The 123,435-nt window shown below is 44.5% G+C and overlaps 5 protein-coding genes across 10 annotated transcripts; all 5 read left to right on the top strand.

Moving 5' to 3' along the window:
* Positions 1–4,123: 4,123 nt before the first annotated feature.
* Positions 4,124–11,076, top strand: ITGB1BP2 (integrin subunit beta 1 binding protein 2). Its single transcript, XM_076346815.1, has 11 exons — positions 4,124–4,307; positions 4,537–4,586; positions 4,684–4,740; positions 5,328–5,476; positions 5,619–5,731; positions 5,995–6,053; positions 6,994–7,064; positions 7,311–7,413; positions 8,745–8,864; positions 9,311–9,373; positions 10,668–11,076. The coding sequence occupies exons 1-11, from the start codon at positions 4,244–4,246 to the stop codon at positions 10,911–10,913; spliced, it is 1,095 nt and encodes a 364-aa protein (XP_076202930.1). The 5' UTR covers positions 4,124–4,243; the 3' UTR covers positions 10,914–11,076.
* An 824-nt stretch (positions 11,077–11,900) lies between these two features.
* Positions 11,901–25,750, top strand: RHOG (ras homolog family member G). Of its 2 annotated transcripts, none has more exons than XM_076346817.1 (2): positions 11,901–11,964; positions 21,234–25,750. In XM_076346817.1, the coding sequence occupies exon 2, from the start codon at positions 21,255–21,257 to the stop codon at positions 21,828–21,830; it is 576 nt and encodes a 191-aa protein (XP_076202932.1). In that variant the 5' UTR covers positions 11,901–11,964; positions 21,234–21,254; the 3' UTR covers positions 21,831–25,750. The 2 variants fall into 2 exon arrangements, with proteins under 2 accessions (XP_076202932.1, XP_076202933.1); XM_076346818.1 differs by lacking the exon at positions 11,901–11,964 and adding an exon at positions 12,292–12,415.
* A 122-nt stretch (positions 25,751–25,872) lies between these two features.
* On the top strand, positions 25,873–59,677 carry TAF1 (TATA-box binding protein associated factor 1). 4 transcript variants are annotated; one of them, XM_076346813.1, is made up of 40 exons: positions 25,873–26,015; positions 26,285–26,402; positions 27,014–27,130; positions 28,136–28,255; positions 28,869–28,942; positions 31,034–31,252; positions 31,685–31,903; positions 32,091–32,292; positions 33,560–33,676; positions 34,074–34,241; positions 35,842–35,969; positions 36,082–36,189; positions 37,048–37,221; positions 37,325–37,498; positions 37,580–37,684; positions 39,071–39,271; positions 40,147–40,288; positions 41,054–41,184; positions 41,745–41,825; positions 42,240–42,389; positions 42,548–42,667; positions 42,847–43,022; positions 43,734–43,975; positions 45,272–45,485; positions 45,751–45,916; positions 46,084–46,295; positions 46,539–46,647; positions 46,854–46,952; positions 47,702–47,879; positions 49,282–49,349; positions 49,736–49,858; positions 50,930–51,022; positions 51,098–51,182; positions 51,702–51,769; positions 51,849–51,965; positions 54,809–54,934; positions 56,230–56,328; positions 56,611–56,761; positions 57,540–57,717; positions 58,762–59,677. In XM_076346813.1, the coding sequence occupies exons 1-40, from the start codon at positions 25,890–25,892 to the stop codon at positions 58,976–58,978; spliced, it is 5,715 nt and encodes a 1,904-aa protein (XP_076202928.1). In that variant the 5' UTR covers positions 25,873–25,889; the 3' UTR covers positions 58,979–59,677. The 4 variants fall into 4 exon arrangements, with proteins under 4 accessions (XP_076202928.1, XP_076202926.1, XP_076202929.1 ...); XM_076346811.1 differs by having other exon boundaries at positions 28,701–28,942; XM_076346814.1 differs by lacking the exon at positions 54,809–54,934.
* A 394-nt stretch (positions 59,678–60,071) lies between these two features.
* OGT (O-linked N-acetylglucosamine (GlcNAc) transferase) lies at positions 60,072–89,731 on the top strand. 2 transcript variants are annotated; one of them, XM_076346809.1, is made up of 22 exons: positions 60,072–60,302; positions 64,055–64,235; positions 65,323–65,566; positions 67,122–67,190; positions 70,175–70,291; positions 71,685–71,764; positions 73,212–73,407; positions 73,646–73,786; positions 73,999–74,099; positions 74,297–74,450; positions 74,552–74,653; positions 74,922–75,101; positions 76,488–76,646; positions 81,390–81,479; positions 83,393–83,518; positions 84,291–84,461; positions 84,583–84,699; positions 84,779–84,946; positions 86,663–86,815; positions 87,532–87,784; positions 87,979–88,102; positions 88,689–89,731. In XM_076346809.1, exons 1-22 carry the CDS (start codon positions 60,266–60,268, stop codon positions 88,861–88,863), a joined length of 3,138 nt encoding a protein of 1,045 aa, XP_076202924.1. In that variant the 5' UTR covers positions 60,072–60,265; the 3' UTR covers positions 88,864–89,731. The 2 variants fall into 2 exon arrangements, with proteins under 2 accessions (XP_076202924.1, XP_076202925.1); XM_076346810.1 differs by having other exon boundaries at positions 60,073–60,302; positions 64,085–64,235.
* An 804-nt stretch (positions 89,732–90,535) lies between these two features.
* Positions 90,536–106,785, top strand: GCNA (germ cell nuclear acidic peptidase). The gene is made up of 11 exons (XM_076347603.1): positions 90,536–90,592; positions 90,766–91,025; positions 91,865–91,911; positions 93,162–93,213; positions 93,578–93,651; positions 95,123–95,563; positions 96,895–97,066; positions 98,156–98,300; positions 100,135–100,273; positions 103,331–103,535; positions 105,563–106,785. Exons 1-11 carry the CDS (start codon positions 90,536–90,538, stop codon positions 105,813–105,815), a joined length of 1,845 nt encoding a protein of 614 aa, XP_076203718.1. The 3' UTR covers positions 105,816–106,785.
* The last annotated feature ends 16,650 nt before the right edge of the window (positions 106,786–123,435 follow it).

Here is a 123,435-nt window from a genome sequence, read left to right as displayed (position 1 = left end):
CCAGGGGCTGGACTCTGGCACAAGGACTGTTGTGATGTGCTGTGGTTTAGCCAGTGTGCAGAAGGGAATGCTTTTCTCTGCATGCTTTTCCAGATTGCTGGCTATTATGTAGTTGCAGACCGATGAAGTATTTTGACTATCATGAAGAGACACCCTTGCCTTTTGCTGTCATACCTGATCAGCTTGTTTAAAATGCACTTATGCAGTATCAGTTCATATCAGACCAAGGACTGATGAGCAGTCTTGTTCGTATGACTTTGCTCTTAGCTTTAAACCCCTGCCATTTGTGGGCTTCAGAAGTTACAATTTGTGCTTTATGCAGCTTCCCCTTAAACAACAGTGACTGCATTTGCAAGAATCGAAGATAAATCTGAAAAATCCAACTGATACCTGGATAATTTTGTCACATCAAAGCAGTAGACAAACATTTCCTCTTTTTTTCTGGCACAGTGCATCTCACTAGAAGCTGTCATTTATTATAGAAAGCTACAAGTGTGGAATATGCTAAACTTCTCCAGTGAGCTACCTTTGGGAGCTGAAAGAAGGAAGATGTGACTTCCTGTGGCCTTGCTGAAAGGAGCCATTATTCTCTCTTCTGTCTTGGTCATGGCTTGGGTACCTGCTTGTCTACTTGGTGAGTCACCCGAGTGCCAGAGGTAGCCAAAAGGAGAGGAAGAAAGCAGGGAGCACAGCCAGGCACAACACTGCCTTTGGGACACTTTACCTCACTACAGCCTGGCCACTCTGCTCTACCTGAGTTCATAGTGACCAAAGCTTTAAGGCAACAGGACCCTCCAAAGGAAAACCTGTAAAACCCCACACTCCCTGCCAGCTCAGGCTATTTTGTGCAGCAGGTTTTTATTATGGATGCCAGCTAATGACAAGAAAACTGAGTCTTAGGAGTAGACTGAACTCTTCTTTTTGGTTCCTGTTTCCTTTCTTTACTGGTTCCTGTTGAGGACCAAAGTGCACTTTTTGATGAGGAATATTGCATGCATTTTCAGAACGAGCACTGGAGTAAATGGGCTCCTTTAGCAGCTCAGCTCCGAGGAGACAAAATTATGTCTAGGAGCAAGACACTGCCTGAACTACAGGGAGAAAACCCCCATCAGCTGGGCAGCTGATTCCAGTTTGAAGGTGTAACTGTTCAGTGAGAACAGAGTGTTGGGGCAATAGCCCTGTAATAACCCAAGCTGCGGAAGGGTGGTGTTCTTGAATGGAGAGATTAAGATTGCCCACATCCCCATTTCTGATTGTTTTCTGGTCTTTTTCAAACCTGTTCTCTGAGCTGTTGAGTACAATCAGTGCAGACCTCTTGGACAACAGCCAGTACGTAACCCCTGAGCAGTGCTGTCAGAAGAAGAATGGCCGGGCAGAGCTTCTGCTGTAGAATTGCTCAGCACATATTTTTACAGGGAAGATTTATTTCCCAGATAACCAAAACATGAATCCTGTCTACTAGGTTTGTGTAGCATACATAGCAGTAATATGTATGTCAGGAATTTTCCTTCTCCTAACCAGCCTTTTGCATGGAGGAACTACTGCATGCTTTAGAAATGCACTCCCTTCCTGCTACCCTGGGCTCCACAAAGCATCCTGAACGACCGAAGGGTCATGGGTGAGCTGGGTTTCTCTACCTGGAGGCATCCAGCATGTTCTCCTCAGGACTCTGGGGGGCTGTTTTACACTGACCCTGATCGTTCAAGGGCAAGCACATTAAGTTGGGTTTGAGAATCATTTGGTCCTTTTTTTCTACTTCCTTTTTTTCTGTTACATATCAAATTAAGTGCACATAAAACAAACAGGCTTTATTTTTAATTCTCAGCTGGCCCGTTCCTTGCAAGCTTGTTTCAAAGGTGTTGGTCATGACTGTCCCTGCTCAGCCAGCTCACACGGTGACTTCTGCTTTACTTGGAGCTCTGCCCTGGAGGGGCGCCGGACTCGGCAATGCAGCCCTGTGGCTCAAATGCAACTGCCAGAAGCCACAGCTTCAAACTAGGCGCTGCATGATGGATGTGCAGTCCAGCATGCTCTCTGCCATCACCTGAACCTCATCTCCTCTTTTTTCCTCATTTTTAAAGCACCAGCTCTAGCAGGGCCTTGACTGGCAGTTGACTGAGCAGTTCCCCTGGAGCTCATCTCTGTTTCATGGTGGATGTCTCGTGTCTGTCTCCCAGGCTGCACCCCCTCACCTTGTCCTCCCTGGGGAGCCTCCCCTTGGGCCAGGACCTGTGGACACCCCAATTTACCGTATGTCACTGTGCTATGTTCCCAGTAGGTTCTGTCTTTCAAGCCACCTCGTTCCCTGCAGACATTTGCAGCAGAGGAACAAGGGCAGAGCAGTGCTGTTGCATGCTCTTGGCTGCCTGCTGCTGCTCCTCGGGTGCTGAGGGGGCTCTGCTCAGTCACAGCCTTCCCCCAGCTACCTGCTGGTCCCTCTGCAACGAGCCTCAGTGTGCGGGTCAGCCACAGCATCCTCTTGGTGTTTCCTCTAAGGCATGCGAGGTAACCCGAGCTCCAGATTCTCACTGGCACAGGGATGGTGACAGCTGCAGCCCTGCTGACCACTAGTGGAAAGGACAAGGAGATCTGAAACCCTATAGCTCTGCTCAGCCCCCAGGGCTGCAAATTCCTCTGTCACAGGGCTCTGCCCAGCTTCCTGGGTCCCAAGTGATTCCTCCCACCTGAGCAGAGGGTCTGGATGCCAGCAGCATTTTTTTATCCACCTTTGGGCCATTGGGTCATTTATTGTGTCTTGAGGCACTCCAGTCCTTCGAGGGAGGTATCAGCTTGAAGCTATATGGCTCATGCTGGTGTGATGCTTCCCCAGTGCCCTCATGTTTCCCTCCCAGTTTTTGGGTTGGACGTGGGTTTATACGCAGGTTACCCAGGAATAAGGAGGCCTGATGGTGATACGTGTCCTTCCCTCCAGCAGGACCATCTTCCTTGCTAACGAGATGACAAGGAAAAGCCCGATGTTGCTGCTGGATGGGGTGTCTCAAGGTGGAGATGGCAGAACTGAGCTGGAGGTGGAGCAGCAGAGCAGTATGAAATGAGTCTGGAGTCATCTCCCTGGTGAGCTCCAGAATTTCGGCAAGGGTTCATCCCAACTCCGGACTTTGGAGATCCCCTTGGGGTGGCAGCAGATCCTGCAGGCTGTTGTAGGGGGATTAACTAGGTTAAACAAACATCGTGGGACAGGGATGGGATTACAGAGCCATGGCAGACCTTGTGGGTTTTCCTCCCAAGCAGACTCCCTGGGCAGCTGCTGCCTGCAGGCCCTGCCCTTTGCGCTGTCTGATAGTGCCAAGGGCTTATGTTGAACCCGATTCCTGAGCAGAAACGCTTTCCAGATGCTGTGTGCTCTAGCAGGTCAGGGCAGCAACCAGGAAACAGCTGTCTCTGCAAACAGAAACAACAAAAAGAAAATAATATTTGTTTTAGATGCTTGTAGGAACTAAATAAAATCTTTGATGTCAAGAGGGTTTCCTGTTTGTAGAGGAAAACCCTTGGGTCTCAGAATGGGAGCAGGGAGTCTGAGCAAACCCCTCCTGGGTACGGGGGGCCCATGTAACTTTTTGCGCTCTTCTGTGATGACAACAATGTTCCAGGGGACAGATTTCATCCCTGAGTTGTACGAGACCCTGCATCTAAGGATGTCTTGGCCACACGCACTGCTTTGGTCCGCTGGTGCCTCTGTCTAGCAGATGGTTGTGCCTTTTGGGGCTGTGGGAGATCAGCACAGGTTTTGCCTTGGGACTCTGGGAAGTCCCTTCCCTTCTTTTGCAGGAAACTTTCAGCTGCTTCTATAAATGCTAAAGAAACTGAGAGCAGTTGGTTAAGAGGAGTCACAGGTTGCCCCGACCTGAGCGTGAGCAGGTGGTGCCGATGCCTCCATGCCAGACACTGGCAGGATAGCAGGCACTGGGAGGTCCTCTGTCCACCCCAGGTGCAGAGCCACACCGCAGTGCCCGTTCCCTCTGCCGGACATAAGGGCAGGACAGAAATGCCTCTCAAGATAACATGGGCGCCAGGTCCCGTCAGCTGCTGAGCTGCTATGTCCATCTTTAGCCTGCTCTCCAGTTACCAGCCACCTCCTCCGGCTGCCTCCAAAGATAGGCAAAGCCACCTCCTGGTGCCTGGGCTGGAAACTGCGGGGAAGCAGAGGGGGGATCACCAGCAGGGATGAAATTGATAGGATTTTTGTGGAAGGAGTGAAGGAAGCTGCGAGTACACCTGAGCTATGGCGTCACTGTGCTACAACAAGGGCTGCGGGCAGAGGTTTGATCCTGAGCAGAACGCCAAGGGTAAGTGGGCTTGTCTGCCTTGCATCGGGGTAAGCAGAAATGCGTGCTGCTTTTCTGGTCTGTGGCCTCGGCTGCCATGCCGCGGCCTGAGCTGCCAAGCAGGGCTGAGCTGAGCCCAGCACAGGCAGCCCACATGGCAGGATCTGGCTCAGGAGCTGCCGGGCTTCATGAGTGGCTCATGGGCAGGATTGTTCCTCCTGAAAGGTTCTGCCTGATTTTCCCTTTTCAGATTCCTGCCTGTATCACCCAGGCATCCCTATCTTCCATGATGCCCTGAAGGTGAGTCGGGCAGGAGCCGGGGCTGCAGCTGAGGGAGGGACCTTGTGCCTGGCAGGATTGCCCACACCTGACCAGTTTGTCATCTCCTGGTGCCTAGGGCTGGTCTTGTTGCAAGAAACGCACAACAGACTTCTCTGAGTTCCTCTCCATAAAGGTAAGTGACCTGCCAGCCCAAATGCACCTGCTGCTCCTCTGTCCTCTCCTCCTTGCCCCTGCCCTGCCCTGTCCTGTTCCCATCCCACGCCAAGGCTGCCCCCTTTGCCCTGCTGGCTAGGGATTTCTTATCTGCTTCCAAGGAGCCTGCAAGCAAGGGTGCTGCTCCCAAAGTGCGGGGCAGGTGCTCCCAGAGAAGGGTGCTGGAAGGGGCTGGGATCCCCCACCAGGATCCTGTGGGATGAACACAAATGTCCCAAGTGCCAGCACACCTGTGAATGTCTGAGCAGTCCTGGGGGGGTGGAAGGAGGCAGCAGAGGCCCGGGGACGTGGGGGACACTCTTGCTGCCCTTCAGCTGACAGGCTGGGGTGCATCAGAGCTGAGACCTGTCTGCCATGGCCCCTGTGAGGCTGCCACACCGTCTTGTCCCCGGAAATCCCTGCAGACACAGCCACTGCCCTGGTGCAGGGTCAGAGCCCATCATTGCAGGACATAGAGCCACCAGAGCACAGAAACTCACAGGGTTTGGGAGCAGCTGCCAGGTTAGGGAGGGCAAAGCGCGCATCAGGCTTGCCTCTGCTGCTCAGGGATGCACAAAGGGGTTTCACAGCAAGGAGAAGCCCCCTGAGCCTTTCAGCCAAGAGAAGACCTCAGACAAGCTGAAGGCCAAACCAGTGGAGGAGCTCATCATCCAAGGACCAAAATCAGCTGAGAAGATGCAGCGGGAAAGACCAAGGTGAGATGGGCTCAGCTAACAGTGTTGCCCTGCTGTGCCACTTCTTTTGCACGGGTCCTGCCCTTCTGCTTCCTCAGGAGAGGCGATGACACTTAAATTGAAAAAAAAAACCCACTCGGCCTTTGCTGCTGCTGTTTCCCAGCTCTGATGAGCCAAGACAACTGCTGCCAATTAAAGTATCCAGGTCTCTGGAGCAGGCACTGGAGAAACTGAACCTGTGCTCCAAGGATGAGGCACCTGAAGGCAGTTGTGCAGGTAGTGATGAGCTGATAGATGGCAGCGGGGTTGCATGTGGCAAGTTCACTGTGGAGTTTTGCATGGCAGGTTCAGTGCAGGATGGCGGGTGCTGCATGCTCAGCCACCTGCAAACGCACAGAGCTGCATCTCGGAGGCGTGTTGCAATGGGCTGTGCTCAGGGGCCATGCGTGCTAAGCTGGGGAGCTGGCAGTGAGGCTGCATGGTTTGGGGGCAGGCACAGGTGGCGCGTGCCCCGGGGTGAAGCTGTGTTGCTCTTGCAGGGGAGGCAGCTGCCCAGGTGAGACCTGCCACCACCTGCAAGAACTCAGCCTGCAAGGCGGTGAGTACCCAGCAGGGTCCCATCTTTGCACGGTCTGCACTGCATGGCTGGGAGCATCACAGGTCTGGTGTGGGGACACGTCTCCCAGCTGCCACCAGGTGTGGGGCAGAGTGCCGGGTGGGTGGAAGGTGGCAGTGCCCATTGGTTCTGTATGCTCATCCCGTCCCTGGAGCGGCTGCCTCTGTCACCTCCCAGCCACGTTCCTGCAAGAAGCTTCTAGATTCCTGGATTGGTGGTACAGTGGTATTTCACTGCACCTAATTGCTTGCAATGAAATATAGCACATATTCAGGATATGAGCATATAGGTAAAATGCATGTGGAATAATTCCCACCTGCATTTAATTAATGCAGCACAGCCCACTTTCTGTCTTGCCTCACGACCGCCTTGTGTAGGACTGTCTGCCTGCCTTGAGGTGTACGCCGGAGGGTCCAAGCTACGGGAGGGCTGGCATGCTTGGAAAGCAGCAGAGGGGAGCGAGCAGGGAGCAAAAGGCGGGAGGTGGATGAGGACATGAGACTGACATGCTCTGGGAAGGAGGGGAAGGGACAGGATGGACGAACAGCCCCTTGCACCTCAGAGCGAGTTTCTGTGGTGTCCAAACTTGCCCACTGTCCCAGTGCTGCCCAGCTGGGACCAGGCTGTGTTTGGGAGAGGGCATATGGAAGGGCTGCTGCCAGCATCATGGGGATGACAGTGGGGTCCTGGCAAGGCCAGGGTGGCTGCCCTGCCGGCAGGGAGCAGGGACCAATTCCGGGCTGCTGGCTGGGCATAGTCCAAGAGTAAGTCCTTACAGATGCTGGACCCAGTGAAAGGGTGATGTTGGGCATCATGCTGTGCCTTATGCAGGGATGGGCACCGATGGGCGGACGCCTAGCTGTGCCATGCCATGCCGTGCCAGAGGCACAGCCAAAACTTTCCTCTGCTTCTCACTCCACAGATCTACCAGGGCCTGGAGAGCAACACTGAGGTTTGTACTTTCCATCCTGGCGTTCCTGTCTTCCATGAGGGGTAAGAAACAACCCTTTACGGGGGAGCAAATTGACCCTGCTGAGGGCTGAAAGTGCCGCATCACAAGGTTGTGTGGCCTCAAGCAAGCATGGCTGGTGCAATCATGGGTGACACCCCCCTGGGTGACACGTGGGCAGGGGGAGCTGCTGGTTCCGAGCCCCTCTCCCCCACCACCCTGAAGTCAGCTGTGGTCCCCTCTCCTGCTCCCGTGGGTGCTCCCTGCTCAGGTCATCCTGCCTTCCCCAGGATGAAGTACTGGAGCTGCTGCGGAGTCAAAACGACAGACTTCAGCGCCTTCCTGGAGCAGCCAGGCTGCAGCAGCGGGCAGCACTGCTGGACGGGGAAGGGGGTAAGATCTCAGCGGGGGTGACTCGTGTGAGCAAAGTGCTGTTACTGGCACCCGAGGAGTGCTCCTTCCCTTGCTCTGCATTCACATGGGTTTCTGCATTTAATTCTCTTAATTTTCATAATTGCCAACAGACGACTGCGCAGGGTTTGAATGCCTAATCTTCACTCATTTGCTGTTTAAAATGCTGCTCCTGCATTCACAAAACATGTCAGCTCTCACACACAACAGGCAATAGGAAGCTGAACAAGGCAGGAGCTGGCCCCGGGCACACCGTAGCCAGCACTGCAGGCTGCCGCACAGGGACAAGCAGCTGAGCATTCGAAAAGCCCTGAAAAAAACCCCCAAAAGTTTTGACAGATGACTTCAGATGACTGAATTTGGTTTTAATGAAGCTTTCCCTCTGCAACTGCTTCCCAGGAGGGACCTCATCTACATAGCGACATGGTGTTGTGGCAGGGCAATGGGGAGAAGATCCCAATTCCCAATATTGTATATGTGTGTATAAGTTTCCACAGGAAAGTTCTTGGCTGGAAACAGGCTTGAGCTGGGAAAGCTGCACCAAAGTGGCCCAGGATACCCCTGAAAGTGCAATGTGTTCCTCTGAGTCAGCATTGCTCTGAGCAACCCTCTCTGAGCCCAGTCTGTTCTTTGTCCTGGAGCAGAAAATATATAGTGGATGTAAAGGAGGCTGCAGTGAATGAACTGTGATGTTGTAATGCAGGTGCTTTGTGCTAATTGTCACCTGAGTTTGGGGCTGGGATTCCTCCTGGGGTGTTTCTTTAGCTGGCAACGCTGAGGGCTGCAGGGGGTCTATCTCCTGGTGATGCTCAGAAATGCCTGGTGGGGCCAAAACTGCCTGTGGCATGGATGAGGTGGGGGTCCTGTGGGAGAAAGGTGAGACGTGGCCAGTTGGGGCTCATCTGTCTCCCAAATTTAGATCATGGTGGCATGATCTATGTCCAGCAACAGCCCCTGCACTGCCCTCCAGACTGAGTACAGCACCTGTGAGCTTGGGCACAGCAGAGTGGCTCTGGAACAAGAAGGGGATGTCTCTGGTCTTAACACGACCTTCTAGGGCAACCCCAAGCACAGCACAGATGCCCCATGTTGCATGGAACAGCTTGGCAGGGGTGGCCCACCTTCACATGAACCATCTCCCCTCAAAAACCTGCACAAAAGGCAGGGTTTGATCTTGCTTAGCTGATGCCAACCTCAGCTGGTGCTCTTGCAAAGGAGACGTGCAAAGGAGCATCCTCCGGCACAGACATCCTCTCTGTTTGGGGTGTGCTTGAGCTAGATGCCAAGCCACGATGGGTTCCTCTCCCCTGCAGGACAAGAAGGCAGTGTCGTGCCGGCACGACTGGCACCAAACCAGCAGCCAGGTGGTGGTGACGGTCTATGCCAAGAACCCCCTGCCCACCCTCAGCAGCGTGAAAGCCAACCGCACTGTGGTGAGTGGGGCCGGCAGAGCTGGGCTGGGGATGCGTGCTTTCATGGCACCTGATTTTGATGAGCCAGAGACCAGCCTGGCGCTCTTTGATGGCCTGTTTGGTCTGTTGCTGCAGCCGGGGTTGGCACTGCCGACCTGCCGTTCCCGATCTGAGAGCCCAGTGGCTTTGCTGCTGCAGCAGCATCTGCCTGGCCACTCTGCCTCAGTGGCTTTCAGCCTCAGTGGGTGGCTTTGCTGGCCTTGAATCCCTCAACTGGTGGCAGAGGTGAACCCAGCATACTCTGAAGGGGGTGAAATGCTTCCAGGTGCAGAGGGGATCACCAGACCATTACACCGGAGCCAGGATGTGGAATGTGTTACGGTGCTAGAAGGCAGCTGCACTGTCCGGGGGAAGAGCTCTGGCAGTGCTGTGCTACCCACTCAGATAATTTTCTGTTGATCTTTCAGCTTGAGGTTCATGTCATCTTTGAAGGGAATAAGATTTTCCAGGCAGAACTGGATCTCTGGGGGGTAAGATCCTGTTTACTTTGATTTCGCTATTCCAGTAGTCTGCATGGAGCTGGGCTGCAATTCTGTGGGGCAGCCTGTGCTCTGGGAGAGCATTTGCAGCCCCAAACACAGGCTCCCAGTAAGGAAAATTACTCTCTGTGTAGTCAGGATTCTCAGACTTTTGAAAAAGCAGCAAAATGGTTGTTGCTGCAATTTCTGCACAGTCCTTCCTGTGCATGGAGCATGAGGCAGACTTTGACTGTATTATTGCATGCAAATGCTGTGGGCCCTGGGACACCACCTCTTCCCCAGCTGGCACATCCGTGGAACAAACAACCATTTTGTAGTCCCTCCCTTGGTGTGATTCATTGCCAGCTCTCGAAGCCTTGTGGAGAACACAGGTCCACCACGGCTGTCACAGCAGAGAGGACCCGTTTATCTCCAGAGCTCCAGTTTTCTATAGCAGCAAAGGCTGATGGGGAAATCAGGTTTTTCTCTATTGATCCCATAGTGGTAGCATCCCCTGGAGCTACGCCAGGACTGTGCCTGGGCTCGGTGCCCGTCTGACTGCTCTGCACTACCTGAGGCACCCTGGCACTCTTTTAAATGCTGCTACAGCGCTGGCTTGCTCTTGTTGGGATGGTCTGCAAACCAGGTCACCCAGGTACTGGCATTTATTGCCATCTCTGCTAGGAAATGCCTTAGGGGTTGTGAGGAGGGCTGTTTCAGAGGCTGCCAGTGTCTGCACCAATCGATCCTGGACTAAGAGCAGAGCTGGACGTTGCTGCGTTTTGGTGTTCTGGGTTTGGTCCCAGACAACCCCAAAGGGTCTTTGGCCCAGAAGGTCCCTGTCTCCCCCTGCAATCCTGCTGTGCCTGCGGGGACTCGCTCTCTGATTTCTCTGCTGCTTGCTGGTTGGGGAGTGAGACTCAGGAATTTGCATGCGCATTTCTTGCCTTTATTTCTGGTGCGTGCTGCCTGCGGATGCAGGCAGCAGAGTGTGCTGCCGGGTGTGGGTGTGCCTGTGCCTCAGTGCAGCCCACTGCCGTGGGGAGAGGGTTGTACCACAGCCATGCACGTGGCTGCGGCTAGCTGAGCTCTCCTGAGCTCTGTACCAGCACTGCGGTGCTGCTTAGACATAACACTGTGAAGCTCAGCTAGAGTCCAGGTTTCATCCTGCTCTGTCTCCTGGCACATGAGGAGAGGAGATCTCTCCTCTCTTCTCCTCTGGCAGGGCTCTGCCAGTGGGGGGAAGGATGAGCACATGCTGCCTGCCCTCCCCTGCCCAGCTCACTGCACCTTTCCCTCTCTCTAGGTCATCGAAATAGAGAAGAGCTTTGTGAGCATGGTCCCTACCAAGGTGGAGATCACGCTTTGCAAAGCCAGCCCTGGCTCCTGGACCAGGCTGGAGCTCCCCCAAAGCACGTCACACTCCTGTGGCGAGCAAAAGAAGGAGGCTATCGATGCAGAGCAGCCAGGGGCAGCGCAGGGGGAGGACTCGGATGACAGCTTGAGCTGGTCGGAGGAGGAAGACGAGGAGCTGGGAACACCAAGCAACTGACAGTCAAGTGCTTCAGCAGCTGAGCAGTGCCAGCTCCTGAGCTGCCGGGGACCTTGGCATCAGCTCCAGAGGAGCAGACCCAGCCCAGCCCCGTGTGCAGGCTGCAGCACACCCTCTCCCCCGGTCAGAAGGGGCAAGTAATAAAAACCCAGAGCAAAGGTTATACTCTGAAATTCCTGATAGGTGCTTAAGAAACATCAGTGGGCTGAACCCTGCCATCTGTCTCTCCCTCTCCTGTGCCTGGCTGGGGCAAGACAATGGGAGGAGCCCCCTTGTCTGTACCTCAGGCAGCCTGTGCCTGTGCCAGGTCTCCTTGGGGCCAGGGTGCTCATAGCCTGGCATTCTGCCTGACCCTGGCATTTCTGGGGGGTGCAGAGCCCCAGGGCAGCAGAGTGAGCTGAGCTTAACCTCCCCATACCACCACCTCATTCCCCCCGTGGCAGGGAAGGGGAGCTGGGTCCGGGAGGTGTTAGGAGGGAGATGGTGACTGCGGGCACAAGGGAAATGTCATCGCTCCCTGCAGCTCCAGCGGGGACTTGACGTCCTCCTCTGCAAAGACCTTTATAGGTGTGAAACTGCCTGGGTGCGAGAGGTCAATACTGGTCAAGCGACTGGGAAACAAGGAGGCCGCGGATGCAGGGGATCCCCGAGGGGGTTTCGCTGTGTAACACCTCCCAAGGCTGGGAAGGGGGACGGAGGGCGACGTACACCATTTGCCGACTGTACTAAAACATTCAGGTATTAAAACCCGACAGCAGGAGCGGGCAGGGCCTGCACACCGCCCTCCGCCGCGCCCCGGGCCTGTCCCCGTCCCCGTCCCGCCGGCCCCGGCGCTCCCTGAGCCGGGAAAGGCCGCGCGACTTCGCGGCGGCGCCCTTCCGCCGCGGCGCCCCCTGGCGGGCCCTCCGGGGGCGGCGGCGGGGCAGAGGGCGCGTGCGCGCGGCGGGCGCGGGGCGCGTGCGCGCGGCGGTGGCAGGGGTGAGCGCCGGGGTGCGGCCGGATCGAGGGTCCGCCGCCGCCCCGGGAGCAGCGGCCGCCAGCGGCGCGGGAGGTGAGCGCAGGGCTCGCGGGGCGGGAGGGCGGCCGGCGGCGCGATGCCCATGCGCGGGGGCGGGCGGCGTCCCGGGCTCCCCGCGTGCGGCGGCGCGGCCCGGCCGTGAGGTGAACTGAGGTGCGGTGGCCGCGGGCCCGGCGGTGTGGGAGCGGCCTCCTGGCACCCCGCGTATCTACGGGTGTTTCTCCTCAGCGTTGTCGCCGGGCGGAGGCCGGGGCAGGCGGCGCTCTGGGGAGGAAGATCCTCCGCGTCCGGCCGCCGCCACCCTCGCTGTCAGCGGGGCGGCGGCCCGGGGCCAGCGCCGGCCTCTCCTGGCCTGGGAGCTGCGACGGTCGCGGTTTCCTTCCCGGGGAGGCTGTTCGCGCGCTTCCCGCGGATCCTCGGCACCTGCCCCGCTGGGGAAGCAGCCGGTTCCGGAGGAGGGAAGGGCGAGCTTGGGAGTAGCGGGGTAATGAACCCCCCAGCTGTGGGGCGTGTTGTTTTCTTAGTTTCTAGAGGTTGTGGGAGGTGGGATGCAAGTCCCGGCTTCTGCACTCGGCAGTGTTTGTGGAGGTGAATGTGTTTATCAGGGGGCTGGGAGATGCTGGAGGCGTAGGGGAAGGGGGGTGTTTTGGAACAAGCTTTTCTCTGGTCCCATTTCTCGCTCAGGGATGTGTGGGAAGCGGGAATGGCCCCGTGGGCAGGTCCTCCTCTTCCCTCTTCTGCAGTGTCCGAAGGGTTGGGCTGGGCTGGGCTGTTCTAAAGTCAGGCTGGTGCTAATCCACATTAGGAGTACCATGACAAACTTAAGGCAACCTCTGCTCCCAGCGGATATAATAAAAGGTTGGCATATGATGAATTAGCCTTTTCTAAAGGTCTCTTGTTTCAGTGCTGAGAGTGGATTTTCCTTTACAGGGATACAGTAAAAGTAGTTGTATTTGATCTACTCCCTAAAAGCTGCCAAATTGTTGTCTCAGGAAGAGTAGAGCAAGGTAGTGACCTAAAATATTCTGAGTGCTGGGGGGGTTTCAGGAGTCACAGGTATTGTCTCATTTAGCAGCCGCTACAGAGCTCTCTTTCATAAGGTTAACGGTTCTCTTCTTGAGTCCTATAAACTTTCAGTATTTGTAATATCCTGTGCTGAGGAATTCCTAGCTTAACCTCAAACCCTGGGAAGCAATGCTGCCTTTTATTTGTTCTGAACCTCCCTCTTTCTGATTTAATTTGATGTCCCTTTGTTCTTTTTTTTTTTTTTTGAAAGAACAATGAATAGTCGGTATCTCTTTACTCTTTATAAACACTTGTGATTCCCATCATATTTACTCTGAGTTATAAAAAAGCTTTAAATGCTTTTGTTCTTTATGTGTACCCTATGCTTGCAACATGTGTCCTGCGCTGGAGTGTGGTGCTCCTTGTGCCAGCATCATTAGCTGTGTGTTCTTTGTCCCAAGCTTATTTTTTGATTTTAAAAAAGCTTACATTCTCTTTTGTGTCAAATGTAAAATACATAGCATGAAGGCTCTGTTTGGCCAGTTTGCCAGTGTTCAACTGCACACAAGTTTTTCTACAGGGAACTTAAGCTTATGAGGCATATTTGGCATTTTAGCTTACTATTTCCATAAAAAAAGATGCTTTTAAATGTTCTTAGAAGGAACTTTACAGAGCTCTTGGAAAAACAATAAAATATGGGGTTTGCAGTTAGTAGGAGGAAACTGAATATGCAGTTTGATTTACGTACACAATGAGACTGTGATTCTTTTGGAGTCCAAAGTGTTTTCACACAATTTGGTATTATATAAAGATCCGTACCTTTAAATGGAGTTTGTTTGTTTGGGTTTTTTACTTTACTTTCCTATGCCTGTATGTGTAAATCTGATAGACCGCTGAGAGACTCCTTGCCACTGGTAACTTCTGCTCACTTTTTAGAACTGCAATAACTTGATGCAAACGAGACTGGCAAATATTGCAATATTGTAGCGCATAAGCCATGATACAATACACACTGAGTGCACCTTTAACTGGTGTTTTAATCAACTCTTGTTTTAATTGTATCAGACCTATTTAAAGACACTTTTGAAAACTGTTATTGATTGACCAAGTGCATTTTTGTGGTTTGTTTTTTTTTTTTTTTACCTGCCAGTGAAATTTGGGGGCGGAGGAGGGGAAATCAAAGAGAATGAAAAGCACGTGGGCTTTTTTCTCAAGGAAAAAGCTTAGATTTTCCTGGTATACACATTGCCCTTCAAATACAACAGTGGCTTTGTTACAACTTTTCTTAAAAATAAAGAGTGTTTAGAGTGCCAGTGAATGCCAGGTGACAAGAGATGATAGGAAGATAGACGAACAGGGTTTTTTTCCACCTTGGATAGGAATCAGGGATGCTTTAACTGGATTTATCATTCATCCTGCAATGTGCTTAATGCGCCTCTTCACAGAACCTCATGTACTTTTAGCCAACAGTAATGAATAAGGCCTTGTCAGAATCTATAAAAGGTAGGAGGGACATATGTTGTTCACTTTTTATGAACTGACTGTGATATCTAGGACCTCTGCAAGTTACTTATATCACCCAGGAAGTTCTGGGCACAGAACCCTGCAGTTCTGGCTCTTAGTCTTACACCTTTACTGTGCTCACCCTCGAAGCGGTTAGGGTCACTTGTGTTCAAATAAATTGTGAAGGGTACCCATCTTGATGAATCCATGCTTCTACATGTGGTTGCAGGAGGAAAATAAAATTTAATACTGTGCAGCTTTTGATTATGGCAGGATACATGTCACATTCATATACTGGGGATTCAGATATCTACTGAAGTCCAAGTTTTTAGTTCCTGTATGACTGCACAGCTGTACCTTAGTGTAGTGTTATTTCACAGCTGTGCGGCTGTTTCACGAGCTTGTTTCTAATGCCCTTTGGAAATATTTATTATCCAATAAACATCTTGGATTCATAGAAATTAGGGTCATTGATATTTGGTCACTAATATCGTGGCTCTCCTATAAATTTGGAGTATGAGTGCCTGTAGTAAGTGTTGATGCACTGAGGTTTGTGTGGTTGAGGTGCCCAAATACCTCTTGTAGACCACTTGGTTTTCACTGTGGTTCCCTAAGAAATACTGCTTACATGGTAAAGCTTATGTGTGTTTCATCCCAGCAAAAAAAAATCTTTAAGTCGATAAACCAATTTCAGCCTAATTTGACAGGGGTAGAGGTTTTAAAAACATTATATGAAAGGTTTTGGGTGGTTTCTTTTATTTCTTTGAAACAACTTTTTGTGCCAAAAGGGGTAAGGCCTTTCTAGCATTCACACTGAGGGAACAACCAGTGAGAATTGCACTCGTTAGGCATCAGTAATATGTGCATGGGAGCTGAACCTCCAGGCAGAGCTCTGCAGAAGGCGAGCTTCCTCGATTCTGCTGTTCATGTGGAACTCTGGGTCGTGGACTGCATGGTTCCTGCTGTGCTGCTGAAATCTGGCTTGGCTTGTTGATCCCCCCCCCCCCCCCCCCGCCACTCGGGCTGTTGCTGTGTGTTTTGTTTCTCTTGCAGGTAAATGGCAGGACAGAAAGTGGTAAATGGCAGGACAGAAAGTGGTGTGAAAACTTTGAAAGGCATTGAGAAGTCCAAGTAGGTCATTCATTGCTGAATGGTATTAGGGATGAGGTGGTCTCTCTAACTTTTTTACTCTTTCTTGGCATACGTTCTAAAAGTCTGGCACTTGTCCATTCATTTGGCGCTTGCCTAAAACAATGGTGAGTAAGCTGAGCAGTTGTGGAATAGTAACACAGTCTTGATTAAATTGCTGAGAGCCCCTTTCTCTTCCCTATCAGGTCTGGTGGCTAAGCTGCACACATGAAAAATCTTTTAACTCTTTTGCATGGGTGAGGATGGTAGGCTATACTTAGAACTGCCTTATCCATCCAATTCATTGTTGAAAGTTTCTGCCTGACTTCACATATCAGGCAGACAGAGTGAATCATCTCTGATCTAGTTTTTGTTACTGAAAGATGAGCAATTAAGTCATTTAGATCTCTTAACTTCTGCTTGCTCCTGATAAAGCAGTATCAAACTTCTGAGCTGCAAAACAGGGAAGGATTGATGAAAGGTGGTGGCTGAACAGAACGACACAGCTCAGTACAGGTGATTTTGGCTGAACTCCTAGTACGTTTTCTGCTCATTTTGGCCCTATCCAAACTGGAAAGAGAGATACGGAAGACCTGACAAACTCTGTGAAAATGAGGTCATCAAAGAGCAATATCAAAGCTAAAATCCACCTAACAAAGAGGCATCTGATGTTAACGTAGCAAGGGCAGAGACGTATCCTGCTAAGAAGTAGTTCCTCTGCCAAGAATTTTTTGAAGTGCAGGAAGTATAAAAAGCATAAATCTTGAAAGCCCCAGAAGAATTCACGTTCATGTGTCTTCTCTGTTTTCTGTCACTGTTTTCTCCCTTCTCTCAGCAGACAGGGAACTTTCCTTCAGAAGTATTAAAGGGAAGATCTAAAAGTTTTTTCTCTCCCACAAAAAAATTTTGATGCAGCATGAGGTTATTCTGTGATTTCACTTATGATAGCTTTGTGGGGAGGGGGCGTGGAATCCAAATAGTGAATTTCCCCAGCTAATGTCCAGCTGGGTTACAGGAGAGCAAGCTGTCCATGTTAATGATACCAGAAAATACGTAATTAGGTCAGAATGGGAGCAGCTCTGCAGAAGATGTCTTGACATGTCGATTGAAATCTTGCACATTCCAAAGGAAGTGCCAGGTGTGCAGGCAGCGAAGGCAGACTTTGCAGCATCTTCTGAGAAGGAAACTAACCCAAACATGAATGCCAGTTTTCTAATTCAAAGGCACTGATGGACAAGATAGAAATAACTCTCATCTACATGTTTTTGCACAACGCTTCTTTGTGGGGTGGTTGTTTGTTTGTTTGGTTTTTTTTATTCTTTGAAAATTATTCCCATTCTGCTGTAACTGCTAGAACTCTTCATGTTCTGATGATCTTCCATCTTAACTGTAATGAAAGTCCTTTCTCTGGCAGGACTAGGCAACCCGAATTACCTCTCACTACTTTGGACTTTCCGTTCACTCCTTTCTCTTGCCGAGTAACCTTTAAACTTGGCTTTGAAGCTTGTGCCCAGCTTTCTGTTTCTAAATTGAGTCTTGTTTTTGATGTGTTGACATGTTAATCTGTATTTTTCTTTTTTTCAGTTCTTGTTACCTGTTGTATGTGGAGTTTTTCTCTCTAAATTTTTCCCCCGAAATTCTTTTGAAGCTCACAAAAAAAAACCCCAAACAACCCTAAACCAGTTTTCCTGCTCTTGGTAATATTTGTTGGTAATTTTGTTTTCGGAGTATGGTTTTTTTCCCAGCATATATTTATATTCAAATAGCATGCAGTGCCAAGTTCAAGGGTGCTTGAGAAGTAAATAGAATTTTCCATGCCAATTTGAACCCCAGCTTCTTGTTACCTTATGAGAGTTTTATTGCTAGACAAATTGTTTACAAGAAAAAATAGAGACTTTACACATTTTGAATAAAGCGATATGTGGATTTAATAGAAAAGGCCTGATGGAGGTAATATTGTTTGCTTGGTTGTGGCTTAAATAAATGTCTTCCATATGTAAATTTTTAACCAAACTACACCTGCTCACAACATACAGGTTTCTGCAGTGTAGGAGCTTCTTTCTACTCTTTTTTTTTTAAATAATTTATCTAAATTTTGTGTTTCAGTACTAGATCATGTGTATCCAAGTGTGTGTTTGGTTTTCTGTATTGCATATGCCACACGATTCCTTTCAGCTAAGAACCTACTTTAAAGGAGCCCTGCAGAGAAGCATACTTAAAAGCCTACAAGCTCTTTAATTGTATTTGTGTAGTTCATACTTAGCCTGATGCTTTGGCATGTTTGCATGGAGTTATTTCCTATTGCAAATGTTGCTCTTCTGAAATCCAAGCCTCAGTCAGGTAATTCAAGATATTAATGCTGTGAAAGAGCATTCGTGTTCCAGGCTTTTTTGTTACCTTACTACTGTTCTCCAAATTGAAAGCTCTAATGACCTCTTAAATAAAGCCCCAACAAAATAATCTTTGGGTAACACACTTTCATTAGAAATTTTAAGTCAGGTTGAATCAAGCTATTTTAGCTGCCGATGGTGTGGGATACATGTGGCTTTGTAGTTTACCAATATATGAAACTGCCTGTATTGTCTTACAGTATTGGTGTGATGACCCTCCAGATATCAGTGCCTGGTGTGTGCAGGTAGGGGTGCAATTCTGGGATACCCTGTCTTTCTGTGAAAAGCTCTGGGCAGAAATGCATAGAGGTGTAAGCCCTTGGGGAAGCTTGTGGTTTGTGTTTTAGAGACATCTGTTTCCAAGTCTTTGCAATTTGTTTATTTTAGAAACTAGGAACTGGGCATATAAAAGGCTTTGTGTATCTCATTCTCCATGAGACTTTTGTTGTTATAGTTCAGTTTTTATTGCATGTATCCAACTGACTTAGTTCTGCCATCTCTGTGATGTCACTTGTTATTGACTGATCAAAATAGCGGTCTGTTGCATAGGTAGTTCATTTGGAAAAAAACTTTTGCTCTGGAATTGCTGGTCGCCCCTAAGGTTTCTGGTACAGCATCTTCTAGTACTTCAGTGGTTTGAAGTAAACACCAGAATAAGCTTTAAAACCTGCTCTCTGTGCTGCAGTCCAGTGATACTTTGGCAGCAATAGCAATGTATGGTGTTCCTCCCCTGTGATTCATTCGCACCATATGCTACCACTAGCTTGGTTCTATCAACACAGTTGATTGTGGTACTACTTGGTAAACTGGATGAAACAACTCCTCACCCTTTTTCAGTGTGTGGTCACAGCTGGGGGGGTGGTGTGCTACCTGGATGGGAAGGGGAAACAGGGTTTGGAAACATCTGAAGGCAGCCTCGCTGCTGGAGAGAGCATGGCAGTGTCTCAAAGCAGGTGGTGATCTGCCCTACAGGGAGAGCAGCAGTAGAGACTAGGATGGTGAGTTACGGTTGCATCTTCAGATAGAACAGTGTTATGGTATTAAAATACAACCGCTTGTCTGTCACTGTTTGCTTGTAGCACTTAGACCCTTTGTGTTCAGAAATACTATGTTGTATTGCATGCTGCCAGTAAGTGTTCAACCTCTATTAATAATACAATGCTAAAAATGTTTAATTTGTAATGTTTTAAGTAATTTTATATTAAAAGGGGTTTCAACTTTGGGGTTTGCAAAATGCAAGAAATGTTTCTAAGCCTCTAATTCAACAGAACTTACCTATTTTTTTTCTTTTTCTCCCCCCCCCCCTTAAATAAAAATCTTGGTGCAACTGTTCTGGAATAATATATGCAGTCCTGCTGTCAGCTTTTGCTGGTCAGTGTTGTTCTTCATTTTACTGATTACCTTTACAATATGCAGTTGTATACACATCTCTCTCTACATTTGACTGGAGCCTTGAAATGGGATGACTGATTTTTTTTTTTTTTTATGTATGATGAAACTCACATGTATGCTTTTCTGTCAAAGCTCAAAAGTACTTGCCAGATTTCATTTCAGGTGATTCATGTTGATTTAGAAATGTAATTCCTGCCATTTTCGAAAAGGATAAACTGCTTCTGCATCTTCCTCCTGCTTGTTTTCCTCCAAATTCTTCCCCTCCAATGTCCTGCTGGGTCTTTCTGGAGCAAGGTTTCTGCACTGCTTCCCACTATTGATTGGTTTTCAATAGTGTGTGTGTACATATGTTCATACTTCCTTAAGCACTGTATGTTGTAGTGACCACAGTCGGTATCGCTTGAGTTGCCTGTTGCAGCTTTGTGCCAAAGTTTAAGGTAGTCTATTTTCACTTAGTACAGAAGAATCACGTGTGCTCCCAGTGGGAAGACAGCAATATGTGGATACAGATAAAGACTTTGTCAAAAAGGACAAAGCTGAGACTTAAATGGTAATGAGTTGTTGATTTGTTTGGATAGTCTCGAAAAGGAAGTTGGAGGGAGGGGGTTTCATGACTTTTGTAAATGAAGTACTTCACTACTGCTCATTTTCATATGTTCCCTTTGCTATTTTGATGGTGCTGGAGCTGTGATCTTTCTGGAATATGTTCCTCCCACTATTTGTTTCTTCTGTTTGAAGCAGTGTATTTGCTGCTGGTTGCAAGTTGAGGATTACTGATAGTACCTCAAAGGCATTTGGGTGAGAAGGCAGATGCAAGTTCCTTCTTGTTCAGGCTAGCAGTGGAAGCTCCAGCATACAACAATGTACAACAAATGACTGCCTGTAGTTGTTCCATGCTATTTTCAAAGCTCCTGCTGCTCACGTGATGAAAGTTTAGAATGAATTGAGTTTTAGGCTATATCCATTTGATTATCAAACCTACTCTTCACATACCAGGAAAGGGATAGGGAAGCCTTTAAGTGTCAAATATCTCCTGTAACAATTCCCCAGTCTGCCTAGGAAGGCTGTTCGCTGATTTTTTACAGCATGTATTTTTCTAATGCTCAGTATAAGCGTTCTTTATTATAGCTCAAGCCTATTAAGTTCTGCTTGTTCTGTCACTGATTAGTGAGAATAATCTGTTCTTGGCTTCTTTAGAAAAATTCTTTATGTATTCTAATCTGGGTACTATGGCTAGTTATATTTCAAAGAACAGCTTTTCTTGTACGAGCTACTTTCTGAACCTTTTATCTGGTGTCCTCTAAATAATACAGTCTCTTGAGGTCTGATTGATCCCGAATTGAGTGAATTATTACTGTAAACAGTAGCAGTGCAGCCCAGCAATGGGTATCTTGGTTTATTATATAATTTTTGGACCTTTCTTTGTGGTAAACTGTTTAGGCAGTAGACTCTGTAGATAAGAAGTGTGAATCTTGGAGGGTGTGTGTGTGTACAGAGGTGTGTATGTGAACCTACAAATGACAGAGTATCTTGTTACTAGGTCTCAGGTCACGATCCCTTTCCACTTGCAGGAAGACTTGTCCCCTAAAGACTTGTCCCTTTGCCTGTGGGAAACTGGCAGTAAGGCAAGACTGTGGGAATTCAGCTAATTCGTACTTACATGGTTGGAATGCAGCCAGTTGTCACTGAGCGCTCAATTCATTGCATCTCCATTTCACTATTGTCTTTCTAGCCTGTGAGCTCTTCATAATGGCTTCTGAGACACTGAGTGTGTCTAGCTTTGATAAGAAATTGCTAGCAATATTAAAGATAAGCTTTAGAAGTGTTTTTAAAATGACTATCGTTGAGTGTGCTTTTCCTAACTTTTTTTCTTGCTTTGTGCAGGACTTTGTTTCTGGGTAAAGAATGCAGACTATAAAGTGTGTAGTTGTTGGAGATGGTGCTGTGGGAAAAACTTGTCTTCTCATCAGCTATACCACCAATGCCTTCCCAGAAGAGTACATCCCTACTGTGTTTGACAACTACAGTGCCCAAATGACTGTTGATGGCCGGACAGTTAGCCTGAATCTCTGGGACACTGCAGGCCAGGAGGAATATGACCGCCTGCGTACGCTCTCGTATCCTCAAACCAATGTATTCGTCATCTGTTTCTCCATCGGTAGCCCCTCTTCCTATGCAAATGTGAGGCACAAATGGCATCCTGAAGTTTCTCACCACTGTCCAAATGTTCCCATTCTTTTAGTGGGCACGAAGAGAGACTTGAGAAATGACCTGGAAACAGTTAAAAAGTTGAAAGAGCAAAGCTTGGCTCCTACTACCCCACAGCAGGGGACTTCACTGGCTAAGCAAATCGGAGCAGTCAAATATTTGGAGTGCTCAGCGCTGAATCAGGAGGGTGTTCGGGAGGTGTTTGCTGAAGCTGTGCGTGCGGTTCTGTATCCTGTGACAAAGAAGAACACAAGAAAATGTGTCTTATTGTAGTTACCTCGGGTGATGGATGTTTGAAGTTGAATATTGATTAGAATCTTGGAGGGCTCTTTAATGAGTTAAATTGAAGATTTGCATCTTGCACTAACAGCTCTAAGCAGAAATGGTTTATGCGACGAATATTCTTCAGTCTTATTGCTTCAGGGAAACTGAAACAGAAGTGGTTTTTTTCCAACTGAGAGGTCAAATACCTACTTTATTTCTAAAGTTCCAGTCTCCAGCTTCTCCAGGGATCACTTGGCTTCTGTCCTTATTTAGTGGAGGAAAATAAAAGAAGGGACTTCTTTGAAGCCAGACTTCTTTACTAGGTAGCCATCAGTTGCTAGATTTGCTGAAAAGCACAAATTCTGATAACTTTGCTTTAAGCATAGCTGCTGCTTTTCCCAGCCGTTATTTACTGATTGAATTTTTTTACAAACAGAAGTCTGGCTGTCCAGTTGTTTTACTTTGTCAATTTAAAGCTTGAAAACAGTTTGTTTACATGCAAAAATGCCTGAAATATTACTGAGATTCACCTTATAGTGAACTATGATCGTTTATATGAAGTTAGCATAAGGCATGTTTAATGCAATGAGCAAGACCCAGGGAACACCTGCAATGATTTTATTAATAGAAGCAGCAGCTGATTTCTCCTAATGTAAGGAACTTAGGATAATGATGAATCACTCAAATGAGTGATTTTCATGCTTTTGAATTGGAGAGGTGGAAGAGGAGTTTAGATGCAAGTCTTCCATAATAATCTAAAGTGAGTTTTTATTTCACTCTCCAAAGAGACTTTGCACCCTGAGAATGAAGTTAACAGTTACCTTCTTGGACTGACTGAGATAGTTGGGATGACACTTCTCAAAATGAGATTTTTGGTGAGATCCCTTTGATGAATCCCAGAGACTTGATAGCAGCCTGTTTGCTCTCGAGGAATTAATTGCTTCACTTCTTAATGTTCTTGGGGCCACCACCTGAGATTTTTGCGGCAAATTCCTTTGTTGTTTTTCTGGGACAACACTGACAGAAAATTTGGAGGTTCTATTTACAGGAACCAGGAACCGTCACTTCTTCCTGGCAACTCACTGATGGTTTCAGTTAAATTTGTAACTGTTAGCCAGTCACTGGATAGGTTTACCTGGGCAGTTTTCTCCTCTCTACTAGGTGATCAGTTATTGTAAACTCTTTTAACTGAAGTTCTATTTATGTACTTTTTAACTTTCTTTAGCAGCTCTAGTGAGTGGCAGCTGGCTTTTATTTTCAGGATGTGCACTGTTCTTTATGTGTGATTTCGGGACCAGCTGAGGAGTGAGTGCATGAAACCTTCCTTAGACTTAACCTTACAGCTTGGTGGTATGAAAGCAGCATGCTTCAAAGATACTTTGTGTGAAACCAATGGTGCTGGACTAGGCTTTGTTGTCTGAAGCTGACAGTGCTGTCTTTGTCCAGATGCAGCCTCAATTGGTAATTCAGAACTTGCTTTCTTGTGATTCCCACACATGCAAAACTGCACTGGTGTATACCCTGGGCAGAAAAAAAGCCTCATTTTAGCAAGATAACAGAAAATGCATCAACAAGATTATTAGGGATCTTGTGTTAATTTGACCTTGCTTTATGTGACACGGGCAAAAATAGCAGGTGGATAGAAACATTCGTATTTGTGCCCTAGTTCCTCTCTTTGAAGAGGATGTGCCTTTCTTCAGCTGGTGTAACTGATGGTGACACTAACTGCAAGTTTTGTATGTCTGAGGTATGCTCGTACTGGTACTGCTTTAGCAAACTGCAACCCATAGATGATAAACTGCAGCTAATCCAAATACTGGTATGTGTGGCTAGTGAACCAACGCCGAGTTCCAAACATTGCCTGATCGCAGGCAATACCAAAACACCCGTTATGCATGATTTTTGCAGAAGCCTAGAGAGACTGCATATTTTTCTTCACCAAGTGCCATTGCCTGGAGTGTCTTTACGTCTTTTGCACTCGTAGAAGTGCTGTTCCAGACATGGCTCCTACCACGGTGCCCTGCGGGCTGTGAGGGCGTAGGAGTATTTCAGTGAGGTAACCTCTACTCATCACGTTCTGCCTTTACTTTAGTAGTAGGCCTTTAGTGTGAGCTTGACTTGCAGGCAGCAATTAGCTCTGTGCCTTGTAATTCAAGATTATTTTCTGTAGGTAAATTTCAGTAACCGAGTAAATAGAGTTTATCATGTTTAGAATGTATTTATTTAAGCCAGTGCACATGTGTTTTTTTTTTTTTTAAAGCTGGTCAGGCCTAAATCAACTGTCTAGTTACCCTGGTGCAAGCCCATAACCTTTGCTTCACTCAGAGATATACTTTAAAAATTTTGTGATATGTTTGAACTGCTCTTAAATAGACTTAATTTCAACAACAGGCACCTCTTTTTTTTTTTTGCTACATATATTTGCAATTTTGTACTGAAGCTACTACTGTTTTAAAAAGTTTTTACTTTTTTACATACTGAAATCTTTTAGTTCTGCATCTTTTGTGGTTATTCCTAACTGGATTACAGTAATTTTGTGGAGGAGAAATCCTGTGAGCAAGTATTATTGCACACACCCCCCTGTTTCTGTAGGCTCACAGAGCAGCCATCCTGGCGTTAACTGGAAGAGAGTATGGTGAGAAAAAATTCATCTACTTAATCAATTTATTTGAATTGATTACATTATTGATTACATTCTGCTAGAACACTTTATCCCCATCTAGATTACTTAATAAATGGATTGCACAACAGTACTGAGGAGAATAACACAATAGTGATGAAAATGAGCAGAAAGTGAACTTTGAACACCATCAAAAACTTTTTACTGACTTTGGAGTACCTCATTAATAGTCATTTAGATGCCTTGTATTTCTGTCACTTTCCACCAGGAGCAAAAGTCCTGCCAGCTGACAGCTGGTTTCCTTCACCCTCTGTTTTTCATGAGAATGAGCTTCAGGAGTGCGTGGATCCAATGAGCTTTTCCATTCAGTGGCATTCTCAGTTTGTGATCTTCCTTCCTTCCCTGCTCCGCACTCCCCCCCCCCTTACAGTTCTTGGTGCATTTTATTGTAAGTAGTCCAGTGCTTCAGTCTACAATCCATTGCGTTCCTCCCACTTGTTTTTTTTCCTGTGGGCAGGTAACAAATACAGACTTCACACAATCCCATGGCTGGATTTTGTCTGTTTTCAGGAGATCAGAAAACCCTGGTTAAGCTGTACGGGTTTCCCGAACTGTTCAAGATTCCTCAGTGTGTTACTGAATAGAAACACAGTATGTACGTCTTAATTCACAGAAGAGACTTTCTATGAAGAGACCGATTTTAATCTTTCAGTTTGTGAATTATTTCTGAAATACTTAAGTGATTTTTTTTAAATATAGCTGAAGCCATCCACAGGGAGCTGAGGAGTTCAGGAATTCTGTGTCCAAAGGATGTTATGAGGTGCGCTTAGATGTGTAAGTGCTTTCTCCAGTTTACAGCTGTAGCTATTTCTATGAAATTTAAACTAGAAGAGCCTCACCGTGCTTTGTCTCTGAGTGCTAAACCTTGCTCTGTAGAAACCTCGGTGCTGCTTGGGCTGACCCCGAGAAGAGGATGGGTCACATGGGGGTCCCAACCCCCCGGGGTGGGCTGCAGGGAGCGCCCATCAGCAGTGGGAGCCCAAGACTCTTAAGTGTGGTACTGATACATACACTGGCAACTTGATTTTATACTATAAAAGAATTTGTATTACAGCTAACAGTTTTAAAGGTGGTTTTTTTGTTGTTTTTTTAAATTATGCGGAATTAAGTTGTAATAAACCTTTCCTCATCTCTCTGGCTCTCGTATTAACTCACCCTGCTGTTTGTAACGCACCTGTTCTAAACGTAGTTCTTTCCTGTGGAAAGCCAGACCCCGTTTCTTAAATGCAATAAACGATTTTTCGGTGAACGCCGGCGCCTCTCCGCTTCCTTGGGACGTTGCGGGGCGGGGACGCGCGGGGGCGCTGTTTGCCGGCCCGGGATGACGGCGGCGGCTCCCTTAGGTCGCGGCCGGGCCGCGGTTCCGGTTCCGGGTCGGCGCTGCCGCGATGTCGGACTCGGAGAGCGAGGAGGAGGCGGATGGCGGCCGCGCCGAGCCCTTCTCGCTAGCCGGGTTCCTCTTCGGCAACATCAATGAGGCGGGGCAGCTGGAGGGGGACAGCGTCCTCGACAAGGTAGGGCTGTGTCGCTGCGGGGAGATGCCAGTTCGTCCCGTCCGGCGGCGCGGGCTGAGGGACGGGAGAGGAGCCGGGGTCCTAGCGGCGCGGCTCCGAGGCGGGCCAAGGAGGAGGTGTTGGTGGGACAGGCACCGGGGCAGGCCCGGGGAAGTGTCGGTGGGGCAGGCTCCAGGACGGGACCGAGCAGGCGGTTAGAGGGCTGAGCCCGGCCTGGCTGGGGGAGCCGGTGGAGCCTCCCAGCTGGGACGTGGCTCTGGTCTCTCCAGGAATCCAAGAAGCACCTGGCCGGGTTGGGTGTGCTGGGACTGGGCAACCTGATCACTGAGATCACAGCCAGCGAGGAGGACAGCCCGGAGGCCGATGGATCCCACCTGGACGAGGAAGGTTAGGCACTGGGGTACCTGCAGTTAAATGACAGAGGGACTGTAGGATCAGAGCTCATACTGGAGAGGAAGAAACGCACCTAGGTCATCTGGGGCTGCAAGGAATATCATGATGTTACCTGGTCAGAGGTCCTCTAGCAAAGGCCTTGCCTTATCCTTCTTGCCAGAGTGTGAATCCCACATTATCTTCTGGTTACTTTTGCACTTGTTTGCTTTAATTTTTTATAAGTTAGTTTTTTTTTTTTTTTTACTTGTCTCTCCTGCCTCACAAATAAGTTTATTCTGTGTTTTCCCCTATGTTAAACAAGTCTATTCAGTGCACAGTATTATTACATCTCTTTTTTTTTATTTCTGAGCTTGTTGAACAGTTTCACTGAGTAAGTGAAAGGTGTTCTTTGCACTAAAGTTGGTTAATTACCAATCTTTAGGGGAAATTCAGAGCTCTTGGAGCTTTTGGTTGGAGTGAAGGGAAGAATACTCTGATGGGAGATGTTAATCAGATGTTTTTGTTCCTCTAAAAAAAGGAAGCATAGGAGACTACATAGTGAAGTCTGAAGTTAGTAATGCGTATTAGGATAAAGTTTTGTGTGACTAGATTTCTTTTCTTCCTAGGCTGGGTTAAGAGCACAGAAGATGCTGTTGATTATTCAGATATTAATGAAGTGGCAGAAGATGAGAGCCGTAGGTATAAGCAGGCAATGGGCAGCCTGCAGCCAGTTCGAAGACCAGGTAAATGTGATTAGCGTTACACTCTAGCTGTAGCAGGTATTTTGGGTCAATGGGCCTTGACAGTCTCTTATATGGGTGACATTGTGCCTTTTCACTCCTTGCTTCAAGAACTCAATATAAGCCTTTGTGAAACTGTGTTCACTGGATGAAGCCACTGTTTGATATTGTCCTTTTTTAAGGAATTAGTTCCTCATTAGAGTTAAACTATGCTCAGAAGAGAAACCAGGATCCTCCTTTTGCTCTGGGATCCCCTGCAGAGAATACCCAATACCTGCTCATATTTCTTTAACCTGTGTTCTTAGGAAGAGCATTATGCAGGAGGCCAGGTGCTTCTCGGAGATACTCAAAGATAGAGATAAGGTCCTGATCCCTTAGAGAGTCACTTCAATCTTAATATCTCTCTCCTCTTTTACCCTTGAATTCTTTTTCTGAAATGACTTTCTGCAGAAAGCACTTTGGTTCTTTTGTTGGTCCCAGGGATCTCTGTCTGGCCTAGAACAGGTTTTCAAAAACATGCAGCTTTCCTCTTTCAGTAGCTGCTAGTGCAAATGCTACATCTTTGCATATTCCTTAAAGCTGCCTTACACTTAACCTTTCTGTTGACATATTGTGGTTAGTGGGATGTAAAGGTGGTTTGGGCTTTTTAACCACATTTTTCTTACTTCTTTAGCAGCTTTATTTGTTCTGCAAAGCATGAATAAGGGGAGGTGATAGCAGAATATATTATATATATATTTTAAGTGCTTCAGCCACCTTTCTGTCAGTTTGCCTTTTTCCCTCCTTCCCACTCTTTCTTAAATTTCAGTCTTGCAAATGAGTTTGTGCAGGAAGCCGGACTTGTAAGAGTTTTGCATCTAGTTACAAAATGAGAATGGTCTCCTTACTAATGAGAAGACATGGTCTTCTCATCAGGTTGGGACAGGTATGAGATAGTATAAATGGGAAGGGTGCCTGGTTCCTTTTTATTGTCAGCTTAATATGCAGTCTTGTCTCCTGACTGGTTAGATGAAGATGAGGATGATTACGATGCTGACTGTGAAGATATTGATTCCAAGTTGATGCCGCCGCCGCCACCACCTCCAGTACCTGGAAAGAAAGAAGATGAAAAGGATGCAGCTGCCACTGGTGAGTGAGGACTTTCTTCTTCTCTCTGGCAATATGAATGTCTGAAGGAAGCAAACACTGCTGTGTAGCAGTTCGTTCTGCGGCAAGCACCACACATCGTCAAAATTCGGTCTCCAGACTGCATCTAAAGGTGGGTCTTTGTCCTGATCTGCAATGTTATAGGATTGTCTGAAATGTAGGGTGAAATATTATATTTCCAGTGATTGTTAAAATACTGATATTGACAATGAAACTGCTTTTTTATCTCATCCTCTCAGTTGTGGCTGGGAAATTCACCTGGAACGCTTAGGATAAAATGAAAGGTTAAACCAGAATGGTACTCATAACACCCGCAGAGGCTTAATTTTTGCATAACTTGGTATAAACAGTAGATGTGGCATTATGGGGTTGTACTAGGGGACAGGGAGGAAACCTGTTTGTTTATAAGGTGCTTGTTCTATTGTAGTATCTGAAGATGGAGACGGTATCATTTTGCCCTCCATCATTGCTCCTTCCTCTGCTGCCTCCGACAAGGTGGATTTCAGCAGCAGCTCTGATTCTGAGTCAGAGATGGGACCTCAAGAAGCCAGGCAGGCAGAATCCAAGGAAGGCAAACTCACACTTCCTCTTGCAGGAATCATGCAGCGAGATGCTACCAAACAGTTGCCAAGTGTTACAGAGCTCTTCCCGGAATTTCGACCAGGCAAGGTATTGTAAGAGATATGTGGAAGCGACAGAAACTGTATCATGTAAGCTCTCTAAATACGAATTGTATAGTATTAAGGGTATGTAGTAAGCAGTCGCATAGATGTTCTTGCTTACCTCAATACTTTCTTTAGTTTCTGTGTGATGCTGTTTCCAGACTGCTTAACATGTAATGCTTTTCCTGCCATTTGCAGGAGCCTCTTAAAAAGCATCATATAAATCAGGGTGTGAAATAATGTTTTGCTCTTCTGTAAGACCATAGCACATGCCTGTTGATTTGTGAAAACTGGTTTTCTGAGGTAGTAGAGAATACTTTTGCCAGATGATTAAAAAACATAATGCTAATCTGTCTGCTTTCTGGCTTCTCTGGCAAATACTTGCTCCTCCTTTCATGCTGTCCTGAACTTGGTGTGCTCTTCCTGAAACAATTTGTGATCTGTATCCTTTACTTAATCCTCCCTCAAAACTGCTCTGAGCATGGATCAGAAATTACCTCAATAACAAGTTAGTTGAAAGAATGATTGTTTTTTGCACAAAGCGAATTCATTACAATACTTTCCTAAATGCTCCCAAATAGCAAATGTAGTCAATGTATTTCAGTAATTATTTTGAAAGTTTTAAAGCTGTTAAGAGGAGAGGAAATGTGGGAGGGGAAGGAGAATAAAGATGAGCTTATAGTTGCCAAACAGATGGTTGTGAGCCAGGGTAACTTCGTTTTATGTGTGCCTTCATCACAGGCTTTGTGTAAGGAGCTGGGCAATTTGCATAATTAAATGTCATGTTTTAATGATTTAGCTAACCTCTCTCTATTAGGAATCTAGGTGAGTCTGTAGCACAGAAGTTAGCCTTCTGGATGCTCTCTTGGCTTTTGCAAATTTGGTGTTTCCTGTGTTACTGTATTTTGTATCAGTTGGTGTGTTCATTTATTTGGTGCTCAATATGTAATGTCAGGGACTGGTTCAGTGTTGAATGTGCCCAGTGGGTGCAGAAATCAGTGCAAGCTCTTAATGCTGAGCACTTTTCATAATTAATTCCTGAGCACTAGAGCTGGCAAAGCCTGAAATCCTGTAGATTTGGCTATGAGGATTGGTTGATGTCTGAGAATGTGCATGTTAATGTAGCACTGTTTTTCTTGATGAAATAGCATGTGGAGAAGCAGACTTTGTGTTTCATTAAACTGTTAGCAGCTTAACTATGTCTGAGACCTTTGCCCTTAGTGAAAGGTCACTGAAACTGGCCAACGGGTTCAGAAGTAATCTGGGGGAGTTTTGGGAAGAACCCATGGATGTGGGTAGAGATGGACAGAGTAGTCATATAAACATTATTTCCTTTGGAGATCAGTGTAACAGATTAACAGGGAATATTAATAGGATGTCTCTCTACAAATCTTTGGTTCTAATTCCTGTTTCCTAAATCTGTCAGTTAATTTGGGAATAATGCTTTCCCTCTTTACAAGAGTGCTCTGAAGAGACAATTATCAGTGCTTAAAAAACAGCAATCATAATCGTAGAAGAAACAGAAGAGGAAGTTTGTCATTGTCATTAGTGCAGGTTTTGGAGGTATGCAGTATGCATATAGGGGAACTACATTATGGTGGAAATAAAAATGAATGTATTATTTCTGGACCATGGTATTTCTTTTTATTTGGTTGCTTAAGAAATCTCTGCTTTATATAACTGTCTTCTAGCTTTGTCTCTTTTGCTAATAATTTTGTCAACTCTTCTTCAATCTCCATGTGTCTTTCTGAAGGTTGTGGATTGTTCAAATTGAAAATAATTATTTCCAGGTGGTGTCTTACTACATGCCCAATATGTAAAGGCAATCTTTCTTCCCTCTGTTGAGTTTCTTTGTGTCTGAAATTGAGAATAAATCCTTTTGAAAAGGAAGGATCCATCAAACAGGTGGATCAGAAACTTTTTTCCAAATATGACCAAGAGATTGTTGATTGCATCAGGGGTTGGGATTGTAGTACAGGCCAAGCTTCTGAATTTCAGAGTGCTGTCTTTCGTTACTGCTTTTCAGGTGAGGGACAGACAGACAAGCATTCCAAAGTGTTTTTTTTTCCTCTGACCCTCTTGTTTTTTCCTATTCTAGGTGCTGCGTTTCTTGCGTCTCTTTGGCCCTGGAAAGAATGTTCCATCAGTTTGGCGTAGTGCCCGAAGGAAACGCAAGAAGAAACATCGGGAATTGGCACAAGAAGTGCAGATACAGGAGGGTGAAGTTGTAGTTGAGAGTGGAATCGAAGGAAAATCTCCTTGGGAATATGAGTTTGCTGCTCCTCCCCCTCCTGAGCAGTGCCTTTCAGATGATGAGGTGGGATATCTGAGACTTAGAGAGGGTCGCCAGCTAGCACTGGGGGTAGTAGTGGATTGGACAGTGACTTTTAGAGTAAAGAGCTTTTCCTCCAAAATAAAACTGGAGGACAGGGTTGGCTTGTATTCCAGCTCTGCAGAAGCTCTTCTCCCGATACTAGTCAGTGACTTCAGGTGATTGCTTCTTATGGAGAAGGCTGCGTCCATGGTACAGGATCAATAGGAGAGCTTATCCTCTTTGTATGAAGAAGAAATGTCTGTGTTCTTGGAAGTCTAATTGCAGAACATAAGGCAGCTAGTAAGTATGGAAAAGCACTTCTTAGAAATAATTCTCTCCTCCGAGAATAAGCTGGAAAACTTGGATGGAAGAAACCTCTTACCGACACTTAGATAGACCATCAGTGTAACCATTCCCTCCTTTGCTGTGCTTCAGATTACCATGATGGCACCTGTGGAATCGAAATTTTCTCAGTCAACTGGTGATATAGACAAAGTGACAGATACAAAGCCTAAAGTGGCAGAATGGCGCTATGGCCCAGCACAGCTCTGGTATGATATGCTGGGGATCCCTGAAGATGGCAGTGGATTTGATTATGGTTTCAAGCTGAAAGAGAAGAAGGAGCAGAAGGTTAAAGGACACACAGATGAGGGGGTGAGAGGGGAACTGTGGGGGAAGGTGTGGAGATGTGTGTGGCACTGGGGGTTGCTGCACAATGAGAGCTTTGTGATGGGCCGGTGGATGGTTGTGCACCATGCAAAATGAGACTTTTATTTTTCCTCCTTTAGTTTGAAAGTATAAAGTCAATGCAGGTCTTCAAGCAACTATTCTTTCCTTCCAGGATGCGGGGTTGATGGATGAGAAGGATGATCTGCTAGCTGATGAGCACTTCCTTATGGTGACACAGCTCCAATGGGAGGATGATGTTATCTGGAATGGAGAAGATGTCAAGCACAAAGGGACTAAGACACAGCGGGCAAGTTTGGCAGGCTGGCTGCCATCCAGCATGACTAGAAATGCCACTGCATACAATGCCCAACAAGGTAATCAATGGTCTGATATGAATTGTACTTGCTGTAGTTGAGCTGACTCATTGCATGCTTTCGTGTCAAATATAGAACATAATTCTTCCTGTCAGGGGATGTTTTGTGGCAAAATCACAACTCCGCTCAGAATTCTGAGACTCTTACTTTCTTTCCAAAAACAGAGTAGGTCCCTTCTTTTAAAGAAAATATCAACTCTGGCTTTCTTCTCTCTGTGTGGAATACCAGATGCTAGATCCATGTACATTAGTATCAAGCAATGCTACACTTAGGATGTCTGCTGTTTATAGGCGAACGGAATTTTCTTTATATGTTTTTTTAATTGGAAGAATTGTGTAAAAGTCTTCTGAAGTTCCTCCTGAATTAATAATGATATTCTGTTATTTCTAGATAGGAAGTAACAATTCTTAACAAGCCTCAGACTTCTCTTAGACACAGATGCATTTTAAATTTAAATTGCTTGTGTAGAATGAATGTTTATCATCTGTTTGTTATATCTTATCCTGCTTCTACAAGGAAAGACTAACGGAAATGTTACATCTTCATTGGGTACTAGTGTCAATCCTTTACTGTTCAGCTATGAGTACAAGACACTCTGAAGAGTTGGATAGGTGAATTGGGGATAGCTTTTTATAACAATTTTCATTTCAGCACAGTTGTGCCTGAGCTATGCAGGCCTGGGCTCACTATGTTTGAGTCCCATCAAAAGTTACAGTAACATGTTATACATGGTTGGTCTGTTCACATGTGTTAAGTCTTATGCCTTCCGGAAGCATTCACTTAAGTGACATAAGTGACATGTGAGCACAGGTGAGTTGGTCTGCCCTGGGAGAAGCTGCTTCCACAGAATGATTTCTTGAGGTCTGCTTGGCCATCCTTTTTTCTATGACAGTTTGACATAAGACAGGAAGCTGCTGGAGGCCAGATCAAATGTTCTGTCAATGGCAACTGTCTGTTCAAGGGATCTCACTTTTCTGGGGACCATATAGAAATGCACCTTACGCATTGCCATGCGGCATATGCAAAGCAAGGCAAACATAACTTTGAAGAGGCTGCAGACTCCAGCAGTAAGCTGTGGGTGAACATGTTTTTGTAAGTCATACCCATACTAATGTCACATGACACTCTGTGATATGAGCAGTAGGCCCATCCTGCTTCAGGCTGGAAATCACTCTCCATGCAACCCCTAAGTTCTCATTTAAAGCAATGCAATGCCCCCTAACCCTCCCACTCAAGCTAACCTTACTTTTGTTTTCCTTTTCTCTAGGTTTGAACCGCAGTGGCTCTTTGCTTAATCCACCAATTCCACTAGCACAGAAACCAAATGTAGCAGGAGTCCTGGGTATAGCAAAGGGCAAAGAAAAGCAGGTCCCTGAACAGCAAGGTAATGAGGATGTCAATCTTTGGCCTATGAATAGGTGCATATGACACGTTTCTGTATAGACTTGTGTTCTGTGTAATAGCAGGGTCCTTTTTTGGCAACAAGGTGTAGATAAAAGGGATACTTGTTTGCTCTAAAACCTGTTAGAGGCCCTATTTCATTCTTGGAGGTTCTCTGTGTTTTGGTGGAGCAAAATCTCATTGGTAAAGCTGAGACTTGGGGCTCTGCTTCTGCTTTGCTTCCAAGATGAGTTTTCTTTTGCCTTTTAGAGGTCCTGCCTCAGAAAGCCCTGAAAGATGGGGAAGGTTGAGGAAATAAGATGTGGGGATGAGCTCTGAAATGGTTTTCTGCCAAGGTAGCGTATAAAACTCTTAAGGATTCTACCTTATGATTGTTGCAGTTTCCCTGGATGAAGACAAGCCATGGTACTCTATTTTCCCCATTGATAATGAAGAGTTAGTATATGGCCGTTGGGAAGACAATATCATCTGGGATGATCAGGCAATGGAAAGCTACTTGGATCCCCCTGTCTTAACACTTGATCCAAATGATGAAAATATAATTCTAGGTATGTTTATGGCATCCAGAAATTTGACTCAAATGGGAAAAAAGTGGAAACGGAAGCAAGGATTTATAGTCACACTGTAATGGAAATAAATGGGCTGGGGCAATACTTACGGCCTTTCTTTGTTCTGGCTTTTGAAGATAATTTGCAAGTAATCAAAGGCCTAAGCAGAAGGCGGCAATGCTAATAACTCTAATGGTGTGTTTTAACTTTAAGCTCCCAAGGTAAAAGCAGTAACAGGAGAGTAAAAATTAATGCCCTGAAACTTAAATTTAGCATAATTAATCTGACTCTTGGTGTGTTTTAGAAGCAACTGTCTTAATTTTACTTGCATGCATGTTGTTTTGAAGAGAGAAGGTAGAGAAGTAAACCACAAACTAGCCCATGCCATTCTCAGCTCGGCTTGTATTCAAAGCCTGAAGAGGCAGATTCCTTAAGCCTGTTTCAGGCTATGGTAATGGCACATGCGAGCAATGACTTTGCATAATACCTGTCAGCATTTTTGTTGCTGCTACAAACTTACTCAGTATTCCTGGAGTTTGATTTGAATGTACTCCCTGCTTATATTGCTCCAAGCTGGAGAGATTTTTGTCTTATTTGCACCACTAAAGTCACCACTTTCTCTTAGATGTGTGTGTGTTGATAATCTTCAAGCAGCCTTATGTAATTTAAGGATAGGCATATCTTGCTACACTTGTATATGGCCTTCATTGCATTTCCTTCCTCGGGAAAGTAAGTTAGTTCTAAGAATTTCCATATGTATTGATTGGAATGTTTTGGTATTAGCCAGCAACCTTGAAAATCACTCTTAACGTGAGCTTGATTAAAGTAAAGACAAACAGACTCACAGTATTTTCTTTCTAAGTCTGAAATACACCACAAAATTGCAGATGTTTGTGTAAATAGTGACAAAGGTGAACCCATTCTTATTTTATATAGAGTGACATGAGATCTGTGCATGAAGTTGATACAGCGTTTACCAAGCCCATGTCACTAGGCCCTGCTTGTTGTGTGAAAATCTTACTTGGAGAATCCATGCTTCACAAGTTGCTAACTTCTAAAATTCATACTACTTTCCTGGAATTTTTCAGGAATCCCTTTTGGGTTCAGGTCCATATTATTGTTGGATTCAGACTCACTTTCATGTTGTATATATGTAGGGAAGAAAAGGATTATTAATACATGTAGTTGAGAAACAGTATTGGCACTCCTTTTGCCTTGACTCTCAACTCTTTAGAATAGCTTTGACAGAACAGATGCTATTTCTTGTACTTTCATTGATTAGATTATTAGTAAATTTTGTGTTGAGCAGTGGATACCCCAAGTAATCCCCACAATCATCCTCCTCCCACTCAAATCTACTTACTGCTGAAGAAGGTAAGGTAGAGAGTTAAGCATGGAGCTTTTCTGTGTTTGTTGCGCTTGTTTCATATTAACCTATATGGAGGAAAAGGGGAAGGAGTATAGAAGGTGGACAGTCACCCCAGAAACTGAACAAAAAGGCTAAAATGTCTGGACCAAGCTGCAGCTCAGTAGGAGGTTGCGGTGCTGAAAAGGGAACACTAGGACAAGTGCCCTACAGTGTGATTGCTTGTGTTTTTAGAAATTCCTGACGAAAAGGAAGAAATGACTTTGAACTCACCATCCAAGGAGAACAAGAAAGAATCTTCTCTAAAGAAGAGTCGAATCCTGTTGGGAAAAACAGGTGTCATCAAGGAAGAACCACAGCAGGTCAGCATAAGCTTTAGCACCTTGCAGGTTGGGAATGATGTGGAAGGAGTGATTTTTTTTCTTTTTTTTTTTTTTTTTGACACCTCTCTCTCTGTGTTTAAAATTGAATTAGAACATGTCTCAGCCAGAGGTGAAGGATCCCTGGAACCTTTCCAATGATGAGTTTTACTACCCCAAACAGCAGGGACTTCGAGGAACCTTTGGAGGCAACATCATTCAGGTAGTCACAGTAGTGTTGGTAGTCACAGAGTGAGAGATAGATAAGAGTGTCTTGGTAGGAGGTTTCTAGCTGAGAGTATGATTTAGGATTTGTAGAAAACCAGAATTTAGATTACAGCAGGTCAGTTAAGTGTTCATGAGAGATTTTTTTTTAATATTTAATTAAAATGATTAGAAAGGAGTTTGAACTAACTTTTCTTGATTGCCCGTTCAAACTGAGGTTTAGGTGCTAGAACTTGCTGTATCATACTTGCCATGCTTTTGTTTCATGTCTCTTTCTGTAGTACTTTTTCTGAAGCAGTAGTGGGAGGGGGGAAAGTGGTGCAGATAGTCAAGACGTGAGGCTGTGCTTCTGTTACTAGTGTGAGTTTTAATCTGGATATTATAAAAATAACTTAGATAATGATGAATTTGAATTACTGCTCAGTAGCCCTAGGTGAAGAGGTGATTTTTTTTCCTCCTTCATTGTGGTATTCAGTGACGTCTTCTAAAACCTCATCTGATTCCAGCCTCTTCTGTAATGGGAAAAATGCATGTAATTCCAAATACACTTCTCTCCCACTGATAGGGATAATGGCTTTGCATGCTCCTAGTTAATAAAAAAATCCTCTTATTGGGTACCATTTGAAATAGTAAAATTAAAGTTGTCTCTGTACAGAAAGATCTATATATGGACCTAAGCACTTTCTGTCAAAAGGCAACATGTATGATAACAAGTGAATTTCAATGCACTAGTATTACTGCTAGCAGACCTAAAAATATTACTAGGTTCTGTTATATAAGGGTTAGCAGGATAGGAGGATGATCTTGGTTTTGAGATGATACATGTCATTCACAACACATTTTGTTCTTGTGTTAGCACTCTATCCCAGCAGTGGAACTTCGCCAGCCATTCTTTCCCACCCATATGGGTCCTATGAAGCTCCGACAATTTCATCGGCCTCCCCTGAAGAAATACTCTTTTGGTGCCTTGTCCCAACCAGGGCCCCATGCTGTGCAACCTCTGCTGAAGCACATAAAAAAGAAAGCCAAGGTACAGTTATTCTTCTCCGTATCTGATGTCTGCTGTGGCTCCATTTGCACAGCAGATCTGTTTGATGTGCTGTTTTCCTAACACTGTCTTTTCACTGGTACAGATGCGAGAGCAGGAGCGTCAGGCTTCTGGCGGGGGTGAAATGTTCTTCATGCGCACACCACAGGACCTAACTGGCAAGGATGGAGATCTCATCCTTGCTGAATACAGTGAGGAAAATGCCCCTTTAATGATGCAGGTTGGCATGGCAACAAAGATTAAAAATTACTACAAAAGGGTGAGTATGCAGGTTTTGCTGTTGGACAGTGATTTTCTGCTTCTCACTGAGTGCTAACTGCACCTTCATTGCATGTTGCAGAAACCTGGCAAAGATCCGGGAGCTCCAGACTGTAAATATGGAGAGACTGTTTATTGTCACACTTCTCCGTTCCTGGGTTCTCTGCATCCAGGCCAGTTACTGCAGGTGAGAAAAGCAAGCATAAGAGGACAGAAAAGTTGAACGTGGGGTAATAGGCAGAATATTTCATGCCCTGTTTATTGAATCACAAATAATGCTCAACTTCCAAAAAAACAGATTCAGTTTCATTTCCAGTTTAAGTCTCTTTCTTTACTCATAATGATTCAGTTCTTGGCTTTTTTAAAAAAAGTATCTCTGTTGTATATTTTTTAAAATTGTTGTAGGAATGATAGGAATTGCAGGAAGTGAATTTTTGCTGCTTTGCTTTGTAATGGCATTAGAAATACTGTTAGAGAGGACTGAGTGGAAGGCCAAAAGCTGCTTGAATGTTGGGGAGCTCAGTGTTGGAGGGGATAGAAAACATGGATTTATCATGGTCCAGGATGTGTGAGCAAAACTTTGTGTACTTTATGAGAATTGCACTGCTAGTTGTCTGCTGGATGCCAGTTACTAGTCAGGTGTCTAGACTTCTGCTTTTATGAGCCTTTCTCTGTTGTTGAAATACATACAGTTCAGATGGGGAGAGGAGTTAAGAATGTTGTAAGGACCACCTGGTTACAAAATCTATGATAAATGTAAAAATAAATTGATTCCAGTTAATGCTAGCTGCTCTTGCTGCAGCGATAATTCTGTCCATGCTGTACCACAATAAAAAAGTACGGTGAAGGTTGATATTAGAGATTCATCACAGAACTGACAATGCTAATTGTTAAAGCCTAAGAGGACTTCATCATGGATAAAACAGGACTTCTGGAAAGCTTGAAGTGAGGACAGGGCCATCTCAGGGAAAGCTTTGCAATGTGGATGAGGGTAGTGTGGGAGACTAGCAGTGGGTAAGGCTTGTGGAAGCCCTGTGGGTGGAGAAAACCCTTTATAGAAGAGGGTGGTCTTTCCAGTTCCACTCAGTCTAGTGCCTCCTTGGTGCTAGTTTAAACTTTCTTACCTTTAAATGCTGAAGTCTGCTGCTCTCTGCTTTTCTGGTTAGGTTCTTACAACCTCCTTTCCTGAGCAAAGTCTTCAATCCTTGCTTCTGTTGCCTTCTCCCATTCCCAGACTGTGCATGTGTCCTGGGCTGGTTTCCGTGGTTATAGTGTTACTCTGCATATATGTTCTTTCTGTCCCTTTTTAAAGTACCTCCTTAAAGGTCAGTCCAAAGAGCCCTTCAAACTCTTTCTGCATTTGTTCTAGGTTTTCTTATGCTTTTGTGCTTTATCCTTGGTTATTCTCTATATAAGCAAGGAATGTTCTGACTGCACATCTACATATATTGTGATATAAATGATGGTGTACCATTGGAATGACTGGGTTTTTTTAAGATCTTTTTTGTAGATTGAGTTACAGAAAATTTGATCAAAACCTGACTTTCAAGCTTTGATTTGTTTCTCTTATTAGGCATTTGAAAACAACCTTTTCCGGGCCCCTATCTATTTACATAAGATGCCTGAAACGGATTTCCTGATTATCCGGACACGACAAGGCTATTATGTTCGAGAATTAGTGGATATTTTTGTAGTTGGTCAGGAGTGCCCACTTTATGAAGTACCTGGTCCCAACTCTAAACGAGCTAACACCCATATCAGAGATTTTCTGCAGGTATGATAAGAGACAGTTTGGGGATCTGAGGGGTCTTTGGAGAAAGCCCATGGCATAGGCACGGGCCTTATGTGGACAGCCTTGATTTGAGAAGCTCATTGCCCTGCTATGGCTCCCTTTTTTTTTGTTTTGTTTTGGTTTTTTGTTGTGATGTTAACCATACAGACCATTTTGGTTGTCATTTAACCAACGATTTATAGCATGCTGCTTCTGTTTATTTGCATCCTATCTGATAAGTATATGATAGAGGCTTTTTATTAGCCAAAGTAAAAGGTTATAAGATTATATAAAGTGTAGGAAACTGATGAAATTGGAATGAACTTTGAAGTGGTTATGCTGTATAAAATGGCAGTTACATGGGTTTTACTAAGAGGCAATTAAGGGATCTTGTTGCAGTCCTATTACATAGCACACAATTAGAGTTGCTTCATGGGTCTTTGTTGATTTTCTAGATCTTGAGGCAGTTAAGCTTTGGGACTGTCAGTGACCATTCAAATATCTCCAAATTTAGGTTTTGGAGAAAATTTCTAGTAATTTACTGTCAGTTTAATTCAAAATTATAACTCAAGAGGTATTTGCAGAGCAGGAAAATCCCTGCCATTCCCAGAGTTTGAGCTGCTGTACCAAAGCAGGAACATTTCTAATGTGATAATACAAAATTTCAAGACAAATGTTTTTTCCACATCTCATTCTCAAAAATAGCTGAACCTGAAGCAGACATGTGGCTTGGAAAACTTTACTAAGTAAATTTAGAAGAAACAATGGGTTTTAAGTAGGAAGTCTGAAGCAGTCACTAGAAACAGCATTGTCTATACTGTCTTTGCAGGTTTGTTGTATTCTTCCTTTGGACATCACAAATGAGTCTTGTTTTGTAGGTTTTTATTTATCGCCTCTTTTGGAAAAGCAGAGACCGTCCTCGGAGAATTCGCATGGAGGATATCAAGAAGGCCTTTCCCTCGCACTCAGAGAGTAGTATCCGAAAGCGGCTAAAGCTTTGTGCTGATTTCAAACGCACAGGTATTTAAAGATTTTATGTGGTGGTCAGCCATTCTTTGCTGCTCTTGGATTTCCAAACAGAGCAGGAGGAGGCAACATCTCCTCCTGATAAACCATGTTTGAAAACATCTATTTGAAGAACTGAAATGTAATCTGATAGTCTTTTTGTTCCAATTTTTATAAATGTGCACTTTCTTTTGGCACAAGTGTGCTTGATGGTGAGAAATGACTACAGTTTGGACACTTCTTTTATAACCCTTTGGGCAATGATTTACTCGTAAAGTAACAATGTACGACACCAACACATACATATTCCCTTCCCTCTGTGCATTGCTGTGTTGTGTTTTGAAAGCAAATACATGTCAGGAGAAGCTTTTCCCATCTTCCTGAGTCTAATAATGCTCTGAGAGCTTGAGTTCTGATTTTTGTATATGCAAAATGATAAACGTAATACAAAGCTTTTTAGGCTAGCCATGGGGAAAAGTAGTTTGAGGTGAGGAAGTGAAAGGTGGATTAAATGCTTTTGGAATGTAGTTTATACATTGAATGAGCATGAATGTATGAGAGTTTGCTGATATAACAGGTGCTGAGTTAGGGGGTGTTGATTTAGACAAATGCAGAACGAAAAACTTACCACTTTTAGTGGTCTAAGTGTCACAGATATGTCATACTTGCTCCTTTTGCCAGCATTGCAGCAGGGTACCAAATCTTGAAATACAGTTAGGATTATGATGGCATCCAACATTTGTGGGAAACTACTCAGTGTTTGATCTGTGCGTTTTTCAGGGATGGACTCAAATTGGTGGGTTTTAAAGCCAGATTTCAGATTGCCAACAGAGGAAGAGATCAGAGCAATGGTATCCCCAGAACAGTGCTGTGCTTATTACAGCATGATTGCAGCTGAGCAGCGACTGAAGGTAAATGCTCCTTGTAGGCTATAAGGCAAGTTACTGACAAGTAGTTCTGTGAAGGGTGAGGCTAGGTAACACCTTCTGCCTAAAGCTAATTTTGCTATAAAGTAGGCAAATTAGGCCCCTGACTACTGGGCAACTTGCTACGTTTACTGCTGTGTAAAAAGGGAGTTAAGTTCTTGAAGAGAGACATTATATTCTTACTACCTATTATTTGGATATTGAGTTAGCTATGCTCTAAGGTAGCAAAGGGAAGGTATGAGAAAAGGTTTATGTTTCTATGTGGAGCTCTACAGCAGAAAGTAACCAGTATGTGGCTGTGAGAGAGACTGGTTATTTTTTTGAAATCGAGTGCAGTATTTAGTTATGGAGTTTGTCAAAATACTGGGAAGTTTGACATCTGTGATACTGTGGGTCACAGTGAATCTTGCAAACAGCTGTCTCTGGAAGTGTGCTTGTTCAGCACAATGAGTCTCCGCAGGAGATTCATAATACGCTTCTAGTTCTCTCTCCAGTACCCTTTTTAAGACTTTAGGTTCTCATTTTTTCCTAATATTTCTCTGCAGGATGCAGGATACGGGGAGAAATCCTTCTTTGCGCCAGAAGAGGAGAATGAAGAGGATTTCCAAATGAAGATAGATGATGAGGTACTGTCAGAGTGATGCATGAGCATGCATGCCAATATATAAATCTGCATGGCAGGAGAGAAACGAGGTCTTTAAATATAAAAGACATATTTAAAGTAGGATTCAGTAGATAAAATGTTCTTGCGACTTTCCTGGGAACTCTGCTGCCAAGCTTATACCTGTGTTTGGGGATCCTTCTTGCCAGGTCCTTTCAGGACTAGGCTTTTCGCCTTAAAAGCCTTTTGTGAGTTATCTAGCACTTTGGTTCTTCATAGAGGTTTTATCAGGGCAGCTGAAGTATCAAGAAGTGGAATTCACTCTCATTATGTCAATTGAAAAGTTCTCAGTATGATTGGAAGAAGCCAAAATAAAAAGCTTGGAATTCTCCTCGATGGTAGCAGGATTGTGAGGTCATGTTTCTTTTCTTGCTGGCAGGTGCGCACAGCCCCATGGAACACCACACGAGCCTTCATTGCTGCTATGAAGGGCAAGTGCCTCCTAGAAGTGACTGGTGTAGCAGATCCTACCGGTTGCGGTGAAGGATTTTCTTATGTGAAGATTCCAAACAAACCGACTCAGCAGAAGGTATAGTTCCCAAGGTTGGGTTGGACAAGGAGCAATAACTGGAAAGTCATGGAGAAATGGAGTAAATATGGGGCATCAGGAAGAGAAAATATCAGAAGATGAGCCTAGGAAAGACTATTATGTGATGACATTAATAGGCTGCATCTTCCTCTGAACAGGATGATAAAGAACCTCAGCCAGTGAAAAAGACAGTGACTGGGACAGATGCTGATCTGCGCCGACTTTCTCTCAAAAATGCCAAACAGCTTCTGCGTAAATTTGGAGTGCCTGAAGAGGAGGTGAGCATGAACCTGGAGCAGGTTACAGAGTTCTTTTCACTAATGGATTCAGCAGCTGATGGTGGAAGGGACGTATACGTTTCTACTTTGACCTCGTGTGGAAAGGAGTTGAAATCCACAGTCAGCTACCTCAGTTGTATGTCTGTAAAGCCATTTCTAGTCTGTCTTCCTCTTTCCAGATAAAGAAGCTGTCCCGGTGGGAAGTGATTGATGTGGTACGTACGATGTCTACAGAGCAGGCTCGTTCAGGGGAAGGTCCTATGAGCAAATTTGCACGTGGGTCTCGGTTTTCTGTAGCAGAACATCAGGAGAGATACAAAGAAGAGTGTCAGCGCATCTTTGATTTACAAAATAAGTAAGTTCTTATCCAATGTTTACAGCCTTGAACTCCACCCTGTCCCCACCTTAAAGGTCCAGAACTATGTATGCCTGGGGCTCACTGATATGTAGTGGTATAGATGTTGATTCAACTGGTTGGGCCCACAAAATACAGCACTGAGAAAGAGGGCTTTGGCTGTTAACAGAAACTTATGGGTTAGCCTTAGTGTCTTGCTGTCATAGACCTTTTGGAAAGGTAGAATGAGTTGCATAGTCTGCCATGTATAATGGCATGAGATGTTCCACTGTTCCACAGGTCAGTAGTTCACCACCCTGTTTCCTTTTTTGTTTTGTTTTGGTTTTTTGTTTTTTGTTAACAGCAGTTTGCCATCTCTCTCTTGGGTAGCAGCTACTAATTCTATGTCCTATTCTTCAGAACTGTCAGAAGAATTCATGCATTATTCCTTGTTCTGGCCCAAGACCTGAGAGTGGGGAGGGAATATAGTACTGTTGATGGTGAAGAGATCAACTTGTTGGAGAAGATTGGCTTGGAACAATTGGATCTTTTGGACATGGGGATTACAGGAGGACTGAGAAGGGAATATTATGCCTATTCTTGTAGTAGTGATTTGCAACATTTAATTTTCAAACCTTTGCGTTGTTTCTACCTTTGTATTTCTGGGAAGGTAACAGGCTGGGTTTTTTTTGGGGGGGGACTAACTGACTTTCAAGGTGCCTCTTGTTTCAGGGTTCTGGAATCCACTGAGATCCTGTCAACAGACACAGATAGCAGCTCAGCTGAAGACAGTGACTTTGAAGAGATGGGAAAGAATATTGAGAATATGTTACAGAACAAGAAAACTAGTTCTCAGCTCTCTCGGGAAAGAGAAGAGCAGGAACGAAAGGAATTGCAAAGGATGCTTCTGGGAGAAGACAGTGGCAATGACAAAGAGAGGGGCAAAAAGGACAGGAGAGACAAAAAGGGGCTGTGTAAGTAACTGCAGCCACCAGAATGTGCCTGGGAAGGGATGCAGAACTTTGTGTCAGGCTGCAAAGTGTGCTGATCTGGCCTCTCAGAGGAGAGTGTGGATTCCTTACAGGGAGAATGTATAGACATGCTTATCTGGGGCTTCTTCCTTCTCCTGAGCAATTACTGGCTGAAAATGCATTTAAAGTGTTTTCTTTGCCCCATAGCTTTGCTTATTTTGAACTATAAACCTACTCTGGTATTTCTTTAGATATTCACTGCTGCTTGCTGCTTAAGTTTTCCTTTTTTTTGGGGTGGGGGTGTGGGGTGTTTTTGAGTAGTTTTCTCAAGATGTGTTGACAAATAGTTCCTGCAACCAGCTTATGGTACTCTTAATTGGATTTTGTGTGTAAACACAGCTATGTATGTGAAACAGATAGGCACAATATGTAGGCTGATAGCAGTGTCTGTTATACTGTGCGCTGTAGCAGTGTGTTTGGGAGGTAATTGGGCAGCTGCCAGATTTGGATCTCCTGGAGACGTATTAATTTTAATACGTTCTCTGTTCTCCAACAGAACTTGACATGTCCCTAACTGGCAGGTAAAAGTGTTTGACCTGTGAATGAACTTCTGTCTGTATGACGGTGCTCATGATCACTGTTACTTGTTGCATGTGTATGAGCAAAGTTGAGCTCTGCTGCATCTGTGTCGACATTATTGTCGCTGTTGGAAACCCAGCCTGGGAGTAAATTACTAATTAAATAATTACTGGAATAATTTAGTAAGGGATATGTGGAAGATTTGTTGATGATTGTTGCCTTATGAAAAGATATCCAATGTTATTTTGAACAAAATCTCTCAACCAAGATTATGGATGGTGCTGGAAAGATTCTGTGGTCACATGAGATGAGGCTAGCTCACTGGTTGTAACACTAGTTGGAGAACTGGATAATTGTTGACCTTCAGTTTCTGCCAGATCTCCATACCTATGATCAACACCACTGTAACTATAAGCAATCTGCAGGGCCATGTTGCAGTTGCCTTACAGGTTGCACTTAGGCATCTGCGGGTCCTTGTTGACTGTAGCTGTTCCTTCTGGCTTTATAATCCATGTGGATAATTCAGTAGCTTACCTTTGTTTCAGATTGATATATGTCATGATAAGAGAACATGAACAACCAAGGGAAAGACTTTTATTGCTTAGGCTTTCCTGAATTTGTGTCTTGGAAGTTTTTAAGCCAAAAATATCTGCTGTATTTAAACAATGATGTTTCTACAGTGTGAAAGAAATTAAAAGTAAATAAAACACTCTCTTGTAGCATCAGCTTCAGGAGCCTCAGCAAACTCTCACAAAGATGATGACACTGCCTCTGTAACCAGCCTTAATTCCTCTGCCACTGGCCGCCGCCTCAAAATCTATCGCACGTTTAGAGATGAGGATGGGAAAGAATATGTGAGGTGTGAGACAGTTCGGAAGCCTGCTGTTATTGATGCCTACTGCCGAATACGGACTACCAAGGATGAAGAGTTCATGTATGACCTATGTGATTTTTTTCTTTTTTCTTTTTAACTTTGCCTGTAGACTATTTCATTCTATTGGCAGTATGAAGAAATGTAGAATTGAGTGCAGAAGCCCGGCACTGTAGTTGTGTAGAGAGAGAGACATTTAATGGCTGTCCCTTTGGAGGGTATTACAAATTTTGTGCAGTGATTGACCTGGCAGAAGAGCACCTGGTAAATCATCAACTCAGATGAAAAAATTGTGTGTTTTGTTTTGTTTGTTTTGTTTTTTTGCCAGACGAAAATTTGCTCTATTTGATGAACAGCACCGTGAGGAAATGCGGAAGGAGCGGCGCAGGATCCAGGAACAATTACGTCGGTTAAAACGGAACCAAGAAAAAGAGAAACTCAAGGGTCCTCCAGAAAAGAAGCCCAAGAAAATGAAGGAGCGTCCAGACTTGAAAGTAAGCATATCCATACGTAAAGCATGCTAATGGGTCTTGGGTATTGGAGAAGTTTTCTGTTCTAGTGATGTGCTAAAGGTCTGACTAGGGGATTTTAATGATACTTTGCCTCTAAACCAGGAGCCTATGTATGAATTCTGATCTGTAATCTTTCTTATATTTTGTAGCTAAAATGTGGAGCATGTGGTGCAATTGGCCATATGAGGACTAATAAGTTCTGCCCTCTTTACTACCAAACAAATGCCCCACCTTCTAATCCTGTTGCAATGACAGAGGAGCAGGAGGAAGAGCTGGAAAAAACAGTCATTCACAATGATAATGAAGAACTCATCAAAGTAGAAGGAACAAAAATTGTCCTGGGAAAACAACTGATTGAGAGGTAAGGGAAGAAGCAGAGATACCGATGGGTAGTAAGAAAAAACAATTTAGAGCTTAGTGCAGAATACTAATGTATATTAATCACAGGAATAAAGTGACAGGGCTTTACATAGGCTGTTACTACAGTATTTCAATTGTGTATTTGGTATTATGGCAGATGAGCCTAGAGCCAATACTGGGGGACAAATGGTCTTGATTCGCAAGAGGGCTGGAGGAAGTATTATGCTTTTTTGTTTTTACCTAGTGCAGATGAGGTTCGCAGGAAATCACTGGTCCTGAAATTTCCTAAACAGCAGCTTCCTCCAAAGAAGAAGCGGCGAGTAGGGACAACCGTTCACTGTGATTATCTGAATGTGAGTGAAGGTGTTACTGAGCTGATTGCAGCATCTCTGTTTCTGTTTGTACCAACTGGCCAGTTTCTTTACTACTCCTGTGCATCCTCTGCATGCAACACAGATACCTACCCAGTAAATGAATAAACTAAATTGCCTAGGATTTCTGTGGGTAAATATTTTGCATTTTGGAACTGCCTTAATTTTTCTGCCTCTGATTTCTTTAGCGTCCTCATAAATCTATCCACCGACGGCGAACAGATCCCATGGTGACACTGTCATCCATCTTGGAGGGCATCATCAATGACATAAGGGATCTTCCTAATGTAAGTTTAAGCTATGAGACCAAAAACCTGTGTCTTAAGCAATATGGTTGAAGTAGGTTATGTGTGGTAGACACCAAAATTAGGCTAGGCTTTTCTCAGGTGAATGGTGTGCCACCCCATTTCCCCCTGCTCTGCACACAGTTGGTGTGCATTATTTCATAAGTTACCTCAGCTCAGAATCTTTTTGAGATGAAAACATCCATATCAGAAAATAATGTTGAATGTTCAAAAATAATGTTCTGCGTGGATACATATTAAAAACCTGGGATGTGATTTTTTTTTTTTCCCTTCAACAAAACCAGAAAAAGATGCATAACACTCGATGTAGCAATGTGGAATACTTTTTTAATATATGTGGCACTGAAGAAAATTGTGTACTTCACTGTTTCCAACCAGATTTTACCAGAAACTTGCAAAATCAAAAGATTAAATGGAAGATTTGAGTTGAAATGAGAAATTAAAGTTCAGTTTCTTGACTTGCGTGCTGCATAACCAAAAATACGATCTGAGAATTCTTTGTGAGATTTTTCTTCTCATAATGGTATTAAAGAACATTTTGTAGAAGAAAGTGATAGCCACTATGGGGCTGAGCTTATCATATTTTCCCTGGTGCAGTTAAGGGATTACACTTACACTGATTGTGTAAAGGTTTTATACGTTAGTGCCTATTCAACTGTGGAGGTTAAACTGGAGATTAGCTGTGCTAGTACTGTGTTGATAAGCATTCATTTTTTTCTTTTCATCCTCAGACATACCCCTTTCATACACCTGTAAATCCAAAAGTTGTCAAAGATTATTATAAGATTATTACTCGGCCCATGGATTTACAGACCCTGCGTGAAAATGTTCGTAAGCGGCAGTACCCATCCCGAGAAGAGTTCAGAGAACATCTGGAACTAATTGTTAAGAACAGTGCGACATACAATGGTAGGCTATTAACAACGCAGGGAAACTGTGTTTCTGCTAATAACGTTGTACATGTATGAGGTGTAGATCTCTTACTTTCAGAAATAACGAAAGCAACAGAAAAGCAGAAAAAATTCACCTATCAGATGGCAACAATAAACATGTTTTTCCAGATATACCTGAAAGACTATATTAATGTTAATGAGCTAATTCATAAATAAGAAAGAAGTGGACCCTAGCATTTAACAATAACTAAATGATGACTATGGTGTAGTAACTGAAGTTCAGTTATGGACCTATCAATGACTGAAGACACTGGTGCATGTATTAAGTCAAACTGCACTGAAGCAAAGTCCTGCATATCCCCTTCGTATAGGGTGAAGCTAAGCAAAACATTGTTTTCAGTATACTACATTATGAGCGTCCTTCCATTTTGCTTTCAGACATGGATCGGTGGGGAGATACTTGCGAACTTATTTTTCAATATTATGCTTTAGTGAATGAATCTTGCAATACAAATAGGAATAGTTCACACCTTTTGAAGCCATTGCCTTGGAGCATGCAGCTTTGAGTAGAGTTTACTGTAATGATTTTGCATATCTTGGTTCTTAGTTGCAATAAATTTTTCCCCATTTGCAAAGGTCAGAAAGCTAGTTTAAAAAAAAACAAAAAGCGTAGATTCTGCAGTAGAGCATGCATCTGCTGGGGAAAAGTGCTGATTCATTGAGCAACTATAGGTCAGCTGTATTCTGACTGCTGATAGAAAGGTCTTTGTCCAAAAAGTATTCATTCGACAGATAAAAAATCCTCCCAGCTGCATTGAGCCTCTCTGGGCTGTGCAGCATTCGGGGTGACACTGACAGCACTGGTTTTGGGCCTTTACTGCTTCCTTTATTATTTTGACGGCTAAGTCCCTGTTTTGTCCTAATAAATGAGAATTTTTTTCATAGTTCTGTTGCAAATACTTGTTTCCATGTCTGAGGAATCATGACATTATTTAAAGCTGTGGTTTCCTGAATATTCCTTAAATGTCCATCTTGCCTTCCTTAGCAGTTCTGCTTCACTGACTGGATTTAGTGAAGGAAACAGAAATTTCATGACTTACACTCTGAAAGTTTGGCAAAGGTGGAGGGCTTAGAGGCCAGTCTTCTACAGCCACAGCTGCTTTCCCATAGGGTTTCCAAACTGTAACAGAATATATACCAGAAGTGTGAATATTTGCTACAAATAACCTTCTCTCATATAAAATCCATACTAAGCTTCAGTAATTGTATGTATTGAGAATATACTTGAGGATATACTTCCAACTGTGCTAGAAATACAATCAGTGATGCTTTAGGAGCAAAGATTAATTCATATTGTGACATAATTGGCCTTTTTAATCAGGCTGGAGTATCTCACTGTACTTGCTGTGTGTTTGCAGGGCCAAAGCACTCACTGACACAGATATCTCAGTCCATGCTGGACCTGTGTGATGAAAAGCTGAAAGAGGCAAGTCTTGTGAATGAGTTGTGGTCAGAGTGGAGAGGGAGGGATGGTGAGGGGTGGTTGAGGAGTTTGAGGATATAGGATGTGAGTAGGCAAAACACAGGGCTTTAAGGAGAGTAGAAGAATAAGGGAACTCCTCCCCCCATCCTGGGGTGTATTTGAATTTTTACAACTTTAAACAGTTCACATTGGAGTCTTTCTCAGAAAACAGATGCTCGTTTGTTACTCTAGTTACTTTATCTTCTTTGTAGGCTTATATCTAGGCTATTATCCCCCCCTTATTTACAAGTGTCTTCATAAAAGGGTTAATGGGAGTATCTGGGACAGAGTATCCTGATCTTAACAGTTATTAATCTAGGGTCAGCCACTGATGTGTACTTTTATTGCAGAAGGAAGATAAACTGGCTCGATTAGAAAAAGCCATTAATCCCCTCTTGGATGATGATGATCAAGTGGCCTTTTCCTTCATTTTGGACAACATTGTCACTCAGAAGATGATGGCAGTTCCAGATGTATGTAGCTTGAGTAGAGTGTGTGTGTGATGTGCAAAATGTGTTGATTATAGCCCTGTGGCTGTATATTTACATTGTGGTTGAGTTCTCTGTCAGGGAGTTAGCCTGTGATCTTCTGACTGGTAGACACACCTGTACTCACCCCCTTCACTGGAGCAAAGGTCCAGAAGTGAAGGCTGGGTTCCGGGTTTTTTTGCTGCTGCTTTCACTTGCGGATAGTGCCTGTGTGAACCTCCCATTAGTATGAAGTCACTGATTTTCATTAAACGTGGTCATTATAAAACATACTCCTCTCCTGCTGCTTATAGCACTTGCTTTGGTAGATCTCAAAGCACTCTGCAAAGGTACAGTTTTCAGGTGCAAACGAAACACAAGCTGATTTCTAATTGATCAGGTTTACCCAGTGTTGTACTAGTTTGTTAGTATTAAAAAAACCCAACCCTTAATCTTACCAAATAAAACTGCACAGATGAGGACTTCAGTGTCACTCACCTACAACGTGTATTGTGTCTGAATGGAGTAAGGAACAAGAGTCTGTAGTGGTTAGACTGCATGAGAGAGGGCTTAATGCCTGTCCTCTTTAAAACTTTGTTGGTTCCATTCTCTGTTGTCACCAAGTTCTCATTTCTGATGTTTAGAAACAGATTTGAGTTTTTCTATGCTGTCACACCATGATGAACTGTTAAATTGGTATATATAGCCCCCGTTGTGAGATCAGACCTAGGTTTATATTCTTTGTTTATTGTACAAGCAATGAGTGTTCTTGCTGGACACTGCAGTTATGTTGTGGAGGAAACAGTGATATTAAATAGAAAAGTCCTTTGTATGATTATTATTTTGTATTACATGTTCCTACTGTCAAACAGGTATTAACAGGCTTAGTTAAAAATCCAACTGGTAGATCTTTTTTGTATTTCTGTCCTGAAGCTAAATGATTGGATGCCTTGTGATAAATACTTCTCATACATTTTCAGTGTTAATCAGTTTTAGAGACTTGCTTTATGAAATTTGTAGCTCAAACTGTAAAAAATTCTACACAGAAACTAAACTTGTCTGTTTTCTTTCCTTCAGTCTTGGCCATTTCATCATCCAGTTAACAAAAAGTTTGTTCCTGATTATTACAAGGTGATTGCTAATCCAATGGATCTGGAGACTATCCGCAAGGTGTGTAGCTTGAACTGAGCAGCCACTTGAGAGATGTTTAGATTTGATTACTTACCAGGTGACAATCTCTTCCAGAATATCTCCAAACACAAATACCAGAACAGAGAGACTTTCCTGCATGATGTTAACCTCATCCTTGCCAACAGCATTAAGTACAATGGTAGGTGGTGAAAATAAGGCTTCAGCTGCCTTCTGTACTTAAATGAATACATCTGGGCACCTGCTCTGTAGTGCTGTCAAAGCCTGAAGCTGTGAATCCTCAGCTTGATTGTTGCTTTCCTTTCCTGCTGAGAAAAGAGATGCTTGAACAGTGATGTTTTCACTGTCACATGGTGCTTTATTTACCATCTTGTGCAGAATGGGGCAGTTATATTTGGGGAGGATTTTCTACTTGTTCAGTACACATCTTTGCTTCAATGACTTGTTTCTGGGAATTTCCTTGAGATTGACAGGGTACAACCTTCCTGTCTCCTAAATCATATTTTTAATGCTGGAACAAACTGGTTGCGCTTTGTTAGCTAAATGTGAAACCTGCTTTATATTTCTCCTTAGATCAGAATGTGTTGGGATTTAGGGATCTGTGTCATGAGAGCTGTGTAACCAAAACCAGTCTTTCTGTCTCAGTAGCTGGAACTGAGCAAATGTCAGAATGCATAAAGAGATTTGTGTCTTACTACAGGGCCAGACAGTCAGTACACAAAAACAGCCCAGGAGATTGTAAACATCTGTTATCAAACTTTAGCTGAGGTATGTGGATGACTACTGTAATAGTTTCATATGTTTGAGTTTTCTGTTCTGCAACCTTAGCAAGCTTCTCTGTTCTTAGTATGATGAGCATCTGACTCAACTTGAGAGAGACATCTCTACTGCTAAGGAAGCAGCACTAGAGGAGGCAGATCTGGAAAGTCTTGATCCTATGACCCCTGGTCCCTACACTCCACAGGCAAGTGACCAAGCAAAGTTTTCACTTCCTTTCTTCTAGTTTCAATCTCCTGGATGTTTGATCTGGAGGTGCCTCTTTGTTTACTGTTCTCCATCTGTCTGCAGTTTGTCTTTTAGTAGAGTATCTTGGATGGTGTGCTAACAGCTATTTTTTAAGGATAAATATGAGAAGCGGTTATGATGCTTCAGAGAGTGAGATACCTAAGACAAAGAAGGTAATTTCCCAAGCAACTTGCAAAACTGGTCTCAAGATGAGCTCTGTACAGTCAGGTACAACTTGAATATTGGTTGGAACTTCAAAGACTTTGCAAGTGTAGCAGTTAGAAACCCTCAAAAGGCAAGCAGTGAAAAGGTAAGGAGAACATGAAGAAAAAACATCAATACTGTAGTGCTGAGAAGCCAGAGAGCTGTTTGGTGGGGATACTCTTGATGAGGCTTATTGCTATGAGCAAAGAAACTGCCTAATATGGTCAGCGAAGTATGACTCCTCTGCATTCTTTGGTGGGATTCTTTACATTTCTTTATTTTGGTTCTAATGGAAATAACATTTTTTACTCTCCATTATTATTCTATAGAAGACAATTGTGTGTATCAGTTATTTTGTATGTATTATAGACCAAGTTGGAAGCATAATTTATACTGGAGATTGTATGACAGACAGCTTTTTCAGTGTTTACAGTTTGGCAAAGTTTTATAAGCTATTTAGGCTTTTTTTTTTCCCTAATGCTTCTTCTTGCCTCGGGGTGTTTGGTTGTTTTTAAAAACATCAGTAAAAATCTTTCACCGGGAATGACAAGTTCATTCCTGAAAAATAAAATTACCTTTGGAATTTGCCGGATAAATTAGGTAATGGTTCAGGGAATGTCATCCTAGTGTCTGAGATGTGCCTTTTGTTTATTTGGAAAAACTGTTGAAGTTCATAGGCCTTGGGAAGGATCTCTCTGCTAACAACTGAATGATCAAAATTCAAATGTTGTATACCCAGTATAGGAAGACAGAGCAAAGCTTTCTTTGCAGTTGTTCATTCCGATTGTAGACCAATAATTTTTCTATTCTGTGCAAGTCTGGTGTGATTACATCTGGAAAGTTGCATTTAATTTTAGTAAAGTCAGAGCAGAAAAGAGGGGCTTGAAGTTCAGGAACAATTTAAGAACTTATAAAGATTATTTTTAAGAGAAAAATGAGTTTAAAATTTGTTTAAGCAATAAGTATACAAAGATTATATGGCTGGAGCCAGGATAGCAGGCTACAAACAATTTTGGGGCAGTATTTAACACCCTCCATCCATCTCTTCCCACAAAAAAAAAGCCCCAAAATGTAGCATTTTAGGAAGCTAGAAAGAACTTGCTAGGAATGATAATTGAATTCAACGGGGTGGGAATACTTAAACATATCATGGAAGAAGACCTTCCTGGCAATGGGAAGTGTCAGGCTACAAGGGAGACTTTGGAGATTAGTTGTTGAAACTATCTATTGACACATTTCAAGGAAGATTAGATGGAATCAAGGATGATCCCAATACCTCAGAGAATGAGGGACAAAAATGTCATTCTTCTATCTGATGGTTTCCTTCCCAAAAGCAGTATTACCTGTTCTGATTTTTTCCAAGTTGGTGATCAAGAGAGAGGAGAAGAGGCCTGAGCAGTGAACTGCCTATTAGTTGTCTGCTCCTTCTCAGTTCTTCCTAAAGGAGGGAGCTTCCTGAGCTTCTCCCTTGAACTTGTCATCTGAAAGCACCCTTTCCCTCTGCTTCTTGGCTGGAGGTACACTCGCGCTTCCCACACTCCCAAACTTGATGTCACAGATGGCGGGTCTGGTGATGGTTGCTTGGCTTTGGTTCCCTTTATTTCATATGCTGTTATGATGACTAATATTTATCTCCCCATATGTATCTTCAGGAGTTGGACTCCAGAATATAAAAAGCAAATGCAGCAAGTAGAGAGCTGTCTGTGGTTTACATGTCTGTTTAAATTCTTAGGAAGCCTGTTTTGCCTAATTTAAACGGTATTGCTGCTGCTGCTCTTAACACTTTCAGGATTGTCATGATATATAAACTGTGTATTATAAGGGCATTTTATCAAAATCCTAATCTGTAGTTCCTCATTAACTCTTCAGAGGTCAGGTGGCATGCAAACTACAGATTGGCTTTTATCCAAACCCCCCTTTTTTCTTGCTTTTGTCAGCTTTAGGGACTCTTGAGCCAGTGATTTACATAGAATTGATTGAAAGTTGAAGCTTTGCTATTTCATATGTGATAGATGTTTTTCAGTTCTGATAGCAGCATTTGTGGTTGCAACACCATTTCCATTGTAGGAATGGAAATTAAAAGGGCCGTGCTGAGTCGAACCAAAGGTTGATGTAATCAAGTATTCTGTCTCTGGCAGGGACCAGAAGTGAGTGGATGCAAACATACAGTGATCCTTCTTACAGTGAAGCCTCTCTGCTTCTGGCAATTGGCTGTTCAGGCACCTTAAACTGGTGTTGCATCTGGACCATTGTATTTATGAGCTACAGAGAGGCCTATTCTCTATAAATCTATCTAATCCTTTTGGAGTCCATTTACGATTTTGGCCTCTGTAGGATTGCATTGCATAGAAGTACTGACTTCTATTTAAAAATCTGCTATTTGGCAAACTTCAAACCTGAGGTTGTGAGCTATTGTATTTTACCATGTTTGTTCTTTAAGAATAAATAGCTTATTTTGATTAAACAGTGTTTAATAATATAAACACAAATGCATATTGCATTTAGTCCTAAAATCCCAGTCTTGCCTCTCAAGATACTGTTCTAGTCTCAGTTCAGTGCCTGAGAATGTTATGTCTCCTGTCTCCACATATACTTTAGCCACCTGATTTGTATGATACCAACACTTCCCTCAGTATGTCACATGATGCTTCAGTCTATCAAGATGAGAGCAATTTGTCTGCTATGGACACTCCCATCACTACCCCAGAGAAGCGAGGAACTCAGGTCAGAATCCTCCATTTTTTCATGTGGTTGGAGAGTTGGGTTGTATAAGCAAATTACTGAAAGGAGGCAATTACTATGTAGGAAACAGGTGACAAAGATCAGCAGGTTTCCCAAGCAGAGAAGGGAATCCATTTCAGAAGTTATGCAATTTCCTTCATTTTGACTGCTCTCAGGGAAAAGGAAAAATTTAAAGAGCACGGGGAATTGAGACGCTGCAAAACAAAGAATAGAGAATCAAAAGCTGGAAAAGAATCTGCCTAAGGCCAGATATTTGTTTGCTTCACTACTTCTGGGAGTAGAAACCTGGTGACTCATGCTATAAAGGGCTAACATGCCTTGTTGATTCTGAATAGGGAAATGGTGAAGTATATTCTACAGATTTGGAAGATGATAATTAGATTATTATGGTTGCATCTAGTGACGATTAGAAGCTGTACAAACACCTAGGAAGAGATGGTTGCCACTGTAGATACTTTGTAGTTGTAAAAGAAAAAAAAAAAGGCAGGTTAAAGGTATTAAATCGTTATAAATGAACTTGTTACAGTAACCACAGAATATTTTTCCTTAGTCTTTATTCTGTATTAAACAAAAAAAAATTGTTGGAGGAGAGGGAATAGCAGAATGAGATGCAGTAATATGACCATGAAAATAAATTACCAGGAGGATGAAGAAGGTGAGGAGGGCCATGAGACTGAAGGTAGTACCAGAAAGACTAGTGAGAGCTATTCTGAGCAATCCAGACAAACAGAGATTGAATGTGAATAGTTCTGTCTATAGTGGCTGTCTGTAGCTTTGAGAATGCCTTCTAGATTTGGAAGTCTTCAAGCTTTCTATAGACTTTCAATTTATAGTCTTTGGGACGCAATCTGCGTGTCCTCTCTACCTTGGACTCATGGTGACTGAGGGAAGAACAGGAGAGAGAAGGGCAGGAGAAGATTTGTTGGAAACTGTTGTCTGCTTTTAAAATATTTTGTGAAAATAAGCACTTTTTAAGATCTAGTGGTATTTTCCAGATACAGCTAGGTAAACAAAGAACTCTGGTGCTGTAAGGCTGGAGATTCCCTTTTCAAGGATGAGCACATCAGGATAAAAGTGTGTGGAGACCGTGTGCTTTCTGATCTTGGAATAAAGAGCGAAAGGATCCTTGCTCTGAGAGTGATATACATATATTTTTCTTTTTGTCTTTCCCCCCTGTACTCCTGCACCATCATTGTGGTCCAGATGTCAGTCATACCCTTTGGTTTATATCCAGTAGTGCCTTCCTCAGTGGTATTGCTATTTGTGTTCCCATTCAGATGCGCCAAGGGCGAGGTAGGCTGGGCGAGGAAGACTCTGACGTAGATATTGAAGGGTTTGATGAGGATGATGATGGGAAACCTAAGACTCCAGCCCCAGTGAGTATATTTATAGAAATCCCAGCCACAGTCTACGTGTTGACTTGCATACTTGTAGAAGTCTCCATAGTATAAGGGCTGTCTGCTGTGTCTGCCACCCTGGAAGACAGCAGTATTCATAGCAATAGCTAGACTCTTAAATGTAGTTTTAAAATGTTAGCATTATGAAATGAGTGAATACTTCAGAATGAACAGTGTGATAAATAATAGGCATATACTGGAAATGGCAGCAGTAGTTTATATGTTGTTTGATTTTCACTATCCCTGTTCTGTATGACCTAGGAAGTTGAAGATGCAGATGGTGACCTTGCTGATGAAGAAGAAGGATCAGCCCAGCAGCCCCAGGCCAGTGTCCTCTATGAAGATTTGCTCATGTCGGATGGAGAGGATGACGATGATGGGAGTGATGAAGAGGGAGATAATCCTTTCTCATGTAGGTGTCCTTTTTTATAAAAGGTTGAATAGGAACTGGTTGTTAATAAACCCAGTTAATCTCATGCTTCCATCACAAAAACATGCAGTAGAGAGCGTAGAGCATAATTGGGATATGTAGGCCAGGTGGTCTAGTAGTCAAAAAGGAAGAGAGACCAAAAAGCAAGATGAGAAAACTGGATGAACATAAATGGAACTGAAAACGAAGTGGAATAGGAGTGCTGTAAGTATGGACACAAAAGAAAGCAGAGTTAAGACAAGATCTGGTGATTGTATTTCATAAAGTGAAACTGCAAATGGTTCTGAAAAGACTGGGACTATGATTTGGTGTGCAGAGCCAGGAATGGGCAATTTAGTAAAAGCACAATATTTATTTTTATATGAAACAGTGTGGTCAATGTTATCAAGAACTGGAAGAGGTGTCTGGAGGTTCTTCAGATTATTTCCCTGTTTTACTAAAAAACTTGCCGTGCAGAAAAGCTTATAGTGGTATTTAGCAATGGCTTCTGAAAATTATTAGGGGCGAAGAAGGGGGAATTATTCAGAGTAGACAAGCAAATAAGGCCTTTTTGAGTAATGGTGGTAATGAAATTGCTTTTGAATAACATCAGAATTGGGTACTCAGTAAGTGGTATCACCTCCCAGATACCCTTTTTGCTACCCTTGTGGAGGCACTACTTTGTATACATTCCTTACAGTCAATATTGTAGCCTTTAAACAAAGACAATGGGTATGTAACTGTGACAGAACAAAACTGTTGCTTTATGACCAAATGTCAGCTATCCAACTGAGTGAGAGTGGCAGTGACTCGGATGTGGAGCCCAATGCAGTGAGACCTAAACAACCTCATGTTCTTCAAGAGAACACACGAATGGGCATGGACAATGAAGAAAGCATGATGTCTTATGAAGGAGATGGTGGAGAGACATCTCATGTTATGGAGGACAGTAATATCAGGTAATTATAGCTGAGAATCTTGTTAAAATAATTATTCAAAACAAAATCCCTTCTCTTAGAGATTTCTGAAGTGTTTATCATAAAAAGCTGAAGAATATCTCATTTTTTCTTTTATTTTGTCACTGTTTTTAGTGTTGCAACCATAATTATCATAATTGCAATTTACTTATTGACAGAAATTTGGTTTTGCTGTTAGATTTTCACTAATAAAAATGTTAAATTAAAAAAATACTCTTTCTTGTAAGTTAGATAATTTCCTGTACATAGTGGTTTTTGAAAGCAGGACAAATAAAGGTTTTTATAGGTTGTCTCGGAAACTACAAGATGTCTTTGAAGTTAAAAGATGATTTAGCTGATTAACTCCATGGGTTTTGGTTTTTTTCCTGTTAGAATAAGCATTTCCTTACTTGAAAGGAAACTGCTTAGTTGAAGTCCAAAAGAATAGGAATATGCATATTCTGTATTTTGGAAGGAGTTCCATTATTAGAAAATGACAAGTACAGCAATATCAGCTTTAATTTTTTGCATTCACTTGAGAGAATACTGACCTACTCTTCCTTCTCTGGCCATTCTGTAGAGTATTAGCATTAGATTCTCTTCTTTTTCTACTCGTGGAATTCAGTCCCTTATAGTATTATTGATATTTACGTAATAAATTATCATACAGGTAGCTATGCTGGGTCAGGCAAATGGTCGGTCCAGCCCAGTACCTTGACAATAGTCAGCAGAAAATGCTAGAGAAGATGATGATAGTGGGCTGTCTGCAGTAAAGGTGACAGATGGAAGGTGTTGGAGCAATCTGTTTTTTCCTGCCCTGAGTGTATCAGAGAGGGATGAGCAAGCTGGTAGATGATTGTTTTATCAGGAGAACTGTTTTTTTTATTTTAAAAAGCTGGCCATTAACAGAATTGAAGTGCACAGTGGTTCCGAGTGTTCCACAAGGACTTCAAGCCAGGGACTTTTTACAGGAGTTAAATACAGAATTGTCGGTATCAGCAGCTGATTTGACATGATGGTATAGTAAGAGTATCTTCTTTCTTCTAGTTATGGCAGCTATGAAGAACCAGACCCAAAATCCAACACAAGAGATACTAGTTTCAGCAGTATTGGAGGATATGAGATCTCAGAAGAGGAGGAAGAGGAAGAACAGCAGCGCTGCGGGCCAAGCGTATTAAGTCAGGTCCATCTGTCCGAGGATGAGGAAGACAGTGAGGACTTTCATTCTATTGCAGGAGACAGTGACCTGGACTCGGATGAATAAACCCCCTTTCCTGATATGATGGTCATACTGGGCTACTCTTGGCTCCTGAATTTCTCTTGTCCCGGTTTGGTATAAGGAACAGTGTAGTGTGGACTGTGTTAACAAGAAGTAGATTTTTTTTTTTATATAATATTTTAATCGATTATAAAACATGTTATGTGACTGAGTAAATGGTGAAAAGTAAGCTTTAGACAAGCGTGCCCTGCTGAAGTTTTTGGTTGTTGTAACTGGTACTAGTTCCAGAATCCAGATGAAGATTTGTATGGTTTGTTCTTCAGTCTTTATAGATGTAAAATAATTTCTCATAAATACTGGCCTGTTGGATACATTCAAGTCTGTCAGGAGAAAAATGCTTGCTCAGAATAAAATACCTACTGTTGTGATAAAAAAAACTATAAAACACTTTTCATTTCAGAAGGGAAGGTTTTTCCTTCCACAGCGTGGACCCAGACTGGTTTTGATAATTGCCTGACTACTTTGAATACCTCAGTAAACAGCTGCCCTATTTTTTTTTTTTAAAGTTGCAATTACTCCCAGAAATCAGAATTTGGTAATTTGAGCCTTCAAGCAGGCTCATTATTCACAGGAGATTCCTCATTCTCAGTTGCCTGGAAAGCATGTACAGACGCTGGGGTTCTGTATGAAATTCTGCTGTACCACCGACTGCGTCCATGTAAATAAAACTCGAGAAGGTTTAAAGACGCGCCGCTTTATTGCCGTTTCTCCGCGCCCCGCTGCGGCTGCCTAGTGAGCGCAGGTGCCGTGGGCCGGGCCCGCGGAGCCCCGCTCGCTCCCGCCCTTGCTTTCCCGGCAGGCACCGCGCCGCCGGCACCCGGATGTACCGCGGGCGCCACGTGCGGGGGAAACCGCACGACGGAGGGCGGTTGCGCATGCGCAGTTCCACTGCGTTTGTCGCAACGGCTTTGCGCGAAAGGATACCTGAGCTGACAAAGCTGGATTTGCGGTACATGGCAGTCCTGCCTGCCGGAGGGCGGGCTTGGCGGAAGGAGACGGAGGAAGTTCCGGTAGAAGTCCATCCGCCGCACAAGGGCCCCATACGATCCCGCTAGTTGGCTCCGCCCGGACTACTTGCCGGAGGGAGCTAGTTCCGGCAGCAGCCATTCGGTTATTTGCTGCCTCCGCTACCGCCATTTCGGGAGCTGCCTCCGTAGCGCGCTGGGGCCGTGGGCAGCTCGGTCCTGCGCCGCTCACTTCATCCGAGTGGGCCTCTCCGCACCCGCGGCCCTTCGGCTGTGTCCACCAGAGCCTCACCGTCCCCCTTTCCCGATGGCGACCTCCGTGGGGAACGTGGCTGACAGCACAGGTACCGTGGCCTGCCGCGCGGGGACGGGCGCGCCGGGGGCCCGTAGCGCCGCAGCCCTGCGGAGGCTGGGCCCTGCCCTTGCCCGGGGCTGCACGGCGGCCTGCACTCCCCGGGGCCGCGCCTGGCTCGCCCCGAGCGCGGCGCTCCCGGCGGAACTTTCTAGAAGCGGCGGCCTTGGTGAGGCGGTGGCTCCCGGCGCGGCCCCCGCTGCCTTTGTGCTTGTCTGCCCTTGCCTACGGGCCCGGGCTCGTCCCTCGGCGGGCTCCTGTCAGCGCTGCCCGGCCGCAGCCTGCGAGCCGCTCCTGGAGGAGTACGGCGCGATTAAATCTTAGTGCGGTGCTCTCTTATTGCTATGTTTATCCGATTATCGGGTGACTGCCTTTTTGTAGAGGACGAAGGAGGGTAAAAACCTGACCCAAAATGTACGTTGACTGGTCTAGAATCTCTCGCTACACTTAAGGCGCAAGTCGTTTTCTGTGGCATAGCCGAGAAGTACAGTGCTTTTCTGGACAGTAAGATAGCGTGCTCTAGTTAAGAAACATCTTGTCCTACATTTAGTTTACAGATCCAGAAGTGGAGGGACGGGGGAGAGAAGAGGACAAATCTCACTTTCCTTATAGAGCAAGAAAAAGAAGTATTCTGCATACTGAAAGGATGAAAAGACAACACAGCTTTATCCCCCAGATTTCTGGGGGTTTCTGTAACCAGAGGGAAGGAAGAGCATGAAAAGCTGAAACGATGTCTGGGAAAAGTAGGAAAAAAAAATAGGATCTGTGGAGAAAAAGATGGGATAGCAAGGCAGATGGGATGTAAAGGGAAATGGTAGTGATACAGAAGTGGAGATGGAGAGGCTAAGTGCTGCAATACGGTATTTCATTGCTCCTCAGCTAGAACTGTGTGTCTCATCAGCGAGGCTGCATCATCCTCTTGCAGCCTTGATCTGGGGAGGTGAAAAGACAGTGTACACGCTTGGGGAGCCCTGTGCTCCTGTCACCACCACCTCCCAGATGGAGGTGGCAACTGCTCCTGGCTGGGCCTAGATTTTATCTCAATGTAAGGTTGACCATGAGCACATGGTAAGTGCTTAGGATGTTATTTCTGGGGAAAAAAATGGCCTTGGGTACATTTGTGATAGTTCTGTGTGGGTTTTTATTTTGCTTGTATTCTGTAGAAGTCTCAGGAAAGGTCGTTGTCGTAGCACGTACTAGGCTTTTCCAAGGTCATAGTCAAAGCAAGTAGTACAAGTTAGCCTAGGTACATAAATTCATGTAGGCACGACTTGATAAGGGATTCTTCTGGCTGTGACTCTTCACTGCAATTATTTTCTTTAGAAATGGATTCAGTGGGCAACCATTGATGGCTGTGTTATGGATTATTTGGGTTGTAGAACTTTTGTTCCAGCCAACTTTCTATTAAAAGTTTAGCTCATTTTGAACTTTGTGATATAGCTGTCCACTTACTACTTTTTGATGAACTTCTCAAGGATCACTGCTAAAATACTTGTTTGGAAGTAGATGACTGGCTATTTTATGCTGAGTGATTGGTTTGCTTTATCTCTTCTGGGGGGTTTGTTTTGTGAAGAGACTTGATAAATGAAAGGAAGTTTTAGCGTTTCACTTACTTTAGTGGCTTTTGTTAGCAATTCTTATTCCTAGGTGTTAAGTACGGTATTTCTGCACTGCCTTCTCTCTTGCCCTGGGAGTTGCAACTTCAGTTTCGCTTTTTGCTTAAGTAGGCAAAATGTAGCATGTAGATAATGGTTGGAAGCTTCTTTCCAAGTGGTCGTAAGAATTTAAGTATAAACTTTTGGGGTTTTTTTTGCTTTAGCTTTGAAATTTAATAACACTATTGAAATTTATTTGAAGAAGAAATTATTCAGTTAGGTCCAGGGGACATGTTCTTCCTCTATCTGGCTTCCCTATGTTTGTGCCATCAGCAGAACTTGAAAATACACTGACTGCCAGAGGGGCTAAACCTGTGTGGCTGTTAACGGCAGGAGGGAGTGAGGAACAGCATGTTGGTACTCCAGTGTCATTATTACTGTCAGCACCTTGGACTTTCATAAATGGTGCTGTTGTTCTCATGTTGAATAACAGTTGTATCTGTTTATTGCCAGTAGGTTTAACCAGATACTGAAGTCCACTTTTCCCTTAGTCAGGGTTTGGAAAACTATTAACCTAGGCTCCTAGAAAACAGGAATCTAATCTTGATGAAGATACTTGGTTAGTAATTTGTCAAGTATTTGAAAGTGAGTAGCTTTGCTAGTTCCAACTTCTGTGAAACAGCTAAAGCTTTTAGCATTGACAGAGACAATATGGAAAAAGAAAGTATTATATTATTCCAGAAAGTATCTTTCTGGAAAAACAACTTCAGTCATATCATGTAGTGTTTGCAAACTTATCTTCAAAACCTGCTAGTGCTAAAAAAGCAATTTTGAAAATAATTTAAATAATATACATCAATCCCAATTTCATAAAATAAACACTAAATAGTAACTGTACCTGATCTCTTTGTGATTATTTTGCTATCTTTAAGAGTCTCAAGAGGATTTTTATAATACCTGACTGCAAAAATATGTGTCCTCAGATATTGAGGTGCTTCCTTGTATTAGGAAGGATTTATCTGTTTCATTTCAATTCAAAATTTTAAAACTCTGTAGGCCCAGGGGGGCAGTGTTTCATGAATGGAATTAAGTAACTGCAGAGTACTGGAAATGCTGGACTTCAGGAGGAAAAATAAGAGATACTTGCAGTAATCAAACCTTTTAATAATAAGAGTCATTGGTATAAAGGCAGAATTTGAAGGCCAACACTTCATTCTAGAATGGATGGTTGTGTTTTTTTCCAAGCTGCACTTGTCTGTATTTTAATACAGAACCGTGTTTTGTAAGAAATTTTATTTACTCTTCACACTGAAGGTTGTTTTGTCTAAAATAGGTGATGTTTTATTTAAGTATTTTGTTCTCCACAATTGTTTCTTAAATGCTAAAACCCATTCCAGCTAAGCCTCCAGAAGCAGTAACTCCTTTCTTGTACCCTGTATGTTTAATGGTTCCTTCTGTAGGCCAGTTGCATAATCATTGAAGTGCGTGTTTGTCTCTCATCAGATAGTATTCCAAGGCCATTTTTTTTTTCTGTGAAGGAATTTTTGCTCGTTATAGAGAATGTAGTATAGAGGATTAAAGGAATGTTACACATTGCCTTTTTTTTTTTTTTTTTTTTTTGAAAAGGGCTTTCATTACTGGCACAGCAAAACTTTCTTTTGTTCAAGTCCTTTGAAGTCTTTGTCTGCTGTCCTTCATTTCCCTATTAAGTTTTTAGAACTTGTTTTTAGTACTACAAAGCACAAGATTTACAGTCTTGGGGGAGAGTGAGGAGAGTCACTGTTCTGTTAGCAGCGCTTCTACTGTTATGAACCAAAGTACAATATCATGTCAGGAATCTCTTTAAATATATTTCAGGTTAATGGAAAATGATTGACTTACAAATATTCACAGTCATTACAGTCTATATGTTTTGTATTATTAGCTGATGAAGTCATGGACTTGTACAGATAGTGTTAGAATATCATAGTAATAGGTTGGGGAATGAAGATCTGAGAGTTCAAACTGCCATGTGTTTTATGTAATTTCAAACATTGTCATCCTTCAGTTGTGTACACTTCTTTTCACATTGTTTTGTTTTGTTTTTTGTTTTGTTCCCATTATCTAACTTTTTGTTTTCCCCCCCTTAAATGTTTTGGTGATTCTCCAGAACCAACGAAACGTATGCTTTCCTTCCAAGGGTTAGCGGAGTTGGCTCATCGTGAGTATCAGGCAGGAGACTTTGAAGCAGCAGAGAGACACTGCATGCAGCTTTGGAGACAAGAGCCTGATAATACTGGTGTGCTTTTATTACTATCGTCCATTCACTTCCAGTGTCGCAGATTGGACAGGTAGGAGACTTGTGTTCTGTCAAGCTTTCTTCATAGTTTGCACCTCTAATAGTACTGAGCATAGCTGACAAAAGTTCTATTCTTACATTGATTTTTTTTTTTTTTTTTTTTTAATCACTGAACGCAAATACTGACTAACTTCATGTCAGCAGTAAGGACTGGTCAAAAATAATGTTCTTCCTTTTTGAATTTTGTTAGGGTAAGAGAAATACAAATTGGAATCGCTAGCTTTGCAACAAACAACAGACCTTGCCATTATTCTCATGTTATTTTAATATTTTACACATTAATATTGGAGTGTCAGCCACACTTGTGTATACTGGAGGTATTTACATGTGTAAACAAAGGCTTTTGTTTGTTTATTCCACCTGCAGTGTGGGGGTTTGTGTTTTTTTTTTTTAAGTTGCAAGACTGATTGTTTGCTGTGAAATGGCATGATTAGTTAAGGATTTTTGTCATCTGAAAGTTGTCTCTATATTCTTTCTGCTTGCCTGTTCCTGATCTTGCTTTCTGTGCCTCAAGCATTTTGGACTTTACTTGTTGTAGCTGTAAATCTGCATGTGCTGGTGAAGGAAGTAAGAACTTTTGACTGAGATTTATTTTATATAGGCTTCTGAATGAAGTTGTAGTAACAGTTCAGATATGGGAAAATAAAATGGGGGAGGATACAACAGAATTTCACATCTGCATCTGTCAGCTGTGTCCTGCTTCTTGAAAAGAGTATCAAGTGGAACATTGCTTAAAGCATACAAATGTTGGAGGAGGCTTCACAGGATTTCTGTTGTGTTTTCTCCAAGTGTATTGAGTTCAGGTTTGGTGAGGCGACTTGAATCCTACTGATTGTAAATGAGAGTTGTCTGTCTTCAGTAGAATCTAAAACAGGAACAGGGGGGATGATAGTTTAAGCTAGAAGCTAAACATACAAGGCAGCTGTGTAAGTCCAGATTTGTTGGCTGTATGTTTGGCTCACTTAAGCATGCATGTTCATTAAGTAACGAGGTAAACAGGAAACACTGAAAGTCAAGAGTGGGGTTTTTTTGGTGGGTGTTTGGGTTTTTTTTTTGCTAACTTGTCTAATTTTCTCCAGGTCTGCTCACTTCAGCACTTTGGCTATTAAACAGAATCCACTGTTGGCCGAAGCCTACTCGAATCTAGGCAATGTGTATAAGGAACGTGGACAGCTACAAGAAGCAATTGAACATTATAGACATGCACTACGCCTCAAACCAGATTTCATTGATGGATATATTAATTTGGCTGCTGCGCTGGTAGCTGCAGGTGATATGGAAGGAGCAGTACAGGCATATGTGTCTGCCCTTCAGTACAACCCTGTAAGTAACACTTTATTTTGTAGACGAACTCCCACTACTGTCCCAGGACACACAGATAGCAGGTTTCAAAGAACGAACAAGTGATAACCCTTCCCTCTAACCTGTACACCATAAACTTAATGATCTACTTAATACATTTCTTAAGGATCTTTGAAAGACTTCTGTCGCAAAAGGTTTTGTATTGCGATACAGTAAAGGCTGCCGGTATGTACTTACCTGTATTTTTGAGATAACAGAAAAGCAAGGAATTGGAGGGGTTTTTTCTCTGAAGTCAGAAGTTTCAGTGAATAACCTCATATTTAGCTTTGTGTGCTTTAAGGCAGTATTATTACAGTGAGAGAATCGCTGCTCAGACTTGAATGTGAGATCTTGAAAAATCATCAGGTATTACTTTATCACGAAGTTAGAAATTTTGTGGTGATGAGAGTTGCCTTGGTTAGATTTCCATTGTGGACTGGTTTACAGAAGCATCATTTTTATGTTTTATAGGCTGAAACTAGTACCTGTCTGTAAGTGACTCCTATAAAATAGATCTGGTGTTTGGATTTTTGGTTGTAACTGTTTTGAATCGACATTTTTAGTAAACAGTGTATCAGACTGCTATCTTCTGTTTATTTTTCATCGTGCTCAAATAATTTGTATAGTATTACTCAGCATTGTGAAGGTATCTGCTTACTATTTGGTCGTACGTTTTGTCAAAAAATATTTAAAAAGCAGCATCGGTCTGGTGTGCGTATATCCTTTTTCCTTTGGAAAAGCAAATGCAAACCCAGTCCAACAAGAGCTCGGAATCTTGTTTCGCTGTGTTCTTTAGCCTAGGTGAATTTGTCTAACCTACTGTGCTAAGTGGTGTGACTAGTGGAGTTTATGTACTGGTTAGAAATACTGTAAGATGGTGTTTTCTTACAGGAGTTGGGTTATGTTTAGGTTAAAAACTTCTGTTAGCGTTAACAAAAACATCACCATTCTTTGTGGTCTTTACTGCTAGATAATGCAGTTGCAGCCCGTGCTGTGGTTACAAATGAAAGAACAACACCACATGGCAAGGCAGTTGAAAATGGATGGATTAGTGGGAAAAACAGGGAGGAAAAACTGCTCTGGGGATACAGGAAGCAAAATCACTATATATAATCTATTTAAAAGCCATAATGGCAATGGTGTAACTTAAGAATACAGGTTTGCAGTCATGCTTTAAGAAAAAAAAGGGGGGGGGGGCTTCAAATACTTACGTATAGCAAAAGAACTTAAGCTGCTTGGGGTGGGGGCCATTTGTTTTTTGTTTTCTTTTATATTTCTGTATAATGAGGAGTTGTATGAAATACTACTTTCTTCTTTCTACTTCTTTACAGTTGTATTTTTACAGTGCTAAAATCAGATTATCTGTTGGCTGTAATGTTAGGTCAAGAAAAATAATTTACATTTGTGATGTATTTATTAAGAATTTAAAATAACTTGTAGAGGACTGGGGCCTTCCTTTGCAAGTTCTCTGTGAAGATCTTCGGGGCATCTGAAGTCCTGAAGCTGACAGTGTGACTTTGATTTTTTTTTTTTTCAGGACTTGTACTGTGTTCGTAGTGACCTGGGGAACCTGCTCAAAGCCCTGGGTCGCTTGGAAGAAGCCAAGGTAGGTGTTGGGTAGAATACATGTAAACGTCAGTGTTTTGAAAAGTTGAACTTTGCACCAAGTCTTCAAATCTGCGTTGATCTACAGACAGTCTGAGAAACCGCTGAAAACTGAAGGCACTGAAACACCCCAGAGTAGTTGCAGGGCAAGATATGGCATGTCCATGTTTAAAAGTTGGTTTAATTCAAGAAATGGAACATTACCAAGCCTTTCTGCTGAACTAGACTATCTGATACTGTTCTGAAGTATTGGGCAGGGGCTCCATCATGCTCTTATGTGGAAATAAGTAACAGTCCTTCAAATCTGAGGCTTGCCTGCTGGTGCCAAGCAGAGAGCCTGTGGTTAGCTCGAGATCCCTGTATGATGCAGGTGCTATTGAAAATGCTGCTCTTCTAAAGTCCTTTGTGGCTTGTAAGTGGAGAAGAAACTTATCCAAATGTTACCTTGTAATATTGGCTTTTAAAGATTTTTATTCTTTTAACTTTTCCCTTCCCTTGGTAGTGGAAGAAAGGCTAGTTAAATGATCAATAGCTGCAGTATGCGAACCCCCCGAATATCTTTTCTTCATGTCTTCCCTCTCCCCTTCCCCAAAATAAAGAAATCAGAAGGACAAAGCTGGTTTGTTTGGGAAATGAACTGATCGAAAGAAAACTTGCTGTAGTGGAAAGGTGGCTTCTAGCAGTCTTGTGTTTCCTAAACTGAGAATTCGAACACCAAGATGAGTTTAAAATTCTTGGCATGTTAAAACTTGGATTGCACAAAGAAATTGTCTTGTTACAAGCCACCTTACGCGTCCACGCTGTAGGGGTGAGGAGTGTGGAGAAATCGGAAACACTCTGGACTCCACGTCTGTCACTCCGAGCCCCACGCGCATGCTAAAAAGTGGAGTGTATGAACAGCGTAGCTGTCTGTTTGGCTGCAGCACCATTTGGGGAGGGTTATGATCTTTATGGGGTAATGGGAGTGCAGGTTCAAAGTTCATTATTTTTTTGATTTCTCTTAACAACTTGGATGTGCGTACCATCCTAGGGCAGCCTAATTGATTTGGTCAGATCCAGGTTGAAAATATTTTGTAGTACCATTTAGAGTTTGAACAGTCTTTGAGACACTTGGTTCTCAGCCCACCAAGCGGACAGCTAACATGAATTGCACTTCACTGCAGCTTTAGTGTGACTGGTATAGGCCAAGACACTGCGCCTGCCTTAGGTTGCTGACTTCTTTGTTTCAGAGCTCTGGAGACACCTAGTTTGAAAGTGTTATTCCGTTTTGTGAGAACTTAATAAACGAGGAAAAACATCTTGAGTAAATTGCAATGTGTTTCTTTGGTTATCAGTCCATTTGAAAGATCAAGCCAGCAGATTCCTTACAGTTTGAACTAAAATTTAATTTCTTTGTAGATATTCAGAGCCTTTCTTCCAAAAAAAAAAAAAAAGTCCCTGCTGTATGCAATTGCCCTGATTAACCCACTCCCTTCTGCATGTCTCCCTTGTTACAGACAGATTGTCCTCATTCCCATGTGTTAAGACATATCCAAAAAAATGCAATTGCTTTGTTGAACTCTTACTAATGATCTTGTTTTATTTTCTCTCTTGTTTTTGGTTTTTCACCACTGATATTGTATTTAGAAGGTTTCAGGTGGGTGAAACCTCCTATTCCATGCGTAAGGTGCCTCGCTGAAGGGAGCTCGAGGCCTGGATCTAGGGCAGACACACACCTCCTCCTCCTCTTCCAGCAAGGAACGCACCGAAAAGTCACATGATGAGAAATATGGTAACGGGTTTGTAACTGCCACAGCAAAACCATTTGCCTCCATGCCTGAATCTTCTGTCTTGTGGCTTCAGAAACAGCTTAAAATATTTAATTACAAGCAAGTAATGTAAGAATATTTTATACTAGTAGCCACAAATTCTTTCAAAGAAATAAAGTAAAAGTAAATTAAAATAATTTTTTAAAAGAAATAATTGGAGATAGTTAATAGTAAAAGCTTCTAACTCTTCTGGTTGTTCATTTTTTTTCCTTTTTTCTTCTTTGTTTGGATTGCAGCGTTCTGCTCTTCTGATGATGCGCTGTGATCCTGCAGTAGCGCAAAGGCTGCGCAGCGGTAACGCGCATTGCGTGCGATTAAGCCCTCGTGAACGGTTGACTAGATGATTAATCTCTGATTGGGTGACTGCCCAAGCTCCAGGCTGTAGCCTTTTGGATAAAATTGGGTTGTAACGCATTTAGAGTCCAGACATCAAATTTAATATGCGAGTTTCTGTATGGGCCTGTCTGGTAGATTAATAATTCTGGTTGGCCGTTCACTGGACCTAGGGGCAATCAATATAGCAAAGCAGTTCGCAGCGATAGCGTGGCGCCGTGCTGTTTAGGATGCGCAGCGATTTCTTGCGCTTGCATTACAGGGACCTAAACCTTCATGCAATCCTGTCATTTGAGGTTTTGAAGCTGCAGATGATTGAATGTATTTGAAGAAACTGGGAAACAAGATACGGATTGGGTGTGTTATCTCACTTCACAAGGACAATTAAAACTGAAGAATGGCTTCATCTTTTTCAGTAGTTTTTCTAATTTTTTTAAGTAATTTATATCTGGTTTAGAATATTTCACAATTTAATAATTTTATTTCACAGCGAAGTTGTTTTTACACAGTAATTTTTTTTTTTATGCACTTAAGGGTGGCAGATATTTCTGCTGAACTACTTGAATTATTTCTAAGATGATTTCTGTGGTGACCTGGTGTCTAAAGGCATGTTAATTTGTTATCAGCATAACTGAAAAATGGTGGGCTTGCACCTGGGTTTTGGTTTGCGCTGGCGCAGGATCAACAACAGTTTGCAGCGCATTAGTTTTGGCGCAAGCTAGCCTATACTGCAGGGTCACTTTTGGCTGGTTAGAGAAGGCATACTAACAATTATTTTTTCTCATTTTTTTCTTTTTACAAATATTCCCCTTCCCTTGTATCTCTCTTCTTTAACTGTTCCAAGGCCTGTTACTTAAAAGCAATTGAGACTCAACCAAACTTTGCAGTGGCTTGGAGTAATCTTGGCTGTGTTTTCAATGCCCAAGGAGAAATTTGGCTTGCAATTCATCACTTTGAAAAGGTAACTATCGAAGACGGTCAGCTTCACTGCTAGATTTTAATGTACATGCAGCTGTCTCCTTGTAGATGATAGAAATATTTTGATCAGCAGAGAACTTCTTATGATCATGTTAGTTAACATCCTATCTTAATAGTTTTTTTTACTTCCTGATGTTTCAGACTGCCTGTATGCCACTAGAGAGAGATGTTTAGAATTGCTTTAAGGACTTCACACACGTCAAGTATAAGAAAATGCATTACGTTGTTTTACAGTCCTTTTCTGGAATAAGTTATTTAAAAACCTAGCTTGATGGGAATAACGTTTTGCGTGTTTTGTGTGTGAGAGGGAGAAACAACTTTCTGTTTAAAATAATTTTTCATTGTGATTTTGTTTCAGGTATTACTGTCTTTTGAGTAACTGAGGAGAACAATTTTAAGTGACACACTAATTCCTCTTCTCCAGGATTAGTTTTCACCACTGTTGTTTCAGACTTCTCTAGAATGGTGTCATTAACTAGTTGTCTGATACCCTCTAGTTACTATCTTCATTCAGTTTGTACTCATCTCTTAAGTTTCTAAAGTGACCTAAAATCGGATTTAAGATGTGGTGGACAGTTTCTTCCTGATATTTATGACTTAAGATCTACAGAAAGAATTTTAACTGCTCAGGATTTTTTTTTGGTCTGTGTCTAGTTAGTGATTATAAAGTATTTTAATTTGGAAATAATAGTTCCCATGAGAGACTGCAAGAGTGTGGCCTGTCAAGTACTAACATGTAGCTTATTACTGCATCTTCTGTAACTTTATTGGTTCTTAAGTTTTTTGCATTTTATTAGTTTTGAAGGGAGTGAAAATGTGGGGTGTGTGGGGTTGTGGGGGTTTTTTTTGGTTTGGGGTTTTTTTGTTAAATGGCTACTGAATTTTCCCTACACACATGATGTATTTGCTCTTTTCTCGCTCTTGTGAAACTGTCTCTATTTTCCTGGGCTGCTAAAGTTTTAAAATACTGTCTTATTTTGCAGTAGATAAAGGAAGTGGATCAGGTTTTTTAGGGTTTTCTCCCTAAAAACAAATTAAAGGCAGCATAGCATGGGTAGGCAGGAGTGTTAAGTATGATCAGCCTAACGTGAAATAAATGTTTAACACTTCATTCTGCAGTAGTTGCAAACTAGGTAAGCAAATGAATAAATTTGAAGGTAGTGTATGCTGTCATTTCTACAGATAAATAACTTTGATGCTCTGTTATTGATTTATATAACTTAAGTTTTCCTTCCTTACTAGGTTATTGATAAAGTCTTAGATGCTTACAGATTGGGTTTGTCAAATTTAAACAAATAACAAAAAAACCCAACTAGGTTTCATAGAGAATGTTTTTGTGTTGATGCTCAAAACTGTTACTTCAAAAATATTTTCAGGCTGTAACACTTGACCCAAATTTTTTGGATGCTTACATCAATCTGGGAAATGTCCTGAAGGAGGCAAGGATATTTGACAGGTAAGCAGATAAGTACTGTTGCTCTGTCAGTGGCCTGTCAGATGTGTCAAGATACAAATTAAGTTCCTGATGTAAAATCTCTTTGGACAGTATAGCAAAGACTTCTGCTTTAAGCTAAGCAAGCAAATGGCTTTGAAATGCATACAGAGCAGGTTACTGGAATTAAAAAAAAAAAAAAAAAAGCAATACATTCCACAGGAATTTTTTTTATGTTACTTTCCTGTACTTAATAAAATGTTAAAAATGAGAGTTTCTTGAAGGTATTGATGAAAATAGATTTGAAATTAAGGCTGGGGACAGGTGAAGATAAGATGTCCGAGAAAGGCATGAACCCTCGAGTTCTCTGTTTTCATTATGTGATTCAGGACATGATCTACAAGTGTGTCTCTCCTAAAATTTTCCTTCTATGTAAGACAAGCTGAAATTCAGCTAAGCATCTGATTGAATCTTCTGTATTTGTTATGTGTCAGCATCACGTTATTGCATGGGGTTGCAGTACTGTTGCTGTCTCTTTGAACTAACTTGTTTTGAGACCTCTGATCTGATACATGAATCTTACTTGTTTCTGGAAGAAGATCCAGGCTGTGTTGTTTATATGCAGCGTACCATATTGCATCTGTTAATTGGATTATAATTTCTGGTAGCTGTGGTTTGTGGCTCCAAATTTAATAAAAGCTTGCAGGGAACACATTAATTATTCTGACTAGTTGCATTGCACACAATGTAAATCATTCAGTGATTTCTGTTTTAACCACGAATTAACGGGCCAGACAGGGACATGTTTCCTCATAATTTTAGACTTCACATCACCTTTTTGAGAATTCACTTACTATGTATACTGTTGTGATTTTTCTAGAAATTGGATTTGAATACATCAGTCATTTATATAGTGCTATAGGAGCATATAATTAAAGATGTCACTTGTGAACAAAGTGAAGTTTGAAGTATAAGTAAAGCATGATACATGTGTTAGGTTAGCGGAGAGAATAAAGACATAATAATATGACTGTTTATATTGTTACAATTGAATAATAAACTGGGGGAAAAAACAGAGCAAAGGTCTCATGCTTATCCTAGTAATGAAGAGTGTTTAAAAAAAGTAGATGAAAGCTTTACTTTTTTCCAGAAGACTTACATTGATCACTATACAGCATCAGGTGGGAGGAAAACATTCCTGTTTTACAAAGTATTTCTTCTAGTCTGCTGGTCGTTACAGAGTTGGGCATAGCTTTAAAATAACATGAATAATAATAATAATTCATCCCTTTATTGGGCTTTTAATTCAGGCAGTACTCTTCTGTGGTTTCAGTAACATCTTATAGGACAGATTTGTGTGTTAAAAAAAACAAACTTCAAGGGATGTTTATTATGTAGGTCGTTTTTATGACCAAGGTAAATACAATTGCTGCTCTGTGGATGATTGTTTACCTTCTTTTTCTTGTTACAGAGCTGTAGCAGCTTATCTACGAGCCTTGAGTTTGAGCCCAAATCATGCAGTTGTGCACGGCAACCTTGCCTGTGTGTATTATGAGCAAGGACTAATAGACCTAGCAATAGACACCTACAGGAGGGCTATTGAACTACAACCCCACTTCCCTGATGCCTATTGTAACTTGGCCAACGCCTTGAAGGAGAAAGGCAGTGTAAGGAGTATTTTTTTCCTTTTTAAAATTTTTAAAGGTACAGTGAATGTTTATATTAGACACCAGGTGTCACCAACTTTATTAAGATGGGATGTTACCCTCATTTAGTTAGTCATAAGGAAGAATAATTCAGGAAATCTGCACCTTGAACCTCTTAAAAGTGATTGTATAATGACTTCTCATGAACAGTGCTGTTACAACAAATATTACCGTATTAACAGTATCCCTTTTTTTGAAGGTGGTAGAAGCAGAAGAATGCTACAATACAGCTCTTCGACTTTGTCCCACTCATGCAGATTCTCTCAACAATCTAGCAAATATCAAACGGGAACAGGGGAATATTGAGGAAGCTGTCCGTCTTTATCGGAAGGCTCTTGAGGTACAGTTGAATGTGGTGAGGGAGAAGCGGGGAATTAAAGTTGGGAATGTGTAATATGACAGAAGTTTTTCTCCCTCTTCGGTCTTAAGTGGAGGAACATCTGCTCAGAGACCTGAGTCATATAGAAAGAAGAGTAAGAAATGCACAAGTATTTTTTTGATACGGTGTACTTGGGGCATTTGAGAGACAGATTCTACTTCTTTTTCTTCCAGGTGTTTCCAGAGTTTGCTGCTGCGCATTCAAATTTAGCAAGTGTTCTGCAACAGCAAGGAAAGTTACAGGAAGCTCTGATGCATTACAAAGAGGCTATTAGGTAAATGGATACTATCTGTAATAGTCTCAGCCTTTCATAACGGGAAAGTGCCATAGATTTGTACAAAAGTGACTTACAGTAGCGTATTTTAATTCAGATAGTTGCTTTGCAAACCACAAAGTCTGGGTATGGGTATGGTTCCTCATTGGAGGAGGAGCTTTTATTGTTCGTGACAATATATTATCCTTATTTCTCAGAATCAGCCCCACATTTGCAGATGCTTATTCTAATATGGGAAATACTTTGAAGGAGATGCAGGATGTTCAAGGCGCTCTACAGTGCTACACCCGTGCCATTCAGATAAACCCAGCTTTTGCTGATGCCCACAGCAACCTGGCCTCTATTCACAAGGTAGCACATGCAAATGATTCACTGTTAGAGTATGGTGGGGCACTGTGAGTACTTACCCTGAGTACATTTTTATCTGCTGACTCATCTCTGTGCCTTTACAGGATTCGGGGAATATACCAGAAGCCATTGCCTCTTACCGCACTGCTCTGAAACTGAAACCTGATTTCCCAGATGCCTACTGCAACTTGGCCCACTGTTTGCAGGTGAGGAAGACAGGGCTTTGATTGTAATTCTTAAGATTCCTCTACAGCAAATGCTAAGCTTGATCACCTCAACCAATCACTAATTTAAATGTAAAGAGTAGACTTAAGTCTTAAATCAGAAGATAAGATCATACAGACAGCAACAGTAATTACTGTGAAGTTCTTGCTTCCATTTTTGGAAGAAGCATTAGTCTTAACTTGTGAAATATCTGATACAGATCAAAGGAAGCTGTTGTCCTAATATTCTTTTAATTTTTCCTTTTTCTAGATTGTCTGTGACTGGACAGACTATGATGAAAGAATGAAGAAGCTGGTTAGCATTGTAGCTGATCAACTGGAGAAAAACAGATTGCCTTCTGTCCACCCACATCACAGCATGCTGTATCCCCTTTCTCACAGTTTTAGGAAGGCTATTGCTGAGAGACATGGAAATCTGTGTTTGGACAAGGTAGGAAGTTTTATACAGGCCAATTGTGATTGAAGTACTTTGTGGTTTTGCCTGTTCCTACTGAAAATCTAATACTTACATAGTTAGTATTAGCCTTTGTAAGGTTTCTGAGTCACTGACCTATAGAGAGATAGGACATAGTGTTACTCATCTAGTTTTGCAAAGTACATGCAAGGGGTGTTTTGGAAAAAGCAGTGAGTTATTCTTTCCTGACAGTAAAACAGATCCAGGCAGCTGTGTGATAGTATTTCTCAAAATCTGGTCCTTTCCAGCATCCATAGTGCTTGGAACCTGACCTTGCCTCTAGTGAATTCTTGCTGGAACGTGTGAGCTTTGTGTTTGGCTCTGGGATTTCCAAATGCACTCGCTTTAGTGGTGATGGCAGCAGTGTTACAGGGGCGATGCATCACGGTAGGAAGTACTTGAGTATTTGTTGTGATTCTGTTTTGGAGTACTTTGTGTACAGTAGAATAGATTCTTCCAAAAACATATCTTCTCTTGCTGTAATTACTTAAACTGTGTGCCATTTCCACGAGACTGCACAGAACCTCAAGCTGCCAAGAGTGCAGTTGACGGCAAATTCTTTAACTAAAGTCTGATGCAACTTCTTTTTCTTTTCAACCAGAGAGTCATAGCTGTTGACGCTTGTGAATGTTGAGACAGACTACTTTAGCAGGTTGCCAATTATAATTGAAAATATGCTGTCAGTCAGTGGAAGGGTCTGGTTAGCTAATGTAAAGATCTCAAACTTCAGAAGATAACACTTAGCTTTCAAACTGGCTTGTCTTCATAGCCTGATAATCCTGTCAGTGATAGTGGCTACAAGCTCATGTCTGGGGAAGATGGTGAGCATAAGAACAGAAAGCATGCTGTGGTGCTTCACAGGAATACTGTTCTGGTCACAAGTGGCTTGTAGTTTGAGAACTTCCTGGTCATAGTGGTGTGGTATCAGTATATTTAATAATAAGCAGTGGAATACTTAAAAAAATAAACTGGTTGAAAAGCAGAAATGTCAACTTGCAGTAGTGATGTCTGTCTTTATGTGGCTGAATGTAGGTATGTGACATCTCGTAACACAGTTTGTGGACGTTATCATAGAATCATAGAATGGTTTGGGTTGGAAGGGACCTTAAAGATTGTCTAGTTCCACCACACACCCCCACACCCCCCGCCATGGGCAGGGACACATTCCACTAGACCAGGTTGCTCAAAGCCCCATCCAATCTGGTCTTGGCTCCAATGGAATACATATACTGTAGATTTGAAACAACAGATGCCCACAGACCACTTACTTGAATGTTGGATAATGCTAATTCTACAAACTCATGTTTAGCATATGGTTTTGGTTCCTGAGTTTATAAACAGTTGTGTATGTTTTCTTGACAGATTAATGTTCTTCACAAGCCACCATATGAGCATCCTAAGGATTTGAAGGCCAGTGAAGGTCGACTTCGTATTGGCTATGTGAGCTCTGATTTTGGAAACCATCCAACCTCGCACCTAATGCAGTCTATCCCAGGCATGCATAATCCAGACAAATTTGAGGTAAAAATATAAATGGCATGATTAAAGCTTTAAATATGGCTGTAAGTGGCACTTTCTTTTTCTTGATGCAGGCCGGTAAACTAGGGAAGCGCAGATTTCTGTTTCTTGTGTGTTTTGTGGGGGGTTTTTTGTTAGCGGGCTTTTTTTTGGGGGGTTGAAGAGTTGCCCAGCCTGAGTCATCCTCCTTTACCAATATGGAGTGTTACTTAGAAGGCAGGCAAACTAGATACCTGTCCTTCAATAGAATTACTGTAGGTAGGATTTGTGGCCCATGGAAAACTTTTTCTAAGCTTCAGCTGCTGTTCTTTGAGTAGGTGTGTTTCGATATGAAGCTACTGCTGCCTGGTTACTTCTGATATACAGATATGCATCTGTTTTTTGTTCACTCTCTGCTGCTGGTTTTTTTACATGTATTTTTTTCTCTGGGATACCTGAATCACAAACATGAACTTCAGATTGGTCTGGCTACTGCTTTTTCAAAAGGAAATGGTGCACTACACTTACTCCAGAAGGAGCGTATACAATTTAGCAATGTTAAAGACAGTCATGTCTATATTTATTTGGGTGTCATGTTAAGGGATTGAGGCTATAAATAGAACTAATTCCCAGTTACCTTGTTTGTCCCATGACTGTTTCAGTTCCCTCAGTTTTGAGCTCCTCTTTTCCAAGACATGAGAATTTGCTTATCTTTGTAAAGGATTGTAAGTCTTTCCTTCCTGCAAAAGTGTTTTTTATTAATCTTGTTTTGTTTTGTTTTGTTTTTTTTGACTTTTTTCCTCCTACCTTCTTGCTTTTTCCTGGTCATGAAGTCTTTGTAGTCTGAAATCCTTGTGGCAAAGCTGCATGCTTGAATTGTTACCAGAAGTGTGACCATGAAGCAGGTTTTTTTTCATGAAACAATTAAATTGGTGGTCTGAGTACATGGGGTATGGGGAGGATATACCGTTTAACCTTGAATCAGCTCAAGACAAAGGGCAGTCTTTCTTGTTCTGGATTTATAAAGCTCTACAGAGCTTAATTTAGATACTAAATAGAGGTTATCTACTATTTTACTAAAACCATGCTTTTGTCCTGCAAGATAATAAATTCTCTGCATATTGGTTCTATTTGTTCTATATCATAGAATCATAGAATTATTAAGGTTGGAAAAGACCTCTAAGATCATCGAGTCCAACTGTCCACCATGCCCACTAAACCATGTCCCTAAGCACCTCATCTACACGTCTTTTAAATACCTCCAGGGATGGGGACTCAACCACTTCCCTGGGCAGCCTCTGTTCCAATGTTTAACCATTCTTTCAGTGAAGAAATTTTTCCTCATGTCTAATCTAAACCTCCCCTGGCACAACTTGAGGCCATTTCCTCTCGTCCTATTGCTAGTTACTTGGGAGAAGAGACCAACACCCACCTCGCTACAACCTCCTTTCAGGTAGTTGCAGAACATAAGGTCTCCCCTGAGCCTCCTTTTCTCCAGGCTAAACAACCCCAGTTCCCCCAGCTGCTCCTCATAAGACTTGTTCTCCAGACTCTTCACCAGCTTTGTTGCCCTTCTCTGGACGCTCCAGCACCTCGACGTCCTTCTTGTAGTGAGGGGCCCAATACTGAACACAGTATTCAAGGTGCAGCTTCACCAGTGCCGAGTACAGGGGCACGATCACTTCCCTGCTCCTGCTGGCCACACTATTTCTGATACAGGCCAGGATGCCATTGGCCTTCTTGGCCACCTGGGCACACTGCCGGCTCATGTTCAGCCGGCTGTCGACCAACAACCCCAGGTCGTTTTCTGCCAGGCAGCTTTCCAGCCGCTCTTCCCCAAGCCTGTAGCGCTGCATGGGGTTGTTGTGGCCGAAGTGCAGGACCTGGCACTTGGCCTTGTTGAATCTCTCATACAGTTGGCCTCGGCCCATCGATCCAGCCTGTGCAGGTCCCTCTGCAGAGCCTTCCTACCCTCGAGCAGATCAACACTCCTGCCCAACTTGGTGTCGTCTGCAAACTTACTAAGGGTGCACTTGATCCCCTCGTCCAGATCATTGATAAAGATGTTGAACAAGACTGGCTCCAAAACTGAGCCCTGGGGAACACTACTTGTGACCGGCCACCAACTGGATTTAACTCCATTCACCACAACTCTCTGGGCCCGGCTGTCTAGCCAGTTTTTTTACCCAGCAAAGAGTACACCTGTCTAAGCTGTGAGCCGCCAGCTTCTCTAGGAGAATGCTGTGGGAGACGGTGTCAAAGGCCTTACTGAAGTCCGGGTAGACCACATCCACAGCCTTTCCCTCATCCACTAGATGGGTCACCTGGTCATAGAAGGAGATCAGGTTGGTCAAGCAGGACCTGCCTTTCATGAATCTGTGCTGGCTGGGCCGGATCCCCTGGTTGTCCCGCACATGCCTTGTGAGCGCCCTCAAGATGAACCGCTCCATAATCTTCCCCGGCACCGAGGTTAGGCTGACAGGCCTGTAGTTCCCTGGATCCTCCTTCCAGCCCTTCTTGTAGGTGGGCATCACATTGGCAAGCCTCCAGTCGTCCGGGACCTCCCCCGTTAACCAGGACTGCTGATAAATGATGGAGAGTGGCTTGGTGAGCTCCTGTGCCAGCTCCCTCAGCACTCTGGGGTGGATCCCATCTGGCCCCATAGACTTGTGAGCGTCCAGGTGGCATAGCAGGTTGTTGACTGCTTCCTCCTGGATTATGGGGGGTTTATCCTGCTCGCCGTCCCTGTCTTCCAGCTCAGGGGGCTGAATACCCTGAGGATAACTGGTCTGCCTGTTAAAGACTGAGGCAAAGAAGGCATTAAGTACCTCAGCCTTTTCCTCATCCTCGGTGACAGTGTTCCCCCCTGCATCCAATAAAGGATGGAGATTCTCCTTGGCTCTCTTTTTGTCATTAATATATTTGTAAAAACATTTTTTGTTGTCTCTAACAGCAGTGGCCAGATTGCGTTCTAGCTGGGCTTTTGCCTTTCTCATTTCTTCTCTGCATGACCTAATGAGATCCCTGTACTCTTCTTGAGTTGCCTGCCCCTTCTTCCACAAGTGGTAAACTCTCCTTTTTTTCTTGAGTCCCATCAAGAGCTCCCCGTTCAGCCAGGCTGGTCGTCATCTTCCCCACCTGTTCTTCTTACGGTGTACAGGGACAGCCTGCTCCTGTGCCTTTAAGACTTCCTTCTTGCAGAACGTCCAGCCTTCCTGGACCCCTTTGCCCTTCAGGACTGTCTCCCAAGGGACTCTCTCAACCAGTGTCCTGAACAGGCCAAAGTCCACCCTCTGGAAGTCCACGGTTGCGGTTTTGCTGGCCCCCCTCCTTACTTCACCAAGAATTGAGAATTCTATCATTTCATGGTCACTAAGCCCAAGACGGCCTCTGACCACCGCATCTCCCACCAGTCCTTCCCCCAACAGTCCTTCTCTGTTAGTAAACAGCAGGTCGAGCGAGGCACCTCCCCTGGTAGGCTCACTTACCAGCTGTGTCAGGAAGTTGTCTTCCACACACTCCAGGAACCTCCTAGACTGCTTCCTCTCTGCCGTGTTGTATTTCCAGCAGATGTCCAGGAAGTTGAAGTCCCCCACGAGAACAACGGCTAGCAATTGTGAGACTTCTGCCAGCCGCTTGTAGAACGCTTCATCCGCCTCTTCATCCTGGTTGGGTGGTCGTTAACAGACTCCCAGCAGGGTATCTGCCTTGTTGGCCTTCCCCCTCATCCTTACCCATAAACGCTCGACCTTATCATCATCACAGTCATTGAGCTCTAGACAATTGAAACACTCCCTAACATACAGAGCCACCACACCGCCTCTCCTTCCTCACCTGTCCCTTCTGAAGAGTTTATAGCCATCCATTGCAGCACTCCAGTCGTGAGAGTCACCCCACCATGTTTCTGTGATGGTGACTAAGTCATAGCTATCCTGCTGCACAATGGCTTCCAGCTCCTCCTGTTTGCCGCCCATGCTGTGTGCATTGGTGTAGGTGCACTTGAGCTGGGCTATCAATTTCGCCCCCAGCATTGGCATGCCACCCCTAGGCTTGTCTCTAGTAAGCCTGGTTTTATCCCCTTCCCCCTTCGAACCTAATTGAAAGCCCTCTCGATGAGCCCCACCAATTCATCAGCGAGAATCCTTTTCCCCCTGTGAGACAGCTGAACATCTGTCGCCAGCAGGCCCAATATCTCTGTGTGCTAGGTTAGCTAAAGATGCCTCTTTACATAACCTGTCAACCTGGGGTTTCTCAGATACATTGACAGTTTCTTAATTGGAGAGAACTAGTTACTGTTTAAAGAATCTGTTGAAAAGCTTCCTCAAGGCTTAGTTTGTCTGTTCAACCTGAGTCGTAATTATGATTCTTACTAATTACAAATTCAGTGGTGTCTTGTAAAAGGCATTCTTAGAGAATTTAATGCTTATGCAAATCCATTTGTTAAATTACTTTACCTTGCACTGATGAGAACATTGTATGTCTGTCTGTGCAAGATGCAGTGCCATACTCTAGCACCTGAACTAGGTAAAACTGGGGCCTGGTGCAAATGTGTCCAATGCCCAGTGACCCCCTTTTTTTTTTTTTTTTTTAATTGGACTTCTTTCTCAACTGGTAAATGCCACACAAATAAATATAATATAGTTTGTATGAAACTGGGTGTAATTTTGCTAATGTAATTTAAAATTGCAATACCATATGTTTTATAGCAAAGTTATTTTGTTTGGCAAGTTGTTGCAGATACTCAATTTTTGGTGCCTTATGTTCTAGGTATTCTGTTATGCCCTGAGTCCTGATGATGGTACAAACTTCCGTGTAAAAGTGATGGCTGAAGCAAATCATTTCATTGACTTATCTCAGGTGAGATTAGGTTTGCTAAACCTAAATGAAGAAAGAGATCAGCCTGTAGTTTGAGATTTTTAGCTGCAGTCATTTCTTGAATTAGGCTGATGTTAGTCTTGAGAATTTTGGAGTTTGTAGATGTATTGGTGTTATGCCTGGGATGCAGTGGTTACTGCATGACCTCTGTGTGATTATTAAAAAGTAATAGTAGCAATATTGAATAACTGTTCCTATTAGGTCTTAAGATAATAGTCATATCTAAATGTCATGGATAAGTCAAGATGCCACAACTGCACATATATTTAAGCTTTCTTTACTCAGCGAAGCAGGACAGAGGCTTAATCATTAATGGGGGGATTTTGCCCCCCTATCAAAAGGCTGTTTTGGTAACATTTACAGGTGGTTTTGTCTTTTTTTTTTTTTTATAAGTTCCATGTGAAAACTGATGGGGATTTCAGTATACACAGAAGTCAAGGAGTTGTTATACTATCTCAAGATAACTGGCAAAACCCTAAAGCAATGTGAGATAATCAGTGTACGTTAATAATGGAACTGGATTGGCACCTGGACAGTCCTAGATTAGGTGATAGATAAAACTTGCATATAGTTTTTAAACTTATCATGTTGTTCAGAACCTGCTCACATAAGTAAAAATGATAAATTGATGTCAGCAGAATTGTTCTTTGAGATGGATTTTGCAAAGTTGATCTTTTAAAACGTTCTTTTAGAATAATGAGCTTCAGTTATGTTTGTGGAAAGCTGTCTGTCTCCCCCCCCACCCCCTGCTTTTGCAGCTGTGGATGTTGAAAGCCCTGGGTCATAGTAAAACAGGGCAGCAACTTTGTATCTGTTGTTGCACTTAACAGCTATCTAGGAAAAGTTCTTTCCTTTGCCCAGAGTGATACACTGAGTTTTCTTATTTAAAATTCTTGAGTCATCAAACTCACAAGTTTGGGTTACAGTGCATCTCTTAAGAGATTTGTACAGGAGTGTCAAACAGGTAGAAACAGTTTGCTGTGAGTGAGATAACTGCCTATGTGCATGCGTTTACCCTGCTATAAAATGTGAAGTAGCTTTCCCTTTTTACAAAAATGAAGTACTTTTATGGTGCATGTTAATTGCACGGTGAGTCAGCATTAGCAGTAGCTGCAGAATAGTTAGTTGGCTTACTCTTGATCTTCAGTTTGAAGTAATTTCTCTGTATTACTTTAGTTTGGGAATCTACCACTTACCCTACATGAGCTTTGATCATTAATTAGCCTTACAGGAGTGGTGGTGGTGGGGCTGTTCTGGTTTGTGTAGCCTCAGTTTCTAGCCTTTGGTTTTTGTTTTACTGCTGCTGAACTAGAGACATCTATCAAATATTTTCTTTTATCTGCTTGTAGGTAATGACTAATTATATAATTAATTCTTGGAGGAATTTAAAACCGTTGAAAATTGTGTACCTTTCAGTATTAGACAGGAAGAGACACGTTGTAATTTCCAAGGCTTTGCTGTTCTTCTTGAAAGTCATTGGTAATACCTTGTGTGAAGTTCCACTCTTTGTTTTTGATTTAGTGAAGAACTGAAGCAGTTTCAGTGTTGCTTGAAGTTTTTTCTGTCATCCATTTGTGATATTTTTCTGCATGACTTGCTAAGCTTGGCAATGCTAGGTATCACTCCTCTGATTTGAATATGCAGAGGCAATCTAAAATTTCTGTCAGCAACTGCTTCAACTGTGTCTAGCAAACTTAGGTTTTTCTTGGCTTTAACAGCGGTTTTTTTGATTGAGTTGAGGACTTCTACCTCTGTAAAACCAGGAGTAGCGAGATTTGAGTCTCACCTAAATAAAATTATGCAGTTGACATTTATCCATTGGTACACTGATGACTAACCATGTTTATTACTGAAAGACTGAAAACAAAAATAACTTCTATTTATTTATTCTTCAGATACCATGTAATGGAAAAGCAGCAGACCGTATCCATCAGGATGGGATACACATTCTCATTAATATGAATGGTTATACCAAAGGAGCCCGAAATGAATTATTTGCCCTGAGACCAGCACCTATTCAGGTAACTAAGTTAGAGGGCTCTGTATCTCAAAAAAACCCACTTGTGAGTATGAAGAGTTTCCCTTTTTGTTCTGGTAGAGTGGAAAAAACGTTGAAGGCTCATGTTGATCAGTAAGCGAGAGAGACTTTAGGGCTTAGCATATGTGAGGCAAATAGGATCATTCTGTTGAAACAGAGTAGTTTGGGGTTTTTATGTGCTTTATAGGCAGTTGGCTATGTCCTGAAAGGGAACTCCTTAATTCTACTGTACTTCCTGTACACGACTGGCTTTCTTGCATTAGTGAGAACAAAGAAAGGGTATTTGAAGCAGTTGTGGAAATGAGTTGTTGCGTTTTAATCTCTTTAGGCTTAGTGAAATTCTAGTTAGAATAAGTCAGAATCAATGTCAGAGTTATTTTTTGACTAAGGATTTTCTAAAATGCCTATCGAAAGAGAATGGGAGAAGCGTGCATCAGAGTCACTCTAGGCTACAGAAGTTGTCTCAGCTAAGAGAAACTGTAATCACTGATGGTGATATAGCCAGTATTCTGGCTATAGCTGCACGTAGTTGGATACTTTGGCCTTTTGCTCAAGGGATCAATTTTAGAACATCCTTGAACTGTTCACTGTCTCGGTAATGAAAGTTTGGGGTTAGTGGTTGCTCTTCAGTTGATAAAGCACAAGAAGGAACTTGAATCTGTAGGTGGAAAATGTGACTTAAAATGCGCCGATTTTTAACTTCCTTTATTTTTGTAATGCACCTGGGACTGGAGCCTTGCTTTCTTGTTTTTTAGGCAATGTGGTTAGGGTATCCTGGAACCAGTGGGGCGTTGTTCATGGATTATATCATCACAGATAAAGAAACTTCCCCAGTTGAGGTGGCTGAGCAGTATTCAGAGAAATTAGCTTACATGCCAAACACTTTCTTTATTGGAGACCATGCCAACATGTTCCCCCATCTGAAGGTATGTAGGAAGATAGGGCAAGAAAAGTAGGTGTTTTCCATAGCTGTCTTTATAAAATGGCACTTAGTATAGTACTTGGTAAGGGATCTTGTAACTTCTTAAAACTTTTTTTTTTTCACAGAAAAAAGCAGTCATTGATTTCAAGTCCAATGGTCATATTTATGATAACAGAATTGTTTTGAATGGCATTGACTTGAAGGCTTTCCTTGACAGCCTCCCCGATGTCAAGATTGTTAAGGTGAGAGCTACTCCTTTGTGTGTTCAGTCTTAGGGACTGAAGCTAGTGCTTTCTTTGATGCTTATGTGATTTATCTTAGATGAAGTGTCCTGACAGTTGTGACAACGCAGATGGCAATGCTGCCCTTAGTATGCCAGTCATTCCTATGAACACAATTGCAGAAGCTGTGATTGAGATGATTAATCGTGGGCAAATTCAGATAACTATTAATGGATTCAACATCAGTAATGGATTAGCAACTACTCAGGTGAGGCACTTCAAGATGCTGTTGTCTTGGGTTTTATGTGATGTATGCTTTAACATAACAAGGAAGAAAATCCTCCAAGCAAATGTCTGTCTTCTATCATGTTGATTTGTTTAGTTCTCATACTGAAGGAAACTTGCAAATGTGTTATAAGCCACAGATGTACTGGAAGACGATCTCTCCCCCTAAAGATAGAGTGTTTATATAAAGAGGTATCTTTTACGATACTGACTCTGTTATGTCATTTTATGAGACCTTTTATTATCACTACTCTATCCATAATCTCATGCCTTGGTTTCTTTTTATGAGTTCTTTTGTTCACAGCTGAGACTTCCTTTAAGTTGGTAGTAGGTTATGTCTTAGTTTGGTCAGTAAGCTTATTAGCATTTTTTTCTGAAATTGTTGTCCCCTGAGAATAATAGAGCATTCTTGTCTTAGCACTCCACCACCAAGATAAAACAATCTAAGCTCTGTCGGTGCACTTCTAAAACAGGATTTCTGTCTTTTGATCACACTAATATAACCCTTCTTTGTGCTTGTTCTAACTTTATATCAGCTACTTTTGGGCACAGGTCGATGAGAACTGTGCATTGTGTTTTTGAGGTCTCCTCAGTGACCTGGATAAGTAGCACTTTTACCAACTTCTGTTGAACTAAATTATCTTGTGCATCTTCTAATGGAGTCAGTGACAGTGAGTCATTGTCATTCATGTCAAGTTTGTCAACAGTGTGCTTATTTTGGCTGGCTGCACCACCACTGATCTAAATTTTAAATAGATATGTATGTAAAATATATAAGGGGGTGTGTGTATATATATATATAAAGAAAAAGGCTCCAAGTACCTGTCTTGCCCTATCTGTACTGATGTTTTTATCTGTCTTTGATCCCACCATTGCCTGTCATTTAAAAAAAAAAATTAAAAATCATACTTCCATTTTACAAATCCTCAAGACTCTTGCATGGTATCCCAACTTCATCCTCTGCTGTTTTTTATTAGCATATTCTTATTCTTTGTGAAGGCTGTAAGATCCATTCTTTTTTGAAAGTCCATTAATAACTCTTCTAGTCTAATTTTCAGCATCTCCCATTATTTCTTTGTCAGCTAGTTCCTTACAGTCTACCAGTTACGCATTAGTCTTCATCTTCTGTCTTGACTATCTGTTCTGTGCCTATTGTCTTTTATCTTAAAAAAAAAAAACAAAACCCCAAACCCCAACAAAAAAACCCACCACAAAACCAAAGCAAAACAAAACAAACCCGAAAAAACAAACCCCAAAAAACCCAAACAAACCAAAAAACCCCTTTGCTTTCTAAATACTTTTTTTATTCTTCCTTGATGTCTTAATTTCATTTTTGGTCTCAAGGAAATGAAGTGACCTTCAGGAGGGGAGGAGTCCATGTGTAATGCCTCTTTATATGATTCTTCTTTCCAATTATTCCAGTTACTTGGAATTTCAGGGAGATATAGCAAGGGCATGAAAATGCCCAGTGTTTTGTGCCTTGGTGGTTGCAACATTGTGGTATCCACAAATGTGTATGCATACCAGTTAAATTCTTGTTACGGGTAAGTAGGCAATTTTGTTTTTGTATAATAAAACCAAAGATATGCTTACAGTAACTTATGATACTAACAGATATCTGTGTCTCAGGACAGTTCCACAGGGCATAGTCTTGTTTCCTGCAGTTTCAGTGTTCCAATAGCTTTTTTTTTTTCTTTAGATTAACAACAAAGCAGCAACTGGCGAAGAAGTTCCACGAACTATAATTGTCACTACCCGTTCTCAGTATGGCTTACCAGAGGATGCTGTTGTATACTGTAACTTTAATCAGCTGTATAAGATCGATCCTTCTACTTTACAGATGTGGGCTAATGTGAGTATCTGTATCTAATATGAAATCTAAGGTCAGACTTCTGGAACATAGCTTTTCTGTTCGAGTTAGTTTTAACTTGCATGAAGCTTCTGCTAACTGTTCTGTGGAAAATACTGACCCTGAGCCATTTGAATCCTTACAATGCTCATGTTGCAGGACTTACTGTTAATAGAATAGAATTTTTTAGACTGATTTCAAATCACATCTGTGCTTCTAGCCAGTGAAAAATTATGTCTTGGACAGTTTAAGTATGCTGGTACTCCATTGTGAAATAAGTTTGGTCTTCCCTAGTCTGCACAATTAAGTCATAACTGGCTTTAGCAGTTGGTAGATTGATAGATCTGAGCACTGAGCGTCTGTATCAAGGTCCAGTTTATAGTGTATTGCTGAGAGTTACTTGAGGGGTAATTTTTTTATATTCCATAGCATGGGCCTATAAATAAATGAGATCATAAATTTCAAGACTTACTCTCTAAGTACTGCTCTATGAACTATTGCTCAGAGTTGCTGTCTCTTTCAGTGGGATTAGAAATGCAATCCTAGTTATTCCACTCGAAATGGTGATCTATTTTTTTCCTGCTCTATACCTCAGAATATTAAAGTATTGAATGATTATGCCTTTTGCTTCATTCTGTGGTAATGTGGTAATTTCTTGTTCAGAAAAGGAAATGCTTCTGACTGAACTTTCGGTATTTGCTTCTTTATTTTTGTTATAGATCCTAAAAAGAGTTCCAAACAGCGTGCTGTGGCTGTTACGTTTCCCAGCTGTAGGAGAACCCAATATTCAGCAATATGCACAAAACTTGGGTCTTTCCCAAAACCGAATCATCTTTTCTCCTGTTGCCCCCAAAGAAGAACATGTGAGGAGAGGGCAATTGGCTGATGTTTGTCTAGACACTCCGCTTTGCAATGGGCACACAACTGGGATGGATGTACTCTGGGCTGGGACTCCCATGGTCACTATGCCAGGTAACGCAGTGGGGAACCTGCATAGAACAGATGGGTTTGAATATTATTAATTTTTTAATAACAAACAGCAAGCCCAACAAACTTTGTTGCCTCTTGTAGAGGCAGAAGGAAAGTAACTCGTACTCTGCAATATGTTACTTGATAAGCTTACTCCTGTTATCAGGGTGTTTTTTTTGTTTTTTTCTTTTTTACAGGCGAGACTCTTGCATCACGAGTTGCTGCCTCCCAGCTTACTTGCCTGGGTTGTCTTGAGCTCATTGCAAAAAGTAGACAGGAATATGAGGATATTGCTGTGAAACTGGGAACTGATCTGGAATAGTAAGCAAACTTGTACTGTATAATATGGTAACATCAAGAATTTTAAGTGCTGTATTTGGGCACAGTGCTGAGACTTATCAGTAGTTTTAATCTTGCAGATAAATTTTAGTACTTAAAATAGCTAGGCAATCCTCATCTAGAGGTTTCTTGTCTTGCAGTTAACTCAGCTTCTGCTTTTACAGTAAACTTAACAGCGCTCCCAATTGAGTAACAATGCTACCTGTTCTGAAGAAATTGCTCATGTGCAGGCTCTTACCTGGTAAAAAATGCGATATAGTTCACCTTTTGTTCTTTTTAAGTTGAAGGTTAAGCAGTTTGTCACTTACTGCAAGTTAAAATTGTGCTGTAAAGTTGTCACAGTACAGATAATGTCACAGCTCTTCTGAGTTGAAGTGGTCATGCTGGTCTGTATCAGAAATGATGAGGGGATGAAACAGCAGTATGAATTTGGTGGAAGTGGGGGAGCAGATATTTTTGAAACAGTTGTACTGGCAGTTCTGGGTTAGCTGAAAATAGTAGATTTCAAAAGTAAACAGTATTATGCAGTGTTTGGAACCTCTCGTGACTGCTTTAACTCTTTTTGTAGCCTGAAAAAAATACGTGGCAAAGTCTGGAAACAAAGAATATCTAGTCCTTTGTTCAACACGAAACAGTACACAATGGACCTGGAGCGGCTTTATCTTCAGATGTGGGATCACTATGCTGCTGGCAACAAACCGGACCACATGATTAAGCCAGTAGAGGACAGTGAGTCTGCATGAAGAGAGACTGTGTGCCCACCCAGAACTCTCCAGGAACTGAGCCTCTCAAACACTTCTGCAGAGATGATGAGCTAAAAACCGTGCATTTCTACTTAATCTGCCTGGTACTCTGTGGCTGAAGTAATACATGATGGTGATTAAAGCACAGCCAGACTTATTTCTTGCATGATAGGGAAAGACTCAATAGAGCCTGGGATCCTTTTATTCCATGAGGAATTTGAATGGGATTGAGCCGTGTACATGTTGAGCCTGTGTGTATGAGTGAGGTAGTGGTTGCTGGGGGAAGTTTGAACTGCCCAACCAATTATGTTTTCATGGATTGATTTAATCTTCCTATGAATCTCTCCTTTTATGTGGATTGGGAATTGGAGCATTTTAACATTTGATTTTGGGTACTCCTGTTGGTATATGTGTGGTTCTCCCACGAGAAGATTTCCAGCTAGCGAGTGTTGCTCCCTGCATTAATTTCTAAACTGTGCGGACTGAAAGGGCATATTTGCTGGTGTAGTCTTTTTTTATAGGTTTTATAAACCACTTGAGCCTATATCAGCCTTTTAATGTTTGATCTCTGTTTTGGAGCTCTCTGTAATGTGTTGGTTTAGATAAAGACTTCGGGTTTTTTGGTTTTGTTTTTAAGCTTCTCCAATAACTCAGCTAATTGGCTTCATGATGGCAGCTCCTATTCTTTTGAAAAACCAAATTTGATTTGAAATTAATCCTCCCCACAAGCGTTTGAGGTAAACACAAACTGGTGCCAAATACAGATCTTTCAGGAATGATTGTTAATTATGTATAGACGTGCAGTCCTAGGTACTGTAGCAAAGACTTTAAACAAAAAATAAAGCTTTGGTTTGCCAGTTTGATTTGACCAGCGTTTCACGTTTTCTGCTTCCTTTCTTATGCTGCTGTCAGAAAAGTACTCTGAACTGCTGGCCTTTCATCTTCATTTCTGTAATTTTGTTTTAAATAATGCTATTTATTTCAGCAGAAATAATCCCAGGTAAGTGTAGATCTTGTACACAGATGTTTCTGTTTCCACTAGGTTAGACTAAACCCACCCAAACATTAAAGCTCTGGTATGTGTGCATGCTTAATTCGGAAGTATTTTGGGGCCTCACAGCAGCTTGTTTCTTCTGGCCTTCACGGTGCCATCATCTCAGGTCACACTCTGTAGTACCTTGAAGGTCATGGTCTATGTGTAAATTAATATTTTTGTTTTGAATAAGCAACAATAGCATTCCCCAACTCCTAAATACCTGTGTCGGGTCAGAGACTGCAATTTGAAATGAGTGTCAACCTTGCTAATAGTGCTAGGGGTGTTGCCAATGTGTAGCAGGTGCGTTTGTCTCCTGGTTGTGCTTAGCTTGAGACTCCAGTTTCTGCCAGGTGCTGCTGCTTGGTGTGCCAAGGTTACCTGGTCCCTGCTGGTGCTGGGTGTACCCTGCCTGATGAGCACCCCTTTTCTTGGTGGGGTGCTGTTGCTGCCTGCGTGCCCTGGGGAGGAAGCCTGGCTGTAGTTACTCTCGCACCCTGTCCTGTTAGCAACAGCTGTCTGGTAACACGAGGCGGGTTAACAACCCGTTTACGATCTATGTCTGTGTTTGCCGATGGCTGAATCCGCTGTTCAGCTGGAGCCGATGCCGACTCCCCCGTCGCCAAGAGCGGCGAACCCATGGCGGGCTCCGTGGGCTGTGTCTGCCCGCCACTCTACGCCTTGTGCGCAGGCGCGGTGCGGCGCGCATGCGGCCTGGCCCGGTGCCCCGGAAGCGCGGCGGCGTGGCGCGGGCGGTTTGAAGCAGGATGGAGCGGGCAATGGTGCGTCGGGGGTCGCCAGCCCCTTCTCCCCCCACATCATCCCGTCCTGGGGCCCGACGGGCCGCTCACGCTCTCTTCCGTTTGCAGCTCGAGGAGGCACGGGATGCGGCCCCGCCACGGCAGAAGCGCCCGCAGGCTCCGCGGGGCGGTGAGGGCCGCGGGGAGCGCCCCGCCGCCGCCACCCCCACACACGGTCAATGCTGGGGGCGGGCGGGGAGCGGGGCCGGGGGAGGTCCCGGCGGCGGGCCTTCAGACTCGTGCGACGGCGGCTCTTACTGCGGTTTGGCTTCAGGCGGACGCAGCCCAGGGAGAGTGGCCGCTGGGAGCCAGGGCCGACGGGGCGGCAGGTGAGGCGGCGCTTGGTGGGGCAGCAGCCCCGTCCTCGCGTCCTTCGTTATTGATCATATCTAAACGTAATTTTAGATTACGCCCTCAATTGTTTTATGATAATTGGTAGGTATTAACATGTTTCAGAACTACAGTCTTTAAGGTTTGGGTAACTTTAATGTAATTAAAAGAAGCTGTCTTTGTATTTTTAGGCAATTTCATGGTGTATTTTTCAAGTTGTTAACGTTTGGGTTTTGTCAGAAAATGAAATAAATGATTTGGTAAGAGTATTATGGCTTGCCTCTACATTTGCATGAGAATTGCAGTCCAAGTGGTAATGCATCCATTCTGCGTCTTAAAATAGCTTTATGAAAGCTACTGCAGTTTGCTAAATATTCATGGCAACCATATTAAAGTGCACTTTATGCAAAAGCAGCTTGTTTCTCATTGTTGCATGTTTTGAGGTTTCAGACTTAATACGACACTGCGTTCTTTATGTGGTCGTATATTGTGTAAGATGAGAAACAAGCTTTCTATCCCTTCTGACTTCTGATACCTAATTTGAACTTAAACCAATGCAGCGTCCTAAGCCTGTGTCTCCAAACGGTTCAATCTTTCAGATTTTGACAGCAATTGATTACTACTTGAATGTTGAATGTGTATATTGAAATTTGTAAGAACTATGTAAGTTCTAATATTTCTATTTTAAATTATTTAAAACAGTTTAACCTATTTGAGATGTTCAGCATTTTTTCAGAATATATTTGGTTCTCAGTATATATTTGGTATTTCAGACCAGCAGATCTACTTGCTGTTGACCTAATGTTTTCGATACTATTCTGCATTTCATTTTTTGCAGCCATGCCCTGTACTTCTCTTCCAGCAGTGATGATGAATTTGAAATGTGTGAGTAATAGCATGTTAGTTTGTTTTCTGAAAAGGACGTGTTTCTATCTAGTTATAGTGAAGCAGTTTTTACGCTGATTTTCTCTCATCGCTCCTGCTGCAATGTACATTTTCTCCTTGCAGTGCAGTGTTGGTAGCTGTATGCCACAGGGAGCATTCTTGAATCTCATGTCTCAACCTTGGATGCTTTTTGCCTTGCGTAATTTTTTTTCTTGTTGCCTCAGTTTTGTCTGTTCCCTGTCACTCACTTGCTTCCTTCTTAGTCTATGGAGCATCTTTGAATGAACATTTTCTCTAAGCAGTTACTGTTCCAAACACATGTCTAAACTACTCAGAATTCCCTCTTACGTGTCACAGCTTTTGCTGCATGAGTCTTAACCAATTGGAGGGATGTTTTTGGCTTTTCATATTGGCTCAAGGTCTTGGTAAGATGGAATTGAATACTGAATTTTACATGGTGTAAACTTTAGTATGCTTTCAGGGTAGCATTTGGGTGTAGCTCCACTGTTCTTCCTGGTACCAGAATCTACCAATCAGCTATAAAAACTTTATCAAGCAAACCTGTCTTCTGGTTTTGGGCTTATGGCATAGTGCAAAAGTTTATAATCCCATTGAAGTCATGCATGCAGCTTCAGATTGTGAGAACAAACACTCCTTAACTGCTATTTTGGCCCATTATGTTCTTCAAGCATGTGCAGTACCACTGCCTGAACCGTGTTTTCATGTTTAGCAGTCACCACAATATTCCTGGAGTAATTAAAACACATTTATTTCTGAGAAGTAGTGTTGAATTGCTGTTCTGCAGTGGGGTATTATTGTTACCATTTTGAACATTTTTTTGGAGTCACTTAGTGGAATAAGTGTATGGATACCTCTTTGCAGTAGGAAAACTACTGCCTGCAGTCATTGAAATGCTTGGAGAAAATATTGATAAACCCATTCAATTCCACCCCCAATAATCCAGATATATGAGGAGGCTATACTGGATACTGCAAGACATGTGACAGCACTTCTTATCTGGCTTTGTGCTGGGCAAGGATTGAATAATGAAGGAAATGCTAGACAGCTCCTGTCAGCTTTGAGGAATTGAAAGCTGGAATTATATGTAAAGGATTCTTATGTTTGTTTGGGGTTGGTTTTTTTTTTGGTAAGACTTTAGACTGAATTTTTACTAGTTACAAACTTTTCTCTTAAAAATGCATAACAAAAGAAGCAGAACTTTGTTCTTAATTAATGTTTTATTATTTCAGTTTTAGCTAGAATGAAAACTCCCAAATCTGTTTCTAAAAAGGCAGATGCAAGGTGGGTGCTGATTTTTCAATGTTTATATATGTTTTCTGTATCACATCTACTATTCAGAATACAGAAAAATGGTCAAAAGTTTTAGTGATTCATAGGTAGATATGTGTATAGGAGTGAATACAGACAGAAGAACTGTTATATGTTCAATCTTTATGTTCAGGTCAAATGTAAAATGGGATGTTTGGAGGTGTATGTGCTCTATTGCCAGTCCTATTAATGGGCGTAGCTGGTAACATTATCAGTTGCTCACAGCAAATGTTATATTGTGTGGATTTTTTGGGTTTGCTTTTTTAGTAAGGCAAACTTACTTTTCTATTTTCCTGCTTATGCCTACCTTTTTTCACATTATTTTCTTGTTTTACAGTTTGAAGGACTTAATCGATGACTTGGATGATTTCTTCTTGGACTTTAAAATGAGAAAGAGCACAACAAAGAATGGCAAGTAACTGTCCAACAGCAAATATGAAGCAGGAATTTTAATGGGTGGAAAGACAGCATTCATTGCTGAGCTAATAAATTTCTGAGAGAACTTGTTAAACATAAGATCGCTTTGTCTCTTCCTTGAGGGTAAGAGGAGAGGCTTTTCTGTTTCCTCTGGGGGTAAGAGGGAAGCATGGTCATACTGTTCTGACAAGTGTACATTTTGAAGCATTGCTGTAGGTCTGCAGATACTGTGGACTATGCTAGTATTTGGGTCTGTGAAAAGAGTAGCAACTCATGGTTGATTAGACTGAGCTGCAAATATGGGATGATCACTGTGGAGAGAGGACTTGGGATATGCAAAACAGCATTCCTATGGCTGTACCAGCTCATTCTGTGGCCAAAAGACACTGAGTAAAGAAAGAAGGTAACTTATTAAGCTAGATGCCTTTAACTTGATATAGGTGTTGACAGTCAGGCCAGTCTTGCCTATGGGTGTTGCAGAGCCACAGACAGTCTTTAATTTGGAGCTTCTTTAGGCAAGGTCCCATGTGTAATCCTGTTAACACTGGCTACAAGATGCTCTGGCAAACTATGACTTGAGGTGTGTCGGTGCTTGTCTGAGCAGGATCCCTGTTTTCCCCCAAGGGATGGAAAGTGCCTTGGTTTACTAACATTCAGAGCCTGACTACAGCTGTCTGATGCGCTTCTCATTGATAACAAGCAAACTGTACAGGGCTCTGGAATTCTTGACAGCCACTAGGCCAGCGATCAGGTGATAGAATTCTAGTAGATGAGGGATGATAACAGGGTTCTCATGTAAACCTGGAATTTTCTGGGTCATAAATCAAGAAGGGCAGGATCTTTTGCAGCTGGTGTGAATGTCAACCCTGAAACATGTATGCCAGCTGCAGACTGTGAAAAGCTAATGGAATGGTTTTTGGAGGGGAAACAGGGGAAGCAAAGTGGACCAGAAGCATCATTTAAAAAAATGTCACCAATAGATCTGACACGATGCCTTGATCTTGATAGGTCAAATCTGAGATGTCAGAAGCCTTGTTTGTTGGCAAGTGTGCACTCTGTGCTGTAGGCTATGGTCCGATCCACTAAGGCTGAGCATTTTTTAAGTCACCCTTCACTTGGTGGTTTTATAAAACTTTAATATGAAATGTTCAGCCTTACTCTTACATGCATGTAGCTTTTGTTACTGGGAATGAAGATTATGCCAGCACTAGCTGCCTACTCAGGATTGTTAGGCCTGATGACTGATACCTGGGGTTTAAGCTACTTTTTTTTTTTTTAATACATCTTTCAGTGACTTTCCATTTAGTATGATGGTAAATAAGCAGGGTGTAATAAAGAAAAAGCAAAGATATCTTTCTGTTCTTTGTGTTTTCCTATCTTTCAAGGGATTTTTTTTGTGTTAAGACAAAGGCAGGTCTCCTAAATAAAATTACCAAAACTTTAAGCTGTTTCTTTTGAATTGCAGCACAGAAGGATCTTCAGACCTCTAAGAAGTTGATGACTTCTGGAAAGAAAAGCACTTGCTGCCAAGAATTGCAGTATCCAGAGGCTTCAAGTGACACTGAAGATTCTGTCTTTGTAGAAAGTTCGTGGCATGACTACCAAAAAGGGGGAGTGAAAGACTTGAAAGAGAGTCAGAGGTGCATAAAACTCCCACCTCCACAAAATCTGAAAGAGTCAATTTCCAGAGGCAGTCCAGATTTGCTTGTTAGAAGGAAGGAAGGAAGCTGTGAAAAGAGTACAGAAGATAAAGTGCCAACTGCGGCGCTACGACAAAGTACAGAGGTAGAATCAGATAGCTCAGATGATGAATTTAAATCGTTAATAGAACGGATAAGGAAACGAAGTATACCCCGAAAACCAATCTTAAGCACAAGTAAAACTGTCTACCAGCCAAGCACAATGGGTAAGCAATTGTTCTTAGCTAACTTGCAAGCTATCTATTGACAGCAATGGTAGTGCTAATTGCCTAATACTTTTCGTTTGTGTGGCATATGCTTTAGAAGTGCAACCCAGCATCTTGCAATTGAATTTGATGCAATCAGAAGTTATTCCTCTGAGCATCCTGAAAAGTGATTTTACTAGTCTTGTGGTATCAAGATTTAAGTTTTTCACTATTGCTTGTTTTTATAATTCCTATAATTGTAGGCATTTTTAGTTTTTAAAATTGTTCTGAAAACAAATCTAACTGGTGGTTTTGAATGATGTTAACTAACTTTTTTATGTATGATAGCAGTTAATGTGAAGCTGTCATTTTGGTAAGACTGAAATTTTGAGCAGTTTAGATGCTGTTAATTTAGTATTTGGATTTATAATTGACTTTATTTAAAATACAGTTTATAATGAGAATTTCCTAAATTAGTAGCTTCTCTCCTTTGACTAACTGAAGTTAGTTGCAAGGGGAAAAGGGCTATTGCTGAGTAAGAGCAGGTGAAAACAAATCTCTTTCTAGAAGAGTGCGTTCCTCACTAACAAGGACTAGTTCAGGGCAAGGAGACCTATGGAAGAGGATGGCTGACAGCATAGAAATATGCCCTGGGAAAGAGCAAATTTTTTTTGTTTAATTGGAATATTCCAATGTGGTCTAGAAAACATATTATTCTAGAAGTGAGCTGGCAGCTGCATTGGCTTCTCTGTATATGGTTGAATAGTGAAAGGAGACAAGTGGCCCAAATAGGGAAACAGTTATAGAAAAGCCAGCAGAGAGAACATCTACTGAAACCGCAAACCTTGAAGCGGTCCTTGATTTCTGGTGTGAGGGTCAGTCATTTTAGCAATCTGTCCAGATGTGGGCTGCGGAAATAGGCAGCTATCTGATCAGAACTTGCCTGTGAAACAAACAACGTGAAGGTTAGAATGATTTTTTTTTTTTTTTTTTTTTTTTGTTCAAATGGTGTCTCTCTGCGTTACTGCTCTCAATGTGCTGGTGATGTATTTTGAATTGGTGAAATGCCTGAATGAGGTCACAAATGCTTTTCCCTTCACTTCCTCCTAGCTGAATGTTTGAAAGTTTGGAGTATGCTACTCCTTCATTGAATGGAATTTTTGCAGTATATAACAGCAAATTACCTTTCCATCAGTTGTAAAAGCCTTTGCATTCAAGTATGCACAGGAAGAGTGTGTATGCTGAGGTGGAATATTTGGCTTTTTTCACCGTTGTCTGTTACCTGGTTGCTGACATCTGTGCTCCCGATTGTTTGACAGTGTGTAATCCTGTGACTCTTTCTGTTGAACTAGAAAACATCAAGCCACCCTGTGAAGATGCCCAGCCCTTGAAAGGGGAGGGAGTCAAGACACCAAGGCCAAACTCCATTTCACTTCAAGAAACACCTTCCAGGATAATGGCTTCTGCTAGAATTCATAGGAATGAATTGGTCAGTTGCTCACAATCAGCAAAGACAGAGAAAAGGTAAGTGTTTCTCCATCTTTACTGTGTTCTAGGACCATTATAGATGGACAAAGAGATGCTAAGCATTTTGGCTAGGATGACGTTCTGATTTTTCTGGTACCTAGAAACTTCTGCTACCAATTCAGCAGTTGTTAATGGTTAAGTAGCTGGAAAACAGAGCTTTCAGTCTCAGGTATACCAGGGAGAATGTAAGCTAATCTCCGCTTAAAGGAATTGATGACAAATAAATCTGACAAATGTCAAATCTTCTTTGTAAATGTTAGCTTTCTTGCTGTTCCTTGTCTTGGCACAGCATACTTCTAACGTGCGCTGGCCCTACAGATTCTATCTATCCAGATGCCTGCCTCTGAAAATATATCAAAACTGATTCTATTAGTAATTCATGCCTTTTAACAAGCTTGTCTTGATATTTTTGACCTGTATCGTTATAACTTGCGAAATTCATGTTTCTTTTTCTATAAGTGGATGCAGCTTAAGCTTTTCAGAAGAATGTCTTTTTCATTTCTAATAGCTGCCTTTATTCTGCCTTTTAGGCATGTGATATTTTCTTTAGTCATTTTGTAATTGTGTATACAAAACCTTTAAATGATGTCATCAAAGCTGATGCTTTGTCAGAGTGCTGCAGTATTGGAGTTAGTCATCCTAGTGGAATATCTGCTTCCTCTGAATGAATTCCTGAGGATTCCCAGAACATCTTTGGCTATGTTTCTGAAAATATACCTTTATTATGGGTAATCAGGGCTGTTCATATATTGATCAAGTTTTGGTATAACTGTGGCTCGCTGTGTCACAAAGATCTGAGCTACCCTCTTCTCCTACTTAGGAGTCCTCATAATCTAGTTTTGTGAATTAATGAACTAACTGCAGAACTACTGCAACAGCTCTGCACCTTCATGCTCCTGACGGGGGAAGAAGACAGTTAAGCGTGTGCACCCCACTGGCCTTGTGAGGGCAAGATAGTGAAAAGAGTCAGGAGAGGTTTATGCCAGTGGCAGCATGCCAGAGATCTTTATTGGCTATAAAGTGGCCATTATTTTTCAATGTGATATCTCAGTACTTCAGTAAACTGCTTAATGGATTTTCTTGCAGGCTCAGGGTGTGCTCGGTGCCTGGCTGTTTCTTGCAAGATCTCTCAAATCCAGCTTCCCACTATGTGAAGTATTTCAAGAAAAATAAAGAGGAGTTGGCACAGAAGCTCTACTGTCTGTATAATAATACCATCTTTGAGCAGAAGGTTGGCTTCAAAACAAAAACTACAATTCTAAAATGCTGGTTAATATGTTGCTCCTCCCTTTTTCATGTGATTGTTCTTTATCCTCTTCAGTCAGCAGAAGTTAAGCTTTATAGCAATGGTTTACGTTTGAATTAGTTCAAGCAATTTCTTTGGAAGGGGTTTATCACCACTGTGATGCAGCGGTTTTCAGCTTGGCTTGCTTTCCCAGCTGTAATGGTGTACCATCCTTAAGCGTGTCCAAGAGTCCTTAATGAGAGAAACTGCTACATGAGGGGCCTTGGATCAGTTTCATCTTTGAAGAGGTGACTGATATTTATCTTCATGTATTTTCTAGTACCTGCATGGTCATCAACTCGGCAGCCCACGAATGTTTCTCTTGCTGCCTCTGTGGTAGTAGATGCCAGCAAAGGCAGCTATGGCTTTCTGCTGCTGAAAGAAGCTCAAGGTTGCCTACCACCATTGCTCATTTAGCTTTTACTGAAGTAACATGTACTAGTGAACTCTGCAGCATTACCACAGCCTAATAGCTAGTTGTAGCACAACTTTCTTGCCTGCAGCTGACAAAATGCAAGCGGTGGGAGCGTACACTGGGGAGTAGGGAGCTGATGGATAAAAGCACTTCCCTTTGTTGTTGGGGCCTGTTGCCTCATGCTTAGTCATGCTACATGCAATCTTCATTCTTATTGCACGTTCATGTCTGCCATTCTGGAACAGATTAAAAAGCTGCTTATCCTTTGAATAACAGTTTTGAGTGAACCTAAAGCTATAAGTTGTGTTTCAAATTGAAGATTCGATTTCAGAGAACCGCTGTCTTGACCTTTACATCTTCTGGGATACTGGAGACCCTCCTCTGGTGAGAAACATCCTTGAAAGGAAGGACACTGCCCTTTAATTCCAATTGAATTTCCTTCAAGAAGGAAAATGTTTGTGTGTAGCTGAGAAAATATTGTTGAGCTGACCAAGGACAGGCTGAGGTCATGATTTCACATAAAGCTGAGCTGAACAGGCTCACTATTGCTGAAAGCAAAATATCTTGCTCCTCAGTGCTTCAGCCCTGTACCTGTGCTGGCACTTACTACTGTTGGACCATTTACTTAAGCTCATTAATTAACTTAGATGACAGAAAACTGTTAGTGAAAGAACAGAGCTAACCAAGATAGATAGGATGGGGGCTTATAAAATCAGGAGCAGCATAGAGGATAAGCAAGGGGTGATTATTGACCCTCTCACAGTGTGAAGGCTCATCAGCTTAAAATGGCAAGTTGCAGGTTCAGAACAACCAAAGCAGATGGTACTTGACCTGTAAATTATTAAGCTGTAGAACTTCTGATCATAGACTATTGTGGATGCTAACAATGCATATGTATTCTTAAACATATGCGCACACACACTCTCCCCAAAACACCAGAAAACAACTTTAAGGGCTATTTAATGCAAAGGAATCACCTGTGGCTCAGTGAGGTGTTGTCTTGCAAATGACTAGCAGTTGGGAAGAGTACTTTTTTTGAAGAGGAAATTCTGTTTTATGCCTGACCTGTCCTTGCATTTCCTCTTAAGCAGCATGTTACCCACTGTTAGAGGCAGAAGAGAGGAACTAAGGGACTTTTTGTCTCATCCTGCATTGTGAAACTCCCAGTGTTGGTTACAGAAAAACTGATGATGGGAATAAGAAGCCATGGAGGGTGGGTTTGCATCTTAAGTGACAACAGTGTTAAGGGCACTAACACAGATATCCTCTAGTGGCTTTGCAGTAAATATAAGGGGAAGCCAGAGGGCCAGAAGAAGATAAGAGAGGTAGGAGAGGGCAGACTATATGTACTGTTTTGTTTTTCAGTTACCAGAAAAAATGGTAATAATCTGGAATAACAAAATGAGAAAAACAGCAGGATATTGTATAACTGGGCAGACAGAAGGTCCTGAAGCAAAGCGTTATGCTCGCATAGAACTTTCTGAGAAAGTCTGTGACTCTGCAGGTACGTAAAAGAAAAGATACGTTGATTCTTCTTTGAGAAAGCGAGTTCTACTTTGAGAAAGCGAGTTCTAGAGATAAAAACATGAATCAGAGGCCTAACAGATCTGGAACTGGACCCTGCTTTGAAATTTCAGATTACCTTGAATAAATAAATCCATTAATGTTAGTACTCATCCTCACAACCCCTCTAAGAGGCTGGACAAATTTACAAAATGTAAGAACAGAAATGTATTCATGCTAACTGCAGTATTTTGTTTACGTTTCTTACTGATTTGAAGACCTATAGGTTACTCTAATTCTATATGTACTATAATGGCAATCTGAAATCTGATTTCTTCTATCATAGCTAGCCACCTTGTTGGTGGTATTTAAAGCTGGAATAAAGACAGGTCAGTGCTAAATTAAGTTTTATTATGTGGTGGGTACTGTAACTGTTATTTCTCCCTCATCCCCTCCCAATTTGGGGAAATGAATGTTGCAGTTACTGTAAGAGAACCAGTTTTGTAATTAATGGAATATTTTGAAGTGAGCTTAATAAATTCGATTTGAGAGAAACAACAGAGTACCCTGGGAATCTGCCTTTGAGGGCTTAGGAGTCCACAAGTGCTGGTCAGTTTTTAAGAAGCACCTTTTAGAAGCACAGGAGCAGGCAATCCCAGTGTGTCGTGAGTCAAGCAAGCGGGGCAGAAGACCAGCTTGGCTGAACAGGGAACTCCTCGTGGAGCTCAAGAGGAAAAAGAAATTGGATGATCTCTGGAAGTGAGGTCAGGCTTTGCAGGAAGATTACAGAGCTGTGCTTCATATATGCAGGGAGGAGACACGAAAGGCCAAAGCTCAGTTAGTGTTGAACCTGGCTAGTGTTGTGTCAGATAACAAGAAGGGCTTTTTTAAGTACGTTAATAGCAGGAGGAGGTCTAAAGAAAACATTGGACCGATACTTGTTGAAGATGGTCATCTGACTAACAGGGATGAAGAAAAAGCGGAGGTATTCAATGCTTTTTTTGCCTCAGTCTTTAATAAAACGGACAGACCTTGGGCTGCCCGGTCCCCTGAGTCGGAGGACCACGGGTATGGGAACAGTGACTTTCCATTTGTGGACACTGAAATTGTCAGGGACCAGCTGTATCAGCTGGATGTTCACAAGTCCATGGGGCCTGGTGGGATTCATCCCAGAGTACTGAAGGAGCTAGCGGATGTTATGGCAGGACCCCTCTCGATCATCTCCCAAAGGTCTTGGGAGTCTAGGGAGGTCCCTGCTGACTGGAAGCTAGCCAATGTTATTCCAATTTGCAAGAAGGGCGTGAGGGAAGACCCAGGAAACTACAGACCTGTTAGTTTAACCTCACTTCCTGGAAAAATTATGGAGAAGGTCATACTGGGTACTACTGAAAGGCATTTAAAGAATAATGCAATCATCAGGCACAGTCAACATGGATTCACAAAGGGAAAGTCCCGTTTAACTAATTTGATATCCTTCTATGATAAGGTCACCCACCTAGTGGATGAAGGGAAGGCGGTGGATGTAGTTTTTCTGGAGGCTTTTGGTACCGTCCCTCACAGCATCCTTCTGGACAAGTTGTCCAGCTGTGGGACGAGCAGGTTCATGGTGCGCTGGGTGAAGAACTGGCTGAAGGGCAGAGCTCAAAGGGTTGTAGTGAATGGGGCTACATCTGGCTGGTGACCGGTCACGAGCAGTGTTCCTCAGGGTTCAATTCTAGGGCCAGTCCTGTTCAACATATTTATCAACGATCTGGATGCAGGAGTTGAATGCACCATTAGCAAGTTTGCTGATGATACCAAACTGGGAGGTGCTGTTGACTCTCTTGAGGGACAAGATGCCTTGTAGAGGGATCTAGATAGATTGGAGCATTGGGCAATGCTTAATGCGATGAAATTTAACAAGTCCAAGTGCCAGATTCTGCACCTGGGATGGAGTAATGCCAGGCACGAGTATAAATTGGGAGAGGAGTGGCTGGAGAGCAGCCCTGCAGAAAGGGATCTGGGGGTGCTGGTCGGCAGCAGGCTCAATATGAGTCAGCAGTGTGCCCTGGCAGCCAAGAGGGCAAACCGCATCCTGGGGGGCATCAAACACAGCATAACCAGCTGGTCAAAAGAGGTGATTATCCCGCTGTACTCAGCATTGGTGCGGCCTCACCTTGAGTACTGTGTGCAGTTCTGGGCCCCGCAATTTAAGAAGGAAGTGAAGGTACTCGAATGCGTCCAGAGGAGGGCAACAAAGCTGGTGAAAGGGCTGGAAGGAATGTCCTAGGAGGAGCGGCTAAGGACTTTGGGCTTGTCTAGTTTGGAGAAAAAGGAGGCTGAGGGTTGGTTGACCTCATTGCTCTCCACAGCTTCCTGAGGTGGGGAAGAGGAGAGGGAGGTGCTGATCTCTTCTCCCTGGTATCCAGTGATAGGACGTGTGGGAATGGTTCAAAGCTGCATCAGGGGAGGTTTAGACTGGGCATTAGGAAGCATTTCTTTACCGAGAGGGTGGTCAAACACTGAAACAGGCTTCCTAGAGAGGTGGTTGATGCCCCAAGCCTGTCAGTGTTTAAGAGGCGTTTGGACAATGCCCTTAAGAGCATGCTTTAACTTTTGGTCAGGCAGTTGGACTAGATGATCATTGTAGGTCCCTTCCAACTGAAATATTCTATTCTAATTGTGGAGAAAATTCAGTGCTCTGCTGTAGTTGTTTCTGGATTAAAAATATCAATGTTACAAAAGCAATCAATGAATCTTGGTCTAAATAAAGGTGTTTCAGGTCTCATAAAAAAACCCCAAACAAACCCAAGCAACAAAACAAAAACAAACAAAAAACCCTCCAAACAGATTAGGATGCAGAATTAGGGCTAATCATAAAACTGGAAATGCACTGAGTAAAACCTTGTTTTAGGGCATTTTGTCTTATCAAAACTTTGGTAATTCCAACTTCCAAAGTAACTCTTGCATCTTAATAGAGAATGAGTGTCAAAGGTCTGAAGCAGTGATCAAGGATGAAAGTCTATACTTCCCCATACCTGAGACTGATCTTAATGTCTTTTGTTTGCCTTACCCCAAGATCGTCTTCGAGACACGCTAATTCATGAGGCTTGTCATGCAGCCACCTGGCTGATCAATGGTGTTCGCGATGGACATGGGCAATTCTGGAGATTCTATGCCAATAAATCAGCTGTGATTCATCCGGAACTGCCAATAGTAACACGATGCCACAGCTATGAGATTAATTACAAATTCATCTATGAGTGTGTTCTGTGCAAAGCTACGTGAGTAATGTTTTGATCTTGCATATGAATATGTATTAACTTCGTCTCTAACTTGGCAGTCTCCTGTGTCTAGAAATCATGGGTCTCTTAAACTGTGAAGCAATTGGGATACTCTGAGTTGTCACTTCGCATTTCCTGAGCCCACATCAACCTCACTACATGATTTCACATGTTTGTTTCCAGGTAGTTTCAGTTCCAGTTCAGAGGTCAGGACAGGCAGAAGTGTCTTCTGAGTACCATTGGCGATGATGGAAGGTCTTTAGGAAGCAGTAAGAGATCATAATATGTGCCTCAGCTTTGAAGGACGTGGCAGGGAAAGGTCACACCCCATGTGGCTGCTCTCACTTTTCAAACATTGCTCAAATGATGTAAATTTGGATTCACCTTCTACTGTAGTTAATATTGAGTGAACTTGTGAACATTTTTGACCACTTATCTCTGATTTCATGATCAACACTGATCCTATTATAGGTTGTTTGGCAGGGCGTGGTATTTCCAGTCTTAGTTAAAGTACTACATCAGGAGTAATACTTGTGGGCCTACGCTGATGGAGCAATGACTGGATCTGGTATATCCCTGTAGAATGCATGTAAGCAAAGTACTACCACGTGTTGCACAAGTAAGGCGTTCCAAGTTCTTTTGAAATCTATCCACATTTTACAAGGTAACATCTTTGAATGTGCCATGACAACAATCTAGGTTTGATCTAAGGAAAAACGGTCCACAAGGGAACGCTAGACTTGGCATGGTGGACTGAGTTACTTTTTTATATGCTCATCCTCATAAAGATAGTGAGGACGATCTGATGCTGAAAGAAGTTAGTAGTAACTGGAATTCAAAAGCGGCACAAGTCCCCATAAAAACTGGGCACAAAATGTGTGACAGTAATTAGATATTAGAACAAAGTATCAGAGGAAGCTTTCTGGGTTTTGTATCTTGATGACTTTGAATTAAGGCTAAATATTTTGACTAATCTTGTATCTTTGTTATGGTAGTGCTAAATAAAATGTAGAGACCAACAACATGATGATTTGTATTGGTTTAAAACTCTAAAAGCTATAGTCAGTTTTCTAGTTGATCTTCTACCTCATTGACTCTTTCAAGCTTGTGTATATATTAAAGGAAGAATAGATGTCTGCAGCCACACAGATGTGAGCAGCACTGTGATGTGAAGGATTGAAGCTAGGACGCAGATCTACTGATAGATAGCAACACTGGTCATCAGACTTCTGTCTTGCTTACTGCATTTGTGAAATGAGAACTGTATATGTTGCTGGGATCAAGCAGAAGAAATAGTTGCTATAGTGATTTCACAGGTTTCTTACCTTTCATGGGTATGGAAGGTGTTGCCTTTTCTGGAAGATCTGTAGCTGACCACAGGCTTCTGTATGTAATGCCTTCAGTCTCAGTGGGAGAGCATGAAGCTTTGTGAATTCAGTTCTGCATAGCCCAGGAAAGTGGCTGACAATGGTGTGATTTTTTTAAAAAATATTATTATTCCCCTCCTCCTAACTTTAGGGGCTAAATGCATGCTTAGAAAGCATGCATGGGATATTTTTTCCTCAGGATCATATGTGCTACTTCCAGAAGCACTGGAAGGAAACAGTATTTCACATATGAAAGAATCTTCCTGAAGTATTTAATATGACTATGCAATGCATTAGTTGCTCAGATGCAACAGAGCATTGAGAAGATGGTGATGGCTTTGAGGAGAAATTCCAAGGGATAGTTGATACATGGGTTGTAGAGGTGTTTCAAAATGTTGTAGCACTTCATACTACTAGGCTGAGAGTAAAAGAGACAGAGGAAGGAACCAAGCTGAAAAGGCAATGGAAAAAGTTCTAGGGTAGAGAAATGTGTAATACAGATTGATTGTTCCACTGTGTGAAGTATGTAGTCTCTTTCCTGTTCTAAAATGCTAGCTTAGAAATCTGACCTAAGTAGCCTGGCAGAAGAGAAAGGAGCCCTTTCCCACAAGTACTGTCTACTGCAAGTGTGAAATCAAAGTACTTATTTTTCCATTTCAGGATTGGACGTCATTCCAAGTCTCTGGACACAGAGCGCTTTGTGTGTGCATTCTGCGGGGGGCAGCTGGTCCTGAGTCAGCCCACTCGGAAGGATGGCACTCCTGCTAGGACACATCTAATGCCCTTTGCAAAGTACGTGAAAGAAAACTATGGACTTACTAAAAGAGAGCAGCATGGGCTGAGTCATGCAGAAGTCATGCGGAAACTCAGTGCTGATTTTGCTTTAAAAACTAGGCTTCAAGATTCCTTGTAATATCTTAGTACATTTCCTTTCCTGATGCCACTTAAATTTTGTATGTAGTAGTAAATGAGTCTAACATGAGTCTAAGAATGTGTTTCAGAGGATTCCAGATAATTCTAATATTTTAGCATTAAATACTTCTAATAAAGAAGGCCTTTTCTAGAATGGGCAAGAGTGAGCAAGAAGTAGTGATGGTAGAAAGTCCATGGTGATGCACAAGTCAGGGTATCCTTCTTAGACTTCAGATAAACACCACCTGTGCCTGGGAGGATGCAGTTCTAGGCCCTTTGTGGGACTGATTCACTATGTTTGGCTAGAATTTTCTGAATGGTATTTACGCGTAGTGTTTTCATAGCATGTCTTCAGTGACTCCAGTGTGCAGTGGATTTACTCTTTCATCTGGGTAGCTGATATGCTATAGACTCTGTATATGTGCTGAAGAACTGCTTGGTGTACATCTGTCTGGGATTGCCAGATGCAAGAAAAATCCAGGCCCACGAACCAAAGTCCTCTGATTCTGTCTGGATGACTTCCAGGCAGGAAAAGGGGCAGACCTGAGGAAGGGTTCAACATGAGTTCAGACATTCTCCCAAGGAGAGTTTCTTGAGTGATCCTTGGCTGTTTTTGTTAAGAGTAAGTGGTAGGTAGATGATGTCTCAAATCTGTTAGAGAAAGCGTGAGTTTCTGCAAAGCCCTCTGGCCTTAGTGAGATCAAAGCTCTTTCTGATTAAATTTTGATTGCAGTTGTGCCTCTATCACTGAGATTTCATAGACACTAAAATAGATGCAAAAGGTCGGGATGGGGAAAGCAAATTCAAACACTTCCCACCATAGAATGAGAAGGTCTAGTCAGATGACTTAAGTCTTTCATGTAGAACATGACTGAATGTGTCTGTTATAGTGTTTGTGTCTGCTGTGAACAAATTGCTCAGGGGATAGTAATTTTGAATAATCAATAAATGCCAATTTTATACCAAGTGTGGCAATGAACCAGGCTTCTTTGTTTCAGTTTAACCGTGGCTGTGTAGGTATAGTACGTGAAAGCTTCTGATTTCTCCTAGCTAGTTTTGAGTTTCACGTGCAGCAGGTCACCCTGCTTGCTGTCGAGAATACCTCTCCCTGGTTCTCACCTCCAGCCCTGCCTTTATTAATCCTGTTACTCTCCAACTGAAGAAGAAGTATTAGCAGCATATGAAGGCATTTGAGCTGCTTCAGAAACAGTTGGTACTGAAGCACAGCTCCTCTTAGCACCTCGATTGCCTGTGCTGAGCTGGATGTTCAAAGGTCATGCAACTGATGCTACGTTAAGTGGGTTGTACTGATAACGCAATGGGCTCGAATGGGAAACCCTGACCACCCAGGAATCTTGGAAGTGATCATGGACTGGCCAGAGGGCTGAAGCTTTGGAGTGTTACCAGAGGAGGCAACTCACACTGAAGAGGCCCCACTGTATAGTAAATTACCAGCAAATGAAAAGCAGTAAGTCCTGTCGTACTGTGGGAAGACATTGGAGGTGGAAGTCTGCTGTGTGGGGTCCTACACAACAAGTCACTGAAACTGCTGAAGGAAAAGGTGAATCAAGTCAGTTTGCAGAAGTGAAAGCCATCCAGCTGGCTTTAGATATTGCTGAATGAGAAAAATCTCTATACTGACTCATGGCTGGTGGCAAATGCCCTGTGGGGGTGGTTACAGCAATGGAAGCCAAAGTAAGTCTAACTGGAAATGAGTGGCAAAAGCACCCCATTGTGACTGGCCCAGAGGCTCTGTGCATCCTTGGCATAGACTACCTCAGGAGAGGGTATTTCAAGGACCCAAAAGGGTACCGGTGGGCTTTTGGTATAGCTGCCTTGGAGACGGAAGAAATTAAACAGCTGTCTACCTTGTCCGGTCTCTCAGAGGACCCTTCTGTGGTGGCATTGCTGAAGGTCCAAAACCAACAGGTGCCAATTGCTACCACAACGGTGCACTGGCGGCAATATTGCACCGAGATTCCCTGATTCCCATTCATAAGCTGATTTGTTGACTGGCGAGCCAAGGAGTGATCAGCAAGACTCACTCATCCTTTAACAGTCCCATATGGCCAGTGCGAAAGTCTAATGGAGAGTGGAGACTAACAGTAGACTATCGTGGCCTGAACAAAGTCATGCTGCCGCTGAGTGCTGCAGTGCCACACATGCTAGAATTTCAATACGAACTGGAGTCAAAGGTAGCCAAGTGGTATGCCACAATTGATATCGCTAATGCGTTTTTCTCAATCCCTTTGGCAGCAAAGTGCAGGCCACCGTTTGCTTTCACTTGGAGGGGCGTCCAGTACACCTGGAACTGACTGCCCCAGGGGTGGAAACACAGCCCCACCATTTGCCATGGACTGATCCTGACTGCACTGGAACAGGGTGACACTCCAGATCACCTGCAATACATTGATGACATCATTGTGTGGGGCAACACAGCAGGAGAAGTTTTTGAAAAAGGGAAGAAAATAGTCCAAATCCTTCTGAAAGCTGGTTTTGCCCTAAAACAAAGTGTAAGGTCAAGGGACCTGCACAGAAGATCCAGTTTTTAGGAATAAAATGGCAAGATGGACATTGTCAAATCCCAATGGATGTGATCAACAAAATAATAGCCATGTCTCCACCAACTAGTAAAAAGGAAACACAAGCTTTCTTAGGTGTGGGTTTTTGGAGAATACATATTCCAAATTACAGTCTGATCATAAACCCTCTTTATCAAGTGATCCAGAAGAACAATTTCAAAGGGGGCCCTGAGCACCGACAAGCCTTTGAACAAATTAAACAGGAGATAGTTCATGCAGTAGCCCTTGGGCCAGTCCAGGCTGGACAAGATGTAAAAAATGTGCTCTATACCGCAGCGGGGGAAAATGGCCCTGCCTGAATCCTCTGGCAGAAAGCACCAGGGGAGACTTGAGGTTGACCCCTAGGGTTTTGGAGTTGGAGATACAGAGGATCTGAGGCCTGCTATACTCCAGCTGAAAAAGAGATATTAGCAGCATATGAAGGGGTTTGAGCTGCTTCAGAAGTGATCGGTACTGGGGCACAGCTCCTCCTGGCACCCCAATTGCTGGTGCTGGGCTGGATGTTCAAAGGGAGGATCCCCTGTACACATCATGCAACTGATGCTAGTTGGAGTAAGTGGGTTGCACTGATCACACAATGGGCTCAAATAGGAAACCCCAGTTGCCCAGGAGTCTTGGAATTGATCATGGATTGGCCAGAGGGCAAAGATTTTGGAATATCGCCAGAGGAGACGGTGTCGTGTGCTGAGGAGGCCCCAATGTATAATAAACTACCAGAAAACGAGAAACAATATGCTCTGTTCACTGATGAGTCCTGTTGTATTGAAGGAAAGCATTGGAAGTGGAAAGCTGCTTTATGGAGTTCCATGTGACAAGTTGTAGAAACTGCTGAAGGAGAAGGTGAATCGAGCCAATTTGCAGAAGTAAAGGCCATCCAGCTGGCTTTAGACATGCTGACCGAGGAAAAGTGGCCAGTGCTCTATCTCTATACTGACTCATGGATGGTGGCAAATGCCCTGTGGGGGTGGTTGCATCAATGGAAGCAGAGCAATTGGCAGTGCAGAGGCAAACCCATCTGGGCTGCCGCATTGTGGCAAGATATTGCTGCCCGGGTGGAGAACCTGGTTGTAAAAGGCCATCATGTGCTCATGTACCCAAGAGTCGGGCTACTGAAGAACATCAAAACAACCAGCAGATGGATCAGGCTGCTAAGATTGAAGTGGCTCAGGTGGATCTGGACTGGCAACATAAGGGTGAATCAGTTATAGCTTGGTGGGCCCATGACACCTCAGGCCATCAAGGAAGAGATGCAACATACAGATGGGCTCGTGATCGAGGGGTGGACTTGACCATGGACACTATTGCACAGGTTATCCATGAATGCGAAACATGCGCTGCAATCAAGCAAGCCAAGCGGTTAAAGCCTCTCTGGTATGGAGGACGATGGCTGAAATATAAATATGGGGAGGCCTGGCAGATTGATTATATCACAAACCCACCAAGGCAAGCACCATGTGCTTACAATGGTGGAGGCAACCACCAGATGGCTGGAAACATATCCCATGCCACTGCCTGGAACACTACCCTGGGCCTTGAAAAGCAAGTCTTATGGCGACATGCCACCCCAGAAAGAATTGAGTCAGACAACAGGACTCATTTCCGAAACAACCTCATAAGACACCTGGGCCAAAGAGCATGGCATTGAGTGGGTGTATCACATCCCCTATCATGCACCAGCCTCCCGGAAAATCGAATGATGCAGTAGACTGTTAAAGACTACACTGAGTGCAATGGGTGGTGGGACATTGTGGGAATGGGAGTCTCACTAACGGACATTCCTGAGTTTGATTTTAATGAGCAAACACTGCACCACCTGGCATGACAAGGCACTTAAGTAGAAAACAATGGAGAAAGGAATGTGCAGCTGGAAGGAGAAAAACAAGATAAAGACCATGAAGGCATTTCGCATGATCAGAAAGAACGGGCCGATCTGCTAGAGTATAGATGCGCGTGAACACAAGGCTGTAACCTATCTGCAAGCTGCAGGTAGCGCGTGTTCATAGTAGTTAACTATATAAGCCCTGTTATAAGTGTAAATAAAGGAGAATGACCATACTCATATTGAGATCTGTCATTACTCCGGAATCGCAACTCCCGCTCCGTCGTCGACACTGAACAAAGGGAAACTCCGACATCTGGTAGCAGAGGATGGTTCGGCGCGCCTCTTCGAGACTGCGGTAAGAGCAGTGAGAGAAGGGGAGCGGGAGAAAAGCGGCTGGGAGTTGTACTATCCTGATGATCGGAGGGGGATAAGATAACGGAGCAGTCTGGCCAACTGCCTCCCAGTGAGCGGCCGCTATCATGGAAATAGAGGCGGCAGCGGCGTTGCTCATAAGCATCCTCTCAAAGAGAGGGATCGAGACAACGGTAAAGCAATTATGTACGTTGATTAAATTAGGACAACGTTGGGGACATTTTAAGGACAGCCATACGATCTTTTCTGTGCTCGAATGGCGAGATTTAGGAAACACTATGTGGGAACAGACTATCGAAGGGAACGAAAAAACGGAAAAAGAAATTAAAACAGTGCGAGAACTGTGGAGATCTGTTTTAGAGACTCTGAAAGCCATGAAGGCGGAGAGGGAGGTGGCGTGTGCTGCTGGTCAGATGCTGGCCCCGGAGCCTCCGCCTGAAAAGCCAAAGAGCACAGAGTCTAGACTCTCACGGTTTTTTGGGCTGTTGGCGGTAAGAGGAATGTCGGGAAGTCCATTTAAAACTGTACAGGAGCTCAAGGACAGCGTTGAGTGTCGTTCCGGTTTGTCCGACCCGGCTAAAACATGTCCCCCGGGTCTCCCGGCTACGACCCATTGTTCTAAGAGTCCGGAAGTTGCCAGTGGGGAGGCTCATCAGGTAACTGAGGCGGTCGCGGAAGAGCGACGGCCCGGGGAGGAGGAGCGGCTGGTTCCGTTAACCCCTCCCTGGCCAACAGCCCCGCCTCTAGGAGTCTCTTCAGGTGCGTCTACTCCGCCACAGGGTGACAGCAAAGAACAGAGTATGGCTGAGACTAATGAGCTCCTGAAGAAGGTAGTGCAACAGTTACAGGACTTAACAATTACAGCCCAGAGGGGAGGAATGGAGCACCTGTCCGGGGCATCAGGGGAATCCCTACCCCCTTGCCTCTCTGGACCACCAGCGACGGTTCAGCCCAGACGCTGGAGCGAAGTGGCTAGAGACGCTATTTTGGATGGACAATGGCAAGCAGCATCTGACCTTGGAGCAGGCACCTTTCCCGTGCTACAAGAGAATAACGGACATAAGTGGGCACCTCACAATTGGAAAATTTTGCAACAAGCTAAGAACACTGTGTCTCAAAAAAAAAAAAAAAAAAAAAAAAAAAAAATCCACCGGGATCTTGCCACGGGCCAATGGCTGGGCCCTGTACCTGTAATCTTTAGTGGAAGAGGATATATGTGTGTTTCCACAGGTAATGGACCGGTCTGGGTGCCCAGCAGATCTGTGAAGCCTGCATTATCATCAGGACAACAGGAATCAGAGGACCCGTAACTGCAAAACTTAACTCTGAGTGGTTTATCTTATCTTTTACCACTGTGTTTCCAAAGACAGTGGTGAAGGATGAGATAAATTGCTTAAAGTGCTTATGGTGTGTGCCGTGGGTATTGTGTCAGTGTTACCATTGTGATAAGAAGTGGTGGGCCCGGTGCACGCGTGCACAAAGGTGGTGTGAAACTTGCTATCTGAAAGAAATAGTGCTGTATAGAATATTAATAACCAACTTACTATCTGAAAGAAATAATGCTGTATAGAATATTAATAACCGACTTGCTATCTGAAAGAAATAGTGCTGTATAGAATATTAATAACCACTGGACATGAAATACAGTCCATGAAAACGCCAAATTGATTATTGTTTGTGGGATTGAATGTAAAAAAGTTCTGGGACGTGCTTGCAGAATGATGGGAAACAGCGAAGATCTAATGTCAAAGGCGATTCGCCTAGAATGGAAAACGGTGAGCTGGGCAGATGTGATCGTAATTGGGCTAATCTCAATAATCCCAGGGTCGGCAACTGTACATCGCATTAACCCAAGAGAAAATATGTGGGTAACCTGGGCAAATAAAACAGGGCAGCCCGCGTTTTGCCTTTCCTTCGCCTCAGCAACTGAGCCGTTTAGGACTTGTTTGTTAGGTATGCCTGGATATAAGGAAGGTGACTTTGCCAGGTTCAGTAATGGCAGCTGTACTAATGTGACTGCAACTAGCAACTGTAGTGCTAACTTGATAAAAGGATTAAATCACTCGCTACCCTGGAATCCCCAGGAGTTGGAACTATTAGGGTTGATGCGAGTTGGAAATACATCTAAAAATTGGACTCAGACATGTTTTATATTTGGGGGACCCCTACAGACGGGTATCCAGTTCTACCAGGCAAGAAATTGGACAGGGTGGACTAATGTCACCTCCCATGCATCTTAGTACAAGTATCAGGATGCGGGCAATTTTTGTGGTACCAATGACAGTGGTAATAGCTATGCTTTAGGAGCGGCTGGAGTGGAAACAAAGGGAGGAATAGGGATCTGGAACAATGGTACCCCAAAGGCGTTGCCCCCACAGCTATTTTTAATATGTGGGGACAGGGCCTGGCAGGGTATCCCAGCAAATGCTGTAGGAGGGCCATGCTACTTAGGAAAATTGACCCTGCTGGCCCCGGGAGAAAATTGGTGGAAAACCATAACAAGAAAAGGGCAACAACAAAGACGAAAAAGAGCCGCCACGGGTCTTTCCCCAGACTGTCGTGATGATGTAATTCTGCCTAGTGACACCGAAAAGGTCTTCCTTTCACTATTTGTACCAGGTGCTGCAGCTGCGAGGGCCCTAAATGAGGTAGGGAAATTAGCTTGTTGGGCTAAAAAGCAGGCTGATATGACAACAGAGCTTATTGAAAAATTACTTGCAGATCAGGATAGCTTCCATCATGCTATTACAGAATAGAGCTGCTATTGACTTTCTGTTATTAGCACAAGGACATGGGTGTGAGGATTTTGAAGGGATGTGTTGTATGAATCTGTCTGACCATGGGGAGTCAATCCACAAACAGCTACAATGGTTAAAGGACCACACCAAGAATATTCAACAAGATCAGGGGTTATTCGATACCTGGCTTAAGAATATATTTGGGGAACTGCCATCTTGGATAATAAGTTTAATAAAAGAAAGCTTACGCATTTTAATTGTTATATTAGTAATAAGTATATGCTCTTGTATAATTTTTAGCTGCGTGAAGAAAGAAATTATGAAAATTGTTAATCAAGTCTGGGTTGCTCAAAAACAAGAAGGGGGAATTGTGGAGGAGTGGCTGGTACAGCAGGGGCACGATCTAGTATCCCTGAGCAACCCATGTTTTTAACAGTAGCAGGGATATGCTGACAAAGACGGCTGGTGACCTTGACCATCCTTCCCTGAGCAGAAGAAGGAGCCTCGCCACGTGATGAACAACAAAAGCGGAACAACACCCAGGATAAGGAGGAGGCACAGATTGGCGAGACCAGCCGGCAGCTACCAATGAGAAGGGTGTTGTGAGTGCGTGGACGGCTGTGATTAACCAATTATAGGTTGTTATGAAGAGCGTGTCTGAAGGTGTTGTGAGTGCGTGGACAGCTGTGATTAACCAATTATAGGTTGTTATGAAGAGCGTGCCCAGCCACCCCATCCGTTCCGGTGAATGATGGGGGAGCGACCGGGGAGCAGCCCCCTGGCTGCTGCGTTTGCAGACTTGCGGGTATCAGACACCTCCTCCTCGTGGCTGGTTAAAAGGACTAGCCAAGCTAGGAGGGATATGTGTAATAGTATTTATATGCATTTTTGTTTTGTGTACCCTGTTTGTTGCAATGTATACGAAAAATGATTGAAAGATCGGTTTCAGCAGTGTTTCTAGTAAAACAAAAAGGGGGAGATGTGGGAATGGGAGTCTCACTAACGGACATTCCTGAGTTTGATTTTAATGAGCAAACACTGCACCACCTGGCATGACAAGGCACTTAAGTAGAAAACAATGGAGAAAGGAATGTGCAGCTGGAAGGAGAAAAACAAGATAAAGACCATGAAGGCATTTCGCATGATCAGAAAGAACGGGCCGATCTGCTAGAGTATAGATGCGCGTGAACACAAGGCTGTAACCTATCTGCAAGCTGCAGGTAGCGCGTGTTCATAGCAGTTAACTATATAAGCCCTGTTATAAGTGTAAATAAAGGAGAATGACCATACTCATATTGAGATCTGTCATTACTCCGGAATCGCAACTCCCGCTCCGTCGTCGACACTGAACAAAGGGAAACTCCGACAGGACATTCAAACATTGGGCTACGCATTTAGCAAAGAACACCTGGTTAGTCAACACTCGGGGATCTGCCCAGTCAAAACTTTTATGTACTTTAGATGGGGATAAAGTCCCTGTAGTGCAGGTAAAAAATATGTTGGGGAAGACAGTCTGGGTTGTTCCTGCCTCGGGCAAAGGCAAACCCATCTGTGGGATTACTTTTGCTCAAGAACCTGGGTACACTTGGTGGATAATGTGGAAGGAGGGGGAAGTCCAATGTGTACTTCAAGGGGATTTGATTTGGGGTGAGAATAGCCAATGATTTGAACTGTATGGTATTAATTGCTATGTAATATTCTATGCTTTATCAAAGGCATTAGAATAAGAATCACCCAGACGAACAAAGAAAGAATTTTGATAAAACCGAGCAAAGCGCAGTGATGATGGAACCAGAACTAACTTCAACATGAAACAATGCAACACCGCATGCCATCTTTCCTGCCCTGAAAGATGGAGCCCAAAGTCATGGACTAAATTAACTCAACAGCCATTTTAGAGGGATGGCCCGTAGACTAAGGGACACCCCATAGCCGACCCTCCATGCTCTCCCTACTAGAGACACCCAGGGTCTCTCACACCCAGGGCTGGCCGTCGGAGACCCACTCACCCCCTTGCTCCCAGGCCACGTCACCTGCTCACCAGCTCGTGCGGCTTGATCTTCGCTGGCCATCACGCTCACTCACACACCCGCACTCGTGCCAGTCGCTGCCCCAGGGACACAGGGACCCTCCGCCCCGTGGTCTGACCCCAGCTGCTGCACTCACACCCCCCGCACACACACACGTGCACACAGGACAGAGAGCCCTCACCCAGGACGCAGCCAGGAAGGAATTTAATAAGGAGACAGGACAGGCTGCGCTCGTCAGGCGCAGGGCATGGCCAGGCAAGCGCGCTGGCAAGGCGCTGGCAGCCGGGCACCGCTGCTCTCACTGTCCCGTGAGACAGCTGCAGCAGAAAGCCCTGCGCAGAGCCCGACAAGCTGTCCTGAGGACGGAGGGCCATCGCCAGCGAGCTGGAGCACGCGGGAGGGCGGCGATGCCAGTGGGGGAAGGAGAGCTGTAGGCGAGGGGCTGGGCGGGGATAGGTGCTCTGTGCCCCTCGTGCCCGGGACCTCCGTCCAGGGCAGAAGCTGCTGCCCCTGTGTGTGCGCCCTCTGAAGGGGCAAGAGACGTGCTCTGTGCGTCGCCGCCTCCCTCTCCTGCAGCGTCTCTGTCAGGGACCTCTTCCCACTCTTCCTCCGGGTCTACCAGATCAGCGTCACAAGTTACGGGGCCAACAGGGGCAGGCCCTGGGCTCTCCACGCTCGCTGCCAAGCCCTGGTTGCTCAGGATGCCCTGAGCAGCGCCGACAGTTTCAGCACCATCATCTGCCAGCTGGGGCAGGGCTGCAGGCAAGGGAGGAGCCACTGACTGAGCATCTGGAGGCGCTGATGCAGGGACAGTCCCGCTGTGCCCCTCTTCACGGGGAGCTCCGGGCGAGGGAGAAGTTGAGAAGCTGGTGTCCTCAGCCACTGATGCAGGGAGAGGCTGGCTGCGTCCCTGTTCCCTGGGACCTCCGGCCGGGCAAGACTCTGCTGGCTCTGCATCTTCGCCTGTTAATGGGGCAAGAGGCGCGCTCCTTATGTTGCTTGCTGTCTCTCCTGCAGCGTCTCTGTCAGGGACCTCTTCCCAGTCTTCCTCCAGGTCCTCCAGAGCAGTGTCACTGGTTACGGGGCCAACAGGGGCAGGCCCCTGGCCCTCAGCCCCTGCTGCCAAGCCCTGGTTGCCCAGGATGCCCTGAGCCGTGCCCACAGCATCGGCACTATCATCTGCTGCCTGGAGCATGGCCACAGGCAAGGGATGTGCAATGATGTACAATGACTGTACATCTTCAGGTGCTGATGCGGGGGGAGGCTCGCTGTGCCCCCGGTCCCCAGGACCTCTGTCCAGGCAAAAAGCTGCTGGCTCTACGTCCAAGTCCGCTGACGAGGCAGGAGACGCGCGCTGAGGGTCGTCATCTGCCTTTCCTGCGGCGTCTCTGGCCATGCTGCCGGGTGAGCCGGGCACTTTCTGGGGGCCTGCGTGTGGCTCCTGGCTGAGTCTCCGCAGACTGTGGCTGGCCCACATGGTATGGATGGAGATGCCTTCCTCCAGCTGACTCTGTCCTGACAGGGCTTCAGATGTTTTGGCATCGTCCTCCTCTTCCTCCAGACGCTCCATCTTGATTCGCTTGACCACAAGACACTTCGGGGCATCCACAAGCCATGCGTGCAGTGGCTTGCCGTGGACAAGTCGCAAGGGTGGCAGACGATGGCCCTGCCTTGCCACCGGCCGTGCCCAGTGCCCTTTGCCGGTGCATCTCCCCAGGGAAACTGGTGCACGGGCCACGCCAGCAGCCCTCGTGCCCCCTGGAGCATGGGGATGAGGTCCTGGCTGAGCTGCAGGGGCCTTGCCACCCTTGGTGGCCCGCACCTGGGCTGTTCTTGTAGGTGTCTCCAGACCAGTGCTGTGCGCAAGGTGCCCCTGTGCCGCCAGCTGCTGGCTGGGTCCCCGGCTTGTGGCTACAACGCGACTCACGACCCCTGACACCGATGCCTGGATTGTGGACGCCAGAGCCACGTCACGGGCTGTGCGGCCGTGTGGGGCAGGCCCCCATCTCTCAGCCCTCACTGCCACGCCCCGGTCACCGAGGACGCCTCGAGCAGGTGGGACAAGCTCTCGGTGGCCGCTGGCCGTGGAGCCCACTGCACGTGCTCTGCCTCTCAGAGAAGAGCCGGAGGTTGCTGCTGCTGGCAGAGCGGGCAGCTTGATGACATTTGCAGATGCTGCTGTTGGAGCTGCAAGTGCGCACCGGCGTGCAGCTGCCTGCGTTGCTTTAAGCCTTGGGAGAGGCGGCAAGGCTGGTGTGGGCATTCTTTCTCCCCGTGTGACTCTGCTGCGGGGCGGTGCCTCCCAGCCCTCCAGCCTGTCTGTCTGCAAGAGAAACAGTGGAGAAAGGCCGCGCGTGACTGTGGTCCTTTCAGCCCCGTGTTGCAGCGGGAAACCCCCTGCAGCCGGGCCGTCCAGCCAGCTCTGAGAGCAGTGCTCAGCCCCACAGGCAGCTGCTGCCCTGCTCCCAGAGATGGCTGGGGAGAGGGCTGGTCCCTGCGTGGCCCCCCCACCGGGTCTCAGGAGCACCCCCGGCATGCCCGGGCAGCCTGCCGGGCATGGCACGGGGGTCTCAGCTTGCTGGGGGGCCCATCCCACCTGTCCCCTCCAGCACCTCCCGCCTTCCCATCGTCACCTCCCAGGGTCGGAGAGGCGTTTGGCCCTGTCTCCCTCAAGGTCCCTACCTGTGTGCAACGGCTGCAAGTGCTCTGTGAGCTCGCTGGGCAGGGGAGCGGTGGCAGCCTGGGGACACCATGGAGGGACAAGGCTGTGGTCCGGCTGCGCTGCGGCGCTGCCTGTGGCTGCCTGCGGCGCACCTGTGTGGAGAAGGAGGAGGCACGGGATGGAGGCAGCTGTGTCAGCACAGCGGTCCCCGCAGTGCCGGCAAGCCCAGCCCCGGCTTCAAGGCAGCTCCTGGCCACTACAGCCAGGCTGAACTCGGCTCCACGCCGCTCTCTGCCTCTGGCGCATCGCTGCGGGGCTGCGCAGGCCATGGCTGTCCCGGAGCCGGACCTGCCCCAGAGAAACCCCTGGGGCATGGCATGGCTGTGCCCGAGCCGGAGGCGCTCGGGGCTGGCCGTCTTGCCCCTGGCCATCCCCGTGTCCCACCGCCCACCTCTCCTTCCAGCCCCATCCCTCACCTGGCGGTGCTCCTGCAGGCGCCGCAGCCCCTCGTTGGGCTGGGAGCGAGCATTCGCCTCCTGCTTCTCGGGCATCTTCAGGGTCCTCTGTTGGACACCTGCCACGGGCAGCCAGGGGAGATGCTGCCTCCTGATGGAGCCGCTCTCCTGGGAGTGGGCACCCTAGGGCTCTGGCCCCATAAGAGCCCCCACGGCTGCCACGCGGACCCCCTGTCACAATGGCCTCTGGGCACAATGCCGCCCCTGGTCACAAAGGCCTGGCGGTCACCATGGAGATGCCCACGCCCATTTGACGGCAGCCCCCTGGGGACACGGACTCACAGGCCCACAGCAGGGTGCGGGTCGGGAGGCACCTCTGGCGTGCTCTAGTCCAGCCCCCACTCTGTCACCCCTGTGGCCTTCGCTAGACATTTTTCCTGAGGCGCCCCCAGCCTCGCTGACAGGCTGAGCTGTGGCTGCGCTGGGGCCATTGTGGAGCCACCTAGCACCGGCTGGCACCGGCTGGCACCGGCTGTGTCCGGCACAGGGCAGCCCGCGGTCTCCTCGCACAGAGGCCATCCCTGCAGCCCCCCGCCCCCGGCTGCCAGCACCTCACCAAGTACACCCAATCCAAGTGGCCCCTCCAGACCACAGTCCTCAGTCCTCTGTTCATTCAGCAACTCTCAGTGTCACCATGAGGAGGGGCCTCATCCCCAAGAAGGCCACTAGTGAGACTGAATGTACACACATGGGCAAGGTGGACCCCTCTAGCACCTGGGCTCAGACACTCAGCCTGCCCAGTAGCTGGCCCCTGGATCCCAGTCTCCCCAGTTGCTGGCCCCTGCATGTAGGAGCCCCCAAGGCCGCAGCCCTTGTCCAGTTGCTGGTACAGACCATGCCACACCCCCCTGAGCCGGACGGGACTCCACTGCTCCCATAGCCGACCCTCCGTGCTCTCCCCACTAGAGACACCCAGGGTCTCTCACACCCAGGGCTGGCCGTCGGAGACCCACTCACCCCCTTGCTCCCAGGCCACGTCACCTGCTCACCAGCTCGTGCGGCTTGATCTTCGCTGGCCATCACGCTCACTCACACACCCGCACTCGTGCCAGTCGCTGCCCCAGGGACACAGGGACCCTCCGCCCCGTGGTCTGACCCCAGCTGCTGCACTCACACCCCCCGCACACACACACGTGCACACAGGACAGAGAGCCCTCACCCAGGACGCAGCCAGGAAGGAATTTAATAAGGAGACAGGACAGGCTGCGCTCGTCAGGCGCAGGGCATGGCCAGGCAAGCGCGCTGGCAAGGCGCTGGCAGCCGGGCACCGCTGCTCTCACTGTCCCGTGAGACAGCTGCAGCAGAAAGCCCTGCGCAGAGCCCGACAAGCTGTCCTGAGGACGGAGGGCCATCGCCGGCGAGCTGGAGCACGCGGGAGGGCGGCGATGCCAGTGGGGGAAGGAGAGCTGTAGGCGAGGGGCTGGGCGGGGATAGGTGCTCTGTGCCCCTCGTGCCCGGGACCTCCGTCCAGGGCAGAAGCTGCTGCCCCTGTGTGTGCGCCCTCTGAAGGGGCAAGAGACGTGCTCTGTGCGTCGCCGCCTCCCTCTCCTGCAGCGTCTCTGTCAGGGACCTCTTCCCACTCTTCCTCCGGGTCTACCAGATCAGCGTCACAAGTTACGGGGCCAACAGGGGCAGGCCCTGGGCTCTTCACGCTCGCTGCCAAGCCCTGGTTGCTCAGGATGCCCTGAGCAGCGCCGACAGTTTCAGCACCATCATCTGCCAGCTGGGGCAGGGCTGCAGGCAAGGGAGGAGCCACTGACTGAGCATCTGGAGGCGCTGATGCAGGGACAGTCCCGCTGTGCCCCTCTTCACGGGGAGCTCCGGGCGAGGGAGAAGTTGAGAAGCTGGTGTCCTCAGCCACTGATGCAGGGAGAGGCTGGCTGCGTCCCTGTTCCCTGGGACCTCCGGCCGGGCAAGACTCTGCTGGCTCTGCATCTTCGCCTGTTAATGGGGCAAGAGGCGCGCTCCTTATGTTGCTTGCTGTCTCTCCTGCAGCGTCTCTGTCAGGGACCTCTTCCCAGTCTTCCTCCAGGTCCTCCAGAGCAGTGTCACTGGTTACGGGGCCAACAGGGGCAGGCCCCTGGCCCTCAGCCCCTGCTGCCAAGCCCTGGTTGCCCAGGATGCCCTGAGCCGTGCCCACAGCATCGGCACTATCATCTGCTGCCTGGAGCATGGCCACAGGCAAGGGATGTGCAATGATGTACAATGACTGTACATCTTCAGGTGCTGATGCGGGGGGAGGCTCGCTGTGCCCCCGGTCCCCAGGACCTCTGTCCAGGCAAAAAGCTGCTGGCTCTACGTCCAAGTCCGCTGACGAGGCAGGAGACGCGCGCTGAGGGTCGTCATCTGCCTTTCCTGCGGCGTCTCTGGCCATGCTGCCGGGTGAGCCGGGCACTTTCTGGGGGCCTGCGTGTGGCTCCTGGCTGAGTCTCCACAGACTGTGGCTGGCCCACATGGTATGGATGGAGATGCCTTCCTCCAGCTGACTCTGTCCTGACAGGGCTTCAGATGTTTTGGCATCGTCCTCCTCTTCCTCCAGACGCTCCATCTTGATTTGCTTGACCACAAGACACTTCGGGGCATCCACAAGCCATGCGTGCAGTGGCTTGCCGTGGACAAGTCGCAAGGGTGGCAGACGATGGCCCTGCCTTGCCACCGGCCGTGCCCAGTGCCCTTTGCCGGTGCATCTCCCCAGGGAAACTGGTGCACGGGCCTCGCCAGCAGCCCTCGTGCCCCCTGGAGCATGGGGATGAGGTCCTGGCTGAGCTGCAGGGGCCTTGCCACCCTTGGTGGCCCGCACCTGGGCTGTTCTTGTAGGTGTCTCCAGACCAGTGCTGTGCGCAAGGTGCCCCTGTGCCGCCAGCTGCTGGCTGGGTCCCCGGCTTGTGGCTACAACGTGACTCACGACCCCTGACACCGATGCCTGGATTGTGGACGCCAGAGCCACGTCACGGGCTGTGCGGCCGTGTGGGGCAGGCCCCCATCTCTCAGCCCTCACTGCCACGCCCCGGTCACCGAGGACGCCTCGAGCAGGTGGGACAAGCTCTCGGTGGCCGCTGGCCGTGGAGCCCACTGCACGTGCTCTGCCTCTCAGAGAAGAGCCGGAGGTTGCTGCTGCTGGCAGAGCGGGCAGCTTGATGACATTTGCAGATGCTGCTGTTGGAGCTGCAAGTGCGCACCGGCGTGCAGCTGCCTGCGTTGCTTTAAGCCTTGGGAGAGGCGGCAAGGCTGGTGTGGGCATTCTTTCTCCCCGTGTGACTCTGCTGCGGGGCGGTGCCTCCCAGCCCTCCAGCCTGTCCGTCTGCAAGAGAAACAGTGGAGAAAGGCCGCGCGTGACTGTGGTCCTTTCAGCCCCGTGTTGCAGCGGGAAACCCCCTGCAGCCGGGCCGTCCAGCCAGCTCTGAGAGCAGTGCTCAGCCCCACAGGCAGCTGCTGCCCTGCTCCCAGAGATGGCTGGGGAGAGGGCTGGTCCCTGCGTGGCCCCCCCACCGGGTCTCAGGAGCACCCCCGGCATGCCCGGGCAGCCTGCCGGGCATGGCACGGGGGTCTCAGCTTGCTGGGGGGCCCATCCCACCTGTCCCCTCCAGCACCTCCCGCCTTCCCATCGTCACCTCCCAGGGTCGGAGAGGTGTTTGGCCCTGTCTCCCTCAAGGTCCCTACCTGTGTGCAACGGCTGCAAGTGCTCTGTGAGCTCGCTGGGCAGGGGAGCGGTGGCAGCCTGGGGACACCATGGAGGGACAAGGCTGTGGTCCGGCTGCGCTGCGGCGCTGCCTGTGGCTGCCTGCGGCGCACCTGTGTGGAGAAGGAGGAGGCACGGGATGGAGGCAGCTGTGTCAGCACAGCGGTCCCCGCAGTGCCGGCAAGCCCAGCCCCGGCTTCAAGGCAGCTCCTGGCCACTACAGCCAGGCTGAACTCGGCTCCACGCCGCTCTCTGCCTCTGGCGCATCGCTGCGGGGCTGCGCAGGCCATGGCTGTCCCGGAGCCGGACCTGCCCCAGAGAAACCCCTGGGGCATGGCATGGCTGTGCCCGAGCCGGAGGCGCTCGGGGCTGGCCGTCTTGCCCCTGGCCATCCCCGTGTCCCACCGCCCACCTCTCCTTCCAGCCCCATCCCTCACCTGGCGGTGCTCCTGCAGGCGCCGCAGCCCCTCGTTGGGCTGGGAGCGAGCATTCGCCTCCTGCTTCTCGGGCATCTTCAGGGTCCTCTGTTGGACACCTGCCACTGGCAGCCAGGGGAGATGCTGCCTCCTGATGGAGCCGCTCTCCTGGGAGTGGGCACCCTAGGGCTCTGGCCCCATAAGAGCCCCCACGGCTGCCACGCGGACCCCCTGTCACAATGGCCTCTGGGCACAATGCCGCCCCTGGTCACAAAGGCCTGGCGGTCACCATGGAGACGCCCACGCCCATTTGACGGCAGCCCCCTGGGGACACGGACTCACAGGCCCACAGCAGGGTGCGGGTCGGGAGGCACCTCTGGCGTGCTCTAGTCCAGCCCCCACTCTGTCACCCCTGTGGCCTTCGCTAGACATTTTTCCTGAGGCGCCCCCAGCCTCGCTGACAGGCTGAGCTGTGGCTGCGCTGGGGCCATTGTGGAGCCACCTAGCACCGGCTGGCACCGGCTGGCACCGGCTGGCACCGGCTGTGTCCGGCACAGGGCAGCCCGCGGTCTCCTCGCACAGAGGCCATCCCTGCAGCCCCCCGCCCCCGGCTGCCAGCACCTCACCAAGTACACCCAATCCAAGTGGCCCCTCCAGACCACAGTCCTCAGTCCTCTGTTCATTCAGCAACTCTCAGTGTCACCATGAGGAGGGGCCTCATCCCCAAGAAGGCCACTAGTGAGACTGAATGTACACACATGGGCAAGGTGGACCCCTCTAGCACCTGGGCTCAGACACTCAGCCT

This window comes from Aptenodytes patagonicus, chromosome 9, assembly GCF_965638725.1.
Source record: "Aptenodytes patagonicus chromosome 9, bAptPat1.pri.cur, whole genome shotgun sequence".
In the NCBI taxonomy this organism is placed as follows: Eukaryota; Metazoa; Chordata; class Aves; order Sphenisciformes; family Spheniscidae; genus Aptenodytes; species Aptenodytes patagonicus.
The sequence above is the reverse complement of the archived record's forward strand: the minus strand, read 5'-3'. Positions and strand labels throughout refer to the sequence as shown.

What these genes read in the sequence shown, in the direction of transcription:
- TAF1 (XM_076346811.1), top strand. Translation starts at nt 25,890, where the DNA reads ATGTCGGACTCGGAGAGCGAGGAGGAGGCGGATGGCGGCCGCGCCGAG. An exon ending in AAAGGATGCAGCTGCCACTG is followed by an intron (nt 28,256 to 28,700) that starts GTGAGTGAGGAC and finishes GTTCTATTGTAG; the next exon opens with TATCTGAAGATGGAGACGGT. An exon ending in ATATCAGAGATTTTCTGCAG is followed by an intron (nt 39,272 to 40,146) that starts GTATGATAAGAG and finishes CTTGTTTTGTAG; the next exon opens with GTTTTTATTTATCGCCTCTT.
- OGT (XM_076346809.1), top strand. Translation starts at nt 60,266, where the DNA reads ATGGCGACCTCCGTGGGGAACGTGGCTGACAGCACAG. An exon ending in CAGTGTCGCAGATTGGACAG is followed by an intron (nt 64,236 to 65,322) that starts GTAGGAGACTTG and finishes AATTTTCTCCAG; the next exon opens with GTCTGCTCACTTCAGCACTT. An exon ending in TCCCATGGTCACTATGCCAG is followed by an intron (nt 87,785 to 87,978) that starts GTAACGCAGTGG and finishes TCTTTTTTACAG; the next exon opens with GCGAGACTCTTGCATCACGA.
- RHOG (XM_076346817.1), top strand. Translation starts at nt 21,255, where the DNA reads ATGCAGACTATAAAGTGTGTAGTTGTTGGAGATGGTGCTGTGGGAAAA.
- ITGB1BP2 (XM_076346815.1), top strand. Translation starts at nt 4,244, where the DNA reads ATGGCGTCACTGTGCTACAACAAGGGCTGCGGGCAGAGGTTTGATCCT. An exon ending in CTGAGTTCCTCTCCATAAAG is followed by an intron (nt 4,741 to 5,327) that starts GTAAGTGACCTG and finishes TCTGCTGCTCAG; the next exon opens with GGATGCACAAAGGGGTTTCA. An exon ending in ATGCAGCGGGAAAGACCAAG is followed by an intron (nt 5,477 to 5,618) that starts GTGAGATGGGCT and finishes GCTGTTTCCCAG; the next exon opens with CTCTGATGAGCCAAGACAAC.
- GCNA (XM_076347603.1), top strand. Translation starts at nt 90,536, where the DNA reads ATGGCGGGCTCCGTGGGCTGTGTCTGCCCGCCACTCTACGCCTTGTGC. An exon ending in TCTAAAAAGGCAGATGCAAG is followed by an intron (nt 93,214 to 93,577) that starts GTGGGTGCTGAT and finishes CTTGTTTTACAG; the next exon opens with TTTGAAGGACTTAATCGATG. An exon ending in TGTGTTCTGTGCAAAGCTAC is followed by an intron (nt 103,536 to 105,562) that starts GTGAGTAATGTT and finishes TTTCCATTTCAG; the next exon opens with GATTGGACGTCATTCCAAGT.